The following is a 143,733-nucleotide window of genomic DNA, read 5'->3' as shown; positions in this document are numbered from 1 at the left end:
CAACACTACCTAGTGCGGTTGACAGAGTTATAGGCCCAATCCCAAACCACACCCTACCCCTACTAGGGGTGTGGAAAAGCATAGTATTTCTACGATGCATTGCGATAAGCACATGGACGATTCGGTATCGATGCAGTGACGGAAGATAATCGATTATAGCGTAGTAACGTTGCTTTACTGATTTTCCGGCCACGGCTTTACTATAACGTTTTTTTTTCTGTCACTTTAATATCAAATCGGTCGGTGACGCAGAGATCAGGGAATAGACGTGACAGCGGCACAGCAACACCAAACACGGAGCAGTCTGCTTTATCCACGAACACAAGAACACCAGTCCAGAACCAACAGCAGAAGGACCAGCTCTGAATCACTCCGTGTCGCTTCGGCTCAGACACAGGGATTTATCTTTTTCTAAAAATAATCGAGTTACAATCATTTCAGGTTTTTGGTGGATTTAATTAAGTCTTGGATTGCAGAGTATGAATGTCCTCTAGCAATTTTCAAACGATATATACGTGTGTACAGTTTGTGAAGGCAGAAGGAAAAAAGCTTCCGCGATCACCGTCTCCTCTCCCTCCCTCCAAACCCCGCCCCCTCCCTGAAAATAATGAGTGACAGGCTGATAGTAACCTGATAGCCACTTTATTATTCACTTAATCACTGAGATATAATGAAGCTAACTTAATCTCATACATTCATGGGATTTATGTAACAGTAAGACAGATAATGTAAGTGTGCACCCACATGCAGTATTTTTGTTTGTATATGCTATTGTAAATTCCTGTTGTCTGCTGTGTTCAGACTCAAATCCTGTGTGTGATGCCACATTCAGGACATTCAGTTTTCTTTTTTTAACAGAAGACTGTTGCTAGAAGCTGCAGCTAGACTGCAGAAGCATTATGTTTTTGTTTTTGAGGATGGAACAACTTCACACACAGATATAGGGAGGCTAGACCTATACAATTGATTTATTTTGGTTTATAAATTAATGTCAAGACATTTATGTTATTGATTTCTGAAGCACTTTCTAAATAATAAAAAGAGAGTTCATATGTATTTACTGCATGTATGCATTGATGAAAAATAAGCCATGTGCAGTAATATAGAAAATTGAGGATGCAACGTATTGGTATGAATCGTGATGCATCGGGATATTGAATCGATTCGTTGACAGGATAATCGTAATCGAATCGTGAGACCAGTGAAGATGCACAGCCATAACCCCTACACACTACCCCTCTGTGACGGAGTGAACTCTGTGGAGTGAAACTTGTAGCTCAACGAGGCTCCCTCCTGTCAGATGGAGGGAGTAAATACAGCGGCAAGCTTTGGGACGGCCTCCGCTCTCTCTGGCAGAAACAGGAAATGCCGTAACTGTATGTAGCAATGGTTTCAAATCAGCATCTCTTTGACAAAAAATGTATATTAATAGCTCAAATAAAACTCCAAACATCTTTAATTGTGTTGTAATAGCTCTTTTAGTTTCAAACCTGATTTTTATAAGCTTCTTATTTTTTGCAACAGTCTGTAAATAGACACAACTTTATAATAAAATGCACACATTTACCTTTTTCTAGACTAAACACAGGTACGATCCTAAGTTAAAACATATGAGGCTATCATGAGGTTGTTAACATCGCAGTTTATCAATGGATGTTTGCTGGAACTACGTGTAAACGGCGTGTTTCCTGACGGACACACACAGCGTGACTCCGGTCAGGTAGAGACCGGTCTCAAGTCAGCACCGCTACAGACTCGCTGTTTGAGGGCTTGATAACCCACTCCCCCTCCACACCACTCCACACTTGTTGGTTTAACTTAATGTGGTGGAACCACCGTGCGAACGTTGGGTAGTGGGTAGTGGGCCATAGAGTGAGAAAAGCAAGAGTGTGTATGTGTTAGAGAGATCAATTATGATTTTTAGGGATGCTCCGATCGCCCATTTTGGGGCCGGAATCAGTATCGGCCAATCTGATCGAGTGGGGGTCTTCCATTTAAATTGATGTTTAATGGGGCTCATTCACTGGCGCTTCCACAAACAACAACCAAGATAATTATTACATTCAAATGATGTACATTATTCAAGTTTACATTAACTTTGGATAACACGGGAGAAATGAGCGGAAGTGCTCTCTTTTCTCAGTGGGTGAAACTGGTAGGTTTTCGCCTGTTTGGGGAGTTTATATATATATATATATATATATATATATCGAAAATGATATATATATATATATATATCGAAAATGATATATATATTAGGGGTGCACCGAATGGGAAATTCTTGGCCGAAACCGAAACGGTTGGCCGAATGCCGAAAGGCCGAAAATGATTAATAGAAATATATATATATATATATATATATATATATATATATATATATATATATATATATATATATATATATATAATGTATACATTTTTTACCAATGTTGTTCAGCTGCCTGATTATGGAAAAATAAATGATTATGGCAAAACTTAACTTAAATAATAATCACTATTATGGGTCCATAAAACATTTATTCAGCACTTTTGAATGCATACAGTACATTAATTCCAAGTCAAGTGCATTTTCTTTTCTCTGTAGGATAACTACAACAAAGTGCATTCAGAACAAAACCAAAGTGCTTTAAAACTGCATAAACATCTAGGCCAGTAGGCCTACAACAAAATAGTGTAAATAAAGACTGTAACAGCCAGGCCTTCAACAACAACAAATGCACCTATAAGTGCATGCATACAAATGTGCAAACTGGATAAATCCACATGAATGTAACTATTTACAAATGAAATTACAATTCAATTAAAAAGGTTAAAAAGACCCTTTCGGTCGAAAGCCGAAAGGGCCTTTTTAACCATTTTCGGCCGATAATTTTCGGCGGCCGAATATTCGGTGCATCCCTAATATATATATATATATATATATATATAGTTTTTTGCTTTGTATGTCGGGGGCGGGAGATTCATGTGATTGGTTGTTGGTCACGTTGCTTGCTAAAAATCCCCAAGCTCTTAGACACGCCGAGCTCCAAGATTTTTTCAAAGCTGCTGTGTGGACGTACCTTTAGTGTGTGTTTCGCTCCGCTCACCGGTCTGTCACAGCGGGTGGAGCTGCAGGATTTCTGCTTCACACTCGTTGCATACCGCTATTTTATTGTCATGACACCTTAAAATACTGCCAGACTGGTGAAGCCATTTGGGCAAGGTTGTTTTGCCACTCACAGAGAAAAATGTCATGTATTTTACGTCATGCGATCGGCATTTTTAGAGAGCACCGATCGATCGGCAGAGAGTGAGTATCGGTCGATATCGATTGGCAGCCGATCGATCGGAGCATCCCTCATGATTTTATTAATCTGCCACCACCACTCACTGCTGGCTATCAACTAACTTGACAAGAGAGGGTAGGCGATGAAGAATGAGAATAAAAAGGTTGGAAATGTTTTGGTAGTGGAGGGCTGTAGAAATCCCTTCTGCCAAAAGCTGCCTTCACGCTGAGCCGTCACTGTGCCAGAACACGGACTGGTTAGACCAAAGCAAGCACCGTTACCCTGGCACAGCTCTGACTGTGCTTGCATCGGCAGAGGGGGGCTTGTACTGACAAATTGGCATTCAAATGAAGGCAGAACCGTTGTTGGCAAATGTGTGCTGTTGTGACAAATTTGATGAATGATAACCCCAGAGTAGGGATGCTACTGCGACGACAAAACTGTTACTGATTTACATCAGACATTTTACAAGAAAATATATCTATGGCTGAAGGTTTCCACCTGAGCCGCTGGGTTATTAAAACTGTTCTCTGCACATCATATTTGTTATATCTGCTATAAAGTAGATATTGCTAATAAGGTGGTGCTGACTTCAAACTTAAAAAGTAGCCAACCAAATCGTGGGTGAATATTTTTTCATATGGCAAATTGATGGAAAAATAAAACTGCAATGTTTTTCCCAATATAGTGCAGCCCTAATTTGCACATTAGCAGTAGTGTAGCCAAGATGGAAGGGATAGCAGTACTCTGTTTTTTTTTTAAACGACAGGTGCAATAACAATATTTTAACAATGTCCAATACACAACGTTTATTAATAACAGTTGAATTTGAAGTTCCTGGGTTAAGATTTTCCTTCAGTGACAGCAGAAGTTGTTGAATTATTTAAATCATCTTTGATGGTGTAAATGTGTTCATAATAATTGCTAGTTTAAAGACTATAATTGGTTTGCCAATTTGCTCTCGGATTATTTTTGAAAAGGTTGGACAATTCAACAACTTAAAAAACCTGTTTCTTTTTGGTCTTCAACCGCAAAGGTACCTGCTCTATCAATGACTCCTTCTGTGTTCTGTCATTTAAATCTTTAGATATGATTTTGGTTTCTTGATGTCTTCCAGTTTTTAATTTCTCGGACAGATTACCATCCATGAGACCGTCTTCGCAGATGTAGTCCTTATTTCGATACTGTCATTCCAATTTCAAAGCTAAAGGAATCGGGCTCACTGAGGCACACGGAATGCTACACAACAAAAGAACCGTAGACTCTGAGCAACAACCACATTAGCTTTTATTACATAAAGTACATCAGAAAGTCTCCTTCTTATCTAACTTGTAAACATGAACATGCATCCTGTTCTGCACCCAGGCTTGTTGAATGATCGACCACTGACAAGTTTGTTTGCTTCATATCCCCCCTTCGCACCGGAGTTCTCGCATCCTGCCGGCTGCTGTCAATCAGACACAAACAGCGACACACACCTGTAGACGAAAAAGCGTATTTCGAAAGACCACACACACAACGTGGTGATAAACTGCAGTGATGCGGTGGAGACCTACTGGGAGAGGGACTGCATGTGTCCATAACAATGCACAATAAAGATCGGACTTGCTTTGAAGACAAGAATGTGCCTCTCTACACGTGTGGTATTGACAGCTCCGACAGGGAGAGTTATTTTCACCCATCACAACTTTGACACTTGTTGTTTTCTTTGTTCACAATGCAGCAGCCGCAGCAGCAGGCGACGTTGCTCCCACTGTCCGGCGGCGGGGGTGTGGCGGTCTCATCGGTGGGCCCCACAGCAGACCCAGAGAAGCGCAAGCTGATCCAGCAGCAGCTGGTCCTGCTGCTGCACGCTCACAAGTGCCAGCGACGGGAGCAGGCCAATGGGGAGGTGAGGGCCTGCGCCCTGCCGCACTGCCGCACCATGAAGAACGTCCTCAACCACATGACCCACTGCCAGGCCGGGAAGTCCTGCCAGGGTGAGTGAACGCATTTTAAAGCAGATTGATCACATCCTGGGGTTAAAAAGTTTGTGGAAATCAACACCTCATTTGCTCGTTGGAGTCTTTTCTGCTTTCTGTTCACCACATTAAAGCCTTAATAAAGTAGGTCTTGGCAAAGTAAACACATACTTCTTGTTCATAAACCATTTCCTATCTTGATCTTGTAAAATCCCGAGCTTTGTTTATGATGTATTTGTTTATGATCCGATCCCAACATTTATATAACCTCAAGTCAAGGTCTGGATATGCTTTACATCTTCCACATTTGGAAAACAACCGTTGAAAATGAAAGTAACTTACAACATCATGTTGAACAAGCAGACCTGAAAGTCATTAAGGGGAAACATATTTGAAAAAGGCATCAACACAGATCAGATATCTGTAAAATGAGGATTTCCAAATACCAAATATTCTCTTAAATGAATTTGATCATATTTTAATAATGCGATTCCTTTACTTTGTTAGACTACCTTTTAAGAAAAACTGTCAGGTGTGCCTTTCCATGCCATGCCCAGACACATTTCTCCTAAATCCTTGTTTTGTCAGAACATAGACTGAGCACATAACATTTCCATACATTCAAAAACACTCACCTCCTACCTGCTTGCCCACTTGTCGACTTTCTCTTGTGCCACTAATGTCTTCCCCTGGATTTTCTCTGGCGTGTTTCTGTCTGCTGTCCGTCCTGTGCAAAATTCCCCTCAAGCGACTTTCATTTAGATTTCATGTCTTTTGCTCTGGCCTTGGACTTGAATGCTTAAGTTACATTTCAAGCCAACCACCCTCAGAGGCCAAAGTGTTTTAAGTGTGAAGGGTTCTATGTCTCTGCTAATTTCCTCTCGCTCAGGGTTTCTGCGTCTCTGTACCTCTGACATTTTGTGGCGAACGATTTCTTCCCCTATCCGCACATCTCAGATTTGACATTTATCTGATGTGAGTTCAATTTTACCTAAGGGAACTCGGAGTCTGCGCTATGACTAATGCGTGCACTGGCTTTGGACCTCAATCCTAGCTCTTTTTCTTTGTTCATCAGTTCACATTAAATCTACAAAAAGCCACATTATAGACCTGCAATGTTGCAGTGTTTGCCAGTAGTATTGGCGTTCTCACAAAGATAATGAAATCTAATTGTGTTTATTTGTGCTCGGGCTTTGGAGCTTGAAGCCAGATAATGATTGTATATGGTGTAATATTTAGAAGTGCCAATCGGATAGCAGAGGCTCCTTTCATCCAGCTGGTGATTTCTTGTCAGATTAGCTGCTAGCTCATTAGCATGACCACAGATGAAATGAAGCGCCTCCGTTTGTTCAGTCATGCATCAGGAAATACGGTATAGTTTATTTTTCCTCGGGGCCAAAGCAACAGCCTTCCAAGAGTAGAAATGAGTGCAGTGAGCTGAACCTTTTCAGTTTGAGCAGACACATTTTATTTCTGTAGTTTCTCTCTAGGGATGTCCAAATCAAGTTTCCTCCCCCCCCCTCCCCCCCCACTATAATATTGAGGGTCTGCCGCTTCAGACTCCTACTCCATGCTTCTATTTTATTGGATATTACAGCTGCACAGTGAACACTAAAGTACATTCAAGTTATTGCAATCAATCCATTGTATATCCTTGACAATTGAAAAACTCTGCATTGCGTTAATAAATACTTGTCCTGTATATTAGTGGTTTTGTAATGTTTTTATAAAAAATTGATTTATTTTATAAAATAATAAACCCTCTATAATTTATTTGGCTTTGTTGCCGTCTCAAGGTTTATTTCTGTCTTGTTTTGAAAAGGTCCTCCGTTGTTTATTTTTTTGGTGACTGAGTTTTTATTTTAATGTTTTGGACATCCTTTGTGCGGATAGCAAATTGCCTTTTTTTTGATTGTTCAGATTACAGGAGAAGGACAGACAGCAGATGGTTGGAAAGTTGACGACTACAGCACTCCATGCATTGCTGTGAATGAAAAGCTTCTTAAATGATCACACTCGTGTGATGTTGTAGAACAAAGGATCAGAGAAGGCTCAATATAGCGGGCCAAACGTTTACAAAATACCCTGAAAGTCGCCCATACCGACCACATCGGGTCATCGCTTTGTCTCTCCTACTTAACATTTACATGAAGTCCTCATATTTTTTTCTTCGTTCTGTCAAGGACCGCTTTGCTCAATGTTATTAATAATGTGTGTCCAGTAAATCCTTCTTCTAAATGTGAGGTGTGTGATATGTCCTTTCCGCTTGTTATTTCAAAACAAAGAAAGTCGTTTAAAGTTACACAATATAATTAACCTTAATTCCAGTCTGAGATGGAGAATAGGCCTCAACTGTGAGGGGATTTAGAACAAGCTGAATGTAAAAATGGTTTTGGTTTCATTAAACATGATGTGAATTTCCAGTGATTGCACAGCTCTAACGTTGATTTCTTGGTGTCCCCATCTCCCTCCTCTCTGCAGTGGCACACTGTGCGTCGTCCAGACAGATCATCTCGCACTGGAAAAACTGCACGAGACACGACTGTCCTGTCTGCCTGCCGCTGAAGAACGCCAGCGACAAGCGCACCCAGCAAAGTGAGTACGAGTAGCAGGCTCCGGCACGCTGTCGCTCAGCCGTTGTAAAGTGGCCAGACATCCCCGCAGACACCAAACACAAGGCTGATTTACTTCCATTGACTGTACTGAATAAGCAGCGCATCTCTGCGTTGGTCTCACAAAGGCCCCAGTATTTATTTCAGACATTAAGGGAGATTAAGCTCTTGTAGTCTATAGTGACATAATCAGCAAGAATAATACCTTCCTGTGGCTTTCCTGAAACCAGCCGCAGAGGCTTTTGTGCAGAATGTTTGAGTATTTGACCATTCAGGCAATTTATTTCTAGGTTTGTGCCCCTCCACAATGCCTAAATGCATTCAGTGAGTAAGTGTGTGGTCCTGCTGGGCTTGTAATCTGACACACAAGAGGGATAGGCGTGTTGTGGAGGGAGAGAGGGAGGAAACGGAGAGTGTGTGCTGGATGTGTCCCGCTGAGCCATTGGCTGTTGGGCTGTTTACTGCTACTCCCCTCCGGAACAGAGCCTCGCACTTAAACTGTTTTCTTTCTGTTTTGTTTTCCACTCTACGGTTTCACACTCTGTTCTTGAATACCCAACCCAATCTTTTTCATTCTTATTCATGACTTGCATTTGTAACTTTTACTCTTCCATTTTTTTTTTACTCTGCCCTTTTTTCCCCCCCTCCATTATTTTCTTTTCTTTACTTCTCCCCGCTGCATCTTTCATCACTTAAAGCATTCCAGTGTTGGTCTGTCCCTGTTTGCATGTTAAAGAACATGACGTCAAGGCTTGTGTCTCTCCTGCCAACACAAGCACAGCGCAGAGTTTCTTTGTTCCTCCAATTTTGGTCTTTGCACAAACTAAGAGCTTTTTTAGCTCGCCCAAAGCCTGAACTCAGAAAAATATGCTAATGCTTTGTCCCCTGGAGGGATTTATGCATTTATTCAGTTCACTGCTATTCAAAGCGTTTAGCCTTGCATTATGTTCACACTGTATCATGTTGCCTTGTGACTTCATCTTGCCAGAGGTCAAAGTGTGTAAGCATGTGTGTTTTCTACTACTACTTTTGCAGTTTTTTCACCAAAGAGGATACTTTTTACATTCATTGGGCTTGGCACACAGTATCAACATTTAGCATTTGTGTGCCTACCCTTGCTTGCAGCAGTAGAGATGGTGAAAATGTCTACCAGCTGGCAGTATAGTCGGATTGATTGTATTTGAGTGTTAAGACTGACGGCGCTGTCTCTCTCCACAGCCATGCTAGGCTCCCCCAATGCGAGCCTCCAGAACGCCATGTCCTCCGTTGGTGTGGGCCAGCCCAGTACTCCCACCATCAATACCTCAACCCCCATAGACCCCAGCTCCATGCAGAGAGCGTACGAGGCACTGGGGCTGCCCTACAGCAGCCAGACCACTGGGCAGGCCCGGGGGGCCGCGGGCCAGACTGGAGGCACACCCAACACACAGCAACAGCAGCTCCCGCAGATGAGACCCATTAATGCACTTGGTAAAGCCAAAGATTTCAATGTTTTATGGTCATGTAGTGATATTTAGCACTTCTGGGTTCCTTGAAATGTAATGTTTTTTTTAATTAGTTTTGGTTAGATGCCTGGAATAAGGTCTTGGATTAACATGAGCTTAACCATTTTTTTACGTTTTGTTCAAGTTATTACCCCATTCATAAATGTCTGAAGCTTTTACTTGTCTTTACGAAAAGGCAGCTGCTAACAAGTTACTAAATAAGACTGCCAACACCCGTCCACCTTTAGCTTAGTGACCGTGAAGTGAAGAAATGCAACCGTGATGCAGTTTGTTTATAGCACTAGCTATTTACTTTTAGTCATGACATGTATGCTTCAACTGTTATAAAGGTGTATAAATATGTGGAGATGAATCTGCTCCATGAAACGTGCATGTATCATAAATGTGCGTTTGCCACAGATCATATCTTCTGCTATAATCTAAAAGACAATAAAATAAAATCCAATTTATTTTTTTCGGGAGCCCTTGTAATGCTGACTTCCAGGTTGGCCGCAAAAACACAATATTAGTACTAGTATATATGAGCGCTTGTAGAAAACCTTAAAAACCTTTAAAAAGTTGTGCTCTCTTAAATGTAGGCATGTGTATTGATTGACTTGTTAATGCACAGCGCACCCAACTGCTAGGCTCTAAAATTGATATAAAAATGAATGTAATATAATGCAGAGTAACCTTTGCTGGCCCTTTTATTATGTCAGTGTTGAGAGTGTGCTCTGCAGCTGTGGTCACGGTAGCCATATCTTAGTTGCAGAGCACAATTTTGAAATAAAGGCAGTGCTGTTTGCTCACAGCGCTCTTGTGTTACAGGTAACCAGATGGCTCTTGGAGGCGGGACTCCGGGCGTGACCACTTCAGATCAGACGAACCTGAACACAGACACCCTCCCCAACACACTCAACACTAACAAGTCAGTCCCAGCACACAACGGCATTTCATTCATTCACCCTAAACTTTCTTTTTATTGCAGGAAATTCAAGTAGCTACTTAAAATGTACATGTCTAATAGATCTGATTCTAGAGTGCACTCCCATGTAAAAAATGACACTATTTAAATATGTAACTTCTACCCGTCCTCCTGTTCCACCTCCAGTCAGCTGCTGTCAGACGGGTCCTCTGTGGGCTCGCTGGGTAACCTTCCCACAGCAGCACCCATCTCTGCCACAGGCACCAGGAAATCCTGGCACGAGCACGTCACTCAGGACCTGAGAAATCACCTCGTGCACAAACTGTAAGTGTATACCCCTGCTGGACGACTGGAACTGACTCCTACCATGACATTTTGAAGGTTTTGAAGTACAGAGGTAGCATTTGAGATATTCATTGCTGCAATTCTTCTCCTGCAGAGTACAAGCCATATTCCCCACGCCTGACCCGGCAGCTTTGAAGGACAGACGAATGGAGAACCTGGTGGCTTACGCCAGGAAGGTGGAGGGGGACATGTACGAATCCGCTAACAGCCGGGTAGGTTTTCTGAAACGGGCCTCAACTTGGAAATAATTCCTCTCCCTTTCAAGGCCACGCACAAAGCCTCAGAATGTATTTGTCAACTTTAATATCGCCTTCTACTCACCCCCTTTGTCTCCCCTCAGGATGAATACTATCACTTCCTGGCTGAGAAAATCTATAAAATCCAAAAGGAGCTGGAGGAGAAGCGGCGCTCCAGGCTACAGAAGCAGATCATCAACCAGGCTCCTCTGGCCGCCCAGGGGAACCAGCAGCCCGGCCTCCCCCAGCCCAATGCCTTCAGCCCAAGGCCACAGAGTGAGTACAGCGGTACAAGACCTGAAGGGTTGTGAGGTAAAACCTCAAATGCATTTCAAGTTTCTTGCATCATTTTTTGGACCAAAACAAGTGTTAGAAACAAGTGTTTGTATTGCATTATTTCTTATTTTTGTGTGATATTTATGCCATTTCACATCGTTTCGTCTTGGTTGGGTAATAGGAATAAAATAAATATCTAGCAAAGTCTAATTGGATAAACCTGCACACCAAATAGCTCCTTTTTGAATGATCGTTATGCTTGGCTGAAAATAATTTTACCATGATCTGTTAGTGTGCAGATGTATCTGTTTCAACTGCAAGTTCACATCACCCCCCTAGTGTTTGTTCATGTTGGAACAGATAAATTCTTTGAGGCATTTTTCAACATGGAAAGATCTTGCATCTTGTTGTATTAGGCTGCTGTGATGTTGCAAATCACTGAGTAGGATGTGTATCCACATAGCTAAAAACAACAACCCTTTAATTGAAAAACATGCAGCGGAGAGGTTGTGTGAATGGCATCTATTGCACATCTGTCCGTCCTGGGAGAGGGATCCCTCCTCTGTTGCTCTCCCTGAGGTTTCTCCCATGTTCCCCTTTAAACTGTGGGTTTTCTCTGGAAGTTTTTCCTTTTACGATGTGAAGGTCTAAGGACAGAGGGTGTCGTTTTCTCATGCTGATATTCTGTACAAACTGTGCTGTTACAGTATTTCTTGTAAAGTGTCTTTATTGTAAAGTATTTTTATTGCATGTATAGCACTTTGGCTCAACCAAAAATCGTTTTGAAAATGTGCTATATAAAAAAAACTTGATTTGATTTGATCATGTCGTTCTTCAATTTGTCTTTCCGTTGAATGGTGTTTTTCTCTTTGCTTCATAGATGGGCCTGTTCCTCTGCCCAACATGCCAAATCAAATCATGAATCGCATGCAGGTTTCACAAGGTACGTCTTAGAGTGGTACATGTTGCATATTTCTCATTCCAATACAAAGATGTAATGTGAAACTGAAAATACTTTTAATAAAGGGACAATTCCAAAGCCACATTATCTAGAAGTCTGTATGAAGAACGTGTCAGTAAGGCTGAACACATTCAATGTAGAACCCATGAAAGGCAAGCAAACTAAGGGAAGAGACCATTTCTTTGCAGAACTATAAGATGCAATCTCAATATTCAAGTACTTCCACTTAACCACACAGGTCTAACTGTGGAGCTGTCTGAAAATGGACATGTGTAAAGGTCTGAGTTTTTTGCATAGACTGGAAGAAAAATACAAATTTAAGCTTTCACCACCATATTTTATTGGGTAATGTTTCTTTAGCTCTGTGAAGTTGTTTGCTATTTTTGTGCAATTGAGTTGTGTGTACTGAACGTGATGGTCCTCTGTACAGGAATCAACCAGTTCAACCACCTCGCTCTGCCCAACGCCCAGATATCCCAGACACCAATGGGAGCCCGAGCCGCCTCACCCATGAACCACCCACAGCAGATGAACATGAGCTCCGTCCCAGCAGTGAGGAGGGCAGGGGGGCACACAAATCACAGCGCACACACACACACACACACACACACACACACACAAGCATACACGTAATATGAGCTAACACCCAGTTGCTAGTAAATGCACACTCTGTCTGCACAAAGTACCAGGCTAATTAAAAATGTAGTCCACTGGTCAGGTCATGAGATGTTGAATTTTAAGATGGACGAGTCACTGCACCAGCTTGTTAAGAAAAAGGCAGAGTGCTTTTTGTTCTGCAGTCTTTCACTAACCCAGGTGTGGGACGGAGGCATTGAACTTTAATACCGAACAATGTGCCCCTTGTTAAAGAAACGGACGGCAGTAAATACAAGATGTGCGTCATGGCCAATTTTTGGTAATGTTTACCTGTTGGCTACAACACAATTAAGTGTGAACAGGTTTAAATACTTGAATAATGAGTCCTATGAGCTTTGCTGATGTCTCGTGGGGAACTAGTATAGACACGGCAGATGCCTAAAAAGTCTGAGAAAGCGTCAAATTAGTTTTGTTATATTCCATGGAATGCTCTTAACATCCCAATAGCAATGAATATATTAAATGCTGTGACAATAAATACATAAAAAAATGTAATCTGTGGAAGCCGTAGTACTGTAAAAAGCACGACCAATCATTTTAGCCGGCCCGGCTAAAGTAACTGGATGGCCTACCTGCCTGTCAGCCTTCCATCTGTGCACAAACTTATCTCATCCCCTCATTGGTCATGTGCGCGTTCGTCTGTGTTGGAGGAGGGGCTCTGTAAGGAAGTGGCAGATTTTTTCCGGTTGTGTATTTTCAAATTCTAGCGCACTCGAGCTGGTTTCTCCAAAATGACATACCCCACCTTTAATTTCTTTTGTAAATATTTTGAATTGTGTCATCATTTTTGTAACAAAATCACTAACATTTTCTTATTTTATAAGAAAAACAAGAATCTATCTCATTCATAACTGTTAAGCACTATAGACAATATAGATTGATATCTAGCCAATTGACACTCGGAAAAAACACTACTGTAGTCTGCAATCCATAAACCTCTTCACACTTGTACAGCCTTTTATTTGAGATGGGAGATATTCATTGTAAACCATCACCGCATTATAATGGAGCTAGAATGCCAGTAATGTGATTGATCTTTGGCTCTTGCTTCTGGTTATGTCAGTGGAAACTCCCGTCACTCAGCTCAAAGTAATCATCATCTTCTTCCCTGCCTTGTAGATGGGCATGTCCCCCTCCAGGATGCCCCAGGCTCAGGGCATGATAGCGGCACATGGCGGTGCTAACATGGTCGGCCAGACGGCTAGCCAGGGACAGTTCCTGGCTCAGACCCAGTTCCCTCCAGGATCAACTGCAGTCGCTGCAACGGGGGCCTTGAATGTCACTGTGGGGCCCGGTATGGGCCAGCCACCTGCACAGGCTGCCGTCACCCAGGTGAGACGTTAGAACTCACTAGTTGGCGTTTTTAGGTAATGCTATCCTTCTTTTAAAGGTATGCTCATTCTAAACAGCGGTTGGAACTTAAAATCAAACTACTCTCACCAACCATTTAATGCACTAATTGCTCTGAAATTGTTCTCATACCGATCACAAGATGCTCTCTAAACCTCAAATTGTGTGTGTGTGTCTGTCTGCTAATCTGGTGTGTGTGTGTACATGTGTGTCGCCTGCCCTTTGTGTGTCCTTCTCTCCAGCAGCAGCAGCAGCAGGGCGCTAACCTCCCCATGAATGCACTTGGCCCCTCGATGGGCTCTCAGCTAGCCTCCTCCCAAACCCCCTTGCACACCACGCCTCCTCCTGCCGCCTCCACGGCTGGGGGGGCCACTAATCTGCCACACCCCCAGCCCTCCAGCCGCAGCTCCACCCCAAACCTCCCTGGCCCCGCCCCAGCCCCGGGTGCCACCCCACCCCGCCCCGCCCAGCCCCCACCCCCGGCGGAGCTCCCTGCTGTGCAGACGCAGCCTCTGCCTCCGCCCCTGCCTCAGCCCCCTTCCACGCCGGTGAGCCTGAGACCCTCAGCATGCCCTCCACTCTGAACAAACTCCCATCCCTCTGCCTGCCATGTACCCCCCCCCCCATCCACATCCACCTCTCTGTCTGACAACTGCATCCTCACCACTGTTTGTAGCATCCATCACAATGGGAATGTTCATCTTTAACTTTAAGGGTGCAATGAAATCAATATAGAGGTTTCCATGTGTGTTTCAGCACCTGCATACAAAAGAAAGCAAATGAACTGATGCCAATACCTCATATCTTCTTCCCCCCGTGTTTCAGCTCTCTCAACCAGGGGCCAGTCTGGATAACCGGGTGCCGGCACCGGCCTCGACCATCAGCGCCGACCTGCCTGCACAGGAGGTCAAAGCAGAAGCACACCGGGAGCAAAAAGGGTTCGAGGCCGCAGGCGGCAAAACTGAGCCCAAGATGGAGGTGGGTTCAATCGATGTTTTGAAAAACGTAATGTTTTACTGCTGAACATATTTCTTCTATATCAAATTGTTTAAAGAATCTAACAAATCAGTACATTTGAAATGACATAGTACAACACATGATATTATTTACCTGTGGACATCATTTGAGGATAACATTAGTCATTCTTTGTGTTAAACCTTTAGTTACACACTTTCATCCTGAATGAACTCTAGGATATCAAAATAATGAGAATGTAGACTTGACTGTGAGTCTTTTTCCTTGATTTGAGTAGACTGAGGAAGACTCTGCTTCAACGGTGCTGGTGAAGAAGGAGGAGCCAGATGTAAAGTCGGAGCGAATGGAGGTGGAGGAGAAAAAGCCGGAAATGAAGACAGAACCCAAAGAAGAAGAAGAGGGCGGAGCCAACGGCTCAACCTCCTCATCCCCCACTCAGTCGCGGAGGAAAAGTGAGTCAAAATCTGTAAAGACCGGTCCACTCACCCAGAGGAGAGGGTTTCTGTCCCTGTCAGAAACTTCAATAATCCCACTCTGTGCCAATTGAGACACACTTATTATAAGACTAAAATAGTTTTACAACAAAGTAACACAATTAAAGATGTTTGGAGTTTTATTTTAGTTATTAATTTACATTTTTTGTCAAAGAGATGCTGATTTGAAAACGTTGTTATATACAGTTACGGCATTTCCTGTTTCTGCCGGAGAGGGGGAAGGCCGTCCAAAAAGCTTGACGCTGTATTTACTCCCTCCACCTGACAGGAGCCTCGTTGAGCTGCGAGTGTGGCTACAGACAGAGTTCACTCCGTCACGGAGGGGTAGGGTCGAGGGAGTGGTTTGGGATTGGGCCGTAATTTCAATTTGCCCGCTCGGGCCACTAAAAATATTGCTTTAAAAAAAAAAAAATGGTCCTGTGGTATTGGTATTTTGACAAGCAATTTTGTTAAATTGTTTCGTTTCTTAACGCTACAACATAGCGTTTCGTGAGGCGGTTGTCGTTGTTGGGTGAAAAGCAAACAGGTGTTTGCTGCGGAGCGCAGTGCGAGCAGTCTCCCGTGAGCAGGAGTGCGCTCCTTCACTACAGACTGTCGCTATCAATATCTATCAATATATCTCTCTCTATCTATCTCTCTCTCTCTCTCTCTCTTTCTCTCTCTCTCAATCTACAAGGAACCGCAGTAGACAAAGGATGTTGCTATAGCAACACGTCATGTTTATGTTTACACCTATGGTTTACACGCGAAATCAATAGCGCGAAAAGGGGTGGGGTCAATATGACCCGCTGGCGGAAATAGGTATAAATGGCAATTTCTTTGGCGATTTCTTCAATCTGACTTCATATTGACAATTTTTAACAACATAGGGTGCTACATAACACACTTTCAGGAAAAGTCAAGGACTGGGAGACTTTAATATTTTATTGAAAAAAAGTTACATACAATAAAAAAGCAGCTGTGGGTCAAATTGACCCGATGGCGGTTCTAGTGTTAATCCCATGTAATTGTAGAATGAACACAGTCTTCCTTTGAATATGTATAAGTCAGGTGTCTTGAGTAGTCAAAATTAACTACAAATCATTGTACACATTTGTAAATATTATTTTCCACTTGTTACCATTGTGAGTCTATTTTTATGCAGCCCTGCGTGATTTTGTGGCTACAATTCAGGCTAATATGCTACCAGAGGTGGAATAAGTACTCAGATATTGTACTTGAGTAAAAGTAGAAGTACTCGGATCTTGTAGTGAAAGTAGAAGTACTCAGATGTTGTACTTGAGTGAAAGTAGAAGTACTCAGATAAGTTATAAGAATACAGCATATTTTGTTAGTAATACTGCTTTAACTCAACCATGTCCCTTTTTTTCTTTCTCAAATGACACTTTTGTGAGTTGGTTACATGACCCTCTACCAAAGGTTGCCTCTTGTAAGCTATGCACACACTTCAGAGAGGATTTAATGGTCACTTTTTCAAAGTAGAAGTACTAAGATGTTTTACTTGAGTAGAAGTACCAGAGTGTAGGAATACTCTGTTACAGTAAAAGCCCTGCATTCAAAAGGTTCCTCAAGTAAAAGTAGAAAAGTATTCTCATCAAAATATAGTGAAAGTAGCGACAGTAAAAGTAGTCATTGTGCAGATTGGTCCATTTCAGAATAATAGATATGATGTGTTTTATAATGATTGATCATGAAAGTGTTCTCAAAGCTGGTAAAGGTGCAGCTAGTTTGAATGACTTTGTATACTGCAGGGTAGCTTGTGGATTTACTCCAGGTGGAACTAAAGTCTGATTTAACACTTGATTATATTTCACATCATTCATCCACATCTGTAAAGTAACTGAAGGGATTAAATACATATAGTGGAGGAAAAGTACACCATTTATCTCTGACTTGTGTTTACTGCCAACCTAAAAGTACCTCAAAAATAGTAATCAATAATGTATTGAAAAGTTATTTGGCTGATTGTTTTATATTGGCTCCGCCAGGTTAAATGGGATGCCCAGTCTACGTACAGATGGGTCACTCATTTTGAAATATTAAACTTAGTTTTCTTTTCTTTAATTTTTCATCCTCATGTAGGATGCTATCACGAAACACACATTTGGTTGTTTATAGCATAAAGAACATCTGATTTAATGTGAGGTAGGGAAATAATAATTTGAGTATAAGTACGTGTATATAAATATGTCATTTACAACAGCTGTAAGATGCTTGAAAAGCTTGAAAATGCACCTTGAAAATGCTTGAAAAGTGCTTGAATTTGACTTTGGAAAAGGTGTAAGAACCCTGTGTGACAACAAGTCTTGCACTACCTCTGAACAATATCCAGACTCTTGTGATCCTTTTTCATCTTGCCAGAATTGTACACAAATAATGAACAGACTGCACGTGCTGGTATTATATACCCAACAAATAATGGAGGCCACCTAATCTAATGTTTACGTTCCATTTGATGTGCGGGCAGGGACAAAGAGCTGCAACTTCAAACTATTTTCATTTCATTTATTTGTGAAAAATAATTATAACATCCAAACATGACATCTTCAAATATTTAGTTCGACCAAAACATTTTTCCGGTCACATATGTATGACGAGGGATAAGCAGGCAATCCTTTTATTTGAGAAACTGAAAACAGAGTATATTTGAATTGCTTCTCTATTTCTACTTAAAAAATATCAATTAATCAGCAATTGATCAATGCATCAAAATAGTTTAAAAAATAGTGTTGGTTGATTGACTGACCGTTTAAGCTCTAATGTGTGTGAAGTGATGAAATAATCAATCTTTGGCACAGATAGGAAGCGAGCATTTACTACTGTTCAGTTGACATTCTTTAGAATAAAAAATGTATTCATGTAACATAAGCTACATAACCATTGATTTGTCATTTTGTTTGGAAAAACAACTGATGTCATACAGACAACAATATGCAACTAGACCAGGATTTAATGTCGCTGGTGTTTACATTACAATCGCTGTCCTATGTAGTGTTCAGGGAGTCTGTTGCCTTTGTGAAGCTGAGGAAAGGTGTAGGGGTTAATCCCTCTTACTTCTCCTGTACAGTGGACTGTGCTTTTTCTGTAACTTTGTTAGTTTACTTACACAGTGCCTTTTCCTCTTTTCCTTTTCCAGTCTTTAAGCCTGAGGAGTTGCGCCAGGCTCTGATGCCGACTCTGGAGTCTCTCTACAGGCAGGACCCCGAGTCGCTGCCCTTCAGACAGCCAGTGGACCCCATGCTCCTGGGAATCCCTGTACGTAGCACACATGCCCTTGCCATGTCATATTTTCACTTCGAACAAAAACTGATCTTGGGTGTTAACACTTAAACTTTGTATTTGTCCCTCTCTCTCCAGGACTACTTTGACATAGTGAAGAACCCTATAGATCTGTCCACGATAAAGCGAAAGCTTGACACGGGCCAATACCAGGAGCCGTGGCAATACGTTGATGACGTCTGGATCATGTTCAACAACGCCTGGATCTACAACCGCAAGACGTCCCGCGTCTACAAGTACTGCTCCAAACTGGCCGAGGTGTTCGAGTCCGAGATCGACCCCGTCATGCAGCTCCTGGGCTACTGCTGCGGGAGGAAGGTGAGATAATGGCGTGTTCAAAATAAAAATTCAGGAAGGTTTTTTATATGTTGAGAAAACGGAAGTTGTGGCTCAGTGTGATGGTGCGCTGATCTTCGGATCTGGTTCGAATCCTGCTACAGTCAACATTCTGCTGTGTCCTTGGGCAAGACACTTAACCCCAAGTTGTTAGTCAGTCTTTGTGTTAAACCTTTAGTTACACACTTTCATCCTTAATGAACTCTAGGATATCAAAATAATGAGTACAGTATTGAATGTATGTAAGTGGCTTTGGATAAAAGCGTCTAAGTAACAAGTGACATGTAATGAAAAGTTTTGTGACATGGCTGCAAGGATCAAAAGTTGACTTCCTTTTCTACTCTTTGTTTGATGAAATACGCTAAAACTATTAGACTCGGGAGGATGAGTGTTCATTTTGTTTTCACCCTCAGTCGTTCATATTTTAGAGCTTTGTCCACATCGCCCATCACTAAAGATGAGGATAACTTACATTTTTAATCAAATTCTCTGACTGAATACCTTTTCTTCTCCTGATTCAAAGAATTTACCGAATGAATGAACCTTTTTTAACCACTATTGTCCTCCTTTTTGTCTGCAGTACGAGTTCTCCCCTCAAACCCTCTGTTGCTATGGCAAGCAGCTCTGCACCATCCCTACTGGAGGAACATACTACAGTTACCAGAACAGGTACCACTCTTTGTGTGTCTTCATAAATGTTTGTATGTGTCCAAGTATAGCTTTGTAGCTATGGGTGGCTATATACTAAACTAGAAATTAGGAAATGTAATCTCACTGAATCATCTCCCACAGGTTATGTATTTGCATACACGGTTTTTTATTAAGTGTTTAAAAGGGCAATGAATGCAGCCGTTTGAAGTGTGTTACCCTGCAGCCTGGGGTCTGCTCCTCCGCTCCAGAGGGGCCTCTGGGATCCAGCAGGCTCGGCTGTAATGACTCTGCCTCTGAGTCCTGGCACGGCATGAGTCCACAAAATGGTTTTGCTCTCAACATTTGTTAAAAGCCAGGTTCCAGTGTTGAACATACAGGGAAACACTCTGAAGACCCGACAGTGTCAGTCGCAGAGTAGCACACAGCAGTGTGTTGATGGTGTTTTGCTCAGCATCCACCGAGGGGCTGAGAGTTCGGTGTTGCTGCTCCCTCTCTTGCACAAAAGATGAAAAAATACATAAAACGTTGCCCATCAGTGCCTTTTCCTTGCACTCGCAGATGAATGCTTGCACAACGCTCCGTTGCACCCCCTGCTGTACAAACTGGGTAACTGCAGCCCCCCTTTCACACTTTAACTGGGCACTTTGCACAGAAGCAGCCTGACGGAGAGCATGAGGCTCCTGCAGCGCGGCCCATTTACACTCTCAATGGGAGCTTAGGGGTTCCCAGCGCTCTGTTATAAAACACAAAAGACAAGTGTTGTTGTGTGCACAATTGAACTGGACACACAAGTAGCCGAACACGCACCGTTGATTGTTGAATATGCTGAATGTTGTGTGTGTGTTTTTGCAGGTATCATTTCTGTGAGAAGTGCTTCAATGAGATCCAGGGGGAGAGTGTGACGCTAGGGGACGATCCCGCACAGCCACAGACGTGAGTAGACTGGAAAATGATAAACCCACAATAAAAAAATTAATAAAAAGATTTCAGTGGTCTGGTGAATCAGCCTGTTTTTTTTAGAGGCTTATTACGTATATTTGATGAAAGACCGTGACCCTCACACAGGCTTTGGTCAGTGATAAGAAACAACCAGAGCCTAGGACTGAAGATAGCTAAACTAACATATGGTTCTGTGTTTGTACAGTTCTCGTTACTAACTCTATTTATTCCCTTGTATTCCCGACACTTCAGGAGAATATCAAAAGACCAGTTTGAACGAAAGAAGAACGATGTTCTCGACTCTGAACCGTAAGTTGACACAAACCACACCCTCTCTGAGAAGGACTAATACTGACACTTTTGTGACGTTCCTTCTTTGCTCAGTCTAATAAAACATATTACTACACTTTCGCAATGAATGCAGAGTCTTTACATTTTCTCTCTGGATGTTTCTGATAAATTCCTTTGGTATCAGTGAGGCGTCAGGACAACTAGGCAGTGTCAAAACACTCTGTCTCTGATGAGTATTTCTTTCAGAGAATCCAGGCTCTTAGTTTTTTTATATGTAATGAGTTCCTTCAACATTGTCATTACAACTATGTTCTCCCAGTAAGGCACTTTGGCATTTGTTGCTTGCTGCCAGTTAGGACATCAACATGTATACAAATGATGTCCATCAGAGCTCATATAGAAGCGCTACGTAGACTAACTGTAGCTTGAGAGTGCAATGCTATACTTTAACCTTTTGGCCAACACTTTCAGTCAGGTAGCTTTGAGAATCTTGTTCATGTGTAGCTGCTCTGAAATGTCTGACTGTATGTTTGCTTTTCTTTAGGTTTGTTGAATGTAAAGATTGTGGACGGAAGATGCACCAGATATGCGTCTTACACTACGACACCATTTGGCCATCTGGGTGAGATTTCAATTCCTAATTCACTTAATTTTGCATAAATTGTTTTGTTGCATATTTTGAGTCTTAATTGTAACAATACGTCTCATTTCTCTCACTTCTTTCCAGATTCATCTGTGACAATTGTTTAAAGAAGAGTGCAAAAACACGGAAGGACAACAAGTTTTCTGCAAAACGTTAGTTCATTTCTCTTCATCTGAGTTTTATGTATTTAAGGTCTTTGAATCAGTCTTTCAGTGTTCCCTGCAGTCTTCAAAATGTCAACAGATTATTGTGCCTTTGTCTCACAAGCACTGAAGACACGAGACAATTTAAACCACCTGCACGTGGGCAGCATATGTCTCTGTGGCTTTCCTGCAACGGAGGCCTTTTTTATGATGTTGGCCTCACTGGTATTTTAGTTTGGTGTTTTTAAACCTGGAAAACAATTCTGACCTTTATGTCATATGGTGCTAACAGTTTCAAGATTTCATGATGCCCCATAAATCTGTTCTAGTGCTTCTCTTGTTTTCTTAGATTGAAGGCTACTGCAGGCTTTTTAAGGACATACTGTGTAACCTCTGCTTCTCCATTCTTTTGTTAATATTGTTTTCCTTATTCCTGGTTTTTACCACTATAGGGCTGCAGTCCACACGGTTGGGAATGTACATAGAGGACCGTGTGAATAAATACTTGAAGAGACAGAACCACCCGGAGGCCGGAGAGGTGTTTGTGCGGGTGGTGGCGAGCTCCGACAAAATAACGGAAGTAAAACAGGGCATGAAAACCAGGTGAGAGCACCACGGATAAGAACACAGAAGAACTGGGTGTATATTATGTAGGCTTTGTTACTGAACCCTTAGGAGTCGACCGCCACGCCGGCATGATCAGATCATGTGACCTGTTCAAGCCGGCACCGCATACAAACAACAGTTGGGCCAACATCGGCTGCTTCTGTCGAAAATACTGGCTTGAAACTCTATGCTACACTTTGTTTCATGCAAATAGACCCAGTAAAACGGTAGTTACGATGATTTTAAAGTTGATAACAAAATATATCTTCGCCATATTTTTGCATTTTATGAAACAGAATTTGGGGTGGGGTCATCTGGTAAATGGGGTGATACGAAGCGAGACGAAGATTGCATTTTTATCACTTTAAACTACTGGATCATCGGTCGATCAATGAACAACCTTACAATCTGGATGAGGAAGGCCATCATTATTTTTGATAACCACAAACCTGTCTCGCCCTCGCTGATTTGTAGATGCACTGGCGCAGCTTGTGTTCTCCTGAGCTTCTTTTTTTTATTGTCCCTGTCGTGTTAAAGTGTGATGGCCCCTATAAAGAGTTTATTTTCATTCAGAGGATTTGTGGAACCTGCATGTTTGACGAGATGGAGTGCACACCCTTCGAGTGTTGTTCACTGTTTGAAGATCAAAGTCTATGCTGCTCGCCCATCCTTCCGGGGGGGGGGGGGTCAAAGAACCTGTTGTATTCAGGTTGAATGAATTAAGGCTGCTTTTTATTGACTCAAGGCCACTTGACTTGAATCGTCTCATTATGCTAAAGAGCTGAAAGCAGACACACACAAGGCCAAAGCCTTGTGTGTTGCTTTCTTTCCTAAAAGCCTTAGATTTAAATACTTATCATTTTTTGTGTAATTGTAAGAAATGTATTTCCTGTATTATGCACCGTATTCAAGATGATTCATATTATTTTTTAAAGAAATATTAAGGCTACATTAATAGATCATAAACAAGTGAAATGTATTCAAAACTGTAAAAAAAATAACAATGTACACGTCCGAATGGGGAAAGGTTTTTTAAATGATAAACGTACAAAAATGGCTTATGTTTAAGAGATACCGAATACTTTGAAGAGGATTTTTGGCTATACAAGAGACTTCACCCTAAATTGCTCCTGTGGGTATTTTCCACATTTGTATCAAAGGTATTGCAAGTCTTATATTTCATTTCAAGCCTTTATTTAATCAGATGAATCCCATTGAGATCATTGATCTCTTTTTCAAGGGAGACCTGCTCAAGTAGTTCCAAATGAAACATAGAAACAGACAGAACAACAAGGACATCAGTACAGCATCATTTACATAATTATCCTCAGAAACAGGTACCAATAGCTTCCGATTGAGTAGCATCCAACCGAGCTTTAAAAACATTTAGTGGCACCAGATTGCTCAGCTTCCATTCCTTTTGCAGACTATTCCAAGACAGAGGAGCTGCGCATCTAAAAGCTGTCTTCCCTAAAACAGTCCTAGCAGTTGGCACATTTAATAAAACCACAGCATTTGATCTCAGGCAGTAGCCACTTACAACTTTCCGTGAGATCAGGGAGCAGATATAAGATGGAAGTTTCGCTAACATGGCTTTGTATATAAAAATGTACCAGTGACTGAGCCTCCGTACAGTTAATGAAAGCAAACCAGCCCTTGCATACAGAATGTGTAATCTAGAATATGTAATGTAAAGCGCTTTCAGCACTTGGAAAAGCTCTAAAATAAATACCATGAATTCTTCTTATTATACTATATAAAATCTCCAGCTTTGCACAGTCCTCACCTTGGTGTTTTGAGGGTCGTGTTCAGTGCAGACTCATGTGATGGTTCAGCTGGCATTATCCCGAGCCATCCCACTATGCTGTTCACACTTTTTTAATATTCAATCTTTCTTCATTACGACAGGTTTGTGGACACAGGTGAAATGCAAGAGACCTTCCCCTACAGAACCAAAGCACTTTTCGCCTTCGAGGAGATTGACGGCGTGGACGTGTGTTTCTTTGGCATGCACGTGCAGGAGTACGGCTCAGAGTGCGCATTCCCCAACACTAGGTCTGTACAGCCAACTCCTGTATGTAACACGTAGCAATAAAGCTAGTATTCGAGTGCTTTTTATGAGTGAAACTGACCATGTTCCCTCTCTCTACCTCTGCAGACGGGTCTACATATCATACCTTGACAGTATTCACTTCTTCAGACCTCGGATTCTACGAACAGCAGTTTACCACGAGATCCTCATCGGCTATCTGGAATATGTCAAGAAACTCGGGTGAGCCTTGCTCTAACGCTCCTTTTCTGCCCAACCTCTTTAACGAGACACCATGGGAAATAAGGAGAACGTCGTGATGACATTTCCAAGGAATCAAATGTCCTGACTTACACATGGTCTCTTTGCTCTGTCTATGGCTGCAGGTATGCCCAGGGCCACATCTGGGCGTGTCCTCCCAGTGAAGGAGACGACTACATCTTCCACTGCCATCCTCAGGACCAGAAGATCCCCAAACCCAAGAGGCTTCAGGAGTGGTACAGGAAGATGCTGGACAAGGCCTTTGCAGAGAGGATTCTGCATGATTACAAGGTAAGGATTAGGATAAGAAAGAGGAGTGTTGTCATGTTACCTTTTGGGTTCATGATCTATTTTCCTGCTAGACTTCTGTGTGAAAAGTTGGTAGTCTGAACGCATTTGCTACTATTGTTATTATCAGACATACACATCAAACATGTGAATGCTCAGCGTTTTGGATGACTGCAAACTAGTAGAATACATTTTGAATCGCTCAAATCATCCATGTCTTTTTGTCTTCCCCCCCCCCCCCCCAGGACATATGCAAACAGGCGACAGAGGACCGCCTGACCACCGCCAACGAGCTGCCGTACTTCGAAGGAGACTTCTGGCCCAACGTGCTGGAGGAGAGCATCAAGGAGCTGGAGCAGGAGGAGGAGGAGCGGAAGAAGGAGGAGAACACTGCTACCACTGAAACTCCAGAGGTACGGTTGGTCATTGTTGTCATGGTTTGATGCAGAGGAAAGATACTAATGTAGTAGGGATGTGCATCTCCATCACTGAGGCCGATGCGATGCGCATCTCGATACGTTGCCTACGATACATTAACGATACATTTGAAACACCAGGCGATGTGATACGATTGACCCCTGTTGCAATACAGTTCGATATGATTTGATTCAACATTATGCGATTCGGGGAGATACGATGCGATTCAACACATGCAAAATAATGATACAATTCAATATGGTAAAACAGAGGATTTTGTTTTATTCCTTATGAAGCAAATCATAAATTAACAAAGTGCTTTACATATTTGGTTCTCTCTACTAGTACTGCGCATCCCATCATGCTGTTTATTTTTTACCTTAAAAAAACAACACTTGGACCTTTCACAAACTGGCCTTTTCACAAGTGTAGTATTCTCTCTCCAGAGTACAGTGCAATGTTATAAAACCTCACAGTTAAACGATTTAAGGATGCATTGCCCATGATCAGCGTTTCCGCCAGGGGGCTGTCTTGTCGTCATTTGACGCCCTTATTCAGCTCGGGACGCCCTGAACGCGAGCCGAGGGCGTCCAAAAATATTAATAGTGTTGGAGTGTTGGAGGGGGCAAAGGAGTCTGGTGGGATTATTTTCGGAGTATTGAAGATTGTTTCCCCGACGTCGAAGGTGCTACAGGACAACACGGAACGTACGCGATTTGGACGCGATGAACGGGGGGGTTTAGTGGAGCACGCGTGTGAACACCGGAGCCTCGCAGCGGCGAAACTGAGGCTCCGTGGTAAACTGTGGTAACATGAAGAGCCGTTTGGGAGCCGAAAGAGCCGGCGCTTTAACAGAGCCGAGCCAAATGATCCGGCTCACTAATGTAAAAATACAGTATCTATAAGGGACGGCTCTCGGGGTGGACGCCCGCTCAGCCGTGGTCTGGCGGAAACACTGCCCATGATTAACAATGTGCAAATAACAACTACCATAGTGCAATGCCCATACAGCTGCCTGCCTGATGTGCTTAACACTCATTCATAGGCTAACTCACCAGTGAGCAGAAAGCACTGGTTTCTATTTGAACAATAAAGAATACAAATAACCTTTCACAAACAGCTCTATCATAACAATCGATGCATCGCAAGTTCAACCTAAACTGTAGCCGATGTGCACCTCTTCAACCGGTTCACTCCCATTTTGAACGTTTATGCCGGTGCACCGATGCGAATCTTAACATCCCTAAAATGTACAACTTCATGGTTTTGGATCTTTGAGAGCTGTTTTGCACTCCACAGCTTTTATAACCCTAACATTTCTTTATTAACATGGTTAACACATGGAATATTAAAGATGGAGGATATGTGATCATTTGTTACTTCTTTTAAAACAAATGATCTGTTGTATCTTTCCCACAGGGTACGCCAACCGACAGCAAAAACGCTAAGAAGAAGAACAACAAGAAGACCAATAAAAACAAGAGCAGCGTGAGCCGAGCCAATAAGAAGAAGACTGGGATACCGAATGTAGCCAATGATCTGTCCCAGAAGCTTTACGCCACCTTGGAGAAGCACAAGGAGGTCAGACTTGTTTTGATTTTGTATTTGTATTTAAGCCATTGAAGCCATTATTAACATTTGTTTATGAGATTGTTATAAAAGGCAATGGTTTGTCATTACTATTGGATTTCATGATACTCCCCCCTCAGTGTAGTGATAGCAGTTAGAGTTTAGCTTGTGCTTCTTTTAACTCTTAGATCTATATTTCTTTTCCCCGACTGCTGAAGGTGTTCTTTGTGATCCACCTCCACTCCGCTCCCATGGCCAACACCCTGCCGCCCATCGTGGACCCCGACCCCATGCTCTCCTGTGACCTGATGGACGGCCGCGATGCCTTCCTGACTCTGGCCCGGGACAAACACTGGGAGTTCAGCTCCCTACGGAGGTGCAAGTGGAGCACCATGTGCATGCTGGTGGAGCTGCACAACCAGGGCCAGGACCGCTTTGTCTACACCTGCAACGAGTGCAAACACCACGTGGAGACACGCTGGCATTGCACTGTGTGCGAGGTGAGTGACTACTGAAAGATATGCCATTAGCACGCTCTGATGAGTTTTTCCACTGGATTGACTTAGATGAGGATAAATCAAGAACAGTATTTATGTTCCTCATTGAGTACTAATAACCACCTTCTAAATTAAGAATTCCAAAATGTATTTCCATGAATAAGGAAAGTTCAAATATTTGTGAACATTAGCTACTCTCTGGTAATAGGAGTCCCTTTTTTGTTTTATTTTTTATACCCAATATTTTTTTTCAGTTCAGTAAAAATATTTCTATGGAGCAGCTCGAAACTTTATCCTTGATAATATCACACAATTACAGTTACAGCACTCTACTGTTTGGATCTGTGAGAAGTTTGTTCAAGTTTACTCGTACTTTTCGACTGACAATGCTCCTTTCCCCCCTGCAGGACTTTGATCTATGTATTAATTGCTACAACGTGAAGGGCCACGAGCACCAGATGGTGAAATGGGGCCTCGGCCTGGACGACGACGGCAGCGGCCAGAGTGGAGAGGCCTCCAAGAGCCCGCAGGAGAGCCGGCGCCTCAGCATCCAGCGCTGCATCCAGTCCCTGGTCCACGCATGTCAGTGTCGCAACGCCAACTGCTCTCTGCCGTCCTGCCAGAAGATGAAGCGAGTGGTGCAGCACACCAAGGGCTGCAAGCGCAAAACCAACGGGGGCTGCCCCGTATGCAAGCAGCTCATCGCTCTGTGCTGTTACCACGCAAAGCACTGTCAGGAGAACAAGTGTCCCGTCCCGTTCTGCCTGAACATCAAGCACAAGCTCCGCCAGCAGCAGCTGCAGCACCGCCTGCAGCAGGCGCAGCTCATGAGGCGGAGAATGGCCTCCATGCAAGGCAGAACCATGCCGCTACCGTCCCCCCCGGCCTCTGCTGCCCCCAGCACTCCCAGTGCCCACACCCAGCCCAACACACCTCAGACCCCTCAGCAGCCGCTTTCCAACCAGCCGCAGACCCCCAACTCGGCAGGCGTCATGTCCCCAACTTTTCCCAACGTTCCTCGCAACGGGCAGTCTCAAGCACCGGTGTCCCAGGGCAAGCCCGGGCCCCAGGTTTCCCCCCTGCACCAGCAGCAGTCCCCTCTCCCCCAGCCCCCGCTCCCTCAGCAGCTCCAGCAGCAGCCGCCCCTCGCTGCAGTCAAGATGGCGCGGCACATCGAGATGATGGCACAGGCCCAGCAGCAGAACCAGCAGAACTACCGGGTCAACATGAACGGCTTAACCATGAACCCCCAGCAGCCTCAGCAGCGCATGCCCGGGCCGATGCAGCCGCCCATGCAGATGGTGCCGGGCCCCCGCGGATCCCAGGTCATGCAGCCCGGCATACAAGGTCAGTGGTCAGGAGCCGCGGGGCCGATGCAGGCGGTTCAGAACCAACAAGTGGGCCTGGTCCCAGGCCAGGCGCCGCAGCAGGCCCTGAGCATGCAGCGAGGCCTGATGGTCCCAGGGCAGCAGCTGGGACAGAGGATGATGATTCCCCAGCAGCCTGGTGCTCGGCTACAAACGCCCCAGAGACCGGGAGCCATCGCACCAAACGCCCTGCAGGACCTGCTCCGCACGCTCAAGTCTCCGAGCTCCCCCCAGCAGCAGCAGCAGGTTCTCAACATCCTCAAATCAAACCCTCAGCTGATGGCTGCTTTCATCAAACAGCGAACAGCCAAGTACCACGCCAACCAGCCGCAGCAACCGCAGCAGGCGGGTCAGCAGCCGCAGCAACCAGGCATGCCAGGGATGCAGACCATGGCCCTGCCAGGGGGGGCAGTCCAGAGGCCGGCGATGCCCCCCCAGCAGCCGCAGCAGCCCCCTGCACAGGGCTTGGCTGCATTAGGGGCCCAAGGGATGATCAACGCAGCGCACACCAACCCACAGATCCAGGAGCTCTACCGTCGGCAGCTTTTAAGACAACAACAACAGCAACAACAACAACAGCAGGGGGTGATCCCTCAGGGCCATCCAGGCCAGTTCCCGGCTCAGACGCAGGGCACGGCAGCAACATACTCCCAGCTCCGCATGCAGCAGCAGCAGATAGCCATGCAGGCCAATGCAGGAGCCGCCGGGGGGCCCATGGGACCACTTCCCCCCATGGCTCAGATGGCCCAGCCCGGCATGGTGATGGACTCCACCAAGGCCTTACTGCATCAGAGAATGCTCCAACAGCAGCAGCAGCAGCAGCAGCAGCAGCAGCAGCAGCAGCAGGCCCTCCTCAAGCAGCAGATGGGCTCTCCTGCACAGCCCGGTCCCATGAGCCCACAGACCCACCTGCTGGCTGGCCAGCCCCAGGGTGGAGCCCACCTCCCCGGACAGCCCACACTAGTAAACGTCCTCAACAACCAGGTCCGCTCCCCCGCCCCGGTCCAGTCCCCCTGTCCGCCCTCGCAGCAGCAGCCCCAGCAGCCACGGCCACATTCCAGCCCCTCCCCGCAGGTCCAGCCCCAGCCCTCGCCCCAGCACCCGCGCCCAGCCCACTCTGGTTCCCCCCACCCGGGACTAGGGGGCCCGCTCTCAGGGTCCCTGGAGCAAGGACACATGGGGACACCAGAACAAAGCGCTATGCTCCCGCAGCTTAACACGCCCAACAGAGGGGGGCTGAATAGTGACTTGGGTTTGGCGGGAGACGCTACAGGGGACACTCTGGAGAAGTTTGTGGAGGGATTGTAGCATTTTTGCTCGGAACTAAAAAAAAACACAATCTCCATCCCCACTCTATTTTTCCTTGGACTCTTTATCCGATGGAGGGCTTTGACGTTCTTTCTAAGGTTGAGAGCATTTTTTTGTACTGACATGTAAAAAGTTTCAATTGTTGTAAAAAAAGAAATTTGGTCGAGGAAAAAAATAACAAAAAAAAGCTACAACTTTTAAAAGTTGCTTCTCAAATGGAATTTAAATCACAAAGAATATATTTTTTGGTTGAGACCAAATTTGTTCAATAATCAATTTATTTTTTGTTTGTTTTTGGTATGTTTTCATGCCTTTCTCCTTTCTTTTTTAAAAAGAAAATGTACAATTGCATTATATTATTCATATCTTTTTATTTTGTACCTTTGGAAAATAAACTTAAATAATTGTTGTGTTGAAACTGTAAAATAATTTGTCTGGGAATTTGGGCCAGGTTTTCGTTCTTTTCTCAAGCTGTTATTCCTGGCAATTGTAATCTAGTGTTGTACGATTACTCCGAAACGATGCGTTCAGGGACCACTCCCCTCCTCGTTGTGTGTATGAAGAGCACTCAGTTGTATTGAAATACGAAATGGACTGCGGCGGTTGTTTATACACGGGCATGTACACGGGCGCACATGAAGACAGTCACACAAACCCTCACTGTCACCGAAATAACTTCAGCTGGTTTCACAAACACAGAAAACAAGGACTGCAACCTACATCTCAGTTGCCTGGAAATGGGAAAACGTTGTCTTGCTGGTGTGGAACATTGTTGCTTTGACATTAAAAAAAAAATGTGTCATACTTTTTGTCATACAAATGTTGTAAAGTGTAAAAAGAGTGTGAGAAAGAGACCAGCCCCCTAAGCTGAGGTGGAATGATCACTGGTTGTTTGTCGGACACATCTTTGACTGAGCCACATCCTCTAAATGTTACACCAAGCTGTGTGCGATAGAGATGAAAGGCACGTTTGAGATTCACCCTGAGGAATATTTCATCAACTCGCATTCCTCTCACTAAAACTTGAATTGGGGGGATTTACTTTTTCTCCTATTGTAAATCAAGTTAAGCAAAATACTATAAATATAAGGAAGAGAGATGAAATCACTGTATAAACTGGTTAAAGACTCATTTCTTACTTATATACCATATTGTTAAATAAACTGTGCAGCAGAATATCTCCAGTACTCTGTTGACCAAATAATGAAGCATCACTCCTGTGTGTACCTCCTTTGTTTCAGATCAGTTTTCCCCATCAGCATTAAGGTTGCGTTTAAAAACAAGTGATAACGGTAAAAAAAAAGGTGGTGAGTTTGAAGTGTCATAGTTTCGGATCAGAGTGCATGAGTTTTTAATCGGAGTAGTAATTTGTAGATGGCGCTGACATTTTGTAAACTGTAAACGGTTACTAAAATGACCACAAAACGGACCCGGTGATTAAAGGTAAACACTGAATAAAGTAGTTTCATGTGTTTCTCCAGGGCAGTTTGGCGCTGCTAACCGAGCTAGCTCAGCTTGTTGCTCTGATAACTTAAGATCAAGACGTCCGTGACCAAAATCCTTCATCCGGTTAAATATAGTTAAAAAAAATACCAATTGTATAGTCAATTCCTGTATGTTTTAATATCGCAATATATATCGCAATGTCAGTTTTTTCCAATATCGTGCAGCCATGCTCATCATAAATATACCCTTAGAGCAGTACACTATAGTTAGTGATATTGGAAGGAGGGTTGAAGATGGTATGTTTAGCTTTTAAACACAATTCTAGCAGCAGTAATCTCAGTTTTGTCAGACATATCCAATACCCTACATTAGGGAAACCATTAGAATTACAAATTGTCTGTGTAAAATAAGCAGAGGGAACACACTGCGGTCAAGCCAGCCTCCAGCGCGCACCGCAATATCACGTGTGGGCTGGCTTGACTAGGTTTTCGCGAGTGGAGGCTGGCTTGGCCGCAGTGGGAACACGGACATAATCTCAGTACTAGTTTTAGTACCAAGACAAGTAGGCATACTGGGTGAAAACAAAAAGTATCAAAGTTATAGATTGTGAAAAAGTATAAGCATACAGAATAAATAAATAAATGCAATACAAATGCATTTGAAGCATATTAAAAGTTCCATCAATTCCATAGCGAAGGGAGAAAGAGTAATGTTTTCTTTAATTCTTCTGCAGTAATGTGTAATCAATAGGCTTGTTTGAGATGAGCTGCGGCTGGCCTCGAAAGTAGACGAGAATAGCCGATTGCAGTCGGGGGAGGTCTCAGAAATGTGTTTAATCGTTAATGTCAGATATGTACTAAGTAAATACATTTGTTCCTGCTCAAGATTAGATTCACCTTTATTGTTATTGCCAGTGGCGTTTTTATATGTACAAAAGTGGTGGGGTACAAAAAACTTAGATGTCTATATATAAGCTTCTGCAGTGAGGTTCATGGCTGGTGAGGCACTGGCACTGAGTCTTCAGGTTTACAAATATTATATTTTGACCTAAATCAAAATATAATATTATTTTCAAAAGCTTTTTTTGTCTGATGCTTCGATTAATTTTAAACACACAGTTCAACAAAAGGATACCCAAAAAATGTAATGTTATCATATAAATATTGAATTGTTCTCTCTTAGTAAGATCCCATTTTCAATAAAATTGCAGTCTTACCTTGACAAAAATCTCTATTACTTTTTTATAAAAGTCCTCCTTATCTTCATGTAGTTTCAAAAGTCTATTATCCAATAGATAGATTTATGATTCGAAAATTATAAAAGTAGGGTAGACATTTGGATATTATCCGGCTGAACAAAACGTGAATTTATTTAACAGGTACGTTTCCCACAGATCTTATTTTGAGATATTTTCTCAAATCCTATGGAGAAATCTCATTGCTTTTTTGTGGAGGGAACACATGTGCAGTTTACTTCCTGGTTTTAGGACGCGTCTCTCGTCTCCTCTCTTCACACACCACACTTTTCGCGGCACACGTACTTAGAGCCAATCAGCTCTGAATGATGTGAGATGACGTATGGTGGGGATGGCAGCTCACTGCCATTATTTTTTTGCCACACACATTAAATAGGACAATTATCTGAGCATGAGCAGTGTAGTTTTTACAGTCACCGTTCACTTAGACCAGGGGTCTGCAACCTTTTTGACCAAAAGAGCCATTTTGCTCCTTTTTCCCAAAACATTTTTTGTCTGGAGCCGCAAAACATATTTCATAGCTTGATAGCTAATAAAGTTGTATTTATTGTTATATCAGACCAAAACTACAGTTTTTTTTGCATTTATTAGGCTATTTATTACATTATATACAACTGTTAAACTCTAATAAGAAACAAAGAACTCCTATAAGGAGAATTACAAATAATACACAGGCCTACTTTAAAATAAATTAAACACAGCACTTGGGGAGTCCTCTGCACATTTGAAGGGAAAAAAATATATTATTAAAATGTGCCCACTTTGAAATAAATAAAACATATAGCTGCACCCTAAAAAGAGTTAAAGGTGGGATGGGTAAGAATGGACAAACCAGCTCGAGTGCGCTAGAGTTTGAAAATACACAACCGGAAAAAATAGGCCTCTTCCTTCAGACTTCCTCACAGAGCCCCTCCTCCAACACACACGAACGCGCACATGACCAATGAGGGCACGAGATAAATGTGTGCACAGATGGAAGGATGACAGGCTGACAGGCAGGTAGGCCATCCAGTTATTTTTGCCGGGCCGGCTCAGATGATTGGTCGTGCTTTTTACAGCGCTACTGCTTCCAGAGATTAATTTTTGTATGTATTTATTGTCAACGCATTTAATATATTCATTGCTATCGGGATGTTAAGAGCATTCCATGGAATATAACAAAAAGTGTTTTCTGAAATAAATTACATACCCCATTGAATTATGACTGAAGATTGTCAGCTGTCTTCCTCTCCCGTGTTGTTCCTCGATACGTAAAAGCTGCAGCACCTTTGACAACTTCTCTCTACATATCAAACATACCGGTAAACCAGCATCGTTTGCTGTGAAAGCATATAACCCTGTCCACACAGAATTAAATCCTGTGTTCCTCCGGTACTTTTCTTTGATTTATCCATAGTTCGCTCATCGAGCCGGGGGTCAGGTTATTCACCCGCAGGAAAAGGCGCTCGTGCGGGACCGTAGCAGGATGTGACGCATATTTTAGTTGACCTAATTAAAACCGTTTTGTTTTTTATTTATGTGTCACAGTATCACCTCAAAATACAAGATACGAAACATTTTCAACCATGCAACAAAATAGAAATAGTCCTACAAATACTTTTATTTTATTTCCTTCTTATTTTTTGTCTAAGCTCAAGGGAGCCAGAGCAGAGGGCTTAAAGGGCCGCATGCGGCCCGTGGGCCGCAGGTTGCCGACCCCTGGTTTAGGACTACAGTACCCGTGATTAAACTTCAAGTCGGGATTGGATGTTGGAGTGGCAGTGCGCCAAGGTTACGGAATCGGAACTGGATTGAACGCCGCCCCCCCCCCCAACAATTAGAAGTTGCCAGTATTAAACACCAATTATTAACCAATTAAAATGAACCGATTAAACATCTCTCTGACACAGTTTAAACGCATTTCAAGTGGAAGAATTGTTCGTGTCTCCTCTTCGTGTGTCGGGAAGCTGGAAGCTGTATTATTTTCAAAAAATAAAAAAAATGTTTTTAACCATAACGGGTACTTTACACAACATTGAGTCAAACTTATCCTTGTTTTAATCGTTGTTTTATTTATGTTAAATTGTTGTTGTCGGTTAATTTTCCATTTTATTTATTTTGGTTTAAGATATCATTATTTTTTATTTATTATTAGCATTGTTAGATGTTTAAACTTTTCTGCATTTTATAAGGCAATATATACTTTTTTGTTTTTGTCCGTAGGCTACTTAGGTTATTAAAGAGTTATCGTGTCAAAATATAGGAAATGTATTAATATTTTATTGTATAATCGGTACAGGAAATAACATCATTAAGAGCACCACCTATTGGCCAAAGACGCTGCCACCGGCATTGCGATCCATCCTCTTACAAAGTAAGTTGGGTCACTAAAGTTTGATACATGTTTTGCTTAGATTTAATAATTGGGGCTTTTTTTTAAGCCTTTCCTCGCATGGTTAATCATACATACTGAACTGTTCTAAGTCTGAGAAATGCTTTCGCCATAATCAGCAAAGCAACATTAATGTGAAATTATTCTTGCGGGCGGCTACCTAGCTAGCTCACGTTCAACATAAGCTTAAACTAGTTTAGCTACATTTATATCAGCTCATAAGTGGTGTGTGAAAAATATTTGTCTTAATTACGGCTACATACGTCGGTGTTAAAGTGTGAGTTATACGTTATCTTAATCGCTTTTGTTTTACACATGACAGTACCAACGCTGGCCGACATTTTAATATATGTTTGGGGGGAGGGGCATAGTCCACGTCCATGTGCTTGTTACGCGTATGAAACAGGAAACACGTAAATGAACTCAGTCTGTCTAAAGTAGTTAAACCGTTACAATGTGCATTTAAAAAAGCTAGTTTCACTACATAATTCACTTTTTCTGTTCTCTCCTGCAGCTCCTGTACCCGCACCACAAACCCATACACTGATCTACACCATCATAAAACCAACGGCACTTTTAAGAGCCAAACTCAACCTATCTCTCTGTCTATCTACCTACCTTTCTTATAGTTATTTTCTCTATCTTTTTCTATCATTCATTATCTATTTCTTCATCTATCCATCTCAATCTTACAATCTGTCTCTCTATCTCTGTTTGTCTCATACAGCGGCTGTTGCATATCTGTTGTGTCTGTCAGTCTGGCTGGCTGGCTGGCAGTGTTGTGCAATGGCAACAAAACACAACCCAGACCCCAATAATCCCACATCCAAAGAAGGGAAACGCATGGCCCTTGAGCTGAAGCATGAACACATGCTAGCTGAAGCTAAGGTTGGTGTTTTAACCCATATGACCTCATTCATTTTCCACTTGAATTTGGCACTATCTGTTATCCAAAAAATGCTGAACAGGCCAAGAGTAACTGGATTTTGGATCAATGTATAGGGCCTTTGCAAAACGGTTCATCATTACAACATGGGGGGCAGAGGCTTACTAAATAAAGCTTGTTCAACTTGTTTTACTTCATTAGTTGTAGGCTATATGGTAGGAAAAACTTCAAGCAAAAATGTTCTTCAAGTGAATGAATTTACTTTTATTTGTCCACTGTCATATGGTATCAGTTTATCAGCAACTGTTACAGCCGCTGCCTTCCTGGGCTGTTAAGGCTGTTAAACCTGTTTGTTAGTGTGTGTGTGTGTGTGTGTGTGTGTGTGTGTGTGTGTGTGTGTGTGTGTGTGTGTGTGTGTGTGTGTGTGTGTGTGTGTGTGTGTGTGTGTGTGTGTGTGTGTGTGTGTGTGTGTGTGTGTGTGTGTGTGTGTGTGTACACATGAGCACACATGAGCGGCGCAGTTCCTCCGACGTCCCGCCCTCGCTGCATCCGAAGAGGTGATTGGATGAGACGTCATCCAATCCCCGCCCTTTCCGGCACATCTCCCGGGGGAGGAGTACAAAGGCTGGGAACGGAGATCATTCGGGAGGCTCTGTGTGGGGAGACAGACCCCTCTAGCCTCGTGATACTCTACTCGTGTGTTTATGCTGTTAGCTCCCTTGTAATCCGTAGAATACTTAGCAGAGTGCAAGTAGTGTGTTGTGCCTCTTATTGTGTAGTGCCTCTTATTGTGTAACTTTGTTTAGGATTGTTAGCTTAGACCCAGGTGATTAGCACCTGTTGATCAGCTGTTGTTATCTGTGCAAAACGTGTTGGCTTAGACCCAGGTGATTAGCACCTGTTGATCAGCTGTTATCTGTGTAAACGTATTAGCTTAGACCCAGGTGATTAGCACCTGTAGACCAGCTACAGCTGTGTGTGTGCAGCTTTCCTCATTCCTATTTTGTACCACGTGTAACGTGAGTGTTTGTTTCCATATAAACTTCCTTTTGAAGTTCTCTCCTGTGTTGCATCAGCTGGTGGCCGTTGTTGTTCAGGCTGCTTGCTTGTCTTTTTGTTGCCACCTGCTGTAATAAAGCCACTTATAATTGTTACCAATTCTACTCTGGTTGTGTTGTTCCCTTTGGTACCCCTAGCCCAATAGGGAGCGTAACAGCAACATCAACCTTACATGAGGTTTTACTTGGTCACAGAAAGCAGCTGAGGAGAGGAAACGGGCACGCTCTGTAGGAGACACTTTACAGTCCCCTAAAAGGGACTGTGTAGGACGTGGCAAGCCGAGAGGGAGGCGTGGAGGGCGACGCCAAGGCTCAGCTACAGGTTGAAATCCCAATTATTTTATATTTTTATGAATTTACTAAGTTATAAATGGTTGGAAAATCGAATTAAAACACAGTAATTGCTTGTTGAGGGTCTACAATAATTCCAATATATAAACGCATAGTGACACTACAGTCGGAGACACTCCCACTGTGGTGTCATAAGAACTATGTTTTATTTAATTTCACAAGCTTTTAAACAATAGGTAGATAATACAAATCATCAGTTATCTGTTGTTAACCCTCTGTGTGATGTTTTACAGTCACATCCCCCCCGACTGAGGGCTTGCAGTCTTCCAGTGTGGAGGTTCTGCGTACTGAACCTTCAGCACAACACAAATTTGGTAGATCACAAAAATGGCTTTAAGTTGAAAACTAAAATCAATTTTTAAATAAATTGTGTTAGTGAGAGAAAATAACCTTATACACAACTCACAGTTCAGGACTCGAACGAGGAATGTAATTCAGTAAAGATATTGGCCAGCTCCATACTGAGCAAAGAAATGATCCTTGATTTTTAGTGTTCATCTTAAATATAGTCATTTACAGTTAAAGTTTCTCATTCTGTTCACAGAAAAGAATATGGAGAGACTCTCTGACATTCTTTCCTCATGTCCTCCTCCTGAGCCTCAAAAAAGCTCTGCCTCATCCTGGTCTTTTCGGCAGCAGAAAGCCTCAGAGCGCTGGAAAGAAGCGAGACCACACCACCTACAGTGCCTTCTAGAAAAAGAGGCTGTTGGTCATCCCCTGTGTGGCCTCTGCCACGAGCCAGCTGTTATTAGGTGAGATAACATTTACCTTTATTTCAATTACTTTACCTAATTGTAATTTTTCAGTATTAATGCTCAGTGCCCTGCTATTTCAGCTAACATGCATGACTTTTGGGATGTTAGAAAACTGGATACCTAGAGAAAACCCACATGAAAATGAAAGTAATTCTAGGATATTAGAATAATTTTGTATTTCCTCCCAAGGTGTAGAGAGTGTCTCCCCGAGGAGTGGTTCTGTGGAGACTGTGATGTGCTTCATCACAATAACTAGCCACTCCACAACAGGGACAGTTTAATGAATGGTTTTTTTAAACCAATTAGTCCAACAACGTGTGTTGTTAGAGTGGAAGGTGGATATGACACCCATGACCAAGGTATGCTCTCTCAAACTTGCATTTTGATGTTCACATGTCTCTTCGGCCAGCATATAATTGTAATTAGTGCTTTTCTTTTCTTTTTGACAGCTTGCATATTGCCAACTGTGAAGGCACCCAACTGCTCCTGTAAAGGCACAAACTTCACTGTGGTACCAGGCAAACCAGTGATTTTATTACCATCAATGGTAAACAAATATATATATATATATATATTTGGATTTCTATTGAATTGTTATTATATGTTTACTGTTGTGGGCTGAGGCATTGTGCTTCCACTTGGAGTAAAACCTTCATGTAATATCTGTTCATCTTTGACTATTTGTAGATGGAACTTTTGTAAAATGTGTCTTAATTATGTTTATTTACTTGTTCCAAGGGCGTTATGACTTGCATCTGCCACTATATGCCTGTCAAACTTGCCAGCAGCAGTGGACCCCCGACTTGAAAGTCCTCCTTAAGAGTGGATACTGGCCAGCTTCGGTCAGTATTTCCACACTTTACACCTTGGACCTCCTGAGCTCCTTTGAAGAGCTCAAGGTCATCTCTCCGGGATTCTCCAGACAGGCCTTTGCGAAGCTGCTGGAGCATCGCACAAAGTTTGGAGGAAGAGTAAGTGTAAATATTCTTTACAATATTATACATTATAACATTTCCGTAAATAGACAAAATCACAGCAATATATGTACGGTAATTATCTTCCAGTCTGGACCCGGTAACGGAGATGCACTGCAGCGCAGCTTTCTGGAGTTCTCCTATGCCTCGTATGAGGAAGACCAGCTCTGCTGTGGTGCTCCTTTCATCTGCCCTGCCTGCCTGCCGGAGATGTTGGCTGTTTCTGCCGATGGAAAAAGGAAGCTGTATCGCTTTCGGCGAAGTGGAAGGTGCTGTTTTTACAATGTTGTTATTTAACTTTTTTGATTACTGTTTATGTTTCATGGATATATTTCCTTTTTTTTTTTTTTCAGTTCTGATGGCAGCGCCTTTTTTAATGGGTTCTTTGTAGCAGAAGACAGCGCGGTGGCTGCATTTGTCGACAAAATACAGAGATCACTGAAAAATGCAAGTTTTTATTCTTAATTTTACCTTATAGGTATATCACAAAAATAGCCATGTATATCCAGTAGCGTGGCGTGGGGAAAAAATTAGGGGAAGCCAATAATACGTCCTTTCTTTTGGGGTGGGGGGGGTGTGTGGTGGTCAATGTAATAACGTAACCAGATGAGTGATTACAGCGCCCGGTATCATTTTACACACGTTTGTATCATACAGATGCAGGACTTACACACGCCTGTTATCTGACCGACAGGTCCGCACGCACTCTCCAGCCGAAACTCTAATAAGCATTCATTCACAAACTAAATCAGGAGACCTTTAACGTTTTACATCTGGTTCGCTCCTTTGTTCCTCGCTGTACACAGCTCCAGTTTGGGCCTTGGCCTGTCATCAGATTGTATTTGTTGTTGCTGGTGCAGCGGAAGTTTAGTACAATTATTTTTTGATTAAATACTCCAAATCTCCACCCTTCATAATTGCACTTGCTTCAGTTGCTTGCTACTTTCTAACGGCGGTTAGAGTGGTGCAGTGACGCTATCTATCTTCTATCGATTAGATTTATGATTCGAAAATTATAAAAGTAGGGTAGACATGTGGATATTATCCGACTGAACAAAACGTGCATTTACCTAACAGGTTCGTTTTCCACTGACCTTTTTTCGAGCTATTTTCCAAAATCCTATGGAGAAATCCCATTGCTATTTTGTCGAGGGAAACCGAGCGCAGCTTACTTCCGCTTTTTGGAACGCGTCACTGCACCACTAAGTTGATGCGATTTGATTGGATTGTGAGGCAAGGGAAGCCAGCCGCCTCTGGCTTCCCTTGGCATGGCCCTGACCAATCACAGGTTGGCAGGGGCACGACGTGAGCCTCATCTGATTGGTCAATCCCTCCATTTTTTTTCACAAAGGGAAGCAAATTTCGGCTAGCCTCCTCTCGCAACAGAGAGTGCAATCTACTGTTTCACCATAACATCTAGAGGGGCGCTGTTTCACTCTTTGTAAAATACTCAATGAGAATGGGGGAGAGACAGGCCGGCAGCAACACACAACAAAGAATTTCCGAAACTAAACGAAGTGCTTTCATTTATTTATTAAAATTATAACTACAATCCGAAAAAACAGGGGAAGCCTGGCTTCCCTTGGCCTCCAGGAGAAAACGCCACTGTGTATATCCGACCCTGACTTTCTTCAAATTCAGCTACTTCTCCTTACCATCTACTCCAAAATCTGATAATTAGAACAAATGGTGTAGATCGTGATTCCATTGCTTTTAACTGATTTGTCATGATGTAATGTGTGTCTTAGACCCAGGGAAGAGGCACATGTGGGGACTCCCAGTGCACAGCTGCGAGGGAGACGTCAAGGAGGGCTTCGAAGCTGGATGAAGAAGGGATGGAGGTGGCTGTATGTCGCCATGGGTTTCTTTTGAAGGCCTTAAATATGTACAGGGGGTGAGATATTTGCCTACCCCCTGTATCTTCAAAAGGAACTCATGCCAGCCAAAGCCAAGTTCTTCGCCATGGATGTGGCTTGCAAGTACTGGCCGTACATGGAGAAAGCTGCAAGTATCCTTCCTGCTCTCCAGGAGCTGACCACCATGAAGCCATTCCTCAGTGTAATGCATGCTCGAGCCCATGCTACCAAATGCGAGGTATGTGAAATATTCTTGTATCACGTACATTTATATTTTTTATATTTATAATACTGAAGTAGTAAATATCTAAGCTATACTGTTTAGTATAGTAGTATGTAGCCTCTTTGCACAACAATTCCAGCAACCTTTTACCATCAGATTATATGGAGTGGGAAGAACCAGGAGGGAGCAGGGATGACCGCTGGGGAAGAAGTGGAGCAGGTCAACAGCTACCTGTCCCGTTGTGCCCTGACACCAAAATACATGTCAAAAGCAGGTGAGTGGAATGTTCTGCCCTATTATTGCATACTTTTTTAGATGACACATCATAACCTCATTATGGTTTTCAAAAGCACGACTGGACATGCTCACAGTGCGTGCAATGGGATGGAACAGGAAAAAAGGTGACTCCCTTCTTCAGGCACTTTCCACAAGATATGTGAAGGTGAGCCTCCTATTAAAGGTGTTGTTGTGTCCTTTTTCATTTGCACATAGCTTGTTGTTAATCATAGCAAGTTTTAATCTACTGTATATTGTCCATCGTCTACTGTTTATCAGACTAGTAAGAGGCTCCTGGAAGAGACTGCAAGTCTTGAGGAACTCAAGACGGAGCTACATTGTGTCTCAGATGACATGGTGTCGATGTGGATTTCCGACGTGAAGGAATGGGCATCTGGTAAGCAAGACTAGATAACACCAGCTACATATCATTGTCCATGACTGTTTGAATTTACAGATTTGATCCTAAAGAGCAGCCAATTTTAAGGCAATAAGGCTGATTTTTTTTCCTGCCACGTAATGGGACCCTCACTGGATTTCAGTAGACAGGGACATAATCTTCAAGCAATAGCAAGCCAACTATGTGTCCATGTTTATCTCTGATATGTTCCAGTTTCCATAGTTGTACCATCAATTTGTGTTAAAAGGTGTTAAATATGTTGCACAACTTTGTTTCTCAAAACCGTTACGTGTTGTGTAACAGTACATTTTACTGCCAATATTATTTCAACGGGAACATCAGAAACATCGGGTACTTCTGAAGACATCCTTCAAACAGCACTGCAGCAAAGCATTGAGGGGCTTTACCTAAGTGTGAGGCAGCGGAAGCAATCCCTTTACCGACAGAATGGTATAACAATATAATGTTTTAGGTTGCAGATTCAACCTACTGAATTATATATATTTTTTGCACTTGCAAATATAGTTTGTCACATATCCCTATCCCACTACTTCATGTCTTTTTCAGACAGCAGCAAGCTCCGCCATCGACTTCGAAGGAAGCTTGCAGACGACAAAAAGCGCCTTAACCAGGAGGTACTGAAGTACAACCAGCTGGCACACGACTCTGCCAGAGGCATAGATGTTGCTGCGGTGGAGCATTCCCTCTCTGGAGGGAGCATCATGTCCGCGCTGTGGCCGTGGGAAGTTCATGGCATGGGTCAGTTTTCAGATATTTCATAATAATTAATTTGAAGTTCTGTTATATGAAGGTATACCTTGCTGAGTTATGCACATATCATGTCGAGTGTTAGAACGTTCATTTAGTTTAAGGGTATATCTTAAGTTTTCTTATTGTGTCTACGTTTGATGATTTTGAAAGTACATGTTTGGAGTTTTAAACATATTGTTATGCTATAATGAAAATGTGATTCATGTATATACATAACTGTGATTGGATTTTAGCTAACTTTACAGCCAAGAAAAAGATACTTGATCAAGTCATGCTTACACGGAGACTGCAAGGGGAGAAAGGCATCCTATTGTGGGAGATGACGCAGCATTGCACATGGTTGCAGAACATGGCAGTTGCTCTAAAAAATAAGGTGGCTGAGGAAGGTAACTTGAAAGCAAAACTTAACCTACCTTGTAAAGTATGAGTTGTAAAGGAAAAAAAGTCAGCCCAAATCATTCTTGGTCACAGAAATTGGATGGAGTATAATGGCCTTTGCCTATTCGACCCGGCCATTTTACATAATGAAGTCCCTTGACAGTGACAATCATCTTTATATGTACATGGGAGAGAATATACTCCATTGAAGTGCTCTGGCCTCGTGAAGCAATCTTACTTTATAGTATGTCCATATAACAATATTTTGTGTATTTTCAGATGTTGACAAGGGGAATGGAGGACTTGGGTGCACCCTAAGAAGGAAGCATGCTGAGTTGTTGGAGAGTTTGCAGGTGGTACTGCAGCAGTACAAGACTGCTTTAGGTCCTGATGTGACCTAAGCAGTCCAGACACCAGTGAAGATGAAGAAGGAAACATAATTTAGGTAATTTACTTATGAATTAATGTACAGTATCTTTGTTGATTTAGCCTCAACCTAGACATGTTGCTGTTACTTTTGTATTCATTAATGCTAAACATACATTGTGTATTCAAAAACCTCAAATTTGGTTTCTGATCTGCCCCTCTTTTTTGTTTCTCTGTATTTCCCCAGATTGCTGCTGCTCTCAAGCACGAATATCCGCCAAGAATTGATGTGCTATCAGAAATGTAAATACTTTACTGACTTTATATTTAGAGATTGTATTCATACTCCTCAATGGAAGATCACCCTTGAATATGTTGACCATATGACTTTTCCCTATGCCGCATTATCAGGCCAAACATTTCACTTGTACACAACTTAAATTGTATTGAAGAAAATGCTCAGCGTCCCTGGAATGCATCCTGAACAATGAACCATTCACTTTTGATCCTTTTTGAAACACTAGAATGTAAATTCCTTAATCTCCAAGTATATCTTGCTGGTTACCATACAACTTGGTGAGCACATCATTGTCCAAGAGCAGGAGGTCTTTCCCTTTTTTCCCAGAACGGGATGCCTATGCATTATTATTTGACTGCACCTGTTACACCGCAGGCCAATAACAGCTTTCCTCTAATTGTTCATTTTTGTTTCTTTTGCGTTACTTGCTTTAATTGCTTTGTCAGTTATATTTCCTTTTTGGTCTCCAGCTATTAACCTGATTGATTGAAGTACTTCAATCAACATGTACAATGCACAGTCTTTTACGATGTATAATTAGGGACATTGAGATAAACAACAAATAGTTTATTTGGTGAATCACCTCATTGTTGTTCTCAAAACCAAATAATACATTGTTATAAATTGTTATATTTGATTTACACATAGAATGTACATGTTTAATATACATAGTTAAATCATAAAAAAATGGTTGTGTTGTATGATTTCTTAATACTATATGTTATAACCGTTTGCATAACTTGATTTTATGTTCTGTTGTCAATGCTTTTCATGTTAGACTAACCCCAACGCTCTAGAGTCAAGACATACACCGTTATGGTGGCGTTTTACTTGTATTGTGGTGAAACACATAAGTAAACCATTGCCAGAGAGGACCATTTTATTGTTTTAAAAACAATGTTATTGATGTGGTTGGTTGATGAATAAATATAAATTAAGCATACGTCTGTTGTACTTTTTGTTGTTTACATACATCACACTGCATTATAATGCGTTTGGAAATAAATTCATTTAGAAGTAATAATATGGGTTAGCACTTGAATATTTTTGTAAAGAGATGATCCTCATCCGGAACACTGGTTGTTGGTTTCTGAGAAGATAGAACTTTATTGATGCCAATTTGGGAAATCTTTGCGTTGGAGCAGCATTAAAACACATGGCAAGGTAGACCACAATATTAATGATATCAACCTCTCGTACAATATATGGACATGAGCCAAATCATTTTTGATGTAATCGACTTACTGCCCAACGCTACAATGTAAGACCCTTTCTGTGTGTAAACCAAATCACATAGGAGTTTTATTTTGTGATTTATCAAATGTAAAGTAAGCCTGCTGTTGCTTTGCATTTTTGTGTGAAAAAGGTATAACCGTATAGTAACCACATGTCTGTTCAGGAATGAAAGACTGTATTTTTCTAAACGTTTCATATTTATTTATATCCGAGTACCTAAGGATATACACATACCCAAGAATCCCATTTTCCTTTCATATTTATGAAGTTGTAGGTGAAATTGTTATTTAGATTAAGCTATTGTTATTATTACCTATTGGAACAATAGTTATTCCCAAAAATGCAAGAAGTGCAATTAGGTGTTTTGAGATATTGTAGAAGCATGACTTGTCAACAAGTTACCAACAATAATTTTTTAGGAAAATATCGGAAAACACTCTTGACTTTTATAAATATAAAAGCTGCAAATCTCAGAGAACAAATGTCACTGTGTGTGCTGTGTTCTGCATGTGTGACCATTAAAGAGGGTTTCATGTGCAGAACCTCTGCTCCGCGCATTCCTCTATGAGTTTGTTTTAAAAGAAGGAAAAGTCAAAGCACCAGGATAAGGGTTAAACAATAATCTGCTTTAATGGTAAAACATACAATACATCAAACTTTCACCTAATCACGAAGCACTCTGCAGAGTACTCCGGGCTCAGGTTCTACCACCGTGTGAGACACGTCTCAGGAACGGCCAGTCAGAAACAAGAGCGCCGATCTTCAAAATGACCACAACATTTATACACAGGTGAGGAGGAGTTTTATCGCTTGCTCCTTCCTAGCTATTTGTTATTGGCGGGTTAATTTCTGAGTGAGCTAGCCAGTGAGTTGGCAGTGTTCCATTGGTCGGTTTCACTTCTGGGCGGGACCCCAGGTAGTGAGTCAGCAGTTTGTCGATTCCATCTGTTGCTTCTGTGTGTGTGTGTGTTTCTGTCCCTCTGCCCTCAGGCAGTCCCCAAATCAATGATTTGGAGTCATGACAGAGGACTGTTTGACAGGACACAAACTCATTCCCCCTAAACATCTTCAACACAAACACAAATCCTATCATGTATCTTATCACACAACAGTCACATGTTTCCCCTCTGAAAGCTATGCTTGTATAGATGTACCAGTCATCATCTCATGACATCTTTAGGATTAGGTAAATAACAAAGCTTAACTGTTTCCATGGCCTAAGCAAGGCCTTCCCTGAACTTCCCTTCACCCCAAAGTCAGCTTACTTTAGAATCAGAAGGAAGGACCATTGTCTCTCTAACTTGTGTGTGACCCAATCATCTCCTGATCTGATAAGAGTCTTGCAGGAAACGCATGTACATTTCAACACACCAACATCCTTATAGTTTCTTAACTAATGCATGCTGGACATGAATCACTAATTAACAGGACTTTAACTGCATTATATTTGAGGAAAATGTCCTTTGGCTTAATCAATAATAGTATTAGCACTTAACAGAGGAAGCCAGAGACTCAGAGCCTCTTCAGAGGTCTGGGAACTGCAAAGCAGATGTCAAAGGTCATTTGTATTATGCCTAACCACAGATAGCCAAAAAACAACCCTTTTGATTACACATAAAAGTGGAAGAAAAGACTAATGCGCTATATTTAAAAGAGGAAAAATGTACTTTGTCCCTTCAAATTTAACACACACGAGTATATGAGGTGACATTAAAATGAATATACCAGAAATACACTATATCAAACTTTGTGCCTCCCTCAATTCCCCCTTTCCATCTTATATCAAAAGATCAATTTACATAAGACATTTGAAACATAACTAATCCTCTCTAGGATATGAAATCCATCCATCTTTAACCAGATACTATTTCCCTATTTATTTTTAGTTCATGATAATAATGGTATAACGTCCACACGTTTACCCATAGCTAGGTTCTATGTCAAGATTATCATGTGTGACATAATAATCAGATGTCTTGTTTGCCAAACAAGGATATTAAACTTTAATCTTTTCAGTATTCCAGGCCATCATTAAACAATCAGCCTCCCTTCCTAAACACTAAGCATATCGTTTTACACCACCTTCTGGTAAACTCTTGCACAGTTATGCTGTAAAATCATCGCATGATTTCTTCAGAGTCTGAACAGACTGAGACCAGCCTGTCTCAAGATCTTGTCATATTGAGAAAAGTCAATGATTCATTGTCCTCTTCAGCTGTAGTCAGTGGCAGGGCCCCCAAAAAGCAAGAACCGGCCCTGGTCAGTGGGCTCCAAGGAAACTCTCTCTGGCATTGGGATGTCCTGAGGGGGAAGGGACCTCTGGATCAATGTGATACAATCAGCAGACACACGTTGTCCTCTGTACAGCAGAAATCCCCAAAAACTGCAGTACCTCTTCACACCACTGTTGCCTTGACAACGAGGCACAAGCAAACTGTCAATACTTCCTCAGAGATGCGTTCTTTGCACACTTCTTCTGTTTCTGTAATGAGCAACTTTTCACCAACACACTGATTCAGAGTACAAACCAAAGGTGGCGCACAACTATCCAATGCTGCCCTAATCACAGCAAATCAGCTACTGAGAAAAACTCAATGTAAATCTCTCCCCCAGCGGGTGACAAAATAAAAGAGCTAAAATCCATCCATCTTTAAAATGAATATACCAGAAATACACTATATCAAACTTTGTGCCTCCCTCAGATTCTATCTATCTATTTTATTACCTGGCCCCTCCGTGGTGGTAGCCTGTCTCACATCATCCCGCTGGGGCTGCTCCTCCTGCCCCACCTCTATGATGGTGCACTGCTTCACGGGGGGGTCTTCAGCACCTCCACCTGCACGGTGCTTGTCTCTGGCACCTGGCTCTCTGTGGTCCCTGCCTCCTGCCAGTTGTTTTCTGGTTCAGATGGGTCACAGGGTGTGAGGTTCAGCGTGACTGTCTCTTCCTCAGGATCTTCCGCAACCCCCTGGCCAGTGGAGGCCTGTGTCCAACCTGTGCAAGTTAAACAAATGTTGGTCTTGACTTGCTTAAGACAAAGAGGTTAACTCATATATCTAGAAATAAGAAATACAGCGTGCATAAGGTATGTTTCCAGACAGGGTCAAAAATATACTCGTCATGTCATATGACTGTGTGCAGTCAAAGTTAATAGCAGAGAAATAGTGGTATTTATCCAGTCAACCATTTATGGTTTTGTTTTTGCGATATTATTTTTCCGATTTGTCTCTACATTCCATGTGATGTGACATGTCAATTTGCCGGTAGACAACATATAGACGTGTGCATGTATGTTCCCTTACATTATTTACATCCACACATTTTGTTCAGAATTTATGAGACTGAGACAAACGTGTTTTGCATAAGTGCAATCAAATAAGTAGCAAGTCGCTTTGGATAAAAACATAAATGTAATGTAAAGGGACCTCTGGATGCACTGGATAACTGCTTTTGTTTACAACCCGAGAAACATGACCTTAATACAGAACTGCCAAGCTGAATATGTGGTCAACTGGGATCGTCTTCATGTATTGTGCTCTTACCATTAACCTCAAAATATTTCTCCCTTTTGGGCGTTGATAAAGGAAACCTTTTAGGAACGGTTTGCTAAAAGGAAATTGCTTAAGGGATGGCTCAAGCCTAAACATACATTTCAGTCATCAAACCTAACTACCTTGACATTAACACCTTTACAACTTTCAATTTGTATACAATGAATGCGCAAGTAGAAGCACAATACCCCAAAATGGTTTTTCAAATTCACGTAAACTTGCCTAACTATTTCCTGATAAATAACAGTTAAATGTCCACAAGTCCCCTCTGCAGAGTAAGCCATGTCTCATTAGGCTACATACTCAGCGTTTAAAAATGTATTTATTGTATGTAGTTTGCTAAAATAATAAACAGTCAAACGTTGTCCATAACCCTAAATATTTTGCAATTACTTTCAACTTTTGTAATACTTTGCAGCTAAAAATAGTGACAGTTAAAAGGTAGAAAGGATGTGTGTTAGTTGTCTCACAAAAATATAGTTTGCCAAACCCAAATAAATGGCTCGAATGACTGCTTTCTGGCTGTATCAAAGGATAAATACTGGATCAAGTTGTTGTGCCACAAGATTTGGATGGATTGAAAACAGTCACTGTAAGTTGTTGTTAACTTAACTAACTTTATTAAATGAGTTGATCCAAACTCATTCCATATAACTGTGTTGGTTATAAGGAAATGTTAAGCTCTCCATTGATACAAACATTTTGTGTACACAATACTGTGAACTGTGAAGATATAGTGCAAGCATCTCACCTTCACAAAGGTACTCACAAAAAGTGCCTATCTTGTCAAAGTAATCCTGGGCATAGGCGGTCAGTGTGCAGCGAGGGGTTAGGATTTCACATTTGACGTCCTTCTTCCTGGTCTCCCTGCCAAGAAGCAGCACTGGTTTAAAGCCAATGGCATTGAGTTTCTCAAGCTGTAATGACAAAATAATATATTTACTGTTTAAAGAAATGGAAAGGAAACATCAACAACAACTATATAACTACAACTATAACATTACTGATGACAGCATCTAGTTGTATACCATTCATAAACCTAGATGCTGAGTTAAGCTTTTGCAGAATCATGTATTTACCAGGAAGGGTTACACAGTAGAAGCAGAAAATATTTTATAGACAAACACAAAATACAAATAAATCAGTATCCTGAGTCCCAGTTCAAACCCTGATAATCTTAAAGTTAAAGTACAATAAGATACAAATGTGTGACCACTCAACAATTAACATTTAACACTTACAATGACTATTGCATAATTAAAAATGTAACACAATCCAAGCATAGCTTGACACTGTTGAAATTGAAATTGCCTGCTACGATGTAAAACGTTCCCGTATGTTGTGGCTGCAGTCGTAAGAGTAATATAGAGTAGTAACATACAATTATGTAGTCTTATTAAAGGTGGGGTAGGTAAGTTTGAAAAACCGGCTCGAGATACACTTTTTGTTATATTCCATGGAATGCTCTTAACATCCCGATAGCAATGAATATTTTAAGTGCTTTGACAAAAAATCCATAAAAAAATGTCATCTGTGGAAGCCGTAATACTGTAAAAAGCACGACCAATCATCTGAGCCGGCCCGGCTAAAGTAACTGGATGGCCTACCTGCCTGTCAGCCTCCCATCTGTGCACAAACTTATCTCGTGCCCTCATTGGTCATGTGCGCGTTCGTATGTGTTGGAGGAGGGGCTCTATAAGGAAGTGGCAGATTTTCTCCGGTTGTGTATTTTCAAATTCTAGCGATCTCGAGCCGGTTTGTCAAACTTACATACCCTACCTTAAAGGTCTAAAAGTGCATAAGCAAGAATGGAACACAACATGGAAGTGAAGGAAGTGCTCTGTTTATTTAAATGTGTAGTTAAATTAAAATAGTGTCCCTTGGCTGTGAAAGTTAAGATAAGAGTAGTTTTAAAATGGAAAGAAAAGAGAATATTAAATAATACCTTTGCAATAATATCTATATTTGAAGTGGATATCAAAGTGTATATTGGTTAATAAGATACAAACAACATTAAGAAATAAATGTATATAAAAACAACATTCAACTTGATCCTGGCCCAATATATTGGCAAACAGTCAGGGTCCGTCTGTGTCAGTTCTTTGGTGTCAGCTTGGTGTGTCTGGGCCTTAACATACAGTAAAAAGTGTACATACCAACACAATGGCTTCATCCTTGATGGAAGCAATGTTGTGGTTCTTCTTCCGCCCTGACACCCAACCCCCTCGCTTCTCATCAAACCTCTTGAGCTTCTTCTCAAGGCGCGGCTTTTTTGGCTGCTCCTTAAGGCAATGTCCACAGATCTTCTGTGCACAAAATAAAATGTTCTGACAGAAGGGACATGTCTTTTTTGTGGACCCACCTGGCATGATTAACACGGGATTACAAACAAACAGACAGACTGACAAACACAGGAAAGTAGAGAAGTACACAGCATAGATAGAAGGGTGAATAAAGAAATAGATGATAGATATAAGAGAGCTAGATAGGGAGATAGGGAGATAGGTTGAGTTTGGCTCTTAAAAGTGCCGTTGGTTTTATGATGGTGTAGATCAGTGTATGGGTTTGTGGTGCGGGTACAGGAGCTGCAGGAGAGAACAGAAAAAGTGAATTATGTAGTGAAACTAGCTTTTTTTTAAATGCACATTGTGACGGTTTAACTACTTTAGACAGACTGAGTTCATTTACGTGTTTCCTGTTTCATACGCGTAACAAGCACATGGACGTGGACTATGCCCCTCCCCCCCAAACATATATTAAAATGTCGGCCAGCGTTAGTACTGTCATGTGTAAAACAAAAGCGATTAAGATAACGTATAACTCACACTTTAACACCGACGTATGTAGCCGTAATTAAGACAAATATTTTTCACACACCACTTATCAGCTGATATAAATGTAGCTAAACTAGTTTAAGCTTATGTTGAACGTGAGCTAGCTAGGTAGCCGCCCGCAAGAATAATTTCACATTAATGTTGCTTTGCTGATTATGGCGAACGCATTTCTCAGACTTAGAACAGTTCAGTATGTATGATTAACCATGCGAGTAAAGGCTTAAAAAAAAGCCCCAATTATTAAATCTAAGCAAAGCATGTATCAAACTTTAGTGACTGTGGGATATTTTCATTTAGGGACTGGAAGAAACCTGCCGCCCCAACTCAGATGTTCAATCTGACCATTGATTGACAGTTTTAGATTTAACCTGCTCCATATCTGGGGATAAGATACTGTTTGATGAATGTTGACATGTTTTTAATATTGATTGAGTTATAACAGGTAACACAGATGCAGAATCAGTGGCCAAGGGGCTACTGAGAGAGGTAATTCCAGAATGAGAATGAGAAGGTGAACTGTGATAATGAAACCATTTTGTAATATTTCAACAGGTATTAAAGTAACTGAGGTTTGAAATGTAGAAAGAACATATTACAGCTAAGTTAAAACATAGTAATGTAATGACATAGAATTTAATTTAGACAACATCTTGTAACTAGCCTGGTAAAGAAGTAAAAGCCATAGACTGTTTAGATCATTATGGGGATGTACATTTAATTTAAAGTCATAATAGAAAGACATTTGATGACAGTATGTTGGATTTCTGTATTCATTTTTCAGCTTGATAATATCCAAGCAGTGACAGGTAGAAGCAGTCTCGCCTGGAAATTATTCACTTGGTCAGTATCATGATTTTAGTTGTTTTTAATCCATAACATTAGTGTGTTCCATTACCAGAGACGTTAGCAGTTCATATTATATTTAGATTTTAAATGGGATCTCAAAGATTTCATTTATAATAACACAGATGCTTGTCAGGAATTCAGAGCTATTGAGATATGTTATTTAGTTCACCTGAAGATGTTGGGGTTTATTTTGTTGACACAGGCCAAGTATTAGAATTCTGAAGCGGCCTACCAGTGGTGGGTCAAACACCTGAGGGCCCAGAAGCACTGAGCGTAGACTTGAGGGGTGGGTATCAGATTTCTCCACACAGGTTGCTGACGCCAAAAGGGGGACCCGAGGAGCAGGAGGCCGACACAGCGGAGTTCGTCAGGCCTACGTGACTCAACCCCAGGTTCTCCGGCCTCTACAGAGTGACCCAGAGGACATCTCATGCCGTCCGCCGAGGAGCAAAGGGGGACATCTGGTACTACTGGAGCCAGTGTGCGGCGAGGAACACTCCGGCTAGGACCTTGGAGGACATCAGAATGGACCTGGCTATCGTCAACGCGGACATCCCTACAGCAGACGACTTGGAAGCAGGCATCAGCGGACTGGAGGAGAAGGACCTCGCGGACATCCCTACAGCAGACGACTTGGAAGCTGGCATCAGCGGGCTGGGGGACTTCTCGAGGCAGCAGAGGAGTCTACTTCTCTCTGATCAGATTCATCAGTTCCACCTTTGAAGGAAAGGCCGCATCTCCCCCTCCCTATCAGCTGCCCTTGTTGGCGTATTCCGCTGAGGGGGGGGGGGCCCTGATGATTCAACAACACGCAAGGATGCTGCTTTCTGGCACTCTCACTCTGGCTCTCACTCTGATAGCTTCTTCATTGTCATTGGAGGTTGTTTTCTGTTCTCAAGGGTTTAATGAAGGGGGACAGACACAGTATTAAAGAAGGACAGTAGTTTTGTTTCAAATGTCTTATGTGTGTTGGTCTCGTTAATGCGAGACCAAAAAGGGGGAATTGAAGGATTATTTGAATTATTTGAAGGATTAAAGTAACGTGTTATGGCAGGAAAGTTAAATCTGGTATATTCATTTTAATGTCACCTTATATATATTCATGTGTGTTAAATTTGAAGGGACAAAGTATCTTTTCCCTCCCCCAATATATTGAGGTGAAGTACTTGTGTTTAGAGAAGAGATGGGAGCATGGGACACCCTTATTTGGGAATAGGGCCAAGACTCTGGAATGTTTCCCTCGTAAAAGAAGGGTGTGCGTTACACAATCTTGTAGCAGATGTGTGTGTGTTTTCATTGCAGTAAAATATATGTGCTACAGGATTACTGGTCAACTATACCTCTGTTCTTATTCTTTCATGTGTGGGTACTAAATGGCTACAAACATTGTGGAGAAATTAGCTTAAACATCTTTCATTACTCTATATGAAATGGAAGCAGTTTTTATGACAGGGACGAGAGAGTTGGGGGAGGGAGCGCATTCCGAGGAGTTTCAGCATGTCAATTGTCAGGGGAATCGACTTGTTTTCAATAGAGGTGTGTGGTTGGTTACTTTGTGTTAATAATAGCAGTATGTGTAAAGGAAGCTGGAAATATACAATGTGAAACCTTTTACTTGAAGTAAAGATGTGAACAATAGCTCAAACAAATGGAAGGGCCATAGGTAAGCCTGTGTGAAGTTTGACTATTTGAAAAGCATCTCTAATACTGCTTAAGAGCATAGGTAATGTGTTCCTCGTTGTTATTGATATGAAAGTAATTAACATGTATTACGTATATTTAGCCAACTATAACAACTATATCTTAAAACATACTTTTAACTTGTGTGTGGTAACCTGAGGCGGGAAGATGGACTCAGGGACAAAGGGCCATAAAGGGGATGTGTGTGTGCTGGCTGCAAGATGTGAAATAAGATCAGGAAACTTGTTGTTGAGAGCAAGTTCGTACCAGACACCAAAAGGTGTCTGGTCTTCGTCAAACTGAATGAGACTTTTTGTTTCCGGGTTTCTTCTGCTGTGTCGCACTGATTGGGTGCGACAGGCCATGTGTTGGTCTCTCCCAATAAGATGACCTCTGGGGGAAAGCAGGCACACACCTCCTCCTGTGTTTTAGTATGAAAGCCTGTGTTTTCCTTTGGTTCGCGCTCTTGTTTTTCACCGGCCGTTCCTGAGACCTGTCTCACACGGTGGTAGAACCTGAGCCCGGAGTACTCTGCAGAGTGCTTCGTGATTTCTTTGTATTTGTATTTTGTATCGTTACTGTTTATCATTAAAGCAAGATTATTGTTTAACTTGTATTCTGGTGTTTCTTAATCCCTTCCTTTTCCCGAATTCACCCAGCTTATCAAACGACACGCGGAGACGAGGTTGGTTTTCAACATCCTCCAAATCTCCAACATGACCCAACTCACTTTGTCAGAGGATGGATCGCAATGCCGGTGGCAGCGTCTTTGGCCAATAGGTGGTGCTCTGAATTATGTAATTTCCTGTACCGATTATACAATAAAATATTAATACATTTCCTATATTTTGACACGATAACTCTTTAATAACCTAAGTAGCCTACGGACAAAAACAAAAAAGTACACTGTAAAACCCAATGTTGCTCTTTAGTTATCATGACTCATTTTTACTTGTCAATACAACACAGATTTGTGCAAAAAGTCATTTTAACTTAAAATAATTAATTGATAACGTCTCAACCACATGGAAGTTGACTCAATTAAGACCCTTTGTTATGTTAACAAGATAAATCAAGTTGAGTCTAGTTGAGTTGACAAATGCACAAAAGTTATAGACTTGTGCGTCATCACGCTGTACGCTGTGTAGCACGTTTTGCGTCCTTCCCTGCTAAGCGCGCGCATTGTTCGGTGGATGGAACAACGCCAGAGACTGAATATACATCGTATTTTAACAAGGTGAGTGTAAATGTTATATTGATAGCTTACAAGTAATATTTAAGACATGTTTTACGTTTTTTAATTGGTTACATTATCGTCCGTGTTGCCCGTTTATTGAAAACGGAACAGCAAAACTTTGGGTGAAATTCACAGTGGGAATAGCTAACAGCTTAGCAGCCCGAGTTAGCTAGCTGCTAGCAAACAGCGCAGCCATTCCCTCCTGTTTGACTTGTTGATTAGTTTGTTTCCCAGACTTTTTAATTTAAATTACCCCCTGCCCAGTTTGGTGTGCGTATTGAGAATGTCTTTTTTATTTCATTAAAAAATTGTGTTCTTCAAACTTTTAATTGCTATAGTTAAAATGAGTTGCACGTGCACTAAATAGGCTATGAGTAAACCATGGTGGAGAATTTTTCGGACAACAGTTAATAGGATGCGTTTAATTTTTACTTATTATACACATATATATATACACATATATTTGTGTGTGTAGTTTTTTTCACATGCTGTTGCAATTGGTTGCAACAACTAGTAACGTTAGAAAAACTACAACACCACACCGGATCTAGCTAGACTGGAAACAAGACAATAGGCACGCCGTTTGGCAGCCGGCCAATAGTAGTAGGCTAGCGTTACGGTTCGAGTGAGTGGCGAGCGCGATACGACGAAATGGATGATAAAAAGATTCAGAGAAATGGCCCGCCTTGCACGCAAGTACTTAGCAGCACCGGCAACATCACTACCTTCTGAGAGGTTGTTTTCAGTGTCTGGGCATGTTGTGCAAAAGAAGCGAGCTTCACTGTTGTCTGAAAATGTCAACAGGCTTGTCTGTTTGAGTAGCTGGCTGAAAGCAAAGAAGTTGTAGGCTTACCTGTAAAGGTAAGCCTACAACTTCTTTGCTTTCAGCTTTCAGTTTTATTGGTTACCTAACTGTTACTGTTCATTGTTTCTGAAATACGTTTTCTGACTGCTATGTTCACAGCAAACTTTAGAAAAAGGAAATATTAAGCCATGGTTTAACTTTATAATTGTATTTTGTACTGCCCTGTTTGCATGTTGCTTCTAATAAAAGAAACATGTGCATAAAGCAAGCCAATCCACTTTTCCATGTTCATAAGAGCATTCAAATGAAAAAAAATTATGGGACAAAAATAAATCAAGGGACATTTAGAATAGATAAAATTGTGTGATTAATTGCGATTAATTGTGAGTTAACTATGACATTCATGCGATTAATCGCGATTAAATATTTTAATCGTTTGACAGCACTAATATATATAGCTTTGAGGAAAATATAACATGCTTATTAAACTACCATGTAATATCTCTGTCCTAATTCTTTCTTACTTTTCTTTTTCCAGGTGTACATGATCAAGATCCAAACGTGAATGCGGTGGATTTGTAAGTTTTGTACCTATTACTCAGGAAATCGCAAAAGAATAATTGAACATTATAGAGCCATTCATGGACATCATGGAAGAAATTGCCCTTTGCCCTGTATCTACAGTGACTGTCCGCTAGTTTTCCGATCACAGGAATCCCTTAATAAGCATTTAAGAGAACATGGACTTTCACATCATGGACCTGTTGGAGGGTTAAACCTTAAAATTAACTGTCAATTGTGTGACTTCAATTATCCAGTGACTATAAAACAGTACTTTGGTCATCTTGGGAAACATCTTAGAAACAGTTACCTGCCCTTTTAATCACTGTTCTCACGAAACAAGAAATTACACTACCTTTACTTCGCATAAAAGTCGTTTTCACAACAATGCCACACTACAAGACTTGAAATCTGAGCTTATTACTCAAACACATTTAGGCGTGGAACTTGTGGCTGATCAAGTGGTTTCAGATGTCAGTGATGCAGAATGTTCTGAGGATGAGATTGTAAATGAGCAGGAGGATACCTCTGATAAAGTTCAAGCAAGACTTGCGTCTTTACTTCTGCGATTGGAAACTGTTTTACATGTCTCAAAGACTGCAGTTCAGCAAATAGTTACAGAATTTAGGGATATTGGTGTTTTATTGAGTGAGGTAAACAAAAATACTCTTGATAAAGCATTAAGGCAGAATGGATGTACCATTGATGAAAACACTATAAATGTAGTAAAGGATACCTTGTGCCAGGCAAATCATTTTAGCTGTCTTTCAGAGGGTGGGTCTTTGTCAACTGACAAAAGGAGGTCATCTTTTTTCAAAGAAAACTTCAGTTTAATAAACCCAGTTGAATATGTTTTAGATTTTTCATCAAAAAAAACATTTGTTTATGTGCCAATCTTGCGTGTTCTTCAAGCGTTATTGAATAGGGGTGATGTAATTGACAGAGTTTTGGAAGAAAACCGAAAATCACCATCTGGCCAGTATAAGTCTTTTTTTGATGCATCGTACTGTAAAGAAAATCCACTTGTTAATGGTGAAGATCTAAGTATTTCTTTGGGCTTGTATATTGATGACTTTGAGATCTGTAACCCTTTAGGCACCTCAAGAAAGAAACATAAGCTGTGTGCAATCTATTGGATAATTGGCAATTTGCCTGTAAGAGACAGATCATCATTGTCTACTATATATCTGGCTGCCCTATGCAAAAGTCAAGATATTAAAACATTTGGTTATGGTCCAATTGTTCAACCACTGCTGAGAGACCTACAGTTGCTTGAAAAGGAAGGAATTTACATCGACAGGTTAGGAACCAGTGTCAGAGGCACAGTGCTATACATTTCATCAGATAATTTGGGGGCACATTCATTTGCTGGCTTTCAGGAGTCCTTTAATGTGGACAAGTTTTGCAGATTTTGCCTTGCAAGTCGAAAAGATATTCAAACTTGTTCTGTAAGAAGTGGGTCATTTGTATTGAGAACGATAGAGTCACATAACCTGAACCTGTCTGAGCTTAAAGAAAACACAAATTTGAAAAGTGTAAATGGTGTAAAACGTGAATGTGTTCTAAATGAACTACAATACTTTCATTGTATAACAGGGTTTCCACCTGACTTTTTGCACGACCTATTTGAAGGCATTGTACCCTTTGAGCTGTGTTTGTGTTTGAAAAAATTCATTGACAGGAAATATTTCACATTAGATCATTTAAATACTGCCATACAGTACTTCCCTTATAAGTACTCTGACAAAACCAATTGTCCTCAAAACATTTCTGTAAATTTTCATTTGTCTGGAACCATAGGAGGAAATGGCCACGAGAATTGGACTCTGTTAAGGTTGTTGCCATTAATTATTGGTGATGATGTCCCTGAAAATGATGATGCATGGTCTCTGATTCTGGAACTGAAAGACATTGTTGAAATCTTGGCATCGTCCGCTTTTACAGATGAAAGCATCTGTTACCTAGAAGCAAAGATCTTTGAACATAGGAAACTTTTAACAGATGTATTTCCTGATGTGAAACTCAAACCCAAACATCATTTTCTAGAGCATTATCCCCATCTGATTCGTTGCTTTGGACCTGTGGTTGACTTCTGGACATTTCGCTTCGAAGCAAAACACAGTTTTTTCAAGAAAGCTGTTCGTGATATTAATAACTTCAAGAACATTGTGTTGTCTCTGGCCAACAGACACCAGCTTATGTTGGCATACCATTTTGACATGCCTTGCCTGTTCAAGCCAGCAGTAGAAGTAGAGAGGACAACACACAATTCCCTTGAAAATGTGCCCCTCCCAGTCAAACTAGCTATTCAGCACAAATTCAGTCATCTGACCACTATATCACTTGCCACAACAGCCTTAATACATGGAACAAAATATGTAAAGGGGATGTTTGTATCATTTGGAAGCACAAGTGGACTCCCTGATTTCTGCCAAGTCCTGTACATTGTGATAGTGGACAACAAGGCATTTGTTGTTCTTCAACCTTTCTCTGGTTGTTACCTGGACCAATATAGATGTTATGAAGTTTGCAGTGCTGAGGATTCCCAACTGGTTGTGGTCGACCCTGCAGAGCTGAACCACTACGTCCCCCTGACAGCCTACGTGGTACAAGGCAGACTCCTGATTTCTCCCAAGGCATTCCTGCTACACTGAGGTAATCCTTTTGCTTATTTTCAGGATAATTTAAGTAATAATAATTGTCTTATAGGCCTTAGTTTCATTAACAACTCTACCTTATGTTCTATACTTTTATATAGTTCATTATTTTACTACCATTGTTTTTAAATAATAAAAAATAACCTTCTTTACATCTTAACAGGGTTTAAACAAAATCTTAAATTGATAGTCTACGGCAAGGCCACAACGCCTTGCATTGCACTCTCCTACAGCAAAACCCCATACTTAGTTGACTGAAGCCCCGTCCTTTTCCCATCTACACTAAATCTCTTCACCGAAAATAGCAGATCTACAAGCTCACAACAAGTCAGACATAGTGAGCTTGTAGATCTGTAATTTACACAGAATGTTCCCAATATTGGGATATAGGCCTCATGTGGTTAAATTACTTACTAGGTCGGGGTTCTACTATGACATGTGATCATTACTTTGCCTTGTTTATAAGAAAATGTATATTTGTTTTGTTCTTTTTAGATTCACCATGTTGCTGCGTGTCATCCTAACCGAAGAGGACATTCGGAGGGTCACCATTGAGAACATGCCCGACACGGTTGATGACCTGCACTTGATCCTCAAAAACAAGCTTGGATTGGAAGGAGTTTTGAGGGTACAATTTCAAGATCCAATGTTCAATAACGAGCTTTGCAACTTGAGTAACATGTCAGATCTCCCTAAAGATAAAGTGACTTTAAAAGTGTACAGTCATCCTCTTGAAGAACTCCAAGTTCATACAGAAGAACTTTATTATCATACAGACTCAACGTTGGACACTGCAAGCTTAACCACAACCCCTGAGTCGAGCCCCAGTCGAGTCCAGTCCACCTGCAGTCGTCACCTGCCTCAGTCATTTCAGATCCCTACTTTTGCGTTTGATACAGAGCTAAGGTTAAGGGAAGGAAATGAAGCCTTCCAGAAGGATGGAACCCTTCTTGATATCTCCAAATGCATGAAATCAGACATTTTGGAAAAAATAGCAGAAGCGGTTTATGCCTATAGCCCATACCCACAACATGAGGAATATGCTTTGGTGGCGCAAGCGCTCATCAAAAAACATCCATGTCTGAGGGAACCAGGGTCAGCCGCTGGATGGCACTGTTGGACGTTTAGTTTAAAGTTTAAAATGGGTAACTTCAGACAAAAGCTCCGAGAGGCTGGATGCCCAGAGCTCAAGATCAACTCACTCAACTCACGGTCATCCAGCACATCTGGGAAAAGAACTCTTAAGAGGGCTAGAAAATCAGAAGTCAACTTCTTGCCAGACATCCCGGAAGGAAAAACAAAACACTCCCTTGACGAAGAAAGGACAGCAATGCTCACAGAAATGAAGAAGAGGAAGGTTGATTGGAAGCAAATTCAAGCGATGATGACCAGCACCTTCTCTTTGCGGAGAAAGGAAATCTTAGAGGATGAGCCACCTGTGGCTGACATCAAAGATAAATGGCCAGCACTGTTCTCTGAACGTCAGGTAAAGTACTTCTCTATTTCAAATGTGATTGAGGAAGATCAGATTGGAGGCTGATTAAGAATAGAAAGATATGTTGTACACAATGGCTAATGTCTGCTGTCATGAAGATTATACAGTTATATACATACAGTATATCAGTGATATTGAATTTACAGCCAATCGCTCGGCTTGTTCTTTGCTTCTTTTATGCCTACTAGATTGAAGCAGAGTTTGCTCGCCTCACCACTGTTGACCTGAAAGGCTGCCTCTTCGCTGGTCTTGACAAGTATCTGCAGAGGTTCATTGATATCTACAAAGCCAAGCCTGGTGTGGTGGAGCTGAAGAAGCTGTTGACAACACTGGATAGTGATGTAAGTATGCTTACGTGATATTTTACACTGTTTTTCTGTTAAAAAAAGTTCTTATAGTAAATGTTACTATAGCGTTGGTTCAGTAACAGGCTTCTCCCAGTCCCTGTCTCTCCAGCTCTTTATAAACAGCAAATGTACTTTCACACGGGTCAATGGTGTCATCCAATTAGGAGAAAGAACCGCTTTATCAGCTTCAATTTTATAGTTTTCCAATTTTGTCTGCAGCTCTCACTCACACTCACACACACTTATCATTTATTTACTGTTAAATACTCTATTCTGATGTTATCTGACTGAAGCTGTTCCATTGGTTGTGTATTGTCTATTATTTTTAGTGTTCCAACCAATGGAAAAGGACCGTTGTGTTGATGGGGATCCCCCACTACCTCAAAGAGGTTTCGTCCAACTTTTACAAGAAAGTTCAGGTATATTTTATTTTATATTTATATTTTCCGTCAGTGCAGATCAGGCCCCCATTCTTACCCTTACTTGTACGTATCCTGTATTTTAGGACCTAAACAGTGGGTTGGGACCAATCATGAGTAAAAGGCCCTTTCTTTGTTTCCAATTTTCCTCAAAATATTTACTTCATTTTTGAGCGCTAACCGCTCCAACATGTGGCTTTGTGTGTATGTCCGTACCAGCATGGCCTCGATGGCGGTGTCCAAGCTTAGGAGTATAAATGAACTCATCGAAAGCACCGCTCATTTCACACTGGGTGGGGTTTTTTTTTTTTTTTTTTTAATAAAGCCCTTAGAAAATTAGGTTTTTAAGTACTCAACAGCTCATACTCTTTTTTTTTTTTTTTTTTGTGAAGTGTTGTGAGATTGTAGGTCAGCTATTTTCATTAGTTTGGGTCCCCGGGAGTGTGTCTTAAGATAAAAAGTTTAGGAACCACTGGTGTGTTTCATGCTTAATGCTGTTGTGGCCACAACAACAGAATCAATAAAGGTTTATTTTATCACGTTTTCCACTTTGTTTAGGCCACAGATGCTGAGGAGGACATGACAAGAGGAATGATGCTGGGCATCCTCATAGTGGCAGACGGGGATGATACTGTCAGTTTCGCAGTGGTCATCGAGGAAGAAATCATCTTTCCATCAGTCAGTGATTTTCCAACAGCTGTGTCACTGCTGATGGGTCTGCTCTACGCACTCAACATCGACTATCCCAAAGGCATAAGGTACACATTTGAAGTCATTCAGAAGGTGCTCATGGACATTGGTGGAGGCCATTGCACTGCTTTGGTTCATGGCTTGAGAAACAAACTCTTGAGGAAGACCATGTAAGCTTAAAGCAGAGTTTAAGCATTGACCCTGAACTTGATGGACATTGGAGGAGTCATGGACTGAGAAATGGACTCCCATTTAAGTTTGATTGTTGGAGAACTGCACACAGCAATATTGTGTATTGTTACATGGCTTGAGATACAGACTCTTGAGGAAGCCCGTGTAAGCTTAAGGCAGAGTGTAAATATTGATACTCAAGTAGAAAATGCAAGTTCAACTGAACAAACAAAATGTGAACTTGGTATGAGAAATGGACTCTATATTTTGTTATTTTGGTTAGACATCCTGTAGATTGTGTACTGCATTTGACAATTTAATGACTTGTGCAGGTTTACATGCCACTTTGGAAGGGCACACACTGTGGATTTGTTGGGATATTTACACTGGGGATTTTGGGTATAGCGACACAGTGTATTTGGAACACAGTAACACACAGTGTATTTGGGACACATAACACACGGTGTGGATTTATTTGGGGGACACAGTAACACACACGGTGTGTATTTATTTGGGGGGGACAGTAACACACACGGTGTGTATTTATTTGGGGGACAGTAACACACACAGTGTGGATTTGTTGCACTGAGGTTTTATCCACACTGTGTGAAACTTCAGTGTTTACTTAATCTTATTTGCGATGCATTATTTAGAATTGCACATGTTTTGATGCATTTTTTTTATTCTTTAGTTAATTGCTCTATTTGTAACTGGCTGCACATTGTTGAATGCCAACACGTTTGTTTAAGATGTCATCAAAATGAAAACTTAAATGTCGACTTAAATTTCTATAACTTGCAATGCAAAATATATTTGAGTATTGATGATTGCCTAAATAGGATGCATTAAATAATAGATAACACATCAAGTATTATGGTAGTATGATTAACTGCCCACAGTGAGATGGTAAGAAAGAACAAGGCAAGGCTATTAAAAAAAGCTTTCTGGTACAAATGTTCCATTTTGATGACATCATGTGTTGGTACTGTCTTAAAGGAGTAGTTCACCCAAAAAAGGGACTTATTTTCTATCAGTTACACACCCCATGAAGCCTTGAATTCATGGAGATTTATTTTTACTTTTGTTGGATTGGATCGTTGGATGGTTGGATTGTTGGATGATTGTCTTCTGATGCATTATTCTTGTTCCCAAAATTGTTTTTATTGAGACTCATCTGTTTTTATTAAAGATGCTTGAGTTGGATCTCAGTGTTTTTGGTTCATAAAGTTGTATCTTCAATAAAACAAGAAACATACTGGGCAGTATTTGTTGTTAAATTGTATTAGATGTCTGGGGTGAAAACTGCATTACATTTAAGCAGATAAACTCATTAGCATTGCAGTTAAATCAACCAAAAACTAAAGTAGTATTGACTTAAGGTTAAGTTATATCAACTAAAGGTATCAAGTTATATCAACTGAAGTTATCAAGTTATATCAACTAAAGGTATCAAGTTATATCAACTGAAGTTATCAAGTTATATCAACTAAAGCTATCAATTAGTGAAGTTATATCAACTTAAGTTATCAAGTTATATCAACTAAAGGTATCAAGTGCTGAAGTTAAATTAACTAAAGTTATCAAGTTATATCAACTAAAGCTATCAAGTTAGACAAACTAAAGTTGGAGTTGAGTCCAATAGCAATATTTATTTGAGTTAACTCAATTGTCTTTGTTGTCTTGACGTAAAATTCTTTCGCAGCATGGATACGCAAATATTTAAGTTGAAACAACAAGTTGGGTCTTACAGTGTATATATTGCCTTATAAAATGCAGAAAAGTTTAAACATCTAACATGATAATAATAAATAAAAAATAATGATATCTTAAACCAACATAAATAAAATGGAAAATTAACCGACAACAACAATTTAACATAAATAAAACAACGATTAAAACAAGGATAAGTTGGACTCAATGTTGTGTAAAGTACCCGTTATGGTTAAAAAAAATATATATATTTTTTGAAAATAATACAGCTTCCAGCTGCCCGAGACACGAAGAGGAGACACGAACAATTCTTCCACTTGAAATGCGTTTAAACTGTGTCAGAGAGATGTTTAATCGGTTCATTTTAATTGGTTAATAATTGGTGTTTAATACTGGCAACTTCTAATTGTTGGGGGGGGGCCGCGTTCGATCCAGTTTCAATTCCGTAAACTTGGCGCACTGCCACTCCAACATCCAATCCCGACTTGAAGTTTAATCACGGGTACTGTAGTCCTAATCCTAAACAATAGCTGGGGATTATGGGTAGTGTAGTGTCTTCGGCCATCCTAAACTCGATGATGCTCGAAATGTCCCTTATAGGCCTACGTCTGTTTCCGGTTATTTTTGTTTTGAAATTCAGTTCCTGAAGGATGGCAAAAAAGCCCGAGATTATAGAATTAAACAAATAAATAAAAACAAAGATAATTGTGTGTTATTGTTGACTAAATAACAGTGTGCTATTTTGAAAAGAATAACAAATTAGAAGGAAAAATGAGCCCTATTTATTTTCCTCACAGACAGCAACAAAAGTCCGAAATGATACGATTTTAAATAAAAGCAATAATCGTGGCTTGATATTGAGTAAGAACATGTTTTTATGAACCACACAGCTTCCGGTCTTTCTATAACACGTAATGCCGTGAGACTACCAACAGAAATACATTGCTTTTAAAATCGTGCCGTGCAACACGAAAAAAAAGGGGAAAGACTACAAATAGAAATACATTGCTTTTAAAATCGTGCTGTGCAACACGAAAAAAAGGGGGAAATCGTGTTGGTGAACACGAATCAATAGATTAAAAATCGTGTTGGTGAACACGAAATGCCGTGAGACTGGGTTGGGAGAGCGTGTGTGCGTGTGTGAGAGTGTAGGTGTGTGTGTACACGTGAAAGAGCGAGAAGAGAGGGAGAGAGGATATGTGCTACAAGTACGTATACGACATACTTTTATAAAAGTCGAATGAGACAAAGAATTTAACTTCACTGGCGTATTATTTTAGTTTTAAATCCATCACTTAAGTCTACCCATAGCCCTACTTGTTTAAAAAAAAAATGTGTATGCATTCATAATACAGAAAAGGCAATTAGCAAAGGGGAGAGTAGGGGGGGTGACAGGGCCACGTAAACCAACGAACACTGCTGGGCTGTAATCCAACCAGACCTATTGGTTCTCACCTCCTACTGTTCTTATATTCTTACCTAATTAAACAGGAGCATACTTAATGGAGGGGGCCGCTAACTTTCCCTCACATGCAAAACGCTTACAGTAGGTTTGTTGATGCTATGCACTCAGAGCTAGAAACTGTAACTACAAGGATTACTTCAGCTGAAGGAGAGCTGGATGCTTTGAAAAATAGCACTAAGAAAGATACTACCGTTCTTTCCACCGTTCAAGAAAAGATGCTGGGTTTCGAACAGAAGATAGCGGATCTTGAGGACCGTAATAGGAGGTGCAACATTCGGGTTTATGGTCTACGCGAGGACGCGGAGGGTGACGCCCCGGTGCAGTTTCTGGAACGCATGATACCCACTTGGTTCCCCGCTCTGAAGCTACTTAAACCTGAAATAGAGCGTGCCCACAGAATCTTCCGTGGCGGTTCCTACGGAGGGAGAACGGCCCCGGGCTTTTATCTTCTGCTGGTACATTCTCCGTTAGCTTACGAGCTCCCCGTTTGAGCAGTCATGCATATGGGCTGATCTTGTCCTAGATTGGTATTTCTACGATCATTTCCCTAGGAGAATTGTGCGAAAACGCGCTTAAAACGCAAATCTTTCAAAATGGCCAACTTTATGGGGGGCTGGGATAATGGAAGCAATTTTGAAATATGTCCACAATTTTCATGAGGAATGTCTGTACCAAGATTCGGGTAGCTCGGAGAAACTATTCATGGGTACCAAGTACGTCATTTCCGGAATGCTCGCCGCCATCTTTGTCACCGACTGACAGTTTGTTAACACTCGTCATGGCAGCAAACACAGCGCATTTAAACGGGAAAGAGAGAGATATTTGTTAAAGAAGGCGATTATTGGATGCGATCCCTATTTTTTACCCCCAACTGTATTTTGTTTATTGAATTCGGCTAAGTGTCTTCCCCAACTTACTTTTCCCGACATATATATTTATCTTGTTCACAATCCATCTCCATTCACCGGACAGAGCCTGAAGGCTTTTAAGAGCACAGATGCATATCAATACGCCGTTGCCGGGTGGGTGAACGACACCAAGATATGGCATGTGGAGAAGACACACCTACATGTGATCACAGCGAAGGTAAGTAATTTAACAACAATCATAAACCGTGTTATTATAGTTGTATTTATGTCTACAGTGATGATGTTAGCTTGCTAGCCAGTTGCTAGCAAATGGTATTTCTAGCTAACATCATAACTCCAGCTGGCAGCTAGCTATATTGTTTTAAAGCAACATACTCTTCTTTCAATGACAAATTAATTCTTATTTTTTTCTACATAAGCAAGAGGTCCATGTTTATTTCACGATTCTCTGTAACTTGCACTATTGTTATATTTCGCAATGCTCTATCTTTATTTGTTTTTTTATGTCTTAAGGATATTGTATGTTGTACTGTAGCCTACTTTTGGAGCAGCCTGGGACTTCAGATATTAAATGCCAATCTGCGCTGTAGCTATTGTATTTTACAATAAACCTTTGAATCTTACATTTGTACAAGCTCAAGAGAGTTTAGCTTTTATATGACAAAATTAATGTACTGCATTTTTCACTTAGCAGGTCAATCATTCCCAGGCTTTGAACAGCAAACCAACATCTCCATGGATTGTGGTGCAGGAGGACGGGACAGTGGTGATGGCGCAATGTACATGCATGGCAGGGTTAGGAGAGGTTTGTTCCCACGCAGCAGCACTTATTTGTACAGTTTTGGCTGCTGTTGAGAAGAGAGAAAACCTTGCACAGAGAAGCCATGCACATGGACACAGCCAAGCACTAAAATGGTGAAGTATGATGAGGTGTCTAACATCTTCGCCATTAAAGAACAAGTTCAAACCGAAGACCTGTTTCAGCACATGAGACCATCTGCTGATGATTTCAAGCTATTCTGTGAACAACTCCACCAAAGTGAAGAACAAGAGACAAAGCCCAAGAAAAGTGCTATCCTGTTGGTCATTGAAGGCCATTCCCACAGATACACGCCAAAGACTGTACAACTGGATCTGCCAACACCCCTTACCAGTCTGTATCAAAGCAGCAGACTTGTACTGGATTTGCCTGCACTGCTAGAGGAGGGTGCCAAAGTCTTTGAGGAGCTGAATCTCACACCAGAGCAGGTAAGAAGTAGAAATGACTTACGGTCAAATAAAAGCGTGTCACAATGCTAAATCCTAAACATCACTATATTCATTAAGAATAACTTCACTGCTTTCTGATAATTACAGCTCTTTTGATAGTTCAATTCTTTTTGAGTGTTTGTTAGTTGAGGAGAAGACCAGAAAACAGAGTAGGTCGAGGGTCTGGTTTGAGCAGAGAGCAGGGAGAGTTACTGCGTCATCCTTCCATGAGGCAGCCAAGACAGAGAGCTCTTCGTCTTTGATTAAAAGAGTTTGCTATCCTCGCTCCTCTCAGTTTTCCACTGAAGCGACCAGGTATATATACATTTAGGCAGCAAGACTAAATCATTCATTCTTTCCACTACTTCATCATGAATAAATACAATAATTGAGTAACTGGATATTATGAGGGTAAAACAAGATATTAACATTCTAATAACAGTATTTTAGGGACTTTTTAAAGTGATGAGTTTTTTTCCAAAATAACATGTTCTTTTCCTCAGATGGGGTTTACAAAACGAGGACACTGCCAATAAGTCTTACCTGGTGGCTATGCAAGATCACCATGAAGACATCAATGTCGCAGCATCAGGGCTCATCCTCAACCCAGAGCTGCCATGGATTGGTGCATCCCCAGATGGTCTCGTGACCTTTGCTTGCCATGAGCCTGGCATTTTAGAAATAAAGTGTCCTTTCAGCGCTAAAGATCGCAGTCTACTTGAATGCACCAAAGACTCGCGGTTCTGCCTGACCGTCCCTGAGCGAGGTGTGATGAGCCTAAAGCTGAATCACAGCTATATGTATCAAGTGCAGGCACAAATGCGTGTCGCAGAGGTAATGTTCTGTGATTTTGTTGTGTGGACACCTCAATAACTTTTTTAACAGCGCATCATGTTTGATGGCGCATTTTTTGATTCTGCACATTCAATGGTGGTAAACGTGCCACGCTTCTCCTCCACTGCAACCTCTGACAAAACATCTGAGGGACATTAAGAAGCTGACAATAAATAAGCTCTTCTTGTCAGACACTGGTCTTTTTCTTTTGTCTTCATAGTCAGGTTTTTGTTTACCCATTAAGCTTACATATTCATACACTGTAGATTGTGCAATAAATAACTGTATCTAATACTGGCAGATGCATTGTAGTATAACTAGGAGTATTTAAAAAACCTCAAGGAACAAATACTTGGAAAAAGTGATGTTTATTAGTTAAAAACTGGACATTTTAATGTATTAATTGTAAAGATAATAGAGAGAAGATCCAACATACATAGAAAAGGGAATACACAATAAGCATTTTGTTTCATTTAGCTGACGCTTTTATTAAAAGCGACTTACAAATAGTATCTATCTATTCTGTGGGTACCACAGATGGGCAGACATTACAAAGAGCACAGCAAACTGTTACCATCTTGTCAAGGGAAGTAGGTTGTCCTTGAGTGGCTGCTTGGCAAAGAGACAGCGGGTTAGTGCTCTGAAGGATGGGGTATTTGTTCCTGACTAGGCCAATGACTCTTTCCACATGGATCCTGACGGCAGCGAGTCCCCTTCTGGATTCAAGTTCCAGTGGATGCAGTTGCTGCTTGCCTTTGGTGAATGCTGGTATTTTCAACTGTGCATTATACAGTCCCACAGTGTCTTTCACATTGAAGCCTCTATCAGCAAGAACAACATCTCCTGCTGATAATTTCTCAAGATATGAGCAGTTTTCTGTAATGTACTTGTCGCTTGTGCGTCCCCCCCAGCCCTTTGACACAAAGGATGTAACACCCTGTGGTGTTATAGAAATTAGATATTTTACAGTGTTGTGGTGCTTGTAATAGGAGTATGTTTGTGCACGTGCCCTTAAATTCTTTGGCTTCTCTACAAACATTTCAAAACAGTCAATGATGGAAGTGCAGTTGCTAAAATTATCCCTGAAACACATGGGCAGACTAACCTGAATTTGATCTTTTGAGGGCAAAGTGGTGACAGTCTGACATACATGACATCTAAAGTATTGTTGAACATTCTGACAACACTGCTCTTAGACATATGAAAAAGATAAACACAAAAATATAAAGGTCAGTTAAGCCTCATTCTCATCAGTGTTAATAAAAAGCTATGAAAGGGAGTCAGTCTTGGACAGAGAGGAAGCCAAAAACAACCATCATTTTAGCATAGCTTGGTAGGCCTGTTAGTTCCTGTACCATCTCAAGGTACTTTTCATTGAAAGACAGCACATTAACTTTGTCCTTAAGACAATTAACCTCAGCTCTTAATCGTGCACACTCGTTTGTCAATGCCTTGACTGTAGCTTGGCAGGCTACATTTGAGCATGGTTCCACAATACCTGAGCTAAGAATGGCTTGAGAGTAACTGCGGTCATCTTTCACACATTCTACCTGTTCAACTAAGGTGATGTCAAGCCCAGTGGCATCACTGGTGCTGGAAGGTGCCACAGTCTCATGGTCACTATCAGAAACCAAAGTCTCAGTCCGTTTCCTTTTCATCTGCTGAGTATGCTCAAATCTGCTGGTGGCATAGATGCTTCTCTGCAGCTGTCCAGCTGACGTGTGCGCAAACAGGCTGGGGATGTAGGCAGGACTCATGGGGTTGTCATTTTTTCTTCCTAAGCAGACAGAGGCAAACATGGTAGAATATTAATGTGTATAAGGCCTCCTAATAACAGTGATGCAAACACACGTATGGTGAAAAAAGAGAGAATTATTCGAAGCAGAAAAAAAATAGCGTAATATACCATCTGACAAAGGCCTGTGCTATAATCCTTCAATTAACTGGCTGTTCTTTATTATACTCAGATCAATAGGAGACAGAGATGTTAAGTTATAAATCAAGAGTTTTTATTATTATTTACAGCAGGGGTGGGGAACCTTTTTCCTTTAAATTTGTACAACATCCTCCGAGGGCCGTACAAATGATTGAACTCAACCTCTGCTTTAAAAAACTAAAATCACAGCCCATTCATTTGGCCTTTCTTTCATCCTGTGCAAAGAAAAAGCAACCTCTTAATCCAGATATCTTACCATGACTCATGTTTGACGCATGCATGCATTCACGTGCACGGTTGTGGCATGACCACCAAAACAGAAAGATATGGACACAAGATGTGTGCAAATGTATTTAGTATCCTATCCATGTGAACATGATTTAAGTGGGGGGGACCTAACCTCCTCTAGGGGGGTCTGGGGGCATGCTCCCCCGGGAAGATTTTTTTTTAAATATTGAAGTTAAAAGCATCAATCTGGTTCACTTTGAGATCAACATGAGGAGATCTATGGAAACATCTCTCAACACCCATATGAAACAGAACTGTAAGCAGATTTTTCTTTTTGGATATTTTACAAATCACTCCCCTTTCAAACTCTATTCTTGTTATTTTTAACGACTTTTTTGTTACCGTCATATAGTATTTTATACCTGTTAATAATGTAGTCTCTAATGTCTCATTAATAACTATAATGATCATATCAAGGTGTGCCTTAACCTCACTGAGCTGAGGTTATTTGAGCTCTCAGGAGAGAGCTCTCTTCCACCTGGTTGTAGAAAAGCTCTTTAAATTCGTGAGCATAGCTAGCTAACCAGATGCTAATAACAACAGATCGCCACTGTGCTTACAACTAAAGACATAGCCTCGCAAACACTGCGGCATGTGTACGGCTCCTTATGGGTACTGCAATATTTGAAGAGCTGGAGCGGCGTTCCGATGCTCTCCGTTACTCCTTTCAGACGAGACATAACCACGTGAAGACACGTTACGCTCGTGTTGTGTTCAATGAACCTGTCCTTGGCCAGGAAAAACAGGCACTCGCTTGTTTAATTATTTTGCAATCTAGATTTCTTCTTGTTTTTTGAAGTGAGAAGTTGTCCGTCAGTCGGACGGACCCTCCCCCCCCCCCCCCCCCCCCCAAAACGAAAACTCTTCGGTTCTCCACAAATTACACAAGTCACCCAAATCAGCGTTAAAAAAGCGGGAGGCGCCGAAAAGCGACTAATTTGCATCTCTGTAATAAGATAATGACAAGTATTACGATCCAACTTAAGTAAAACTAGCAATAATACATGTAATATAAATACACAAGTAATTTAAGGCATGCATTCAATAATATTGAGAATGGCAATTTCTTTCTCAGTTTTCTGCCAGAGATTGTCACAGCCCACAGCACAACAAATCCCAGGCATATCCACAAACTTTATTATTCACGATGTGTCTTTCTCTGTTGCTTCCTCCGTGTTCTCTGTTAGTGTAATGACTTGCTGTGACCGGACACCAAAATGGCGACGCTAGAATACAGTGACGTCACGTGGTACCCACGAATATGTGACTACCGCACAATAGGGGGCGCTATTGAACCGTATTTGCAAAAACGTACGATTTTTTTGTACAGTCTGGAAAAGCTTGTTGGCTGTCACGTGTGTTCCAAGTGTAAAGGCCGTAATTAATTTCAACAAAAAGTTATGTGTCCGTAAGTGTTATACGGAATAGGACACGCCCACATTCATCATTGGTTGCGACCAAGCGGCAAACCCTGGGGATATGGAAGTGCCACACACTGCAGTTCATCTAGTGGCCAGTAGGAGCGGTCGGCAGAAGGGAGCAATTTCCATAGACCCCCATGTTAAAATGCCCAACTTTACAGCAGAAATAAACATGTTTACAACGTGGTTCAAAAAAACATATTCTCTGTATAGTTAGATCCCCCCTTCATGAATATGGATTGGGGGGGTGAAGTTTTTGCCTGCTCAGTTCATCCAGGGAACACAACTTGATCCAGCCGTGGTTGTTTGTTCTTCATGCTTATATATCGGACTATTGTGACTCGCTCTGCGGTTAAAACAGACGGTGCATTAATGCGGTTTTGCGGTAAGTGAAATTCAAGTACTTTATTTATGTATTCATGATTTTAATCAGCTACTTAATGAATGTTAAGGCTTGGGTTAGCGTGTAAGCGAGTGGTAGCTACATCGGTACTAACGATGCTAATAGTAGCCTCCAAGTTAAAATCATAGACTATATATAAAGGTTAAAACGAAATAGACAAGTGTTAAGCGTTAAGTGGGATAATACTGTACAACAAACGGCTTCTGTTTGAGGTTGATAAAATAAGGTCATCCTTGTAACTTAGAGAGATATTTTATTATGTAGGTAGGAACTGTATGCATCGCTAAGGTTAATTTAAATTGGCTATGCTCAAGTATGTAGACAAGCTAATGTTGAAGTAGTGTATGTGAAATCAACCTCACAATAAGTTGTGTGAATATTACAATTATTAATGTCATATTTCAAGATAATTACTTAGATATTACAATATGGTTGGTTGATCTGGAGTTCATTATTGAGCTTACACGTTAACGTCCCCAAACCTTGTTTTTTTTTATTAATTGCATTACCAAATGGGTATCAAATAAACAGTAAGCATAGGTAACACAACTTCCAAAGTTACAGTAAAATAAAAAGAACAATACACAATCCAATATGTTCAACAGAAGAGAATAAGTTATATTGTTTGTACACATGGTACTTTACATATATATCTGTTTGTTTAAGGTGTCCAGGTGATGCAGACAGGCTGGACCAGAGAGTGAGAGACAGAACTGGACTCCTCACAGCAGTGAACTTCAGCACAGGTATAGAGACTCTATTTTTCATACTGTACAAAGAATGAAGAAAGATATTGGTTTAAATGAATGAAGTATTGACTTGAATACACTGATATACATTCCATTAAACAATACTAGATCACCTACACATCAGTTAAGTTGAGGGTTTTTTCCATGCAAAAAGTTACATTTAGATGTTAACAAGCAATATGATTGTGTCAGCTTTCTAATTTAATGTATTGAAGGCAAAGATATTTAACACAGTGAGAACTGCTACTATTTATCTCTCAATATTGTCTGTAAAAAACGTGGTAAAAGTTATTCTTTCAGTGAGACAACAGAGCAAGCTTCTACAGTTGCACTACATTTTGATAACAGTTAAATATTATTTGGATAATAACATACATTTCAATCTTGATGAACTTCATACTGTTCATTCATAATCTGATTGTCTTTGTAGCTCGCTGTTGAAATAAATAAAAACATTACAATTACAAAATAATTATATCTACAGCCCCTAAACACACATAAATAACACACTTGTTCTACAATAATATGTTTTATGTTTCCTGTAATCTTTGTTCGGAAAGGACATGCCTGAAAGACACTAAATGTTTTCCTTCTCTGAGGGTCAAGAAGAACATCCAAGAGGAAAATGAAAAGCGGATGCTATGAGATTTTAAGATCAGGGGCCGTATTCACAAAGGATCTTAGGGCTAAACATAATGGGCGTGTCAGTCTTAAATTTAGGACTCCTAATTGTATTCACTAAGAGCAATTCACAAAGTGTTTTAGGCCTAAAAGTAGCACCAAAGTCTGGGAGAGCTTAAAAGTCCTCGAGAGGACTCCTAACTCAGTAAGACCTATTCACAAAGAATCTGAAAATGGCTGCGAGACGAAATGTTTTGGAGACAATGGAAGACTGTGAATTGATCAAGAGATATAGGCTAAATCGTGAGGGTATCAAACTTGTTGTGGAATTAGAGCGGGATGCAATAACATCCCCGACTAACAGGAATAACCCGATTAGTCCGGAAATAAAATGTTTGGCAACACTACGATATTTAGCAACAGGGAAAATGCAACTTTGCAATGCCGACGATTTAGGAATATCGCAACCATCAGTCAGCCGTGCCATAAACCAAAGCATCAACGCGCTCTCTAGACCACATATCATCCAACAGTTTATCCGGTTTCCTTTGGACAATCAACAACTACACAGGATCAAAGCCAACTTCATGGCAATTGCAGGTATGCCCGGTGTGGTCGGTGCTATTGACGGGACGCACATAAAAATAATTGCGCCATCAAAAGATGAGGACGTGTTCGTCAATAGAAAGAAAGTACATTCCATCAACACGCAGATTGTTTTCATTCATCATGATAGGGGGACTTGAACGGAGGTATGGGCTGTTATTGGAAGTGTTTAAGTGCTGGAAATATGCTCATTGGATAATAGTTTGCAGGGTGCTATTAATTGCCTCCTTGATTTAATGCAATTTACGTATTTGTATTGTTTGCTCTCTCTCTTTAACGTGCATATACAACGTCATTATCGTGGTCTGCACAAACTTGTCATCATGCGTGTATTCTGCTAACTGCACTGTCCATAACTATTTGATAGGAATACATTTCTAGCCTAGGCTATTTCCTTGTTTTTCGGTGATTTAGTGGGCTCGTTTGTGGGATGTTGCGGATGAGTTTCAGCGAGACCGCCTGCTCTGAACAACCAATCACCGTACTGACCGCTTCTAAACTCATGCACGAGAATCAACGTAATCCATAGCAACGGCGCGTCACTCTTAGTTCACTCTTAGTGATTTATCCTTAGTATGAGTAGGTCTCAGCGGCTTTGTGAATAACTTTAAAGAAAAAACTCCTACGTAAAATGTTTTAGCGCGAGTTAGGAGCACTCCTAGCGGTAAGATAAAATGCTTTGTGAATACGGCTCTCGGGGCGCGTTACCTATAGAAATTCTAGCACACTGAGGTTAAATAAATCCATCCCTTTCCACTCTGTCTTTTTCTAATCATACTGTCTTTCTTGGTTGTTAAATGCCATCTGAACAACAAAATTAATGTTTCCTAATGATATTACAGAACTTCTTTTTAAAAATGATTTCAACCATTTAACATATTTACTCAAAATAGCTCTTTCAGTAAACAATGTTCTCCTATAAATTGAAATACTCACATGTTACAAACACCATATCTCCACACACTGCAAAAAGAACATCTCCATATATTCCCCGTTTAAATCCCACTGTTACTTAGAACAACAGTAAAAACCTAGCATACTAACAGATCACAACAATGTAAATTGACTGAAGAGTAGGCCTATGTTTTCTTTCTATTATAATTGTTAATATTATCACTTTTAGTGAACACTTATTCGTATTATCTAAATGCCCTGTCCTTAATCCAGACATGAAAATAGTTTGAGTGTAAACATTTGTTTTTCCCTTTCTGTTTACACTCTAAAGATTCTTTAAATTATTATGGATTAATTACTAGTCCCTTTGATACTTCTGATCAAGATTATTTATGTGTAATGCTTTAAATATACAAATGTGTTAAATGTAATAGTTCTAAATTTGAACAGTGGTTCTAGTTCTGACTAAAATAATATACAATATGTCAAGCAGATGGAGCCAAACCTTAATTTACCATTAGTTTATTTTGTGCCACACCCTGTTGGCCACCAGAAGGCAGCACCTGACCAGGAATGAGCTTCACTTCAGCCACAATACCTCTGACTCCCTTTTTTCACTCACATAAACTTTTTGCAAACTTTCTCATCTATTTTTCTGTTCTTTTACACCAAAACAACGTAAACATCTTAGTATTTTAACAACCAAATGCTATATGTTTCTGTTCAAAAGCCCTAAGCTGTCCCTGCCACAATTTTTAGGATAATATAGTAAGTTCATAGGAAGGAATGAGACAATTAAGCTATCGTCACTCACTTAACGTAATCACCCTTTTAAACCTATGCCGTCCTTGACGGGCTCTCCCAAAAAGTCTTCACTTACTATAAATATCTTGAATCCAATCACTTGCCCTATTCTTCGTTTTCTCTCAAAACACAGCCTCCACACAGTGGTGGAGCCTCAAGACGGAGGATTTAAACTATTTTCTGATAAGGTCCCAGACTCTTATTTTTAATTTTTTCTATAAGGTCCCAGACTCTTACATTTAACACTTCTATAAGGTCCCAGACTCTTATGTTTATGTTCTAATAATCATCATGTTCTGGAACACACATAAGGTAACAAGCACACACACAACCATGACTCACACTGAATGGGGGAAATATTAATATGTCTCAGATGATCAAGGAACAAGACCAACTGTTGCTAAAAACCTACTATAAAACAAAAGATCTGGATTATGAAATATACCCAGACAATCATTTATTCTCTTCTATCATCAACAACTGCTGTTATTACACTGAGCAACAGTACAACCAGAGCATATATCATCAGAGGGCAAGCTATCTATTATTCACTTTAACAGCAGAAGCATGTATGCAAACTTTAATCTCATCAAGGAATATTTAAATCAGTTTCAACAAACATTTAGCATCATTGCCATATCTGAAACTTGGATCACGGAGGACAAAGGCAGAGACTTTGAGCTGGAGGGCTATACTCAAATACAAAAATAGACAAAACAAGGGTGGAGGAGGAGTAGCCTTGTATGTGGACAATACTTTACAATTTATTAAGGTGATGAATTATATGTCAACAGTGATTGATAATGGATTGGAATGTATAACGATTGAAATCTGCAAAGAAAAAACGAAAAATGTAATCATCAGTTGTATACCAGCCTACAGAGCACCGGCTCTAGTATTGAGATTTTTAAGGACTGGATGGAGGAAATATTCTCAAAAGTGATTCATAAAACAGTTTTTATTTGTGGTGACTTCAATATTGACCTTCTAAATCCAAATAATCACAGCATGACAGAAGAATATATCAACACAATGTACATGAGTTCATATCCAAAAATTACTAGACCCAGCAGAATCACATCGCACTTTGCTACTCTCATAGACAATATTCACAAATGACATAGAAAACAATCCAGTAAGTGGACTTTTAATAAATGATATAAGTGACCACCTACCAGTATTTGCAGTTTATGACAGAAACTATAGTAATAACATGCCGGACAAAGCTATTCAATACAGACGAGTTAGATCAGAGGAAGCAATGAACGCTTTAAAAAATGCCTTACTGGCACAAAGATGGGATGATTTATACAAAGAAAACAATATTGACAGTGAATATGATCAATTCCTGAGAATGTTTTTATCATTATATAATACATACTGCCCAATTGTCAAATACAGTAGAAAAATGAAATATGGAGAATGTCCATGGATGAAGGGGTTTACAAAATGCCTGAAAAAAGAAAAATTCATTGTATAGAGATTTCATGCGAAACAAATCAAAAGAGACAGAGATTAGATATAAAAAATATAAAAATAAATTAACAATTATAATAAGGACCTGCAAAAGGGAATACTATCGGAAAATACTAGACAAAAATAAAAACAACATTAAAGGAATATGGAGCACACTGAATAGTAACCTCCAAACATCTTTAATTGTGTAACTTTTTTGTAAAGCTCTTTTAGTTTTAAACCTGATTTTTATAAGCTTCTTAGTTTTTGCAACAGTCTGTAAATATACACAACTTTATAATAAAATGCACACATTTACCTTTTTCTAGACTAAACACAGGTATGATCCAAAGTTAAAAAAATATGAGGCTATCATGAGGTTGTTAACATCGCAATTTATCAGTGGATGTTTGCTGGATCTACTTGCAAACAGCTTGTTTCCTGACGGACACACACAGTGTTGAGACCGGTCAGGTAGAGACCGGTCTCCAGTCAGCACCGCTGCAGACTCGCTGTTTGAGGGCTTGATTAGCAATAGTGTGGCGCACCCTCCGCGCAAACGGAGGGGTAGTTTGTAGGTGTAGGGTGTAGGGGGCAGTTTGGGAATGGGCCTAAGTGTTTCCCTGTTTTGGATTTTGCCTCAAAACCTTCGGCCTGTTCCATATATAACTCGCAGTCTATTGGTGCATGGAGATAAGCTGTCTTCACATCCATTTGGTGTAGAATAAGATCATCCTGTAAAGCCACCTGCATCAATGTATGTACAGAAGTCATATTTGCTGTCGGTGAAAAAGTTTCCTTGTAATCAATTCCCTCTAGACTGAAAAAAAGGGGAAAGTGGGGTTGTTCAATTTGCAAATATGCATTTAATATATTAAACATAATTTATTCATGTTTCTCGTCGAAACATCAATCAATCATGTAGAACTATGTTAGTCTTGAGGGGTGTACGTTCTATAAGTCTCAATCATGTTAAGAAATAAGAAAAACGTTATCCCAGCAAGCGGGGAACGTTCTCACAACTTTGGCTAACGTTACCTACAGTATTGGTTCTAACAAGGTTTTAAAGAAACGTTTTAATCTGATGTTCAAAGAACCTTTTTATGATGTTTATTTGTTCAAATAATGTTCCTATAAGGTTTAAGGTTAACTGCAACATAACGTTTTAACTGCAACATTCAGAGGATGTTTTGAGGATGTTATTAAGGCCTGAGATGACAGAAAGTTTTTTTATAAAACGTTCCTTTAATGTGATATGTTAACAAAGGTGTAACGTTTTGCCTGCAACATTCTAAGGATGTGTTTTGGACGTTGTTGGGGTAACACATTAAAGATGTTCTCTATAAAACATTCCCTCAATGTTACATGATAACAAATGAAAAAAAAATTCAAAGCAACGTTCTGAAAATGTTTTCAGGATGTTATTGAGGCCTGAGATGAGTGAAAGGGTTGTATAAATTGTTCCCTCAATGTTTCCTGATAACAAATGAAGAACATTCTCCAAGAAACATTCTGAAAATGTTTTCAGGATGTTATTGAGGCCTGAGATGACAGAAAGTGTTTTATAAAATGTTCCTTTAATGTGATATGTTAAAAAAGGTGGAACGTTTTGCCTGCAACATTCTAAGGATGTGTTTTGGACGTTGTTGGGGTAACACATTAAAGATGTTCTTTATAAAAAGTTCCCTCAATGTTACAAGATAACAAATGAAGAACCTTTTTAAAGCAACATTCTGAAAATGTTTTCAGGATGTTATTGAGGCCTGAGATGAGAGAAAGGGTTGTATAAATTGTTCCCTCAATGTTTCCTGATAACAAATGAAGAACATTCTCCAAGAAACATTCTGAAAATGTTTTCAGGATGTTATTGAGGCCTGAGATGACAGAAAGTATTTTATAAAATGTTCCTTTAATGTGATATGTTAACAAAGGTGGAACGTTTTGCCTGCAACATTCTAAGGATGTGTTTTGGACGTTGTTGGGTAACACATTAAAGATGTTCTTTATAAAACGTTCCCTGAATGTTACATGATAACAAATGAAGAACATTTTCGAAGCAACATTCTGAAAATGTTTTCAGGATGTTATTGAGGCCTGAGATGACAGAAAGTATTTTATAAAATGTTCCTTTAATGTGATATGTTAACAAAGGTGGAACGTTTTGCCTGCAACATTCTAAGGATGTGTTTTGGACGTTGTTGGGTAACACATTAAAGATGTTCTTTATAAAACGTTCCCTGAATGTTACATGATAACAAATGAAGAACATTTTCGAAGCAACATTCTGAAAATGTTTTCAGGATGTTATTGAGGCCTGAGATGACAGAAAGTATTTTATAAAATGTTCCTTTAATGTGATATGTTAACAAAGGTGGAACGTTTTGCCTGCAACATTCTAAGGATGTGTTTTGGACATTGTTGGGTAACACATTAAAGATGTTCTTCATAAAACGTTCCCTCAATGCTACATGATAACAAATGAAGAACATTCTCCAAGAAACATTCTGAAAAAGCAGATATTGCATGTTTGTGGTGGCATGTGTGAGTTCCCAGCTAGAAATGTTTGTTACCATTCGTTGTTCTAGGAATGTTTTCAGCAGGACGTTTTATTTTGGTTCCCAGAATGTTCTTCTGAAAGGTAGGATATCGTTCTTTAAAAACATTCTTGAAATGTTTGGTGATAACCTTCTTAAGATGTTTTTGATAACCTTCTTAAGATGTTTTTGATAACATTATTAGAACATTATGCCCTACTGTTCTTAAAACGTTTTCAGCGGGGCGTTTTATTTAGGTTCCCAGAATGTTCTTCTGAAAGGTAGGATAACTTTTTCTAAAAACATTCTTAACATTTTTGGTGATAACTTTCTTAAGATGTATGAGCGTATACATCTTAATAATAAGTGCCGTTCGAATTCTCTACATGATAGGAAAGGAGGTTTCAAACTTCCTTTATAAACTCCTTTAGCTTAGGAACCACTGAACCTCCCTTACCGAAAGGAGAGGAGAAAATGACAGAACGTATTTTTATAAAATGTTCCTTTCATGTGATATGTTAACAAAGGTGGAACGTTTTGCCTGCAACATTCTAAGGATGTGTTTTGGACGCTCTTGGGGTAACACATTAAAGATGTTCTTTTATAGAACATTCCCTCAATGTTACATGATAACAAATAAAGAACATTCTCCAAGCAACATTCTGAAAACGTTTTAAGGATGTTATTGAGGCCTGAGATGACAAAGTGTTTTATAAAATGTTCCTTTAATGTGATAAGTCAACAAAGGAGGAACGTTTTGCCTGCAACATTCTAAGGATGTGTTTTGAACGTTGTTGGGGTAACACATTAAAGATGTTCTTTTATAGAACATTCCCTCAATGTTACATGATAACCAAAGAAGAACATTTTGAAAGCCAGATTTGGATAATGTTTTCAGGATGTTATTCTTTTTTTATAAAACGTTGCTGTTATGGCAAATATTAACATGGTCATGGTCAACGTCAGATTTATTTCTATAGCGCTTTAAAAAACAAACTTGTTGCATTTGTTTGAAAAGGATGTTTTAAAAATAATCTGATGTCACCATATTTTCCTTTTGAAAAAAACAAGCACGTAATTCATGATATTGCATGTTTGCGTAGGCATGTCTGAGTTCCCAGCTAGACATTGTTGGTTCTAAAAACATTTTGAGAATGTTACCATTCATTGTTCTAGGAATGGTTTCATCGAGAAGTTTTATTTTGGTTCCTAGAATTTACTTCTGAAAGGTAGGATAACGTTCTCTAAAAACATTCTTAAAATGTTTGGTGATAACATTGTTCGAACATTATACCCCAAGTGTTTTTGTTGTTTATGCACATATCTCTATTGTCATATGATCCAGGGCTTGACATTAAGGCTTGTCCGATTGTCCGGGACAAGTAAAAAAAATGGTCGGACAAGCATAATACAGTTTAACTTGTCCGAACGGACAAGTGCATTTTTGGGGGGGGGGGGGAAATCACCCAAACGAAATAGTAACGTTATTCCATCTGAAGTGCCTGTCTCGCAGTGTCGCAATCTCCGTACCTGTACGTCAATATTATGACTGCAGTGATTGGTAGAAATATTTGACCCGCGGGAAATTGGTGTGAACACGAACCCGCGAGTGCCTGCTTGCGCGGCTGGTGTGTCGCTGTCACGCTCGCGACTCATCTATCCTCGATATCCAGTCAGTGAGTAATGAGTTCAAGATGTCCTGGCTGCAGGCGCCAAAAGCGAACCAAGCCCCAGGAAAGCGACCTAGGCGAGATCCTGAAAAATCGGCTGCCTCCAAATTAGATTATGAAACAAAACGCAAAAGAAACTTCCTTCCATCATGGACCGAGAAGTTTCCTTGGCTCCGGTACACCGAAGAAGCAGGAGAAGAGCATATGATGTACTGCTCAACCTGCCGCAGTTTGCCCGACATTGCAGACACGTAAGTGACAACTTTTATTTTTGCTAACGTTAGATAATTGACTATTTATCTGATGTGTGAAGATGATGAGATTCGAAATAAACTGAACTGTGTAGTCTAGCTAGTTATCCTGACTGACGTTCACAGTTGACAAACGTTGTGTAAAATGCTATATAACGTTATCTAGCTAACGTAAGCTATTTAATGTGTTCTATGATATTATTGATGTCGACGTTATTATTAGGTGGTCGTTTGTTGTGTTATTGGAGTGGACAGAGGAAGGAGTGGTTATGTTGATGATCAGATATCAAGTCTTCCGTGATTTGATTGGACTATAGTGTAAAATGTATAGGCAGACTATTCCTAACGTTCTCACAAGCTAACGGTCACGACTCGAGACATTAATAACTGTGCTAGAGCAAGCTGCTGCTATGCAAAAATGGTTATCGTTGTGTGTAAAACATTAGATCATCAATCCGACTGACGCTGGAAATGATTGACCGTTTGTGTAGCCAATGAAATTCAGATAATAATGACTGTAACGGATCCCCATATTATTATCCCCGTATTATAGTCCAGTAGGGTGTGTTCAATTATGTTAATTCATTTCCATTTTTCAAATCCAGGTCCTCGTCCTTGTTTAAAGGAACCGGGTCATTCCGATATGACACCTTGTCAACTCATGCTCTAAGTAAGCGACACCAGCTTACTGAAGCTGCAGACAGAGCCAGACAGAGGGGACCTGATGCTCCACTGCCACCTGTCCTCACAGGGCTCCACAGGATGGAGGAGACAATTTTGGTTAAAATGACCAACATAATGCATGCTGCTTATTATGTAGCCAGGACAGAACAGCCCTTCACCCACTTCACAACCCTACATGGGTTAATAAACAGGACGGGAGGACAACTTCCCAACTGCTATGCGTCCAACAAGGCTTGTGAACGGTATGATATTCACAAAATGTTCATTTATAGGCAGTCAAAAAGAACAAGCAAAGATGCATTATTTCAGTGTTTTTCGTCTTGCTTTGATTCTGACTTTCCAAAACAACACCATAACAATTTGTATTGCTGTCTCTCCCCCATCAGGTTGGTTGTTATTATTTATGAAATGGAGCTGGAGAAACTACTGCAGAAGCTGAAAGTGGCTAAATACTTCTCAGTTATGATTGATGGAGCCACCGATACAGCCACCCTAGAGAACGAGTTGGTGTACGTTCGATACATGGACACGGAGGGTCCCATCAATTCATATTTGAAAATTGAGGACGTTAAGCATGCAAATGCAGCTGGTGTGCTTGAAGCTGTTTATGCAGGTGAGAAATGTTTTTTTATCAAATCTTTTTTACGGTACTGTAGCATATAAGTTCATTATTGCTTCTGTATTGGGAGTTATTGCTTCTGTGTTCTCTATGCTGATTCTTTTGTTCAGCTTTTAGTGTGGCTGGCTTGGTGGATTGGAGGGAGCGTCTGGTGGGCTTTGGGAGTGATGGTGCAGCAGTCAATGTTGGATGCAGGACAGGTGTTGCTACTCGCCTCAAAGAGCAAGTCCAGCATCTCATACCCATCCATTGCATCGCTCATCGTCTGGAGTTGGGCGTGGTCAGTGCGATCAAAGAAAACCCTAAGATGCAACAGCTTCAGGCGACCCTATGCAGCATCTATGAGCAGTACCATTATGCTCCAAAAGCACTTCGTGAGCTCCGGATGATTGCGGAGGCCATGGAGGAGAAGGTACTGAAGCCCACCACGCTACATGGGGCCCGCTGGGTGCCCTATGTTCACCGTGCAGCCAAGGTAGATGCAGTGGTTACATGTGCAGTATTGTGGCATATTTAATATTATAGATTTTATTTATTTAATTGTTTTCACAAACCGTGTTGTCAGTATAACTTTAAAACAATATATATATATATATTTTTAACCATTTCAGGTATTGTGTGATAGCTTTCCTGTGATCCTGGCACACTTTGAGGACATGGCAAGCCTCGAACGTCGGCCCAAACCATCGGCTGCTGTGACAGGAAGGGCCAAGAAGGTGTCCAGCTATTTGAAGGACTACGGCAGTGTCCTCTTCCTCCACTTCCTCTGTGATGTCCTTGACCACCTTGCCACCCTTTCCAAGGTTTTTCAAAAGGATAGTGTGACAGTGTGTGAGGCGGTGGAGAGCCAGGAGAGGTGTTTCTGGAACCTGTCCTCCCTTAAGACCAGAATGGGGCTGTGCATGGAGACCTTTGTGGAGCAGAGCAATGGATCCGGATGCTACAAGGGTGTCCAACTGAACAGGGCTTCTTCCTCCACGCTTGAGCCACAAAGGGCAGCAGTGATAGGTATGACACCTTTTAAATAAAAAAAAAAATATATATATATAGTCTCTGGTGTATTAAAAGGTGTCAAAGTCAGTGTAGTGATTGTGCATTTATTCTCATACAGATGCAGTCATCAGTCACTTGGATGAGCGTCTGAAGGACTTGCATCAAGACAGCATAGTGGCTAAGTTCAGGGCACTAGATCCCTCTTGCTGGCCCAAGTATGACCACACTGATGCTGTGGCAAGAGAGACCTTCACTCAGCATGGTCAGGAAGAAATTAAGAGCCTATCTGGATTTTACAAGGAGCTCTTGGCCAAGGCAGGGATTACACCAGAGGAGGTTATAGCCGAGTATGCCCAGTATAAGAGCTTCGCTCTCAGGCGGTCAGCTGTTCCAATGAGGGACATTTTTCTCAGTGTCCTGCAATCAGGTGTGTGTCAGTATAATGTTAAGTGTGTATTTTAAAAGTTACAAAAAAAAAGCAGAAAGTAGAATTTCTTGAAGGAAATTAATTCATATATTTTTGTCTCATTGTATTCCCAGAGGAGAGGAGAGCCATGTTCCGCTGCTTATGTCATCTGATGGAGATCTATATGGTTCTCCCGGTCTCCACTGCAGTGTGCGAACGTGGCTTCTCTACAATGAAGCGAGTCAAGACCGACTGGAGGTCAAGCCTTACCACCGCTCAACTCCAGAGGCTCATGTTCATCTCCATCCAAGGTCCCGCTCTGGAAGACTTTGATGCAGCCTCAGCTGCCCAGCGATGGTGGACATCAAGCCTGCGCAGGCGTAGACCAGGGTTTAACCCTGGTCAAGAGAGAGGGGAGATGAGGAGGATGAGCTGGTGTTGATGGGGAGTGAAGATGAGCTGGAGGAGTGATCAATCAGTATTATGGCAAAAGACTTATTTTCAACACAGGGCAGCAGCGTGAGCACTTTGCCCGGCTCCGGACTGCATTTTTTGCCGTGCAACCAATACATTTTTGAAGAACGTTTATTTTTCATTTCGTTTTGTAAACTCATTTGGAGGCAGCCGAAATTTGCCGCCTTTCAATCGTTCTGAATGAATGGCAGCGGAAGGCCATTTTGGAATTATTGCGGTACACACATTACAAAATACACACATTTTCCATGGGACTTTTATAGACTTTGGACCTGTATGATTAAGTTTTCAGGCTATGGAACCGTTATGTTTTTCAGCTCCTACCTCTCAGAACACAAAAGTAAGGAGCAACTATTTTATTTCAGTGTGTTCAAACCTGTTTCTCTTTTACATTAGCACTCAAAGTGATATTTTTAAACATAAATGTTTAACATGATTACATAGCATGATATTTTTTATTAGCACCCAAAGTGATTTTTCTTTATTGTGTAAGAAACTTCAGAATGTTACCTTTCAAAAGAGACCATCTTATGCATGTGCTATAAGTATAAAGTATTATAAATAGCTAATTACTTTGGGTATGCAATCGAATGGCGTTTTATGCCAGACTGTTTATGTTATAAAATGTGCCTGATTAAGTTATTCATATTCATATTAATTGTCCAAATCTCTTGTCGGTTTTATTCATTTTTTTTAATAGGCTTTTATTTTCACAAGTAAATTTCGGACAAGTGGGTTTAGCCTTCGGACAAGTAAAATGGCTGGGTTAAGTTAATGTCAAGCCCTGTGATCCATATAATAACAATCAGAAAACCAAAGACAGACAAATAGAAACACGGACCGACTATCACTGCCCGTCCCTGAAACCCCTGTTAGTGTTTGTATGTGTTTCTTTCTACTGTGTGTCTCTCTCTCTGCCTGCTGGTCTGCTATACACGGCTGGGAGCAATCTCCAATCAACCACACCTGCAACCTGCTCGTCAGCCACACTATGAAAACCTGCACCCTGCATTCATTCCCTGCCGGATTGTTGCCGTGAACGGTTTGTTGCGTGCCGCTCTAGCTTTTTACCAGCATATTCTTTGACAACTTTGCCTGCTTTTGCCTCACACTGATTTTTGTGTCTCTCCCAGGAGGAATCCAAGGCCTTCCACACTCCCAAGACCGGCCAGGCCTCTCTACCCACCCTGGAACAACTGTTTCCCACTGCCGCCATAACCAACCTCCACTCCCAGCTCCCCTTTTCTAATAAACAAATGTTACTTTCACCAGCTGATTCCGTGTCATCCTTTTACATGTGTTAATAGTCAAATTCCAATAGTTAAATAAACTATCGTAATCATCCTAATGACCACAGTGGTCAGTCCACTTACCCAGGAATTTTGAGTTGAACAATTACAGGAATATTATGTCTTCATGTTCAAATAATGTAAACATATTTTAGTAAATTGTTACCATAGACCATTTGCATAATTTCTTTAACATAAACCATGTTATCCTTCTCTAAAATAATAACATTCTGGCAACATAAAAAATCGAACTTGCAGTTGGAAATGTTTTAAGAACAGTACGGCATAATGTTCTAACAATGTTATCAAAAATATTTTAAGAATGTTTTTAGAGAATGTTATCCTACCTTTCAGAAGAACATTCTGGGAACCAAAATAAAAGCTTCTGCTGAAAACGTTTTAAGAATAGTAGGGCATAATGTTCTAACAATGTTTTCAAAAACATTTTAAGAAGGTTATTACCAAACATTTTAAGAATGTTTTTAGAGAGCTTTATCCTACCTTTCAGAAGAACATTCTGGAAACCAAACAAAAACTTCCTGCTAAAAACGTTTTAAGAATAGGAGGGCATAATGTTCTAACAATGTTATCACCAAACATTTTAAGAATGTTTTTAGAGAATGTTATCCTACCTTTCAGAATAACGTTCTGGGAATCAAACAAAAACTTCCCGCTGAAAACCTTCCTAGAACAATGACTGTAACATTCTCAGAATGTTTTTAGAACCAAACATTTCTAGCTGGGATGTTTGTCTCTGTAACTCCGCCCACTGAGCACATACGTCAGCAGCTTATTCCGCAGCCGATTACTCAGCTTCTAATTATTATTTACAAATATTTTATTCACAAATTAATATGGTCGGACTCAAACCCGTACTTTAATAGTTTCGTAATTGAACCTGAACAATATGGCACTTTAATGGACAAGCTGTAAAGCAGAAAAAAATTGCAAAATATATTTATTTTTTAAAATGTGAAGCTTTTTCTTTTTTAAACAAAGGAGGGGGGGGAGGGGTTCTACCATTTTTTCTTCCCGCATCGGAGGAGTAAGCTGGTTCTGTCCCGAGAACATCTCTACAAGGTAAAAGTTATTTAAAGTTATTTAATGTCATCAAATGTTCGTCATAGTTACAGGTTATCACAAGACGCATTGTTTGCAAAAAGCAGGGTTCACATTTGCCGTTACAACGAGCAACGTAAATACAGCTGTCAATTTGTAAACATTGTCATTCACTGGTGTTTGCTAGGATAAAGCCATGAAAATCATAAGGTGAGTTTATATTGATTGACTTGTGTTTAGCATGTTTTTTTATACTGTGAGTATTTGTAGAGCGTAAGTCCGACAGTTGCTTGATTTACAATATTTAAAACTATGAACCTTGCCCAAAGTTATGCACATTAAAACGAGCTCAGTGGGGAGGGGGGAGTCATATCTGATGGATGAGCTTGCGGCATGTTTGCATGTCTATAGGCTACGTCTTGTTTTAAATTATTGTTTCATGTCTGCTGTCAGGCGGTGTAGAACTTTACTGCGTTGGTCTGGCTCTGCATGTCTACTGTTGTGCCGACTTTTAAGGGCGCTGATGCAGGTTGTAGGCCTACCTTACGTTAAGCGACCATCTTTACCCATTTAAGGTGTTGATGGTTAAAGATACAATATTGTCTGTGGGACCGCAGTGTTTTCCCTAAAAAACTGTGTTTATGTCTCTGCTTTGATCGACTGTGTTGTACTCATTGCTTTAGTATAGGCTACCGTAGCTTTTTACACTGGAGGCGCCCATCTCGGCCGAAGTCGGTTCATATTAACCTAAAGGTACATAATTAAATGGTAAATGTCGCCTTTAAGGAGCAGAACATTTTTGTTTTATTTGTGTGTGAATAATGAAATCATTTCTAATATGTTTTTCTGTGATAGGTAATTGGTGTGGAGAAGATTGACCTCAGCCTTGCTTTGAACATTGTTCCAAAGGCTGTAGTAAATGGTGAGTATTCAAATGTTTTGTGTGATTTACTTGACTAACTTAAACTTGATCTTTAACTAATTGAAAACTGGTATTAGTCTGACAATTTCTGAATATTTATTCATAACATTTACATACTGCAAACATTGCAGGGATATACACATTTTCTGATTTATTAGGCAAAAGTTATTCAGAAAGTGAGAGGCAAAAGCCAAACATTCTGTGATAAAGCCTCCTTCACAAAAGTGATAATGTTTTGTTTGTTGAAATGGCAATAAGGGAGTTTCTTATATGTAGTCTTATATTAGAGTAATACTTATTTTAAGTCGCTTTGGAAAAAAACGTAAACTAAATGAAATGTAATGTAGTCTAACCTGGATGTTCGTACTTGATATAAAAAGTTATTCTCACTATAGTGCCAAAACAGGAGTAATGTGGTCCATTTTCCGTGCTCTGGTCAATACATTTTGAATCAGCTGAAGCAACTTAACTGAGTTTTTGGTACACCCTGATAATAAAGAGTTACAATAAGCTAGCCTTGAAGTCAAAAATGCATGGACTAGTTTCTCTGCGTCGTTTTGAGGCAAGCACACAACTACAATAATAACATCATTAGAAAATGAAATGATTTCATGATTTTTATGACTGTGATATTTTGTTTTCTTTGATAAATGCGAAGTTTAAGCGTATAACACTATAACAACACTGCCCCTCCAATCAAGATTTCTCTCTCAGCTGGATGTGCTATCTGAAAAGCTTCTGAAGGTTTTTGAGAAGAGAGGAGGACAGATAGGCCAGCTTCTGAACTGTATTATGTCAAACATGACTCAAGTAAGAATTCATTTTAAGGAAATTATACATAGAGTCAATAGTGTACACATTTCATTGAGCAAAATAGATTCTTTCTTTTCTTATTCCCCTTCACTTTGGTTGATGATGTCGATTTAAGGCGAGAATGTCTTCTCAAGGCGCTGTGTGTGTACCTCAATGAGAGAGTTTGTGGACAATAGAAGCAATATTTGACCTTTTGATTTTTTTGTTGGGTGTTAAAATATGTATTTATTGACACACCAAATAGTATATAGCCTAAAGTATGTGAACATCCCTGTTTTTTGTTTAATAGCCAGACTACACTGAAAAGCTAGAGGGCTATTAATTTAAAACGGATACAGGAAATGAGGTCAGTCAGGAGTATATCAGATAACAAGGAGAATTAAAAGTACTGAAATCTGACCAAATGTACTTGTTAAACACAGGGACTTAGTAATGGGTATATATATGTATTGATTTGTTAGATCTCACTCTGTTCCTTTTGTGACTGTGCACTCTGCAGGCAGAAGATGAAGACGTCATTCTGCGGTCCATTCAGTGAGACTTTATGTTGTCAAACACAATTCCACCATGAGAGCCGATGACAGATGAGACCAGAGGACAGATTGTCCTGGAAGGCCAACAGGTACTAACTGATGTGGACAACATTGCATTAGCTGCTACCAAGCTGTTTTTTACATTTTTTCCAAAGCGACTTAAAATAAGTATTACTGTAATATAAGACTACATATAAGAAACACCCTTATAGCCATTTCAACAAACAAATCATTATCACTTTTGTGAAGGAGGCTTTATCACAGAATGTTTGGCTTTTGCCTCTCACTTTCTGAATAACTTTTGCCTAATAAATCAGAAAATGTGTATATCCCTGCAATGTTTGCAGTATGTAAATGTTATGAATAAATATTCAGAAATTGTCAGACTAATACCGGTTTTCAATTAGTTAAAGATCAAGTTGAAGTTAGTCAAGTAAATCACACAAAACATTTGAATACTCACCATTTACTACAGCCTTTGGAACAATGTTCAAAGGAAGGCTGAGGTCAATTTTCTCCACACCAATTACCTATCACAGAAAAACATATTTTAAATTATTTCATTATTCACACACAAGTAAAACCAAAATGTTCTGCTCCTTAAAGGCGACATTTACCATTTAATTATGTAACTTTAGGTTAATATGAACCGACTTCGGCCGAGATGGGCGCCTCCAGTGTAAAAAGCTACATTAGCCTATACTAATGCAATGAGTACAACTTTGTACGGAGCCATACACATCAGCGTTGCGAGCTCATTTCCATTGGTTTCAATGGAGACGTGCACTGCAGCAGCGCGCACCGCTTGTCATGTGACGAGGAACAACCAATCACAACCGAGAAACATCTCAACTTCTGTAAACACAAGTGTACGGCAAATATGGAAGATAAGTTCATTTCACAGCGGGCGGATCGTAACCCTTACTTTAAGATCTGTCCGGCATGTCCCCCATATTCATGGTATGTGCACCGCTGCTAAAATGTAACACAATCATTAGTATCCTCCACTTTCCAGTATCAAGTGTCGCTTTCCAGCACACACCCCCACACACAATATTGTGTCTCTGTTTTGATCTGTGTGTATTTACGGTATTTACATGAACACAGAGTGGATCAAAGCAGAGACATAAACACAGTTTTTTAGGGAAAACACTGCGGTCCCACAGACAATATTCTATCTTTAACAATCAACACCTTAAATGGGTAAAGATGGTCGCTTAACGTAAGGTAGGCCTACAACCTGCATCAACGCCCTTAAAAATCGGCACAAGAGTAGACATGCAGAGCCGGACCGACGCAGTAAAGTTCTACACCGCCTGACAGCAGACATGAAACAATAATTTAAAACAAGACGTAGCCTATAGACATACAAACATGCCGCAAGCTCATCCATCAGATATGACTCCCCCCTCCCCACTGAGCTCGTTTTAATGTGCATAACTTTGGGCAAAGTTCATAGTTTTAAATATTTTAAATCAAGCAACTGCCGGACTTACACTCTACAAATACTCACAGTATTAAAAAACACGCTAAACACAAGTCAATCAATATAAACTCACCTTATGATTCTCATGGCTTTATCCTAGCAAACACCAGTGAATGACAATGTTTACAAATTGACAGCTGTATTTACGTTGCTCGTTGTAACGGCAAATATGAACTCTGCTTTTTGCAAACAATGCGTCTTGTGATAACCTGTAACTATGACGAACATTTGATGACATTAAATAACTTTAAATAACTTTGACCTTGTAGAGATGTTCTCGGGACAGAACCAGCTTACTCCTCCAATGCGAGAAGAAAAAATGGCAGAACCCCTCCTCCCCTCCTTTGTTTAAAAAAGAAAAAGCTTCACATTTTAAAAAATAAATATATTTTTTCTTATTTCTTAACATGACTGAGACTTATAGAACGTACACCCCTCAAGATTAACATAGTTCTACATGATTGATTGATGTTTCGACGAGAAACATGAATAAATTATGTTTCATATATTAAATGCATATTTGCAAATTGAACAACCCCACTTTCCCCTTTTTTTCAGTGTAGTGGGATAGCGTCATGCACTCTCTCCCTGTTCTCTTTTAGCACCATCTTTCTGGATCTGACTAGCCAATAATTCTCCTCACTATAGGACTGTACACCCAAATTAGGCTCTCTCTGATTCTGGTTGACCATTTTAGTCCCTGCTGGTGTTGTGGTAATAGTTTCTCCATAAGTGTCATCATCCATATAATGATTTGTCTGAGTCTGACTATCTGCGCTACTCTTGGTGATACATTTGACCAGCCTATGTTTCAGGACTTTCCCTGTCTCAGGATAAAATACTTGGAATGCTGGGCTATATTTGTCGTATCCTACAAAAATACCCTTTGCACATCTAGAATCTAGCTTCTTCTTATCCTGCTTATACCCGTAGCATTCAGAGCCAAATATTTTCATGTTGGACACGTTGGGTGTTTTGCCAGTAAAAACACGGTTTGGTGTCTGCTCTAGACGCTAACAGTAACACCTGTTACGTATCTGTGCTGCTGTTTGTACAGCATGTCCATAACTGCTTTGGGAGGTTACTCTCTAATAGCATGCATCGTGACACCTCAAATAAGATCCTCCAAACCTCTCTCGGCAGTACCGTTCTGGTGAGGTGAGTAGGGGGCACTTGTCTCGTGACTTATCCCTATTGTCCTAAGTAAAGTTTGAAACTCATGCCTGGTGAATTCAGTACCGTTGTCAGATCTTATGCAATTAATGTGTCCATATGGAGCAGTATCCGCTAATAATTTTTCAGTAGCTTTTGCTGTATCACTCTTTGCTTTGATATAGTAGGGAAAAATCCTCCCACCATAATCATCAGTAAATGCTATTGCATATCTGTACCAGTCTTTATCTGCTGGTTCTATTGGACCGCATAGGTCTGTATGTACTAGCTCTAGTACTGTCTTAGCTTTTGCATCTGCCTGCCTGTTTCTGCTTTGTGTAAATTTTCCCTGCGTACATATTTCCCAGTTATGGTTAAACATGTCATGTTTCCCTTTGATCGACATACCTTTAATCACTTTCTCAAGTTTAGACACATCCTCAAAATTACATCGACCAAGTATTCTACGCCATGTCTGGATGTCATGACAAACATCATCAGTATTTTCATCCTCCACTGTGCTAAGGTAATATAGCCTACCATACACATCAATTTTAAACTTGGTACCATTTTGATGAATCAGCCAATCATCACCGTCGTTGAAACGGACCTCAGCTCCGCTGGCTGTCGCTGCTTTCACGCAGAAAATGTCCTGTGGAAAAGATGGGATGTAAAGCGCTCGTTTGAGCCTCGTTTTCACTTGCCATCCCTCGCTGTCGAGCAGAACAACTTCGGCTTCTCCCCTCATCTTTGCCATCCCGGTCGTTTTCGTTCCATCTGACAGCTCTATCACATTGTACATGGTCCTTGGGTCTAAAGCTCTTATCGATTGTCTTAAACTTTGCCGTGTCATTAATCATGTGTGTCGTGGCACCACAGTCGACCATAAGACCTCTCTTATTTCCCACTTGATTTTGACAGTCACTTATTTTGAAAAAGAATGATGCACCGGTATCATCCTCCGTGTCTCCGTCTGCCTTCACCTGATCACGGTCCAGCCCTCTGCCTCGGCCTCGCCCCCTTCCTCGATATGGCGTGTCCCACCGTTGCTCCTCTCGCCTCGCTTGGATCTCGTTAGGGCATGTCCTAGCCATATGCCCCATCTTTCAGCATGTGTAGCATTCAGTGTCGGCTGAGTCCGTCTTCTTCCCTCTTCCACGTCCTCTTGTCTTCGCCCCGCTAGTCCTCATAACGCCATCCTCGTCCGCATTCATGTCACTCGTCCTATACTTGTCAGTGCTCTCATAGCTCCGCAGTTTAGCTTTGAACTCACCGAACGTTAGACGGTCGTTGGTTTGAGTGACGTGCACGACAAACGTGTTGAATGAGTCCGGTAACCCCTTCACTTCAATCTGCAGCCCGTCACTGATATTTTCTTCGGCCCTTCTCAAAGACGTGAATATAGTCTTTTCTTCCATCTCGTTTCGCGTCTCTCATTATGAGTGATGAACTCTTATTATCTAGACACTGCACTAATTCAGCATATGCTTCTGCATTCTTTGTTGCGTCTTCTTCAAGTGCTTGTTCGTCGTTGTAGTCTATCACTGGCTCTTCCAGGATAACTTCAGTGAGGCTGCGCAGTTCCATGTGCGCCAAAAACCTTGTCTCCCATAACTCAACGTTTTTCTCGTCACCGTTGAATAACAACTTAAACCACCTTTGGCCTCCTTGACTGGGCCCATAACGTGAGACATTATATTCAGCAGAAGTCTCCACGTTTGCAGTCAACCAAAGTAGTTTGTAAATATGTTAACGGTCAGAAAAAACACACGACCACATCGCACTGAGTTTGTCCTGGAGTACTGACCGTTTATTACATCTGCGCATGCTCATTAGCATCACCACGTTTCACGCACATTCTGATGATGTCATAGACATGAACTGAAACATGACTTGTTCTTATACAAATATGCTTAACAATATTTATGGTATTATTTTCACATATTTCTCTCCATTCTTCCTTCTGCCAACGGTGTCACAATTTCTCGTCCCTCCCGTTTTTGTGCATGGAGGACCGCACATTTTCCCGTCAAGTTTGTTTTTTATAAATCGCAAACATTGCTTGGAAACTGGCGTACGCCATCTTTTGAAGGCCCTTTTCACAGCAGCTTTTTTGGATAGCTTAAAGTAATGTTGTACAATCACAACCGGGGGCCTTACAGGGTTAAGGGCTATTGTTTATTGTTATTTACTTTAAGATGTTTATTCTTAACCAATAATTTTATTTAAAAACTCATTTAAATGATGTGTGTGTCTCTGTTTTCCTGATGATACACTGAGAGAATGAGCTCATGGGCTGCTGATCACCATAAGCTAAAAAGTCTGTATATTGCACTACATTTGTATAATGTGAGCTTCGTTGTATAGCCGTGGGAACATGTTTCAAATGAGGGGTGCTGTGGGGATGACACCAGGGCCGGTTCTGACCCATTTGCTGCCCTAGGCAAGATTTTTGCTGGTTCATTTATATCTTATTTTACCAGTTAACATTTATTTATTTATCCTTATTTTTGAATCTCTCCAGTTTTAAAGGATATTGTTGGTTTACTGTCCTATAGTATACATTGGAATGATTTCAAACCTGTTTTTATTTATCCTAATCATTATAAAGGTGTGCCTTGGAAATATTTGTTTACATACATTGTGATAAAACCGTTTGAGACCCACTGAGATAACTTAGACTAAAGTGAACTATCTAAACACTCCTTTACCTCACTGAGCCTCTATGGGCAAATGGAAAATGTAACCGGGGTGAAAAGGGTGATATCTTTACTTAATTATGAATGTGAACAGCTGTATCAACAGCTTTTACAATGTGCTGCTGACTGCTGGAAAGTGGTTTTACTTTAATGTATTTTTTTCGTCCATTAATTGTGTTTAATGGACGACCAGTTATACAAGAGGTAGATAATAGCTGTACTTTTTTTTAATGAGCCACATGCCTTGATGCACCAACATAAATGTATATTTAGGCTGACATTAAGAAGTTCAATCAATTCGAGAGAGAGAGAGAGATCAGACAAAGTGGTACCACTTTACAATAAGACTACCCTTAATAAGGGTTTACGAATAGTTTGTAATTCATCTATTAATTAGGTTGTGAAGACTTTATAAATCATTAATAAGCTTTTATAAGACATGAGATAAACAGGGCAACTGTGACCGGTTTCTTGCCAAGTAGTGAGCCCACATTTATCTACAGTATAGCCTACTGCTAAGCCTTATATTGGCTATTAAGCTTACTTTGTCTTCTTCATCAGCCAGCATCCTTGGTATCTGTTGTTCACTGAGTTGATTCTCCCCCCCTTCCATCTTGATGTTTCTTGGCATCTCTTATGACCATCTATGAATGAGTTACTAACATTTATAACTGCCTAAAAGGAGCCTTATTGTAAAGTGTAAAACACCTTCCCATTTATTAATGAGTTACTACCATTTATCATTTGTTTAAGTTTTATTAAAGGTCCCATGACATGCTTTTCCGGTAAAATAAATCACTTATTGCATATTATTACCCGTCCCCTTGTGTGTTATGTTATAAATGGTTCTTAATGATTAATAAAGTGTTTACAACCTAATTAATAACCTAATTATAAACGCTGTATGAATCCTTTAAGGGTATTCTTATTGTAAAGTCGTACAAAGAAAACATACGAGAAAAAAAAAGTATGCCAAGCTTACTCATCATTAAACCTGTGAGTCCTGACATGGATATTATAGGAAAATTATAGGAGTGTTTATATTTGTTTTAAAGTATTAATCTCTGAAATATTTATTTAATGTCTCTAAGTGACGATCTACTGCCAAATGAGCGAGATCTCAGGAAAAGTCACGTTCGCAACACTTGCAGTTACAGCTCATCGCCATAGTTGCCACAAAAGAGAACAAAAACGTTAAGGATATTTAAGTGGTAACCTTCATTAATTGTTGAAACTACTTTCATTGGTATTGCTGAATATTTGAAAAACCCTCCTTGCTGCTTTCTTGAAATACAATACATCTGACAATAGGAAATAAGTTTCACTTTAAGACTTTAACTTCTATGCACACAGAAGTGGATAAATTAGATTCTCAATCAAATTTGGTACAAAGAGAGCACAGCTGACATAAACACACTGTTTTGGTTGTTTGTGTTCAAGGTTGAGCACCCAACTGAAACTCAGTGAGGGGGATCACACCTGTTTCCTCTTAAGGCTGAAACATGTTGTAGTTAAGTTAAGTTTAGTTAGTTGCTGAAGTTTTAAGATCTACGGTTAATCTGTGGTGATGATCATCATAATCCACCCATGCAGACCATACAACCTTGAACGGCTTGAGAGACAACTTCTCATAATCTTGGAGACATCCTCTGATCCTTAGCCTACATACAGAGAGCAGGATGACTCGCAGTCCAGCAGACATTAGTTCAGTGACTTGTTGCTAAACTGTCATTGTTTGGGAAAAGATGTGGAGCTATTCTTGTTATATTTGGACATTAATTGACAGAATGACAGTTCCTTACAACACTTGCCAAATGGACTAACAAAACTTGGATTCTGTAACAGATGGGTTGAACATGTTGCTTTGGTAAATCCAACTTTCCAACAGCTCCATCTGGACGTTCAAGGAGAACATTAGCTAATTTGTGGTACAACTCGCAAGTTTGTCTTGCCTGACATATTAAAATGTTAACTTGGTGCTAGAGATCTAAAACACATAGCAGTAGGTTACCATCCAGTATTTTGTGATTCTGTTGTCAGAGAAGTTTCAACTCAATACTTTAGTGTCAATCTTACCAACTAAGTTCGTAAACCAAGAGGCTGTTTGTTTGTAAGTAAAGCATCTAGCTCCTAAGAGAAAATGCTAGATTCTAGCATTGTTCAATTTGTGTTCGGTTTAATACAAAGTTTAGTATATTTAACATTAACACCTGCAATAACAAACAGGCTCCTACATCTGCAGATGGTGTTTACACTCCAACAGCGTCAGACTCACTCGACTGATCCACATCCAGAACATCAGATTACAGGACTCTATTATTTTATTGGGGTGCCTCTGCTGAAACAGAACTTATAGTTTTATAGACTTTGAAAGGTTCAAATATGGCTTATAGTTAATAATTGCTTTATTTCTACCTCGTTTAATGTTTATTGTGACCATTTCAGTGTTGTTGACAGGGTGGGAATTTCACGACGGCCACGACGGCCATGGCCGTCGTTGCCCCGCACTTTGGCCGTGATGCCCTGTGAAAAAAATGCAATTCACGGCCAAAGTGGCCTTTGTACCCCTGTCAAAAGTTCCAGTGTAAACAACGCTAGTGAAGTCATACTAGTGCGCGCAGTAGGATAGTCCCGTGCCTGTGGATCAGAGCGATTGCTCTGCTGTGATTGTTCCGTCAGACATGCCTGTAGGGGCCCGACAGCCTCCTCCTCAGCCGCGGGAACAAATTTCGAAGTTGCTTTAAAAGCGTCAGAACAATGTTTTCATAACTGCATTGCGTTCACAACGGACGCGATGCTGGCCCGTCTACACTACAGGCATCAAAAAATCTTGAAGCTGGGCGTGTCTGAAGCTTGGCGATTTTTTGCGAGCAACGCGACCAACAACAATCACATGAATCTCCCGCCCCCGACATACAAAGCAATAGCAATGTTAAAACGAAGTAAACTGGATATAAACTCTCCAAACAGGCGAAAACCTACCAGTTTCACCCACTGTCTCTGCCACCTCCCTCCATGCCTGGTTCCTCCGGTTTGTATCCCGGTAAATAGTTCTGGTCGTAAAGAACCGGGTGATTTGCTACCGTAATATCTCGTTTGGAATATGAGGAAATGAACTGCGGTCTGGCTCTCCCAGCTTGCACGCGGTTTGATTGGGTGCGCTTGCACTGGCGGGATTTGCATAAACGGGATTTGATTGGCTGATGCCAAGCATCGAGCCTCAAAAGTTGAACATTGTTCAACTTTTGATGCCAATAGATGCTCTTGATGCTTGCAAAGCCATGCCATGCTCCCCACAATGCAGTTCGGCGAAGATTACAAATCTTCTTCGTCACCCCATTCAAGTGAATGGGCGAAGCGTTGAAAGCATTTTTTGATGCCTGTAGTGTAGACGGGCCGTACGCTGGAGTTTCACTGCGGCTGTCAGCTGTGTTTACTCCTGTCAATCAAACAGGACGCGCTGGAGAGGGGGCGGGGCTTATTTCAATGTAAATTAGACCCTCCAGAAAAACGCGATTCTGTGATCGCAGAATCTACCGCATAATCAGCAAAATGGCGCAGATTTTTAAAAGGCCGCATATTTCTCAAAAGGCCGCATAATCCCCGCATTTTCCCACAAAAGTTGAGAAGAAAAAAAGTTAACTCGTCTTGACGTGACGTCATCAGCTCGCGCATCACAGAATGTAAACAACACTGTATAGAGTGAACGTGTGGAGCTCACACGATAGAGAAAACACCAAGATGAAAAAATCTAATCCATCTCATTTACCGACGAACATTTCTACTAAAGACCGGGCAAAAAGTGGGGGGAAACTATTCTGCACCCCGTGCAACTGTGTGTTGGAGCATAAGGGAAAATCGACGGGGACGACCCACTTTGATTCATTCAAACATTCGAAAATGCTTTCTGCTGCTGCGGACAAGAAAGCCAAACAACTCACGTTCAGCGAGGCATCAACCTCCAAAACCCTTTCGTGGGCTACAAGAAACGAAGTGAGTAGCCTACAAGATTGAAGCTGGTCAGATAATGAACGAGTAAATGAAAACGGAATGAGGCGGAGAAGTGTGTGTGTGCGTGTGTGGGGGTGTGTGTGTGTGTGTGTGTGTGTGTGTGAGATTAAAAAAGCCCAATTGCTTTTACAGTAAATAAACATTGAACGTGTTTAATTGAATAGTAAAGGGGTTTAACGTTAGTGGCAGTTTGTGTGTGAGAGAGAATAAATAAGACAGCCCAATATTTAAACAAATTGTTATTCTTTTTCCCCGCACATTTAGCTTATTCCGCAACTTTCCGCATATTTCGCAACTTCCCGCAATTTCACCGCATAAAATCACATAAAAACCCCGCATGTTTGATCGCATAATCAAGGATTTTAGCTCGCATAATCAAGCAATTTAGCCTGCATAGTAAAGGATTTTTGCCCGCGTTTTTCTGGAGGGTCTAGTAAATACTGTGGAGGAAACCAACTACGACAAAATTAACCTATTTTACCGTGATTTAATTGTAATACACGTTTCAAAATGATGCTGAAGTAAATACTGATACCGGTTAGTAAACAACATGAATTAATGCTTTGCCAAGTCTGCAGACAAGACGGCAAGCGAAAAACCTTTAAAATGCGTGTTCTCTGAATGGATCAATCAGGCTAAACTAACCTGTAGCTGCTCCGTCCACGCTCACAACAACGTCCTAAAGACAGAATTAAAGCAGCGATTGTATTCGCCATGACAGTCTGTGGTTTGTACATGTTTAACTTTTGTCCAGAGCTGTGAGCACACACACACACACACACACACACACACACACACACACACACACACACACACACACACACACACACACACACACACACACACACACACACACACACACACACACACACACACACACACACACACACACACAAACAATGTATGTGCAGAGTTTGACCATTGAAGGCTGTTTCTTCTGCTCTGAAATTGAATATATTTGTTACATATTCATATAATTTTAGATGTTTTGATTTGATTTTGTGAATGGGAGAAGTAGATGGAAAACATACCAAACACTAATTATTCAAAGTAAAGTATTTTATTTGATATACGGTAATACTAAGGAGGCATAGGCCTATATGATATAATGTTTGACATTATTGATATTAAAACAGTGATTTGTTTTTCTTATTAGAAAGTGAAGTTATTTATTTGTAAGCTCCAAATCCAAATGTTTCCCTCAATGGCCTTTGTGCCCTGGCATGTGGCCTTTGCGCCCTGAAAAAATGTGTGACGCCAAAGGCCAAATGGCCTTGCCCCTAAAATGACAAAATTCCAAGCCACTTGTTGACCACAATTATGTTATTACATTTCTTATCAGGGGTGATTTAACAGTAGGAACAGACCTTAATTTGTCAGATACTCCGAGAGAACACTGCAAGACTAGAACCAGATGTTGTTGTGCACCCTTAAAAATTTTTTATTTCTTCTTGCAATTATTATTTATTTACATTATTATCTTGAAAATATTTTGAATGCCGATGTATCTCAGAACATCATTTTGTGTGTACAGCTCTTTTAACAGATCCTCTGATCTATTAAAAGAAACATGCCATTGGAATATTCATTGACCTAAAAAAATCATTTGACACAATTAATCATGACATATTAATAAAGAAACTGGAACGTTATGGAATCAGGGGTGTAGTTTTGGAATGGGTAAGGAGTTATTTAACCAACAAGCAACAGTTTGTGAAGCTGGGAGAGTGTTGTTCTTCATATTTGGACATTACATGCGTTGTCCCCCAGGGGTCAGTATTGGGGCCGCAACTATTTATTATGTATATTAATGAAATATGCAATGTATCGACAGTACTCAAGTTTGTTTTGTTTGCTGATGACACTAATATATTTTGTTCTGGGGACAATGTACAGCTATTATTAGAAGAGATCACAGCTGAAATATGCAAACTAAAGTTATGGCTAAACAGTAATAAGTTGGCGCTGTAGAGCCACGGACCAAGATGGCAGCATAAAGTGAGTGCTCCCCGCAACTCCGCTAAAAGTCCTATTTTATAATTACTATTAACACTTCTAACTGGTTCTACACGATGTCTAAACAAACGACGTTGAAAGACTGTGAAAGCGGCTCCAAGCCCCGAGGCTCTCAGAGACTTAAAACTACTACTTCGGCGGAGGTAGCCGAGGTTGCTAACGAGGCAGCTAACCCACGGAGTGACTTAGCTGTGGTGCTTGGTGAACTAAAGTCACTCGGTATGACCGTCACAGCAATGAACAACAAGATAAGTGCTCTTGATGGCTTTGGGGCTAAACTCGACAACGTGGAGAGACGCATAGTCGAGATGAATAACTCTGTTGATGCTGTACAGAAGAGCTTTGCGGACCTTCAACAGGACATCAGTGCTAATGCTACGCGGCTAACGGAGGCAGAGGGGCGCATCGGAGATAACGAGGATAGCCTGCAGACTGTACACACGGAGCTGACTGACGCCGTTAAACGCATCACCTACCTAGAATCCAAAACGGAAGATCTAGAAAATTGTGCCCGGAGAAAGAACCTACGACTGGTGGGGCTCCCGGAGAATGCTGAGGGTACCCAGCCTATGACTGACTACATCCAGCGTATGCTGCCGGTCTGGCTGGGGGCCGATGCCGCTAAATCTCTCCCCCTAGAAAGGGCGCACCGCATAGGGCTCGACCAAGACCGGACCAGAGGAGCAGAGCTGTTATCATCCGATTCCAGCAGTTTCAAGACCGTGAATTTGTTTTCAACGCATCCAAACAACGCTCTCCCACTCATGATGGTCACAAACTCTTCTTTGCTCAAGACCTAGCAGCGGAGACCATGAAGGTGCGGAGCACGTTTAATGCAGTGAAAAAGAAATTAATTGATGCTGGAACTTTTCGGGGATTCACCCTTCGTCCTTGCAAGATGAGAGCTCTGCACAACGGGAATATAGTTCTTTTTTCTACACCAGAAGAAGCTGAAAACTTCATCCCAGACTCACAAACTTCAGGACGCCGATGAATACAGGTATTGCAAAGGGACTGATATGGGCAATATACGTGCACAGTCGTTTAATATAAGTTATGCAAAGTTGGATTTGTGTATATTCTGTATTCTCTAAATCGTTCTAAGTATTGAAGGATTATTTGAATTATTTGAAGGATTAAAGTAACGTGGTATGACAGGAAAGTTCAATCTGGTATATTCCTTTTAATGTCACCTTATATATATTCATGTGTGTTGAATTAGAAGGGACAAAGTATCTTTTCCCTCCCCCAATATATTGAGGTGAAGTACTTGTGTTTAGAGAAGAGATGGGAGCATGGGACACCATATTTGGGAATAGTGCCAGACGCTGGAATGCTTCCCTCGTAAAAGAAGGGGGGTGCGTGACACAATCTTGTAGCAGATGTGTATGTGTTTTCATTGAAGTAAATATAAATGCTACATGATTACTGGTCAACTATACCTCTGTTCTTATTCTTTCATGTGTGGGTACTAAATGGCTACAAACATTGTGGAGAAATTAGCTTAAACATCTTTCATTACTCTATATGAAATGGAAGCAGTTTTTTATGACAGGGACGAGAGAGGTGGGGGAGGGACGCATTCCAGGAGTTTCAGCATGTCAATTGTCAGGGGAATCGACTTGTTTTCAATAGAGGTGTGTGGTTAGTTACTTTGTGTTAATAATAGCAGTATGTGTAAAGGAAGCTGGAAATATACAATGTGAAACCTTTTATTTGAAGTAAAGATGTGAACAATAGCTCAAACAAATGGAGGGGCTATAGGACTAATAAGGGTGTTCTCTGTATTAGGCCTGTGTGAAATTTGACTATTTGAAAAGCATCTCTACTACTGCTTAAGAGCATAGGTAATGTGTTCCTCGTTGTTATTGATATGAAAGTAATTAACATGTATTACGTATATTTAGCCAACTATAACAACTATATCTTAAAACATACTTTTAACTTGTGTGTGGCAGTCAGGAGGCGGGAAGATGGACACAGGGACCAAGGGCCATAAAGGAGATGTGTGTGTGCTGGCTACAAGCTGCTGTGTCGCACTGATTGGGTGCGACAGGCCATGTGTTGGTCTCTGCCAATAAGATGACCTCTGGGGGAAAGCACGTACACCTCCTCCTCCTGTGTTTTAGTATGAAAGACTGTGTTTTCCTTTGGTTCGCGCTCTTGTTTTTCACCAGCCGTTCCTGAGACCTGTCTCACACGGGTGGTAGAACCTGAGCCCGGAGTACTCTGCAGAGTGCTTCGTGATTTCTTTGTATTTGTATCGTTACTGTATATCATTAAAGCAGGATTATTGTTTAACTTGTATTCTGGTGTTTCTTAATCCCTCCCTTTTCCCGAATTCACCTAGCTTGTCAAACGACACGCGGAGACGAGGTTGGTTTGCAACATCCTCCAAATCTCCAACAGTATTAACAGAGCTGCTATAACATTATTTGGTGGACACTTTATTTTATGCACCTTCTATCTGCCGATACATTTGTTGTTATTTAACAGTATTCTGAGGCAGCTAAACCAAGAAGTGTTATTAATGTTATCCTTCATTTTAAGGACGTTAATTGTTTGAACTTTTAGTTCATGATAAGGGGTTGGGGGGGACCGGGGGAGGGGCTGCCTGAGAGAAGTGCCTACAGTATAACCACTCCTCATTGTTTGTGGATTGGTACTTGCCCTACATGCCTAGTTTAAGTAAGGGAAGGGGGGAGGGGGTTCAAAAGGTTATATGTGGGGTTTGGTTTGGGTTGTCTTTATCTATTCTTTGTTTTTGTTTACTGTTTTTTGTTTTTACTTTGTCACACTTAACACGGTCATATATCTCACTGTACATAAACCAACATGGAAAGTACAAAACTGTCTGATTTAAGATTTACAAGCTGGAATGTTAGGGGACTCAATAAGCTAACCAAACTGAAACAGGTAATGAATAGACTTAAAAACCTACAATCTAAAATAATCTTTCTTCAGGAAACTCATATCACAGTCACCGAAATTAAACAAGTACAGCGAAGATGGCCTGGCCAAGTTATACAGGCCACATATAATAACTCCGCTCGAGGTGTACTTATTCTTATTCATAAAACAATTCCCTTTCAACTTATTAATACTATCCGGGACCCCCAAGGACGATTTGTAATTGCTCAGGGTAGGATCCTTTCTCGGGCACTGAATTTAGTCAGCATATATGGTCCTAACGAGGATAACCCACGATTTTTTGAAGATTTCTTTTTGACCTTGTCTTCATTATATGGCCTGAAATATTATCGGTGGAGATTTCAATTGCACTTTGAACCCATCGATAGACCGATCTACAAAATGTGATCCCTATAAAAAACAGTCTAGAAAAACAATTTTACAATACATCACAGACTTAAATTTATCTGAAATCTGGAGAAAACTCAACCTAGATAAATTGGAATATTCATGCTACTCCGGATTACATAAGTCCAGGTCTCGAATTGATTATTTTTTGGTTTCACAAGAACTGGTATCCAGTATTAAGAAGTGTTGGTATGATTGTATAGTTATTAGTGATCACTCCCCCATTTCTATGTCTGTACAAATTGAAAAGCTTCAGCAGTCTCCCACTTATTGGCGTTTACAAGTGAAGTGGCTTAAACATCCAAAATTTATCAAATATGTTAAAGATAAGATTGACGACCATTTTCAGATTAATACTAATCAAACTAATGCATGTATTAGATGAGAAGCCTTCAAGGCATATATTAGAGGGCACATTATTAGCTTCACAAGCACTACAAACAAAAAACAAAAAGCAGAAATTAATGAATTGGAGAAACAAATAAAATCTTTGGAAATAGATATAAATAATAATGAGGACCTTGAAAAAGAAAAACAGTTACTAATTTTAAGAACGGAATACAATAAACTAACATCTGATAGAGCAGCAAAAAGCTTACTGTGGTTGAATCAGGCCTTTTATGATCAGGGAGAAAAGGCCGGCAAACTGTTAGCTTGGAGAATCAAAAAAATACAATCTGAAAGAGCCATTAATGGCATAACTACCCAATCAGGACAGATATCAAACGATCCCCTAGATATTAATAATACATTTAAAGAATTTTATCAGTCACTGTACAGGTCAGAATGCTCCCCCACACCTACTCACAGAGATACCTTTCTTAATCAGCTCCAATTTAAAACTCTCACAGAGGAGGTTAAGGAGGACCTGGATGAGGACATAACGGTGGAAGAGCTTTTGCAAGCCATAAAAAGTATTAAACTCAGGCAAAGCTCCAGGGCCTGATGGCCTTCCAATAGAGTTTTATAAAACTTTCCAAATGCAGTTGTTGATCCCTCTTTTGAATATGTTCAAAGAGTCATTAAATGATGGTATATTGCCACCAACTTTAAGACTTGCTACAATAATTCTTATTTTGAAACCTGGAAAAATACCGACCACCTGCTCTTCTTACAGGCCCATCAGTCTTATGGGAGTAGACACAAAAATATTGTGTAAAGTCCTTGCTAAAAGGTTAGACCCATACATCTCTCTTTTGGTACATAATGACCAGAATGGGTTCGTACAGGGTCGTCAGGGATTTCATAAAATCAGAAGGGTCCTCAACATAATCCACTTCAAAAATAACAACAGGGATACAGCGCTTTTATCTCTAGATGCTAGACAAGCGTTCGATAGAATCGAGTGGCCTTACTTGTTTAATTTGTTACCAAGATATGGACTTGGGGGGAAATTTATAAAATGGATAAAACTATTATACACTAACCCCACAGCACGTGTAATGACAAATAACAATTTATCAAGCTTGTTTACACTAGAGAGGTCAACCCGCCAGGGCTGTCCTCTCTCTCCACTATTGTTCGTTTTGGCCATCGAACCTTTGGCCATGTCCATTAGAGCAGAAACCAATTTGTCAGGTATAACAATTGGAGAACATGAACACAGGATATCGTTATATGCAGACGATGTGATTCTTTTTTTGTCTGATTTATCAAACAGTGTCCAGACATTATTACATTTAATTAATACATTCGGTCAGTTTTCTGGATACAATATTAATAATGAGAAGTCTTCTATACTTTTCCTGAATAAAGAAGAAAGAGCCAATCCAGTGATAAGTACACCCTTTCTTAATGCGAGGGAGGGCTTTACCTACCTTGGAATTAAGATTACCCCCCAAATTAATACAGTTGTTAATGCAAACTACGACCCGTTGATAAGAGAGGTACAAGACCTACTTGAAAAATGGACAACAATGCCAATATCAATGATTGGTCGGATCAACATAATTAACATGACTATATTACCAAAGTTCTTATATCTTTTTCAGTCACTCCCAATGCCACTACCAAAATCGTTTTTTAAAGAAATGAATACTGCATTTAGTAGATTTATCTGGAACAATAGAAAACCCAGACTGAGACTCAGATTATTGTAATTGCCTTATGATAGGGGTGGATTACAGATGCCCAGTTTACAGTGGTATTACTGGGCCGCTCAGCTGCGTAGTGCTATGTTTTATTTTGTCACAAACTCTCCTCCAACATGGGTTTATATTGAACAAGCATCAGTACCTAAGCTTCCATTAAGTCTATATTTATATTCAGCAGATGTTAAAACTTTAAAGAAAAAAACAACAAACCCATTCTTAAAAAACTCGGTGGATATATGGTTTAAGGCTCATAGACATTTTGGCGACACTCCCCCCATCTCTCAATTTTCACCTATTTGGCATAATGCGCAGTTTGCCCCTGGCCGGGCAGATGGTGGTTTTCAGGTCTGGGCTGACAGGGGGGTGCAAAAAATTGGAGATTTATATGTTGACAACATTTTACTAACATTTAATGACCTTTGTTTAAAATACTCAATTCCAAAAAAACACTTCTTTAAATACTTACAATTGAAGCATTTCATTTCATCAAAGCAGCACCAGACTATACATGAACCACCTCTGTCCTGCCTTGAGGACATTGTGTTGAAACACATGAATGGGAAACGTCAAATCTCTATTCTATACACAGCACTTGTCTCGCACGACGAGGAGTCTAGTCATGATAGAAGGAGAGCATGGAGTTTAGATATTGAGGAAGATATCGGAGAAGCTGAGTGGACGTCAGCCTGTTTGAAAGCTCAATCACAAACCATTAATACGCGAATGAAACTGCTACAACACAAATGGCTAATGAGAACATACATAACCCCTGAGAAACTCAATAAATGGTCCCCTGACATTCCAGATACATGTGTGAAATGTTTGACTGAGAAAGGTACTTTGATCCATTGTGTATGGGAATGTCCTAAGCTGGTAGATTTTTGGAAAAGAGTAACCCACATTCTAAGTAGAATCACAGGTATTCAGGTACCTTGCATACCAAAACTTTGCATTTTAGGGATATACCCGGATTGCCTTTCTATTAACTCCAAGTGTAAGACTCTGATCACCTTTGGCCTCCTGCAGGCCAGGAGGATGATTGCTTTATCTTGGAAAGAGACTGAAGTATCCTCTACACAATCTTGGATTAGAGAAATGGCTATGTGTGTTACATTAGAAAAACTAACCTATGTAATTAGGGGTAAATTGCAGAAATTCGAAGAGGTGTGGACAGCCTTAATGGACTTTCTCAGGCAACAGTAGATTTGATTTATCATTGAGACAGTGTGACAATTGTATTTATTATTTGTATTTACCTATTTGTGATTATTGTTTTCAATATGTATATTTTTACTGATTTTGTATTTGTGTATGCAGTGAGGTTTGACTGTTTTTCATTGTGTAAATAGTGTGACATGTGTTATTGTGTTTTTTTTTTTTTATGTTTTTGTATGTTTTTATTGAAAAATTAATAAAAAACATTGTTCAAAAAAAAAACCAGTAATAAGTTATCATTAAACTTGAATAAAACAACATTAATCATATTTGGAAATAGCAATACACTAGCATCCATTAAGATAGATGGGATTTTAATTGAGAGAGTTAAAGAACATAAATTCCTTGGAATCACAATTGATGAGAAACTGAGCTGGAAACCACACATAAAACATATTCATTCCAAAGTCTCAAGAAGTATTGCAATATTAAACAAGGCAAAACAGATTATTGATCAAAATTCCCTCTACATTCTTTACTGTTCATTGGTGGTACCTTACCTTGAGTTACTGTGCAGAGGTTTGGGGCAGTAATTATAAAACTACAACACAATCCCTATTTATTCTACAAAAAAGAGCAATAAGACTTATTAAAAATGTCGGCTATAGGGATCATACAAACCCATTATTATTAGAGCTAAAATTATTAAAACTGTCAAGATCTTGTTGAATTCCAAATTGCACAAATCATGTTTAAGGCAAAAAACATTCAATTACCTGGGAATATTCAGATATTGTTCAATGAAAGACAAGGGAATTATTATTTACGTGGTTCATTTATATTCACTAATGTTAGGGTGCGCACAACAGAGAGAAGTTTTTGTGTTTCTGTTTGTGGGGTGAAGATCTGGAACAATTTGAGTGAGGAGCTAAAGGGATGTCCAAACATAAAACTATTAAAAAAGAGGTATAAAGACACAATTCTCACAAGGTACAGGGATGAAACTGCTAATCCATAACTGTTTATATTCTTGTTTTGTATTCTATTTATGAATTTGTGTTTGTATGAATTTGTGTATGTACATATGTATGTGTGTATATATATATATATAGAGAGAACATTCTCCTAACTTGCCTGTATATATTATATGAATGATTATATAAATTATTCAAGGTTAAAGTATACATAGATATTGTATGTTAACATATATTAAGATGTAAAAAGAAAAACAAATAAGTGAAAACTTCTTCCGACCCCTTTTCGGACGTGTAATTAGCTAAAGCTTTGTTGTTTATTGATATCAGACAATGATACTACAGATTATTCAATTATTAATTAAATATTTCGTTTTGTTATTGCATTCATTTGTATAGTAATTTATCATGTCTGTATCAGCTTTTGTTTCATTTGTATTTTCTTTGGTTTTACATGCTCGAAAAAAATAAATAAACTAAACTAAATACATTTGTATTTATTTATTTAACGAGGAACAATGCACATTAATCGGAGTCCATCATTTAAATGTGCCAGACTAGCCATAGAGGCTATTTTCCATCTTCAGTCTAGATTTTAAAACACTTTGCGCAATACACAAATTATAGCATGCTGTGCCAATCTCCAGATAATTACTTCACATCTATCAAAACAAACAACAAAATCATGTCAAAGAGAGTACACCATGAATGTGGAACGCACAGAGCTGATCTGAGCATCAAAGCAACATTTGAAAGACAACCAAAGTGGAAAAGGTGGAAGTTCTGGCAACATTTATTTATTTTCTGCACATCATAGATCTCAGATTTTGTCAAGTAAAGTGTAAACATCCTACATCTTGCAACTGTGATTAGAGGCGTTGTTGGTGTCAGCATAAAGACTGAAGAAGCAAAAGAAGGTTCATATTGAGAGAAGAAATTCAGCCGTGTCCCGGATGTGTACATATTTCTTCTTTTGGTTTTGTTTAGTGTCTGGCTCCAGTAGTCTTACTTTAAAGAATGAGTACAAATACACACTTTGCTTGACATCACACAATTAAAATGACTGAGTTGTTACGAGAAAAAATACACCTAATGTTTGGCAAACTGGGTCTTTGTTCATACTGTTGTGAAATGGGGAGCTTCGTGTGTTCGATCTTAATTTGATGTCTTCAGTGAGGGCTAAAACTATATTGCAACATTTGTAAAATAACAGCCTGTTGAGCCAGATAGATAGTATATTATATAAAGGCAGCTTTTAACAAATGTAAAAGCTTTAAAACTGTGTAATTATGCAGGTAGTTACTGATCCTCCATCACTTTAATGTCAGGAACCTAAGCAGCAATAAGCTAATTGACCATTGCACAAGCTCCTTCTGAAGTAGCCCCAGATAAAATGTATTATATTGCCATTTTCAACCCACTTCAAATCTTCAATCCTTAGCACTTTTTGCAGTAACCCACCACCACCTCTGGCAAGACGCTGTCGTCCTCCTCCATGTCCTCCGTCACGGTCTTACCGACCAGCTGGAAGATGTCCTCGGCAGCGACGCCCATAGGCTCGGCCACTTTCACCGTCAACATGTCCAGAGTCAGGACCGTTCCCCTGGGGATCTTTACCTTCGCCACCACAGACTTACCAAGCTGGAAGACAAGGAACAACACTCTTATTGTTATCATGGCCAAGGTTGAACGAAAAATATGAAAAGCAACATCTCCAATGTTTTTCTACAGGGAGACACCTCTCACCTATTTTTTACCAAATTAAGTTTTCTGATATGTTCTTTTTAAATATGCAAATTAGGAATTATTTTTTCAAGAATTTACCAATTTGCATACATTTCCAGAGCACAGATCTAAAAAATATAATACAGCGGGGCGAAAATAGCCCCTTTCATTTTGTCGACATATAAGATGTTTTTTTTAACGGAGGAAATTTGGGATATGTCTTTTTATTGCTCCATAAATCTGAAAATACTTCAATTTTCACTGTTTTATCTGGAATAAATTATGTTACATAAATCAGGCTTTAAACAGTATATGAAGACAACTGTTTTTAAAAAACCATGAGGATTGAAATACACTGACACTGTTAAGTTTGGTGTATATTAGGCCACAGCCACACGAGGACGATAATGGTCATATCCGCTACAGTTCTCTATCATATACGGTTCGGCCACACGAGGACGATAAGAGGACAAAAAATGTTGTATCACTTTTATGAAATGTTAAATATGCAATTATGTCCTTATCTCATGCTAGCCTGTGGCTAATGTAAGTGAAATCTATGGTTGCAAATAGACAAAGTTAGTAAAATAAACACCCTAATGCTTATTGTGCATGCTTTTCTTGACGATTGCTCACCTTGTCGTGGCACGCCTTCTCACAGGGTAACATAGTCTTGATGCCGGTCCCCATGGCCCTCTCCACCAGTCGGATGGAGCGCACCAACTCGGTCAGCTCACTGGGCACCAGCGAGGCTTCATGGTCATTTCCTTTCCACTTCTTATCCAAAGTAACATGTCGCTCGATGACCTTTGCCCCCATAGCTACGGCCGCAACTGATATACTGATCCCAGTCTCGTGGCCAGAATACCCAATGGGAATATCTGGAAATTCCTTCTTGTATTCCTGTGGTGGATGGTACAAATGTGACTCATAAATCTTTGATCTTTGATTTTGGTTAACAAACATTGTTAGCTTAGCATTAAGACTGGAAACAATGGTGTACAAATAGCATGACAGTGACAAGAAAAGTAAAAACATCTGCTAACCATCAACTCAAGGTCAATAATCAACACTTTATACCCATTTTGTCAATACAAAAACCAAATATACAGATATGAGAGAGATCTTGAGGAATCTATCTTTTGGGAAAATAGATCATTTTTAAAGTAGTTCTTAATGCAGTAATACTATCTGATCTGATTTAAATATATTTAATAATGTGTTGTTTTGTGCCAACCGTTTCATAAAAGTAATACGATTAAAAGTAAAAATCAATTCTTCTCACCGCGAGAACTCTGAGGTTGACATCTTCAGGGTCCAGAGGGTAGGCGCTGGTGCACTGCAGGAAGGTAAAGTTAGGGTTGTGCTCCTTCACTGTTTGGTAGACCCGACGCATCGTCTCCATGCTCTGCATCCCACTGGACACTACCATGGGCCGTCCTGACACAGACAACATAAGCTTGGTAAACATCTTAGCTAACATGGGCAGAAGGCTAAATGCCTTCAGGAATCCCTGTAGTTCAGAACCAAGCTTGTTTCACTTTAATCCCAGTTTTAACTAATTTCTACAAAGATAGGCATTTGTACAAATATTTAGCTTATCTAATCTTTTTAGATATGGCTTTCATGTAATACTTATTAAATGCACAGGTTTTTTTTTATTCACCACTAAATACATCTCACATGTATTAATTTCCCCAGTTATAAAGGTCCAGTCTCACCTTTCTTGGCACACTTCTCCAGATAGGGGAAGTTGTTGGCGTCGAAAGAGGCAACTTTGAAGAAAGGCACATTGATCTCATCGAGGAACTCCACTGCCATCTAAAGAAAATAAAAGTCATTATTAAACTTAAACCTGATTAAAATGTCTTAAGGCTTCATCAAAACTGTCTTTCTTACCTCGTCCATCCCAGAGGCGGTGAAAAAGATCCCCACCTCCTCTGCATACTTCTGCAGCTCCCTGTACTGCTCGTGGCTGAACTCCAGGTGGCGCTTGTGATCACCATAAGTTCTTCCCCAGGAGTTTTTGGAAGTATAAAGGCGCTCCAAGGCTTGCTTGTTGAATTTGTGCTCCAATTCACTCTTCTGGAATTTGGCACAATCAGCACCACAGTCCTGTGAAGGTTGATACAATCGTGTTCAATTAATACACTTTCATTATTTAATCCTTTTTAATCAATTGCTGGTGTAACAACGAGATAAACATGCAAAAAAGACGGTAATGTGTCTTTCTAAAATAAAGCATAGTATTCCAATTTACATCAAAGTTGAATACAAATCCCAATATATTAATAATGAATAAATAGGTTTGAAAAGGAACAGTTTTTTAATAAAAAAATTGTCAAGAAATAAAGAAAAGCTTATGAACTCAACACAATAACTCACAACCGTGTCTCTATTTCCTCTGTCAGTGGTGTAAAAATGTGTAGTCATTTTAAGGAAATGTTGAGGAAATAATGAATAAATGACGGCTTCTACCATGACTCCTTAAAGGTGAGCTATCATGCTATATTTGAACAATATATTGTAGGGCCATACCTATATAAAGTATATAAATATAGTTTTTTTTTCAAAACACCAAACAGATCCTGCATTTTAGCCATGCCTCATTTCGCTCAATTTGCTCTTTCCAGTGCTGTTTTTGCAGGGGGCTGATTCTGTGAGCTGCAGCTGACCACGCCCCCTTGCAGGAGAGGGGAGCGTGCTCTGAGAGCAGCTGCTGGGCTGTCAGAAGAGAGAGAGAGAGAGAGAGAGAGAGAGAGAGAGAGAGAGAGAGAGAGAGAGAGAGAGAGAGAGAGAGAGAGAGAGAGAGAGAGAGAGAGAGAGAGAGAGAGAGAGAGAGAGAGAGAGGTGTACTGATGGCAAAGATAACCGATAGCGTGTACGGTAAACGCCCTGAGGTGAAGTCCACCACCTGCCCACACCCCCTGTCAAATTGTCCAACCCACATTGAGGATGTTTCCTACGCCCATGCATTTCAATAGTCATACCTTTGCCATTTTTATCATTTTCTTGGCGATCCCAATGTCTCCCTGGTGGTTTTGTCCAATCTCAGCAATGATGAAGCAAGGGTTACTTCCTCCGATCATTCTACCGGGACACAGCTCGAACTTTAAAGGCATTTTGACCGCAAAGAGGTAAAAACTAAACAAGTGAAAGTAGTGTAGTAGTCTAGTGGAGAGCAGGATGAGAAGTAGGCGGTTGCTGCCTGTGACCGGGGTTCTTAAAGCGCTGCACCTCCCGGATGTGGGAGGGTTTCTGTACAAGTCATGTATGGTTAAACCGAAGTAATTAAAGATAAAGTCAAAGAATAAAAAAAATGAGTTACCGAAAACGGTACCACTTTACAATAAGACTACCCTTATAAAGGGTTTACGAATAGTTTGTAATTCATTTATTAATTAGGTTGTGAACACTTTATAAATCAGTAATAAGCTTTTAGAACAGTAAACCAACAATATCCTTTAAAACTGGAGGGATACAAAATATGGATAAATAAATAAATGTTAAAATGACTTTATCTTTAATTACTTCGGTTTAACCACATACATGACTTGTGCTTCACTTTAAGTTTAAGATTTTCATCTCAAATGAAATCAATATAATATTGTTGGCATCCTCATGCTCTCCATTTAATGGAAAGATATGTTTCTTTCACAGCTGTAAGGAGTAGACGGACGCATGTGTGGAAGCTAGTATCCCAGGGTGAGAGAAACAGGTCTGTCCTGCAACTTTTTTCGGTTGAGGACGTTTACCGTACACACTATCAAATCCAGTCGAACTTGTTAACCAATATAGCACTCATGGGTTATGTTTGCCATCAGTACACATCTCTCTCTCTCTCTCTCTCTCTCTCTCTCTCTCTCTCTCTGTCTCTCACTCTCTCGCCCTGTAATGAGTCGATTCAACTTCTTAGTGTCAGTATAAATAATACATTTATGTTGGTGCATCATGTCATGTGGCTCATTAAAAAAAAGTACAGCTATTATCTACCTCTTGTATAACTGGTCAGCCCCACCTGCATTAGCAGGTAAAAACAATTAATGGACGAAAAAAATACATTAAAGTAAAACCACTTTCCAGCAGTCAGCAGCACATTGTAACAGCTGTTGATACAGCTGTTCACATTCATAATTAAGTAAAAATAACACCCTTTTCACCCCGGTTACATTTTCCATTTGCCCTGAGAGGCTCAGTGAGGTAAAGGACTGAGTGTTTAGTTAGTTCACTTTAGTCTAAGTCAGGGGTGTCAAACTCAAATACACAGTGGGCCAAAATAAAATAAATGGGTACTAGTCGAAGGCCGGACTGGTTCAATGTTTATTGCAAAACGTATTGAAATGAACTTATTGCACATATTAAACCTGGAACTAACAAAGCTTAAATTATTGCCTATAAAAACAACATTAAACATTAAATAATCAGTTGAATTCATTTCTTACGGCTCTATCTGCAGCTTTTCCAGAGTCATTTCTTATGATTACATTTTCCCACAGGCCAACAGCTTCAAAAAACTATTTCCCTCAAAGAAATAAACCAACATGCCCTTCTGTCGTGAGAGAAAGTGCAGAAGGAAACATCCATGTAAACTCAGTGTGCTGCTCTGTGATGCTAGTTCAAGCCAGATACTTGGCATCTCATCTTGGGTGCAAGTTCATGAATGTTTGGGAACAGGCTCTGAGCTGAGGAAACCCTCAGGATGGAGTGAAGGTGTGCGTGCAATATACCGGCGGGCCAGATCTAATAGTAATTAGAAATTATCCTGTGGGCCGAAATTAAATCCACCACGGGCGTGATTTGGCCCTCAGGCCTTGAGTTTGACACATGTGGTCTAAGTTATCTCAGTGTGTCTCAAACGGTTTTATCACAATGTATGTAAACAAATATTTCCAAGGCACAACTTTATAATTATTAGGATAAATAAAAACAGGTTTGAAATCATTCCAATGTATACTATAGGACAGTAAACCAACAATATCCTTTAAAACTGGAGAGATGAAAAAATATGGATGAATAAATAAATGTTAACTGGTCAAATAAGAAATAAATGAACCAGCAAAAATCTTGCCGGCAGCAAATGGGTCAGAACCGGCCCCGGTGTCATCCCCACAGCACCCCCCATTTGAAACATGTTCCCATGGCTATGCAACGAAGGTTACATTATACAAATGTAGTGCAATATACAGACTGTTTAGCTTATGGTGATCAGCAGCCCTATGAGCTCATTCTCTCAGTGTATCATCAGGAAAACAGAGACACACACACATCGTTGAAATAAGAGTTTTTAAATTAAATTATTGGTTAAGAATAAACATCTTAAAGTAAATAACAATAAACAATAGCCCTTAACCCTGTAAGGCCCCCGGTTTTAATTGTACAACATTACTTTAAGCTATAAAAAGTCAGTAAATATTTTGTAAAGACCACATCTACATAGTCAAACGGTCCTTTTGTTCAGCCTCACAATGCTACTGGTTAGTAAATGTGATTATAGGTCCTGCCAACCAGGGGCACCGCCAGGGATTTTGGGCCCCACCAACCAAGCACAATTGCTGTAACCACATGATAAACATTGTGGAACAATGATGAAATATGTGAATGGAAGTGGCGACTTAAAACTGACACAAAACAACAAAACACTTTTGCCGAGCCCATGGAGAGTTTCATCACCAGCACGGGGTAAAAACCACCAATGAGCGCTCAGCTCGATATACCAGCGAGTCGTTTCCCATCAAGCATTTCGCTTCCGCAGCCCGTGGAGAGAAACTGCGCTGCCTCATTCTCAAGACTGCGGGCGTCTTTGTCCCGTGAGATTTCAACATCTCATGTAGGCGAGCCTCCAGAGCAAGTCGGACAAAATGACTAACCATCATGCAACGCACTAGCAAGACGGCGATCGCAATAGTAGCTCAATCTGTACAAGATCTTCCCTCTCTGCTTGTGAAAACGCCTGATCTAACAAATCATGTACATTGTCCATCAGACTCTCATAATAGGATGTACACTGAAAAAAAAGGCTTTTGGATTCACATGATTTTAACATGGACATCGGTTGCACATATTAAAAACATGTGTACTCAAAACTGTTGCATTATGTTAAAGAAACACAACTATGTTATGTCAAAGAAACATGAAATTGTTATGTTCATTTGAATATTTCCTTTAATATAGGTATATTCATTTACCCTATGTTTAACCAACATAACTTTTTTATGTTCATTTTAGGCTTTTAATATGCTCAGTATATTTAACTTGTAACTGTTAAAGCAACATGATTTCTTTATTTAAGCTTCACTGTAAAAAGTCTGTCGGACTTAAGTAATAAAAAAGATGGACATCGGTTGCACATATTAAAATCATGTGTACTCAAAACTATTCCATTATGTTAAAGACAGACAACTATGTTATGTCAAAGAAACATGAAATTGTTATGTTAATGTGAATATTTCCTTTAATATTAGTTATATTCATTTATCCTATGTTTAACCGACTTGACTTTTAATGTTCACTTTAGGCTTTTAATATATTCAGTATATTTTATTTGTACCTGTTAAAGCCACATTAATGTTTTGTTTAAACTACATGGTTTTCTGTTTAATCTACCTAGTGCTCAAGGGGTACATAACATTATTTATTTCATGTTAATAGAGGCATGTCGTACATTCTTCAACAGGATCCATCCTAATCTCTTATATCTACAGCATGTATCATAACATTTTAAAACAAATAGTCAATCAAGACAATCACATTTCTTTGAACAACATTCATGTATTTTTCTCAAAAAACAAAACAATAGTAACAACCACCACACATCCAGATGAGCTTTTGGTTTTTCCATCATGCAGCCCCAGGAGAATTAACAAATACATTGAAAATAAAGAAATAGAAGAAATAGAAAATGTTTGTGATGCATGTTGTGTTAGAACACAGCAAGCAAGCTTAAAGGAAACTATTCTCCTGACCAAAATAAAGGTTTATTGGGCCAAATGGCAAATAAAGGCTTATTTTTGTAACTCATTCATAGTAAACAATTAACAGAAAATGTCAACGCCTAGCCGAAAAAAGGAAATCTTCTTGCAAATTCATTATTTAAATAGTAACCTGCTAATATGAAAGGGCACTTTAATGCAAAAAAGCAATGGCATTGCTTTGGAAAAATACATGGAAGTATAATAATGGCCTGGTTTCTCACCACATATGCACTAAAGAAAGTATTACAAATAAAAACAAGAACTGACATTTTGAAGTAGCGCAATTAGTACATTCTGAAAACACATGACCCCAGGAAAAACCTACATTTCTGAAACATGCAAATCAATACAGCAAAAAGCATGAGCAAAGGAAGTGCAAGACAGTTGTATCGATGAAAGTCCAGTATGAATGCTGTAAAAGTGCACAATGGTCCATGGCAACAGCTCACTCAAATAGTTTGTTTTTAAACGCTTGGGCTTTCTTGGAGAGCATGTTGCCGTCTAGCTCCATTAACATTTGCTGAAGCATTTCGAACGTGCATTTCAGTTTAGGGGGGTAGTTCAGGTTCATTGCATACATTAGTCCAAACAGCATGGTAGCAGCTAATGCAATGTTGTCCACATCAGTTAGTAGGCTACCTGTTGGCCTTCCAGGACAATCTGTCCTCTGGTCTCATCTGTCCTCTGGTCTCATCTGTCCTCTGGTCTCATCTGTCCTCGGGTCTCATGGTGGAATTGTGTTTGACAACATAAAGTCCCACTGTAATCCCCTGAATGCACCGCAGAATGACGTCTTCATCTTCTGCCTGCAGAGTGCACAGTCACAAAGGGAACAGAGTGAGATCTAACAAATCAAGACATATATATACCCATTACTAAGTCCCTGTGTTTAACAAGTACATTTTGTCAGAGTTCAGTACTTTTAAGCCTCCTTGTTATCTGATATACTCCTGTTTGACCTGATAAAAAATGTTTCATTTCCTTTGTCCGTTTTAAATTAAAAGCCCTCTAGCTTTTCAGTGTAGTCTGGCTATTAAACAGAAAACAAGGATGTTGACATACTTCAGGGTTTAGGCTATATACTATGTGGTGTTTCAATAAATACATATGTTAAAGCCCAAAAAAAAATCAAAAGGTCAAATATTACTTCTACTGACCACAAACTCTCTCATTGAGCACACAGAACACACAGACCCTTCAGAAGACAATCCCGGTCTAAATCGACATCATCAACCTAAGTGAAGCGGAATAAGAAAATAAAGAATCTGTTTTGCTCAATGAAATGTGTACACTATTGACTCGATGTATAATTTCCTTAAAATGAATTCTTACTTGAGTCATGTTTGACATAATACAGCTCAGACGCTGGCCTTACTGTCCTCCTCTATTCTCAAAAACCTTCAGAAGTTTGTCAGATAGCACATCCAGGTGAGAGAGAAACCTTAATTGGAGGGGCAGGGTTGTTATACGCTTAAACTCCACATTTATCAAAGAAAACAAAATATCACAGTCATAAAAATCATGAAATAATTTCATTTTCTAATGATGTTATGATTGTGTGCTTGCCTCAAAACGATGCAGAGAAACTAGTCCATGCATTTGTGACTTCAAAGCTAGCTTATTGTAATCAAGTACGAACAACCAGGTTAAACTACATTACATTTAATTTACGTTTTTTTCCAAAGCGACTTAAAATAAGCATTACTGTAATATAAGACTACATATAAGAAACATCCTTATTGCCATTTCAACAAACAAAACATGATCACTTTTGTGAAGGAGGCCTTATCGCAGAATGTTCGGCTTTTGCCTCTCACTTTCTGAATCACTTTTGCCTAGTAAATCATAAAATGTGTATATCCCTGCAATGTTTGCAGTATGTAAATGTTATGAATAAATATTCAGGAATTGTCAGACTAATACCAGTTTTCAATTAGTTAAAGATCAAGTTTAAGTTAGTCAAGTAAATCACACAAAACATTTGAATACTCACCATTTACTACAGAGCCTTTGGAACAATGTTCAAAGCAATCTTCTCCACACCAATTACCTATCACAGAAAAACATATTTTAAATTATTTCATTATTCACACACAAATAAAACAAAAATATTCTGCTCCTTAAATGCGACATTTATCATTTATGTACCTTTAGGTTAATATGAACCGACTTCGGCCTAGATGGGCGCCTCCAGTGTAAAAAGCTACAGTAGCCTATACTAATGCAATGAGTACAACTTTGTACGGAGCCATACACATCAGCGTTGCGAGCTCATTTCAAATTGGTTTCAATGGAGACGTGCACTGCAGCAGCGCACACCGCTCGTCATGTGACGAGGAACAACCAATCACAACCGAGAAACATCTCAACTTCCGTAAACACAAGTGTAAGTTAATTTCACAGCGGGTGGATCGTGACCCTTACTTGCTCTGTCCGGCATGTCCCCCATATTCATGGTATGTGCACCGCTGCTAAAATGTAACACAATCCTTAATATCCTCCACTTTCCAGTATCAAGTGTCGCTTTCCGGGACACACCCCCACACACAATATTTTGTCTCTGTTTTGATCTGTTTTGATCTGTGTGTATTTACGGTATTTACATGAACACAGAGTGGATCAAAGCAGAGACATAAACACCGTTTTTTAGGGAAAACACTGCGGTCCCACAGACAATATTGTATTTTTTAAAAACCAACACCTTAAATGGGTAAAGATGGTCGCTTAACGTAAGGTAGGCCTACAACCTGCATCAACGCCCTTAAAAGTCGGCACAAGAGTAGACATGCAGAGCCGGACCGACTCAGTAAAGTTCTACACCGCCTGACAGCAGACATGAAACAATAATTTAAAACAAGACGTAGCCTATAGACATGCAAACATGCCGCAAGCTCATCCATCAGATATGACTCCCCCCTCCCCACTGAGCTTGGTATAATGTGCATAACTTTGGGCAAAGTTCATAGTTTTAAATATTGTAAATCAAGCCACGGCCGGACTTACACTTTACAAATACTCACAGTATAAAAACAGGCTAAACACAAGTCAATCAATATAAACTCACCTTATGATTCTCATGGCTTTATCCTAGCTAACACCAGTGAATGACAATGTTTATAAATTGACAGCTGTATTTACGTTGCTCGTTGTAACGGCAAATGTGAACTCTGCTTTTTGCAAACAATGCGTCTTGTGATAACCTGTAACTATGACGAACATTTGATGACATTAAATAACTTTAAATAACTTTGACCTTGTAGAGATGTTCTCGGGACAGAACCAGCTTACTCCTCCGATGCGGGAAGAAAATATGGTAGAACCCCTCCCCCCCTCCTTTGTTTAAAAAAGAAAAAGCTTCACATTTTTAAAAATAAATATATTTTGCAATTTTTTTCTGCTTTACATCTTCTCCATTAAAGTGCCATATTGTTCAGGTTCAATTACGAAACTATTAAAGTACGGGTTTGAGTCCGACCATATTAATTTGTGAATAAAATATTTGTAAATAATAATTAGAAGCTGAGTAATCGGCTGCGGAATAAGCTGCTGACGTATGTGCTCAGTGGGCGGAGTTACAGAGACAAACATAACTTTTTTCTTATTTCTTAACATGATTGAGACTTATAGAACGAACAGCCCTCAAGATTAAAATAGTTCTACTTTGATTCATGTTTCGACGAGAAACATTAATAAATTATGTCTCATATATTAACTGCATATTTGCAAATTGAACAACCCCACTTTCTCCTTTTTTTCAGTGCAGGAAGTCTTTGGTGAAGCACATATTGAGGCTTTTTTTTATCACTTTAGGCCAGTGACTGCTTCAGATAGTGGTTCAGAGGGGATTCAGAGGTGCTAAACCATTGACACTTCACAGTTTTATTACAGTCATATGGCCCCTCCTGTCACGGATGTACATCATGTACACATGCGATATGCAATACATTACATTACATTACATTGCATTTAGCTGACGCTTTTATCCAAAGCGACTTACAATAAGTGCATTCGACCAGGAAGATACAACCTTTAAGAAAACAGAATCATATAAGTACATCAGGTTTCATAGAGCCAAACATTTCAAGTGCTACTCAACTGGCATTTAGAAAGCCAGCCCTTTATTAGTATATAAGTGCTTTGTTAGTAATTCTATCGCTCGAAGTGGAGTCTAAAGAGATGAGTTTTCAGTTTGCGTCGGAAGATGTGTAAGCTATCTGCTGTCCTGATTTCAATGGGGAGCTCATTCCACCATTTTGGAGCCAGGATAGCAAACCCACGTGTTTTTGCTGACGGGAACTTGGGTCCCCCTCGCAGTGCGGGTGCAGCGAGCTGTTTGGCTGATGCAGAGCGGAGTGCACGTGCTGGGGTGTACGGTTTAACCATGTCCTGGATGTAGGAAGGGCCAGATCCATTCACAGCATGGTACGCAAGTACCAGTGTCTTGAAGTGGATTCTAGCAGTTACTGGAAGCCAGTGAAGGGAGCGGAGGAGCGGTGTGGTGTGGGAGAATTTGGGAAGGTTGAAGACCAGACGAGCCGCTGCATTCTGGATGAGCTGCAGAGGTCGGATGGCACATGCAGGTAGACCAGCCAGGAGGGAGTTGCAGTAGTCTAGGCGTGAGATGACGAGAGCCTGGACCAGAATCTGCGCTGATGTCTGGGTCAGCTGGGGACGTATCCTCCTGATGTTGTAAAGCGTGTATCTGCAGCAGCGGGTTGTAGCAGCGATGTTTGCAGTGAAGGACAATTTGTTATCTAGGACCACACCCAGATTCCTTGCAGTCTGAGTCGGGGAAACAACAGTGGTGCCGATGTTGATTGTTAGGTCAAGAGTGGGACAATCTTTTCCCGGAAGGAAGAGCAGTTCAGTCTTGTCAAGGTTGAGCTTGAGGTGATGAGCAGACATCCACCGAGAGATATCTGCTAGGCAAGCAGAGATGCGTGCGACGACCTGGGTCTCTGAGCGTGGAAAGGACATAATTAGTTGGGTGTCGTCAGCGTAGCAGTGGTATGAAAAATAACATCATGAATGTTGCAATGACAATATCATTAGCGATAAATAAAATAAAATGTTTTATTCAAATAAGTAAGTAGCCTGTGTAGAATCTAAACAGCTAATATATTATCATTTATTTATCATTTAGGCAAAACATCTTAATGCCCCATTCATAACATTTCTGGTACTCTAAACAAAAACGCCCACACATGGATTATTCAAAAAGGTGAATAGGCTACAAGTATAACAAATGCATTTAATATGCATGCTCAGCTCAAAATATGCTGCATATCAGATCTCAAGTAGATGTGGATGGCTTCAATGGGGATGTGTGATTTTGTGCAGAGCTTTCATTGAAGCCATCCACATCTACTTGAGATCTGATATGCAGCATATTTTTGAGCCGAGCATGCATATTAAATGCATTTGTTATACTTGTAGCCTATTCACCTTTTTGAATAATGATTGCATCCACCTGGGTTACTTGGCTCAACCAAATCACTTTATATAAGTTTACTTTAAACCACACTTAAAATAATAATATAATTATACATAAGCCTACATGTCTACAGTAAAGCAACTAATACATGTTTTAAATACATAAACATTCAAATGTGAAAGACACCTTCAATGAATATTTCAAACTTACACAAAATCAGATTCTTGTAAAAATTAGAGTACATGCATTGTTCCATCTGTCAAGCTAAGATATACATATATCTTTTTGTGGGGTTTTTAAAAAATTAAAATGATCAGTTAGATGAGTTTCTTCTCGTTACATGGATATAAAACATTCATAGTTTATTAAATGAACATGCCCTCGGACACTGTTTCCTGCAAGATGTTGCGGCAGTGCCCCGGTACCGGGGTCTCTCGGGCTTAGCAGGTTAAAGACAAATGTGTTCCTAAACCCGAGATATCAACCTTCACAGACAGTCTTGGAACTTGTTTTGCTAAAGTAAATAAAATGTGAGTTGGTTTAACCTGACTTTCTGTGTGTTTATTGTCTCACAAACACTGTCATTTAGTCACCCTTTCAATAACATCTCTGTGTGTACAGCTCAGTGTGACTGAAAGGAGGGAATGAGACCCTCTTCCATACACACCAATATTGTGACACACACACAAACAAAAAAAAACACACACACTCAGCATGAGTCAGATTAAAGTAAAGAAATAGACGAAAAAAACGTTTTCTGTTCACATATTAGCAGGTCCATTTTGGCCCCTGAAATGCTTAGTGTTTCTGGAAAGGTCCCAATCTCAGCTTTCCATATATCTTTGATTGAAGTATGTGAGACAAAAGATGGTTGAGTTACAGCCCGAAACATAAGCCAATTGCGGGACATATAAAGTATATGCCAATTTTCTACTTCAAAACTGCATTATTGAGCTCATACTTTCTGTCACAAACTTGGTTCAAGGCTTGTTACAACGAATACAATCCAAGCTTTCAGAATATGTAAAGCCTGTAATTCTAAGCAGGTGAAGGATGACTGGCATCCTGTTTAGTTTGGAAATTAGCTAACAACCGCACAATGTACACTCTGATTGTGTCTGATTACTCTGTGATTAACCTTAATCATATATTCTGTTGCAGTTATCAAGCCTTTATTGAATTGAATTGAGTTGGTTTAACCTGACTTTCTGTTTGTTTATCGTCTCACAAACACTTTCATTTAGTCAACCTTTCAATAACATCTCTGTGTCTAGAGCTCAGTGTCAAACACATGGATTGTCTCTCTCACCAACCCACATGCAAATATCTCCTCTCCTCACGCACCAGAGTGGGGGGTGGGACCACTCAGGATACTGAGACGACACACAGATGACAGTTACTGAACAGAGATTTTAGTAGTTTAATATATAATATTCTTCTGCACTGTTGTTTATACATGGTTAGTTGCAGCAAATAATATGTTCAATTTGAACCATTAAGGAGAAGAAACATATAACTATTAATTCCAATGAATACTGTGTTCCCTTCACTTTGATTGTGTGTCTGCTTACTCTGTGATTAACCTTAATATATATATTAATCATATATCCTGTTGCAGGCATCAAGCCTTTATTGAAGTATATTCAGTACTTTTCAATATTGTGGAGTTGGTTTAACCTGACTTTCTGTGTGTTTATGGCTTTAGTCAAGCTTTCTCTCTGTGTGACTTTCATTCTCTTTGTCTCTCTCACACACATGCAAATATCCTCCCATCCCCCTCTCAGGTAAGGGTGTGTGTTGTGGGAGTCAATGACATCTCTGTGTGACTTCCATTGTCTTTGGCTCTCTCACACACATGCAAATATCCTCCCATGCCCTTCTCAGGTAAGGGTGTGTGTGCTGCCCCTTTAAGAGGGCCTGCAAAGGGTAAAAGTATTCTTGCGAGGGCAGAATACAGGCGTGGTTGTCTTTTTACTATTCTGCCCTTGCAAGAATACTTTTCGGATTGCAGGCTTGGCAGATAACTTAACACGGAAATAAACACCCAGGAGACAGCAGCTCAGTTTTGGATGTTTACTGATTAAATTCCATTTTCATTTCCATTTTTCCTTTCCATTTTTGTAAAACTGAAATACAAACAAAACCCAAAGTCATGACACGTTGTCACATTAAACACTAAATAAACAAAGAAACAAGACTAAAACAAACATTCCAAACAACAGAGTACCTGTTAGCATAAATGCTACAAACATTTCCACTGCTGTTCACAGGCTAACAAGTTTAGCATCATTCATTGTTCTTCATGTTTGCGTCTAATCAATTTAAATGTGCAACTAAGTAAAAAGACAACCACACCTGTAGGATTTGCCACAGAAGATGGGATACCAGTAGAAACAACCGCATTCTTATGTCATCAAAGCTACAGTCTACATGATGGAAGACAACAATGATGAGTGGGAAACACGATCACAATGCTCCAACACCTCACGTTCAAGCTGCATGTCCTCAGTCAACACCATGGCAGCTAGAGCTCGTGCAAAAGCAGAGGCTGCACGTGTCCATGCCTCTTTTGCACAAAGAGAAGCTGACATGATTAAAGCACAGGCATCTATTGATGCTGAAGCTACAAGAAAGAAAGCGGAGCTTAAAGCTAGTCTCAACACATTGCGGCTAGAAAGTACTGCTGCAGTTGCCATCGCTGAAGCTGAAGTTCTCGAAGCAGCTGCTGAGGATGCATATGGAGATCCAGATCGTGCAAGCCTAAAGAGTGAGTACACTGAGTGGTACAAGGGGAAACCAGCACCTGACTCTCACCGAGACTCAAAGCCACAACAACCCATACCCACACCGGGGCGCCAGAACGCAATGGACGACGGTGAGCAAGCTAAAGGCTACATGGGAAGAGGTGCTGTACAGCCACGTGGGGTCATTGAAGGTGGATTTCCTAAACTACCTGCTCAACATGCACACAATCAGGAGCGAGATGCCAGCCACATATACAGCCCTGCTGAAGGTCCATCCTGAAAAATCTACAGTCATCATGAGCAGTCACACGCAGCAAGACCATCCAGTCATGTTCAGCAACCTGCTCAGCCACATGCAGATGTTTCACCCAGAGCCAATGAGTCTCATTCATCAGCTACAGCAGATTTGGCCAAGTATTTAATACGTCGGGAAATGGTTAGCTCCGGGCTATTGCAGTTTGATGACCAGCCGGAAAACTATTGGGCCTGGAAAGCATCATTCCTCAGTTCCACAGAGGGCTTGAACCTGTCATCAAGAGAAGAGCTCGACCTCCTGTGTAACTGGCTTGGACCGAAATCCTCTGAACATGCAAAGACAATCAGATCGGTTCACATCCATAATGCGGCAGCAGGTGTCAATATGCTATGGCAAAGGTTGGAAGATTGTTATGGGTCACCTGAAGCAATAGAAAATGCACTCCTCAAAAAAGTCGATGATTTCCCAAAAATCAACAACAGAGAAAATCAAAAGTTGAGGGAGCTGGGAGACATTCTTCTCGAGCTTGAAGCCGCCAAGACAGATGGATTTCTATCTGGTCTGAGCTACCTAGACACATCCCGTGGCATCACTCCCATCGTCCAAAAGCTGCCATATTCCCTGCATGACAAATGGGTCTCTCTAGCATCACGTTACAAAGAAACACACAGAGTATCGTATCCACCATTCTTTATCTTTGCAAAGTATGTTTGTGACCAAGCCAAGATACTCAATGATCCAAGCTTTGCCCAGCTCACAGGTGGTCAGAGTATAAGCAAGACGGAGAAGCCTTTCAAACCCAACATGAGAACGCCAGTCTCTGTAAGGAGGACAGAGGTCTCAGCAGACTTTGATAACAGCTATGAAAGCACAGCAGAAAAAAGAGCAGTCGACCCAGATAAGCAATGTCCACTCCACCACAAACCACACCCTCTCAGGAAATGCCGTGGTTTCAGGTACACATCTCTGGATGAGAGAAAAGCATATCTTAAGGATTCAAACATTTGCTTTGGGTGTTGTGCATCAACCAGCCACCAAGCCAAAGACTGTGACAAAAAGGTTCAGTGCAGAGAGTGCAACAGTGACCGCCACCCTACTGCACTACATCCAGGACCGGCTCCATGGACAACAGGGGCCGCCGTAACCTCAAGATATCAAAGCGGGGAGCAAAACGAATCTCCTCCTGTCACATCAAAATGCACTGACATCTGTGGGACTGAAGTAAAGCCAAGATCATGCACCAAGATTTGTCTAGTCAAAGTGTATCCGGCAGGCCAGAGAGAGAGAGCTGTCAAAATGTATGTTGTCCTAGATGAGCAGAGCAATAAGTCCTTGGCAAAAACAGACTTTTTTTAACTCTTCAATGTTAATGATGGCACAACATCCTACACCCTGAAGACATGTTCAGGAGTCTTTGAAACCTCAGGGCGGCGAGCAAACAACTACATCGTGGAGTCATTGGACGGCAAAACGTGTATATCACTTCCCACTCTAATCGAATGTGATATGCTCCCAGATGACAAGTCTGAAATTCCCACGCCTGAGATCGCAAAACACTACACACATCTCAACCGGGTTGAGGACAAGATCCCTGCACTAGATTCTACTGCAGACATTCTCATACTGCTTGGCCGAGATATACCACAGGCACATAAAGTTCGGGAGCTGTGCAATGGACCCCACAACGCCCCGTATGCTCAACGTCTCGACCTAGGTTGGGTGATCATAGGAGAAGTGTGTCTTGGAAAAGCCCACAAACTAGACTGCATCAATGTCTACAGGACCAATGTGCTGATAAATGGACGTACGCCTCTTTTTGACCCTTGCAATAACACTCTGCACATCAAAGAGAGAGTGGATACTCCAACTCTTCACCACCATTTTCCAAGAGCCAAAGAGATGAACAATCTGTTCGATAAAACGGACAACCTTGGAAAAGGAGTTTTCCAGCGGACACCACATGATGACAAGGTTGCCATGTCTGTAGAAGACATAATCTTCCTGGAAATAATGGACAGAGAAGTCTTCATGGATGACTCAAATAGTTGGGTAGCACCTTTACCTATCAGAGAACAAAGACGTAAACTCCCCAACAACAGAGCACAAGCTGTCCAGCGTCTCCTGATGTTAGGCCACATGTTTAAAAAAAAGCCAGACATGAAGGAACATTTTATCACTTTCATGAGGAATATGTTTGAGTCTTGTCATGCTGAACCTGCGCTCCCAATCAGTGAAGAGCAAGAGTGTTGGTATCTACCAATCTTTGGAGTCTATCATCCACGCAAGCCAGGTCAGATTCGAGCGGTGTTTGACTCCAGTGCCAAGCAAGACGGCATCTCACTTAATGACGTTCTGTTGACTGGTCCAGATCTCAACAATACACTCTTGGGTGTCCTCACTCGCTTCCGTAAGGAACCTGTTGCTGTTGCTGTAGACATAGAGCAAATGTTCTACTGCTTCAAAGTTTGTGAGGAGCACCGCAACTTCTTACGTTTCCTATGGTTTGAGGACAATGACCCTGCCAAAAGAGTCAAAGAGTATCGCATGACAGTCCACGTGTTTGGCAATAGCCCCTCTCCAGCGGTTGCTATATACGGCTTAAGAAGAGCTACTTGTCAAGACCAGGAGGAATAGGGAAAGGAGGCAAAGCGGTTCATCATGAGGAACTTTTATGTTGACGATGGACTCTCCTCTTTCCCTACTGACGACGAGGCCATTCATGTGCTGAAAAAATCAAGAGAAATATTAGCTGATTCAAACATTAGACTACACAAGGTAGCTTCAAACCACAGGAAAGTGATGGAAGCCTTTCCCCCTGAAGAACGTGCTAAAGATCTGAAGGACCTTGAACTAGGAATAGATCCTCTCCCCCTGCAGAGGAGTTTAGGCCTCAGCTGGAACCTTGAAACTGATACATTCACCTTCCTTGTGTCCAGGGAAGAGAAGCCTTTTACTCGTCGTGGAGTGCTCTCAACAGTCAACAGCCTGTTTGATCCCTTGGGCTTTGTGGCTCCAATAACAGTGCAAGGCAAGGCTCTACTCAGAGAATTCTGTACAGAAAACTGTGAGTGGGATGAACTATTACCTGCCGAAAAAGAGACACAGTGGAAGTCTTGGAAAGACTCACTTATGGCACTTGAGCTACTTCAGATTCCCAGGACTTACTTACCTGTTTCTTTACTATCCACACAGTTCAAAGCACTTTGTGTGTTTGCGGATGCATCCACTACAGCCATCTCTGCAGTGGCCTACCTCAGAGCAATCGATAGTAAGGGACATGTTCACGATGGATTCTGCATGGGAAAATCTAAACTAGCACCACGTCACACTCATACTGTGCCTTGTCTGGAACTTTGTGCAGCTGTGCTGGCAGTCGAACTATCTGAACTGTTGGTAGAAGAGCTGGATATCAAAATTGACACACTGAAGTTCTACACAGACAGTAAAGTTGTGTTGGGCTACATTCACAACAGCAACCGGAGGTTCTATGTGTACGTCGCCAACAGAGTTACACGCATACGAAAGTCAACCAGTCATGAACAGTGGCACTTCATCAGCACAGAGCACAATCCTGCAGATCATGGTCCACGGTATGTACCAGTTATGTTCTTAGGAGGTACAAACTGGTTTTCAGGTCCTTCCTTTCTGAAAAAAGATGAAGGAGCACCTCCTCAGGAAAAGATCTTTGGGCTTGTCGAACCGGACTTGGACACAGAGGTGCGCCCGGTAATTACGACCTTTGCTGCAACAACCTCTGAAACGCAGCTCGGTTCACACAGATTTGAGCGCTTTTCCAGCTGGGAGCTACTCACCCAAGCAGTGGCCAAGCTTATCTGGAGAGTCAGATCTTGTTCCAGAGGTAAAAAGGGGGATAAGTCAAAAGCAGATGAGCTCATGCAGGCAAAAATAATAATCATCCGCTGCATTCAGCACGAAGCCTTCAAAGGAGAAATACAGGCTCTGGTTAAAGGAGAGATGGTTTCAAAGAACAGCCCCCTCAGAAAGCTTGATCCCATCTTGGATACAGATGATGTGGTGAGGATTGGTGGTCGTTTGTCAGCTGCTGCAATCTCTTGGGAAGAGAAACACCCAATTATCATCCCAAAAAATCATCACATCACTACATTACTGGTGAGATATTACCACGAATGACAAGCACACCAGGGAAGACATATCACTGAAGGGGCTGTCAGGTCAGCCGGTCTGTGGGTCCTTGGAGGAAAGAAGCTGGTATCAAGCATCATATACAAGTGTGTCACCTGTCAAAGGTTAAGAGGAAGTGTGGGAAATCAAAAAATGTCCAATTTACCTGCTGATCGTTTTACCCAAGCTCCTCCATTCACCCATGTTGGACTAGACGTGTTTGGACCATGGAACGTCTGCGCTCGTCGTACCAGAGAAGGTCTCTCAGAAAACAAGCGCTGGGCCGTCATGTTTACTTGTCTAGTCACAAGGGCAGTACACATTGAGGTAGTTGAGTCTCTATCCACCTCAAGCTTCATCAATGCGCTAAGAAGATTCACTGCAATCAGGGGCCCAGTAAAGCTTTTTCGTTCGGACCGTGGGACAAACTTCGTTGGTGCTTGCAAAGAACTTGGAATAACACAAGGAAACGCTGAGCTCCAGTCCTACCTTAAAAAGCAGAGTTGTACATGGGACTTCAATCTGCCACATTCTTCACATATGGGAGGAGTGTGGGAAAGGATGATAGGGGTTGCTCGTCGCATTTTGGATGCTATGTTGATCAAGGTGCACTCTCCCAACCTTTTGCATGAAGTCCTCATCACATTGATGGGAGAAGTCACTGCTATAATGAATGCAAGACCAATAGTTCCAGTGTCATCAGATCCAGACATGCCCACTGCACTCACTCCTGCCATGCTTTTGACACAAAAAATAGACTCACTTTCAGCTCCTTCTGGAGACCTTGACCTTAAAGATCTTTACCGGAGTCAATGGAAGCAAGTCCAAAGTCTAGCTGATTCATTCTGGAAACATTGGCAACAAGAATACCTTGCAACTCTACAACCAAGAAGGAAATGGCAAGCAGATAAGCCTAACTTGCAAATCGGAGACGTTGTGCTTCTTTAGGACGGACAGGTTAAAAGGAACGAATGGCCTACTGGACTTATAGTAAATACCTTTCCTGGTCAAGACAACAGGGTCCGTAAAGTGGAAGTACGGGTGATTAAAGAAGGTTCTCCCAGGGTGTATTCAAGACCAGTCTCTGAAGTTGTTCTCCTTCTCAAAGGGACTTAGTGGTACATTATACCAAGCGGGGAGTGTGCTGCCCCTTTAAGAGCGCCTGCAAAGGGTTTTGGGTGTCCATAAATGCTTGCCGTAGTTTCCTGTTTCTAGCTGTCTATGGAGCACATGGATTGTTTCCTGTCAACTAAATCCTTGCTCAAATCCTAGGGTCTTTATGTCTGTAAGTACCATTCCATATATTGTCCTTGTATACTTAGTTGCACATTTAAATTGATTATATGCAAACATGAAGAACAATGAATGATGCTAAACTTGTTAGCCTGTGAACAGCAGTGGAAATGTTTGTAGCATTTATGCTAACAGGTACTCTGTTGTTTGGAATGTTTGTTTTAGTCTTGTTTCTTTGTTTATTTAGTGTTTAATGTGACAACGTCTCATGACTTTGGGTTTTGTTTTTATTTCAGTTTTACAAAAATGGAAATGAAAAATGGAAATGAAAATGGAATTTAATCAGTACATCCAAAACTGAGCTGCTGTCTCCTGGGTGTTTATTTCCGTGTTAAGCTATCTGCCAAGCCTGCAATCCGAAAAGTATTCTTGCGAGGGCAGAATAGTGTGTGTTGTGGGAGTTAATGACATCTCTGTGTGACTTCCATTGTCTTTGTCTCTCTCACACACATGCAAATATCCTCCCATCGCCCTCGCAGGTAAGGGTGTGTGTTATGGGAGTCAATGACATCTCTGTGTGACTTTCATTCTTTGTCTCTCTCACACATATGCAAATATCCTCCCATCCCCCTCTCAGGTAAGTGTGTGTGTTGTCGGAGTCAATGACATCTCTGTGTGACTTCCATTGTCTTTGTCTCTCTCACACACATGCAAATATCCTCCCATCCCCCTCTCAGGTAAGGGTGTGTGTTGTCGGAGTCAATGACATCTCTGTGTGACTTCCATTGTCTTTGTCTCTCTCACACACATGCAAATATCCTCCCATCGCCCTCGCAGGTAAGGGTGTGTGTTATGGGAGTCAATGACATCTCTGTGTGACTTTCATTCTTTGTCTCTCTCACACATATGCAAATATCCTCCCATCCCCCTCTCAGGTAAGTGTGTGTGTTGTAGGGGTTGGGAGGAGTAGGTCTCAGGTAAGGGTGTCTAGCATCACTCCGTGGTCAATACTGAGATGACACACAGCTGATTTACAGTACTTTGAGTGTATATCAATATATATCAAATATATGTATGTGCTTTGCATGATACATAGTATAGTTCTGTGTGTTTATTGTCTCGCAAATTGTCATTTAGTCAACCTTTCAATAACATCTCTGTCTACAGCTCAGTGTGACTGTGTCAAACACATGCATTGTCTCTCTCACAGACATGCAAATTATCTCAGGATAGTGAGATGACACACATGTGACAGTACAGGTGAGAGTAGGTGAACAGAGATTTTCATAGGATAATATATAGTATTCCTCTGCACTGTTGTTTATCCTCCTGGGACACGAGGAAAAAAAGTGTCTTCCAATTTCCTTTTTTTTGTGATTTCCTACCTATTTAGGGTTAAAAAAACATCTTGCAATTTAGACTTTTTTTATTTTATTTTATTTAAAAAAGTTACAGTATGTCCACTGTAAAGGACGTCGGGACCATATTAGTTTGAAAAGACAGCCAAAATTAACAGAGACAATGTAACGTATTATGGTTATAGAGTGATATTAATACAATAATACATTCACCTTTATTTAAAACATGAATAAGTAATTGATCCGAACATTACTGTTTATTTGGTCAATAAAAAACTAGTTCTTCAAAGACTTGCTTGTCAATGTACTGGGAAAGGTACCTCATTGCCTCCAGTCGGCACGGACTGTAGGGTCATCTTGACTAGTTTTATGGATGTGGTCTGCATTTTACCATGCTCATAGAAACAAAGCTGTCTGAGGCAATTCTCTTTTTTCATGGCTCCACTTAAAATAAAAACAACAATGAGACATACATGCTACTCTTGGCTCACAGGGGGCCATGTCTTTCCAGCTCCTCCCTATCTGTCTCTCTGTCTGTATCTGTGCGCTCATGGAGCCTCCTTCATCTTTCCCCCCCTTCCTCTTGACCCTCTTCTATCCCAGGCGTGAAATCATCATCTGTCTCATCATCTGAGAGCACAAAATCTGAATCTCCCTGAACTATCTGGTACAGAAAATGTCTGCTTCAGTTCCGTCTCCTGCAACAATATTGAGTCATAAAGTCCATGAAGATAGTCCTGACGTCCACTAGAATGGACATTTATAAAAGGGCTGTTATTCGAAAACTTGAATTATTTAATTGCTTTCAGAACAAATTTATATAGTTCCTCACATGTTAATAAACACGAACATATATGATTTTCATGATAAAAATTACAATTATTCAACAATATTTGACTTCTCCTCCTGCTTCTATAACATTTAGTTTGTTATGCCAGCCATTTTGGATGAAAAGAAAGAGGAACTTCCCAGCATGCAATTTTAACCAATGACATATCACTGGAAAGACCAGGATGTCCTCTGTACAGTACATCAGGGATTGATAGAGTAGCTCAAAAGAGTCAAAGGAGATGCATGTTAACAAAATGTCCACTACAGTGGACATTTTCAATGGGCTGGGTCCCAGGAGGTGGTCTCTCTCACACACACATATCCTCCCATCCCCCTCTCAGGTAAGGGTGTGTGTTTTGGGGGTTGGGAAGAGTAGGTAATAGAGATGTTAAGATTCACCGATTCGCATCGGTGCACCGGCATAAACGTTCAAAATGCGAGTGCACTAGAGATGTTAAGATTCACCGATTCGCATCGGTGCACCAGCATAAACGTTCAAGATGCGAGTGCACCGGTTGAAAGAGTGCACATCGGCTACAGTTTGGGTTGAACTCGCGATGCATCGATTGCGTAGCGTCTTTGCATCGGTAAAAAAACGATTCATTCATATAAAATCCCCTTATCTTGTCAACGTTCAGCAGAGACGATCTTTGATATTTGCTTTGCCACTACGGAGAACGAGAGTCTCAGTTATCAACACACACGGAAGTTGAGGAGAAAGAGAAACACAGCGCAGCGAAAAATACCTACAAATCAAACGTTTGGCAACACTTCGGATTGTTCAAGAAAGACGGTGTAATAGTCATTTATGCTATATAGTTGACCGCAGGTCATGGAGAGTAATAAGGTATCCGTAGACCTTTGTATGAGGTATCTTTATTACTTAACAGGTCTACAGCCATGATACATAGATCCGTCCTAGATGCGGACTTGGATACACACAGTATCACTCCGCAGCCGCACCCCATCAGTAACGTCCTGATGGTATATGTGCGCGGCACTATTACTACAGACGGTCAACTTGAAAAATCACTCGCAAATAGTTAACGATGCCGAGCCGCTTTAAAGTACACAAGTAGTACGAGGAACTTAGCGACGCACATAAAGAGGCGACATGGGGTCTGCGGCTGAAAAGAGAAACCTGAAAGTGAGACATATGAGTTAAATCACTCAGTGAGGTGTTCTGTCAGAGAGTGGTGTTTAGCTTACAGCAGCCTGTGACGGCCAATAATAATTTAAATGTCTTCCTTACTGTAAGCAGTTATGAAATACCTGTTTGTGAAAGGTTATTTGTTTTCTTTATTGTTCAGATAGAAACCAATGCTTTCTGCTCACTGGTGAGTTAGCCTCTGAGTGTTAAGCACATCAGGCTGGCAGCTGTATGGGCATTGCTCTATGGTAGCTGTTATTTGCACATTGTTAATCATGAGCAATGCATCCTTACATTGTTTAACTGTGAGGTGTTATACAATTGTACTCTGGAGAGCTTTTAAAGGTAAAAAAATAAACGGCATGATGGGATGTGCAGTACCAAATATGTAAAGCACTTTTTTGTTAATGTATGATTTGCTGCATATAAGGAATAAAACAAAAATCCTCTGTCGTACCATATTGAAGTATCATTATTTTTGCATCGTGTTGAATCGCATCTTATCGCCCCGAATCGCATAATGTTGAATCAAATCGTATCGAACTGTATCGCAACAGGGGTGAATCGTATCGTATCGCATCGCCTGGTGTTTCAAAGGTATCGTTAATGTATCGTATCGTGGTAACGTATCGAGATGCGCTTCGCATCGGCCTCAGTGATGGAGATGCACATCCCTAGAGTGCACCGGTTGAAAGAGTGCACATCGGCTACAGTTTGGGTTGAACTCGCGATGCATCGATTGCGTAGCGTCTTTGCATCGGTAAAAAAACGATTCATTCATATACAATCCCCTTATCTTGTCAACGTTCAGCAGAGACGATCTTTGATATTTGCTTCGCCACTACGGAGAACGAGAGTCTCAGTTATCAACACACACGGAAGTTGAGGAGAAAGAGAAACACAGCGCACCGAAAAATACCTACAAATCAAACGTTTGGCAACACTTCGGATTATTCAAGAAAGACGGTGTAATAGTCATTTATGCTATATAGTTGACCGCAGGTCATGGAGAGTAATAAGTTATCCGTAGACCTTTGTATGAGGTATCTTTATTACTTAACAGGTCTACAGCCATGATACATAGATCCGTCCTAGATGCGGACTTGCATACACACAGTATCACTCCGCAGCCGCACCCCATCAGTAACGTCCTGATGGTATATGTGCGCGGCACTATTACTACAGACGGTCAACTTGAAAAATCACTCGCAAATTGTTAACGATGCCGAGCCGCTTTAAAGTACACAAGTAGTACGAGGAACTTAGCGACGCACATAAAGAGGCGACATGGGGTCTGCGGCTTAAAAAAGAGAAACCTGAAAGTGAGACATATGAGTTAAATCACTCAGTGAGGTGTTCTGTCAGAGAGAGGTGTTTAGCTTACAGCAGCCTGTGACGGCCAATAATAATTTAAATGTCTTCCTTACTGTAAGCAGTTATGAAATACCTGTTTGTGAAAGGTTATTTGTTTTCTTTATTGTTCAGATAGAAACCACTGCTTTCTGCTCACTGGTGAGTTAGCCTCTGAGTGTTAAGCACATCAGGCTGGCAGCTGTATGGGCATTGCTCTATGGTAGCTGTTATTTGCACATTGTTAATCATGAGCAATGCATCCTTACATTGTTTAACTGTGAGGTGTTATACAATTGTACTCTGGAGAGCTTTTAAAGGTAAAAAAAATAAACGGCATGATGGGATGTGCAGTACCAAATATGTAAAGCACTTTTTTGTTAATGTATCATTTGCTGCATATCAGGAATAAAACAAAAATTCTCTGTCGTACCATATTGTATCATTATTTTTGCATCGTGTTGAATCGCATCGTATCGCCCCGAATCGCATAATGTTGAATCAAATCGTATCGAACTGTATCGCAACAGGGGTGAATCGTATCGTATCGTATCGCCTGGTGTTTCAAAGGTATCGTTACTGTATCGTATCGTGGCAACGTATCGAGATGCGCATCGCATCGGCCTCAGTGATGGAGATGCACATCCCTAGTAGGTAAGGGTGTCTAGCATCACTCAGTGGTCAATACTGAGATGACACACAGCTGATAGGATTTACAGTACTTTGAGTGCATGTCAACATTTCGGGTGCTTTGCATGATACATAGTAGTTCAATTGTTAACTCCTAACAAATGTAATTTGCAATACATTTCAACAAGTATTACTTAAAAGCAGACATGTTATTGTGAAGACCATAACATGAAGACACATGGGGGCACTTTTAACCAATGCACATACATGTTTGAGTGTTGAATGTTATACATTATGAAGGTTAAAAGGGAAATGAAGCAACAGATGAATACAAATACTTTCAAAACACACTTTTTGCACAATGCACATGTATGCATAAATTAGACTGAGGCAAATGTGACACGTGTTACTCCAGAGATTTCATGAATTTCATGAAAGTGCACACTGTAAAAAAGGATTTGATCCTTAAGTTTTTCTAACTTTTGTCTTTAAGTTACTTTCACTTAACATATCAATTTATGCAATTGCTACTTAATTTTATAAGTTGTTATTAGTTCAACTCAGCTCTGTAAGCCAGTTCAATGACTTCTACATTCTATGAAGTCAATTTGACTGAACAGCATGAGTTGTGATGTGTAATGTTCTGGAACTTTCCATGGCCTCTTAACATGGCAGTAGTGATGACATATTCCTGCCCGGTGAAAATAGTCCCGGTCTCATAGTTATTTTCATTAATTGAAGGCATATAACAGGGACATGAGTTTTTAATTTTTTTTACAATATACAGCAAGTGAACCACCGAGTTAGATTCGCCATTATCAAAAGAAGAACTTCAACCGGACAGATTGATGACTACGAAAAGCTAAGCGGCGGATGAATACGTTTTTGTAAAGCGATGTGACAGTGAGTGAACATGACCTTCAGAGTACGCAGATCTTTTCGGCTGATGAACCAACCCAGTCTCACAAAAAAACGTGTAATAACTACGTTGGTCCACAACGTAGGAAGTAGTATTTCTACAAATCGCCTCTGAAATTGAAGGATCCCTATGTTTTTTTTCACCATTCTGTCACACTCCTAGGCTCATGTCACGTTGGTAGTTTTGTATGTTTAGGTTATGTCACGTTCTATGTCTAGGTTTGGGTGTTTTGCTGTTTTCCCTGTCATGTTTTCCTCCTGTTTATTGTCTGGTCCTTTTCCCTGTGTTTTTTCTCCTGTCGTTAGTTTCCCTGGTGTGTCTAATTGTCTATTTATGTTCACCTGTGGCCCCTGTGTTTCCTCCTCCCTCCTCACCTGTGTCTTGTTGTGTGATTAGTCTTTTGTGTATTTAAGTTCTGGGTTTTCTGTCTGTCTTTGTCGGTTCGTCTTTTGCCTTGACTAGTTCTGCGGTGACTGTTCTGTTTTGTCTTTGCTTATATCATAGCCTTGAAATAAAGGAGTTTTTTCAGTTTATATCTGCATTTGGGTCCTGCTTCCTTCACAATCCGTAACAGAACAAACCGACCAAAAATATGGACCCAGCGGATATGGAAGATTTTCAGTTAGATCTGTCTGATCTAGACTTTTCCCTTCAATGCTCTCATGCAGAGTGGAAAGGAAATTCTTCTAGGAAGGACAAGGAGGCTATTCTCGAGAGAGCACGAATGGAGGTGGCCGAAATGCCTTGGTTGAGAAGTTTGTTGCCGGATTGGTTACAGCTTTTCACAAGTTGTCCTGAGGACTGGTCCGACGCTTCTAACCCTTTCCTCTGATCCGACTACGGTCCAGTTGGAGGTCCACGGAGTCTCCAAAGAGCCTCTAGGAGACGCAGGGCCAGGATTCCAGCCCGTGCTCCAACAGCCATGATCCCGGTGTGGGATTCCCAACCTGGCACCATATACCTCGGTGGGATCCGTCTGAAGACAACCCATGCTTCTTCCCCAGTTCCTGCTCCTGTCCAGGAGTCGTATGCTGGAACTCGTCTGGCTTATGGAGGTCCACGGAGCCTTCAGGCGGCTGCTAAGAGAGGGAGTCGCAAAGCCAAGCTAGCAGCCTGAGCCCCAAGAGCCATGGCTCCTGCCCCAGTACAGGCCCCAGCAGCCATGCCTCCATGCTCCAGTACCGGCCCACGCAGCTTTGCTTCCATACTCCATTACCTGACTTACACAACCGGGGTCCAGGCTTCCGCTCCGCGCCCAACAGCCATGATTCCGGCTCCAGTGCCGGACCCAACAGCCATGGTTCCATGCTCCAGTACTTGCCCAGCAGCCATGGCTCCGGCTCCAGTGCCGGCCCCAGCAGCCATGGTCCCTGCTCCTGAACCGGACCTTACAGCCATGTTTCCGGCTCCAAAACCGGCCCACACAGCCATGATCCAGGCTTCAGCTCCGGACCTTACAGCCATTTTTCCGGCTCCAGAACCGGACTTTACAGCCATGGTCCCGGCTCCAGTACCGGCCCCAGTGCCCATGGTTCCGACTTCAGTTTCGGCTCCAGGACTGGCTTACCGGCCAACGCCAGCTCCCCGAGTCCTGTCAGCATACCTGCCAACTCCAGCACCTCGTCTCCTGTTGGCTGTTCAGCCGACGCCAGCTCCTCAAGTCCTGTCGACATACCGACCGACTCAAGCACCTCGTCTCCTGCTGGCTCTCCAACCGACGCCAGCTCCCAGAGTCCTGTCGGCATACCGGCCGACTCCAGCACCTCGTCTCCTGCTGGCTCTCCAGCCGACTCCAGCTCCTCGTGTTCTGTTGGCGAACCAACCGTCTCAAGTCTCTTCTCAAGTACCCTCTCGAGTCACCTCTCGAGTCCCCATTCAAGACACTTCTCAAGTATCCTCTCGAGTCACCTCTCAAGTCACCTCTCGAGTTCCCTCTCAAGTCACCTCTCAAGTCACCTCTCAAGTCACCTCTCGAGTCACCTCTCAAGTTCCCTCTCGAGTTCCCTCTCGAGTCACCTCTCGAGTCACCTCTCAAGTCTCCTCTCGAGTCACCTCTCAAGTCTCCTCTCGAGTTCCCTCTCGAGTCGCCTCTTGAGTTCCCTCTCAAATCTCTTCTCGAGTCCCCTCTCGAGTCACTTCTCGAGTTCCCATTCAAGACACTTCTCAAGTCACCTCTCGAGTCACCTCTCGAGTTCTCTCTCAAGTCACTTCTCGAGTCCCCTCTCAAGTCTCCTCTCGAGTCCCCTCTCGATTCTCTTCTCAAGTCCCCTCTCGAGTCACCTCTCGAGTTCCCATTCGAGTCACCTCTCGAGTTCCCCTTCAAGACACTTCTCAAGTCACCTCTCGAGTTCCCTCTCAAGTCACCTCTCGAGTCACCTCTCGAGTCTCCTCTCGAGTTCCCTCTCAAGTCTCCGCTCAAGTTCCCGCTCAAGATCCCTCTCAAGCCATCTCTCAAGTTTCCTCTCGAGTCTCCACTCAAGTCCCTACTCTTGTGCCGTTGGAGGCCCCGCCGACTACTCTTCTGCCGGGGGTCCTGCCAACCTTATGTCCTGTGCCATTGGAGGCCCCGCCGACTACTCTTCTGCCGGGGGTCCTGCCAACTCTATGTCCTGTGCCGTTGGAGGTCCCGCCGACTACTCTCCTGCCGGGGGTCCTGCCAGCCTATGTCCTGTGCCACTGGAGGGCCCGCCGACTACTCTTCTGCCGGGGGTCCTGCCAGCCCTATGTCCTGTGCCACTGGAAGGCCCGCCGAGTACTCTTCTGCCGGGGGTCCTGCCAGCCCTATGTCCTGTGACGTTGGAGACCCCGCCGACTACTCTTCTGCCGGGGGTCCTGCCGGTCCTGTGTCCATTCCCGTTGGGGTTCCCGCCGACTACTCTTCTACCGGGGGCCCTGGCAATCCCGTGTCCTGTTTCGTTGGAGGCCTCGACATCACCTGTATCGCCGGGGGTCCTGCCAACACCCGTTTCACCAGCTCCGGTTCCTGTCCGGTCAACACCGGCTCCTGCCCGGTCCCCTGAGAGCTGTGGTCTTCGCCCCTCCTTGAACTCTGCCTTGCCCCCGGGCCGTCCGCCCGAGTTCCCCTTTTTGAACTCTGCCTTACCCCCGGGCCGTCTGCCCGAGACCCCCTTTTTGAACTCTGCCTTGCCCCCGGGCCGTCGGCCTGAGTTCCCCTTTTTGAACTCTGCCTTGCCCCCGGGCCGTCCGCCCGAGACCCCCTTTTTTGAACTCTGCCTTGCCCCCGGGCCGTCTGCCCGAGAACCCAGCCATGGTCTCTGCCTTGCCCCCGGGCCGTCCGCCCGAGACCCGTCCTCCGGAACCCCTCCACCCACCCTGCTGGACTTTGTTGTTTGGGACGTCTGGTATCCGTCCCTTGAGGGGGGGGTTCTGTCACACTCCTAGGCTCATGTCACGTTGGTAGTTTTGTATGTTTAGGTTATGTCACGTTCTATGTCTAGGTTTAGGTGTTTTGCTGTTTTCCCTGTCATGTTTTCCTCCTGTTTATTGTCTGGTCCTTTTCCCTATGTTTTTTCTCCTGTCGTTAGTTTCCCTGGTGTGTCTAATTGTCTGATTATGTACACCTGCGGCCCCTGTGTTTCCTCCTCCCTCCTCACCTGTGTCTTGTTGTGTGATTAGTCTTTTGTGTATTTAAGTTCTGGGTTTTCTGTCTTTGTCGGTTCGTCTTTTGCCTTGACTAGTTCTGCGGTGAGTGTTCTGTTTTTTCTTTGCTTATATCATAGCCTTGAAATTAAGTAGTTTTTTCAGTTTATATCTGCATTTGGGTCCTGCTTCCTTCACAATCCGTAACACATTCATTCCAATGGCTGGCGTCTATGTCACATGATCTTCAAATTTATCCCTGCAGAAAAAAAAACATGGCCGAACTTATTTTTATTCTCGGTGGAAAATGCCTATTTTATAGTTAGTTTGGCCATTAAAATGCGTTTTGATGTAATTTGATGCGAGAAATATGAGTTGTTATTTCAGATTATGTGTGCGGTGGATGTACATGATCTTTAGTTTGCTAGTTATTACGAAGATTACTTCAGGAAATTGTGTCCATACAACGTTTTCATTGTTACCAAGGTGGTTGCTAGGGACGCTGCTATCGATATTATTTCTGTTATGTTGTGTAACTGTTTAATGGTGTTATCTTTATTGCTACCCCCTTCCCCGTCAATGTATAGTGTTGGTCCACAGCGCAAACGTATTAGTTTAACAAAAACTGCATCTAAAATTGTGGCATAGATACGTTATTTTCCCCTGTGCAATTCCAGTCTCACATCTCACATCACATCGTCATTAACAAATACCAGAAACAGACCGAAAACATGTTTTAAAAATAAAATAATACTTTATTCCGAGTGCGCTTGCTTTTCTCTTTGAAAGTCATCACATAACAGCATTGTAATACACGGTTCGGCTGCATTAAATATTACATATCTGCCGTAGTTCTCTATTTATAGAGCCCTGATGAGAAGACTTCTAGACAAACATGAGGAACTGCCGCCAACACTGAAAACGTGACATGGATCATAAATATATCAGCAATTAAACATGTTGCATTTCTTTTCACACAATACGTCTCCTACAGTATCAACACTAATTCGGCTGACTTTTATATTTGATCCAATTGGTAGATAGGCTGTATTCACACCGTAAAGGTGCACAGCTGATATAAAGGGACACCTGGTGGTTAAAGCATGTTATTGAATTTCATTATTTGTATTATAAGTTATTAATAGGATCCTTATAAAGTATATTCATTACTCGTTATTCTCTACTAATAGTTAATTAAAGACTGTATATAATGACTATTTTGCACATCCCTTTCAAGATTTCAAGATTTTCACAAGGTTTATTGACATATCATATACACAAACGGTGTAGTTATGCAATGAATGAAAAACTTGGGTCGCAGGCTCCTCAATAGTGCATTACAAGATACCTATCAATATTTGTGCATACCTCCAGCAATGTTAACTATGTTGAAGCACTTATTTTAACTGATATTACACATGTATTATACTCTTATACTGATGTAGCACCGAATTTCAGACTCCAGCTTACAGCTTCCTGCCTACGACCTGCCTAAAACCAGTATTGAGGAATGTTAAGCCCTCCCAGTATTTTCCAAGAGGGCGTTACCAGATTTTCAATTTCCGGTTTTAACCAGGAGATGGCGCTTCATTCACAAATACAGAAAGACAAGTTTCATGGACTTTCAGTTGTGTTTTGAAGAGCATTTGAACACATCAATATTTTAGATCAACTAAAGTAGATCTAATCTTGTAATTCAATAATATATAGTCTTTATACATTAAATAATCATAATTATAATGTAAATGTTTACATTACACTTCTTTATTTGTTATGCTCATACTTTTACCTTTACAATCGTTTGCTTTAATATGCAGTATATTTTGTGTATATTTTTGTGTTTGCTTCCTCCTGCTCCCTTTCGGACACATACTGTATGATTTATTATTATTATTAATATGAAGATATTATTAAGATAAGATAAGATGTTACTTTATTGATTGAATATTTTAGTTTAGAATGTGCTGTCCCACGGTAATTCAGAAGGCTCACAGGTCACATTCCGACCATTATTTAAAACAATAGGTGCTTTCACACCGTCTACAGTTTGATTTGTATAGAGGGAGCTCTGTGGCTGAATGGCCAGATTAGGTGTGGCGCATTTATCATAGGTGATCAGAGCGAACTGCCTGCCGTCAGATTTCATTTAAAAAACAGATCTGATTTTAAGACTACTTCTGTGCTCATAAAGAATGATAAGAATAAGAATAATGCGTATTGAACTGGTTTCATTAATTAGTGAGTTTATTTAACACTAGAACCGCCAATCGGGTCAATTTGTGTGATGTGTGTTGTGTGTGTGCAATGTAACTTTTTTTCAATAAAATATTAAAGTCTCCCAGTCCGTGATTTTTCCTGAAAGTGTGTTATGTAGCACCCTATGTTGTTAAAAATTGCATTCTAATAGCGGGATTTGACAGGTTTAGGTAGACCTATACAAAAACCTCTGGCAGTTCTAGTGTTAAGGTAATTAGGTACAGTAGAAGCCCTTTTTTATCAGTAACGAATTTAGCAGTTGAACATAAAAGTCAACTAACTGAGGGTCACTTGCAATGACAGTGTTGTGTCTAACTGTA

General features: G+C 40.8%; 6 protein-coding genes and 2 long non-coding RNA genes across 18 annotated transcripts in view; 5 read left to right on the top strand and 3 right to left on the bottom strand.

Moving 5' to 3' along the window:
* The window catches only part of crebbpa (CREB binding lysine acetyltransferase a), an 81,839-nt gene extending 50,459 nt beyond the window's left edge, over positions 1-31,380 (top strand). The window contains exons 3-30 of one of the 3 annotated variants that reach the window (XM_079670250.1): positions 4,990-5,245; positions 7,709-7,822; positions 9,058-9,309; positions 10,152-10,251; positions 10,435-10,572; positions 10,688-10,805; positions 10,934-11,105; positions 11,986-12,048; positions 12,497-12,618; positions 13,843-14,055; positions 14,319-14,621; positions 14,899-15,051; positions 15,326-15,500; positions 18,679-18,797; positions 18,900-19,139; positions 19,738-19,826; positions 20,661-20,741; positions 21,000-21,056; positions 21,583-21,660; positions 21,766-21,833; positions 22,277-22,427; positions 24,339-24,485; positions 24,589-24,702; positions 24,846-25,011; positions 25,254-25,421; positions 26,845-27,006; positions 27,213-27,494; positions 27,899-31,380. In XM_079670250.1, coding sequence (XP_079526376.1) covers positions 4,990-5,245; positions 7,709-7,822; positions 9,058-9,309; positions 10,152-10,251; positions 10,435-10,572; positions 10,688-10,805; positions 10,934-11,105; positions 11,986-12,048; positions 12,497-12,618; positions 13,843-14,055; positions 14,319-14,621; positions 14,899-15,051; positions 15,326-15,500; positions 18,679-18,797; positions 18,900-19,139; positions 19,738-19,826; positions 20,661-20,741; positions 21,000-21,056; positions 21,583-21,660; positions 21,766-21,833; positions 22,277-22,427; positions 24,339-24,485; positions 24,589-24,702; positions 24,846-25,011; positions 25,254-25,421; positions 26,845-27,006; positions 27,213-27,494; positions 27,899-30,166 — 6,369 coding nt within the window. In that variant the 3' untranslated portion in view covers positions 30,167-31,380. Of the gene's footprint in view, positions 1-4,989; positions 5,246-7,708; positions 7,823-9,057; positions 9,310-10,151; positions 10,252-10,434; positions 10,573-10,687; positions 10,806-10,933; positions 11,106-11,985; positions 12,049-12,496; positions 12,619-13,842; positions 14,056-14,315; positions 14,622-14,898; positions 15,052-15,325; positions 15,501-18,678; positions 18,798-18,899; positions 19,140-19,737; positions 19,827-20,660; positions 20,742-20,999; positions 21,057-21,582; positions 21,661-21,765; positions 21,834-22,276; positions 22,428-24,338; positions 24,486-24,588; positions 24,703-24,845; positions 25,012-25,253; positions 25,422-26,844; positions 27,007-27,212; positions 27,495-27,898 lie in introns of all 3 variants that reach the window. The other 2 variants (XM_079670249.1, XM_079670251.1) reach the window with 2 other exon arrangements.
* Positions 31,381-36,027: 4,647 nt separating this feature from the next.
* Positions 36,028-44,773, top strand: LOC307032480 (uncharacterized protein). Of its 4 annotated transcripts, XM_079670459.1 has the most exons (18): positions 36,028-36,126; positions 37,378-37,504; positions 37,767-37,847; positions 38,078-38,285; positions 38,478-38,647; positions 38,738-38,835; positions 39,027-39,259; positions 39,353-39,531; positions 39,616-39,709; positions 41,011-41,356; positions 41,498-41,615; positions 41,692-41,783; positions 41,897-42,014; positions 42,360-42,467; positions 42,585-42,776; positions 43,022-43,174; positions 43,446-43,611; positions 43,780-44,773. In XM_079670459.1, the coding sequence occupies exons 10-17, from the start codon at positions 41,198-41,200 to the stop codon at positions 43,565-43,567; spliced, it is 1,062 nt and encodes a 353-aa protein (XP_079526585.1). In that variant the 5' UTR covers positions 36,028-36,126; positions 37,378-37,504; positions 37,767-37,847; positions 38,078-38,285; positions 38,478-38,647; positions 38,738-38,835; positions 39,027-39,259; positions 39,353-39,531; positions 39,616-39,709; positions 41,011-41,197; the 3' UTR covers positions 43,568-43,611; positions 43,780-44,773. The 4 variants fall into 4 exon arrangements, with proteins under 4 accessions (XP_079526585.1, XP_079526586.1, XP_079526587.1 ...); XM_079670460.1 differs by lacking the exons at positions 36,028-36,126; positions 37,767-37,847 and having other exon boundaries at positions 36,909-37,504; XM_079670461.1 differs by lacking the exons at positions 36,028-36,126; positions 42,360-42,467 and having other exon boundaries at positions 36,909-37,504.
* A 10,110-nt stretch (positions 44,774-54,883) lies between these two features.
* LOC307032527 (sterile alpha motif domain-containing protein 3-like) lies at positions 54,884-63,562 on the top strand. Of its 3 annotated transcripts, XM_079670568.1 has the most exons (7): positions 54,884-55,214; positions 56,558-56,597; positions 59,096-59,235; positions 59,733-59,865; positions 60,921-61,073; positions 61,409-61,498; positions 62,057-63,562. In XM_079670568.1, the coding sequence occupies exons 4-7, from the start codon at positions 59,740-59,742 to the stop codon at positions 62,360-62,362; spliced, it is 675 nt and encodes a 224-aa protein (XP_079526694.1). In that variant the 5' UTR covers positions 54,884-55,214; positions 56,558-56,597; positions 59,096-59,235; positions 59,733-59,739; the 3' UTR covers positions 62,363-63,562. The 3 variants fall into 3 exon arrangements, with proteins under 3 accessions (XP_079526694.1, XP_079526693.1, XP_079526692.1); XM_079670567.1 differs by lacking the exons at positions 54,884-55,214; positions 56,558-56,597; positions 59,096-59,235 and having other exon boundaries at positions 59,625-59,865; XM_079670566.1 differs by lacking the exons at positions 54,884-55,214; positions 56,558-56,597; positions 59,096-59,235; positions 59,733-59,865 and adding an exon at positions 60,345-60,723.
* Positions 63,563-66,267: 2,705 nt separating this feature from the next.
* On the top strand, positions 66,268-68,693 carry LOC307032542 (uncharacterized protein). 3 transcript variants are annotated; one of them, XM_079670595.1, is made up of 4 exons: positions 66,268-66,620; positions 67,098-67,651; positions 67,788-67,966; positions 68,155-68,693. In XM_079670595.1, exons 2-4 carry the CDS (start codon positions 67,316-67,318, stop codon positions 68,522-68,524), a joined length of 885 nt encoding a protein of 294 aa, XP_079526721.1. In that variant the 5' UTR covers positions 66,268-66,620; positions 67,098-67,315; the 3' UTR covers positions 68,525-68,693. The 3 variants fall into 3 exon arrangements, 2 of the variants coding, with proteins under 2 accessions (XP_079526721.1, XP_079526720.1); XM_079670594.1 differs by having other exon boundaries at positions 67,095-67,651; XR_013806295.1 differs by lacking the exon at positions 67,788-67,966 and having other exon boundaries at positions 67,095-67,651; positions 68,155-68,690.
* Positions 68,694-68,881: 188 nt separating this feature from the next.
* LOC307032673 lies at positions 68,882-94,327 on the bottom strand. Of its 2 annotated transcripts, none has more exons than XR_013806349.1 (3): positions 93,115-94,327; positions 90,373-90,439; positions 68,882-70,262 (listed from the first exon to the last, which is right to left on the bottom strand). It is a non-coding gene; the product is annotated as an uncharacterized lncRNA (long non-coding RNA). The 2 variants fall into 2 exon arrangements; XR_013806350.1 differs by lacking the exon at positions 68,882-70,262 and adding an exon at positions 76,553-77,660.
* LOC307032432 (zinc finger protein 862-like) lies at positions 83,659-85,950 on the top strand. The gene is made up of 4 exons (XM_079670408.1): positions 83,659-83,895; positions 84,032-84,428; positions 84,532-84,840; positions 84,954-85,950. The coding sequence occupies exons 1-4, from the start codon at positions 83,728-83,730 to the stop codon at positions 85,259-85,261; spliced, it is 1,182 nt and encodes a 393-aa protein (XP_079526534.1). The 5' UTR covers positions 83,659-83,727; the 3' UTR covers positions 85,262-85,950.
* A 15,263-nt stretch (positions 94,328-109,590) lies between the features above and the next one.
* Positions 109,591-113,723, bottom strand: LOC307032456 (N-acetylneuraminate-9-phosphate synthase-like). The gene is made up of 6 exons (XM_079670436.1): positions 113,529-113,723; positions 112,438-112,653; positions 112,260-112,359; positions 111,824-111,978; positions 111,175-111,441; positions 109,591-110,454 (listed from the first exon to the last, which is right to left on the bottom strand). Exons 1-6 carry the CDS (start codon positions 113,658-113,660, stop codon positions 110,251-110,253), a joined length of 1,074 nt encoding a protein of 357 aa, XP_079526562.1. The 5' UTR covers positions 113,661-113,723; the 3' UTR covers positions 109,591-110,250.
* Positions 113,724-117,346: 3,623 nt separating this feature from the next.
* LOC307032667 lies at positions 117,347-120,836 on the bottom strand. The gene is made up of 5 exons (XR_013806346.1): positions 120,763-120,836; positions 119,503-119,559; positions 118,842-118,950; positions 118,667-118,743; positions 117,347-118,315 (listed from the first exon to the last, which is right to left on the bottom strand). It is a non-coding gene; the product is annotated as an uncharacterized lncRNA (long non-coding RNA).
* Between the last annotated feature and the right edge of the window lie 22,897 nt (positions 120,837-143,733).

This window comes from Notothenia rossii (assembly GCF_949606895.1).
Source record: "Notothenia rossii genome assembly, chromosome: 1".
Classification (NCBI taxonomy): domain Eukaryota; kingdom Metazoa; phylum Chordata; class Actinopteri; order Perciformes; family Nototheniidae; genus Notothenia; species Notothenia rossii.
This window is presented reverse-complemented; position numbering and strand designations above follow the sequence as displayed.

Coding starts and splice junctions, on each gene's coding strand:
- LOC307032527 (XM_079670566.1), top strand. CDS start 60,379: ATGGGTAACTTCAGACAAAAGCTCCGAGAGGCTGGATGCCCAGAGCTC. Junction 60,724..60,920: donor CACTGTTCTCTGAACGTCAG/GTAAAGTACTTC, acceptor TATGCCTACTAG/ATTGAAGCAGAGTTTGCTCG. Junction 61,074..61,408: donor TGACAACACTGGATAGTGAT/GTAAGTATGCTT, acceptor TATTATTTTTAG/TGTTCCAACCAATGGAAAAG.
- LOC307032542 (XM_079670595.1), top strand. CDS start 67,316: ATGGTGAAGTATGATGAGGTGTCTAACATCTTCGCCATTAAAGAACAA. Junction 67,652..67,787: donor TGAATCTCACACCAGAGCAG/GTAAGAAGTAGA, acceptor ATTCTTTTTGAG/TGTTTGTTAGTTGAGGAGAA. Junction 67,967..68,154: donor TTTTCCACTGAAGCGACCAG/GTATATATACAT, acceptor TCTTTTCCTCAG/ATGGGGTTTACAAAACGAGG.
- LOC307032480 (XM_079670459.1), top strand. CDS start 41,198: ATGCCAGCCAAAGCCAAGTTCTTCGCCATGGATGTGGCTTGCAAGTAC. Junction 41,357..41,497: donor CCCATGCTACCAAATGCGAG/GTATGTGAAATA, acceptor TTTTACCATCAG/ATTATATGGAGTGGGAAGAA. Junction 42,468..42,584: donor ATCCCTTTACCGACAGAATG/GTATAACAATAT, acceptor TGTCTTTTTCAG/ACAGCAGCAAGCTCCGCCAT.
- LOC307032432 (XM_079670408.1), top strand. CDS start 83,728: ATGCAACAGCTTCAGGCGACCCTATGCAGCATCTATGAGCAGTACCAT. Junction 83,896..84,031: donor ATGTTCACCGTGCAGCCAAG/GTAGATGCAGTG, acceptor TAACCATTTCAG/GTATTGTGTGATAGCTTTCC. Junction 84,429..84,531: donor ACAAAGGGCAGCAGTGATAG/GTATGACACCTT, acceptor ATTCTCATACAG/ATGCAGTCATCAGTCACTTG.
- LOC307032456 (XM_079670436.1), bottom strand. CDS start 113,660: ATGCCTTTAAAGTTCGAGCTGTGTCCCGGTAGAATGATCGGAGGAAGT. Junction 112,654..113,528: donor AAATGATAAAAATGGCAAAG/GTATGACTATTG, acceptor CAACCTTCACAG/GACTGTGGTGCTGATTGTGC. Junction 111,442..111,823: donor TCAACCTCAGAGTTCTCGCG/GTGAGAAGAATT, acceptor CATCCACCACAG/GAATACAAGAAGGAATTTCC.